The 129942-nt window shown below is 30.1% G+C and overlaps 4 protein-coding genes across 5 annotated transcripts; 3 read left to right on the top strand and 1 right to left on the bottom strand.

The window, feature by feature from the left end:
* Positions 1 to 17081: 17081 nt before the first annotated feature.
* Positions 17082 to 33275, top strand: LOC107457293 (protein toll-like). Its single transcript, XM_087162702.1, has 5 exons — positions 17082 to 17442; positions 19858 to 19999; positions 22403 to 22594; positions 30309 to 30438; positions 32984 to 33275. Exons 1-5 carry the CDS (start codon positions 17218 to 17220, stop codon positions 33273 to 33275), a joined length of 981 nt encoding a protein of 326 aa, XP_087018828.1. The 5' UTR covers positions 17082 to 17217.
* Positions 33276 to 37510: 4235 nt separating this feature from the next.
* Positions 37511 to 53787, top strand: LOC107457297 (uncharacterized). Of its 2 annotated transcripts, XM_043044585.3 has the most exons (8): positions 37511 to 38518; positions 41654 to 42524; positions 44563 to 44819; positions 45938 to 46249; positions 48379 to 48520; positions 49891 to 50082; positions 51550 to 51679; positions 53386 to 53787. In XM_043044585.3, the coding sequence occupies exons 1-8, from the start codon at positions 37820 to 37822 to the stop codon at positions 53684 to 53686; spliced, it is 2904 nt and encodes a 967-aa protein (XP_042900519.2). In that variant the 5' UTR covers positions 37511 to 37819; the 3' UTR covers positions 53687 to 53787. The 2 variants fall into 2 exon arrangements, with proteins under 2 accessions (XP_042900519.2, XP_042900521.2); XM_043044587.3 differs by lacking the exon at positions 45938 to 46249 and having other exon boundaries at positions 37692 to 38518.
* A 2109-nt stretch (positions 53788 to 55896) lies between these two features.
* Positions 55897 to 86870, bottom strand: LOC107457298 (dihydrolipoyl dehydrogenase, mitochondrial). The gene is given in 18 exon segments (XM_043044592.3): positions 55897 to 56153; positions 65580 to 65621; positions 65623 to 65655; positions 65657 to 65671; positions 66362 to 66433; positions 66435 to 66480; positions 66482 to 66498; positions 68248 to 68375; positions 70098 to 70159; positions 73042 to 73178; positions 74129 to 74353; positions 74433 to 74534; positions 76186 to 76329; positions 77481 to 77581; positions 78900 to 79035; positions 80568 to 80647; positions 83041 to 83113; positions 86573 to 86870. Coding segments are annotated over 18 exon segments (1521 nt in total). The 5' UTR covers positions 86615 to 86870; the 3' UTR covers positions 55897 to 56087.
* A 190-nt stretch (positions 86871 to 87060) lies between these two features.
* Positions 87061 to 121087, top strand: Set1 (SET domain containing 1). Its single transcript, XM_071185628.2, has 16 exons — positions 87061 to 87410; positions 87501 to 88459; positions 91505 to 91753; positions 93520 to 93661; positions 93748 to 93852; positions 95410 to 95680; positions 101736 to 103690; positions 103981 to 104154; positions 106461 to 106530; positions 106616 to 106771; positions 108394 to 108637; positions 109890 to 111088; positions 115354 to 115514; positions 115881 to 116009; positions 117435 to 117692; positions 119401 to 121087. The coding sequence occupies exons 4-16, from the start codon at positions 93533 to 93535 to the stop codon at positions 119572 to 119574; spliced, it is 5025 nt and encodes a 1674-aa protein (XP_071041729.2). The 5' UTR covers positions 87061 to 87410; positions 87501 to 88459; positions 91505 to 91753; positions 93520 to 93532; the 3' UTR covers positions 119575 to 121087.
* The last annotated feature ends 8855 nt before the right edge of the window (positions 121088 to 129942 follow it).

The raw sequence follows: 129942 nt of genomic DNA on the forward strand, positions 1-129942 counted from the left end.
TATTATAGGTATCTTTTTTTAAAAAAATTACGTGGTATGCAAAATTCTGTTAATTCCATTTTTTCGAAATATAAATATGATAAGGAAATTTCTTTCTGAAACTACAGAAAATCCGTAGTAGAGAATCTCTACAAGTTAGTTACCATTATAATGATTGTGAGGGATACTGGATGGCCTGGTCCCGCAGTGGACTGATCGTTAAGACACGGTTCGAAGCAGATCACCGAAGTCAAGCATCACTGGCTACGGTCAGTGTGCGGGTGGGTGACCACTTGGATCAGTCTGCGTAGGGACCGAGGGTGTGCGGTATTGGTCCTCGTTAAACTGTGCTACCGTAAAGTGCCCGGCTTCGCGCGCAGGTCGTCGGGCTACCGAAGCGGGGGTGCCATCCCCTCCGCAGAGGATCAAAATTGTGATGGCATGTCTTCGGATCATCCTCTGGGATGTTTCCCAGACCGTCGCCAATAGCCCATTGTGAAGCTCCAGTGCGACGTAAATTAACAACAACAACAACTGGATGGCCTGACAAACAGTTCCATATATATGAGATACAAATATTCCTACGAATGCAAAAATAAATTAAGAAATTGAATAGAATGAAAAAATATTAATATTTTTTGTGCCATCACGTTCCATCACTGGACAAAGCATCTAATACGTTTAATTAATTCTTTAAAAATTCTTCTACTATTAATATTCGTCAGGAATGAAATCGGCCAAGTCAAATCTCAAACAAACCGAATTTAGGAAATATAAGACATTTACAATCTTTTTTATGTTGCAGGAAATAATTGGGCGTGTGATTGCCGCCTCTTGTGGATCAAAGAATGGAGTGAACATGCGACGTTTAAAAATTTGAATAATGAATTCAATTGTTCATCTCCACTCAGTTTCAAATCAAAACTGTTGAATCAATTGACTAAGCAAGATCTCTCTTGGCCAAAAGAAGACTGCCCTACTGGTTGTCAATGTTCATGTGCTCCTTACCAAGAGGATGGATATGCGAATGTAGATTGCTCTTCAAAGAGACTGAGCCGGGTATTTTTTATTATTTTTAAAAAAACTCCGTTTGGTTTAATAACTTTATAAATTTCATAATGTTTAGTAAAATTAAATTGAAACTTTATTATTGCTTTATTAAAATTAGCAGGCTTAGCAGCATTTGCAGCATTTTATCAATTTATAAGCTTTTGTCAAGTAAAAGGCTTATGGTTTAATCAATTTATAAGCCTTTGTCAAGTAAAAAGAGAGATAGAACGATTAAGAGAAGGGCTTCACGAAGAATACATCCAGGGTTACGGCGGGATTCGAACCCGCTACCTCCAGGCTTTGCACAGCGTTTGGTCGGCGATACCACTCTGCCAGGGAGGCCCCATTATTAAAACTTTAAGAATTAAATTCTGAATAGTTAGCTGTCGGAATTATTTTAAATCCTATAACGCAATGTTTTTAATCTGTCACCCTAGTAACTATTTCATCTTGAACAACCCTCTCCCCCCCCCCTCCGAGTAGTGCTTAAACAGGGGTCTAACAAGTAGACCTGAAAATAACAACTCGCCACGTGGCAAGTAAAGAACTAGTCACTTTTTAAAAGACTCTGGGCAAAACAGAATTTTCATGAAAATGGCCGAAGTCTCCATTCAAAATTGTTCAAAATCCATCAATTTTTGGTAGAAAGATTCGCGTAGAAGGAGAATTCTCTAACAATTCACATATTTCAAAGTTTTATTGTATTTTGCTGCCACAAATATTTTTACATGAAGTTCTTAAAAATCAGCATAGTTTAACTGAATTTGGTCACATATTTATACTATTTTTATATTGAATTGGCTTTTTATGGACGTAGATTATTTCAAATAAGAATTTTTCAAAAAATGTAATTTAATCAAAGCAGAAAAAAAGTTTGCCAAAAGTGACAATTAACATGACTTGCACGTCTGGCCTCACACGGTAAATAACTACAAACTAAATTTGCAAATATTAGGCAGATTTTGCTAGTTTTTTAAAAGGGTTTGCAATGCATATCTGAAAAAAGTGGTGAATAATGTAAGCTTAACAATTGTTTAGAAATAGAGATGGATAAAAATCTACAAAATTGAATTTATAAAACCGAAAATCACAATTAATAAACTACCACTTGAAAATAATCATTCGCTGTCCGGTGCAAATTGGCATCTCTGTGTATATAAATAAAACTATTTTTGTGAGTTCCATATTGCATTCACTTCTTTAAACCATTTTAGTAACGATAATAATATTAAAAAATTATCAATTTAAACGAATTATGTGTTTCTAATAATCTTCGCCGGTCACCGGTGAGCGTATTGACAAAACATACCGTAGATTGTAAAAGGGTTGGCGAAAATTTCTATCGGTGTTGAAGGAGCGTCTCGCAAATCGCCAAACAGCTGTGTGCTTATGTTTTTGTTTTGTTTTTGGTATCACGTATCTATCATTCACCAAGTTACATATGGGTGTGAAATTTCAGAGTTTCAAATAAGCTGATCTTAATTAGATTCTTCTGCATTAAATGAAATATAAAGCGTATTTTTTTGTTGTAACTCCGACATAATCGTTTGTATTTGTTAACATAATTGTGTTTATTAACGTTTTTTAGAAGGTCGTAATAAGACTAAGATAAAAAAATTATATATTATTACCACCATAGCCCCTTCTGTATTTTATAACTTTCATTAAATGTATTTCGAGTAGTGAACTTCTTTACCTAGTCATCCACTAATTAATATTAATAATTTCATAATAACCTCTAATCCTTAATAATGAAATGATTATTACAATAAAGTTTGTTTACTTAAAAGATTAAAAAAAATTTATTGATCAGCAGGGACTTTGTTACTAATTCTATATTCATTAATTAAACTTAATGGTTCTGCTCGATAACCATTTACAATTTTTTTTTAAATTTTATTTAATTTTCAGTTATTATGGAATTCCTTAAATATTTTTTCGACGTAGAGATTATTTAGCAATAATGCGAAAAGCTGAAATTTATAAATGTATAATATTTATAAATGTTTAAAAGAATTTTTAGCAGCTATTTTGTACTAATTATTTTAGTTGAAATGTTCATTATACACAGTTTTATAAAAATAATTTTAGAAAAAAAATGCATTTTGCTCCGGAAAAAAAATTACTTGAATTTGTCAATAGAAATTCCCTAATTGTTGCAGCAAGAACTTTTAAATTTCTAATCAAACTTTATTATAATTTTGTGCAAATAATTATTATTAATAATATAAATGACTATTAAAAGGAATTAATTGAAAATGTTCAATTTTAATAAACTAACTGTTTTCGCAATCAGATTAATAACTTTTTTCATAATTTACAAATGGAAAAAAAGTCTTTGACAGTTTAAAAGTGAAAAGAAATATAAAGTTGAGATTAAATTTATAAAGTAAGCATAACTCGAAGGAGGTTGAAGTAAGGACATTGAAATCAAAATTTCAAAAGAAAAAAAAATCACGTTTTAGTGTACAGTGAGCAATAAACGAAAAATCTAAAACTAACTTTTGATCTAATGATCAGATGCTTACGTTCTAGGACTCAAAATTTAGATTTAGAATTTCCTTAATTCCCTACCACCATTGTAGATATTTACTTTTCACCTAACTTGTAAAATTATAAAGTTTAGAATTCCTTACAAAATCACTCAGGCGAAGTGATTGTGTTTTATTTAAATATTATTTAGAAAGAATTTTTCTAAAGTTTCTTCTCTTTTAAAGTTTTCTTTTAAAGTTTTTATCAAACTTTTGCTTTTTATTTATCTATAGTTATTGAAAGTTAAGTTGATGTTTTTTAAGTTGAAATGAATGCCACCCTGCTTTGCATATTTCAAATATTATTTCTAAAGAGATGTATAACTTAACATTAAACATCCAGGACCTTACAATTGTAAATCAAACAATCACTACATTTATTTATTAAAAAACAATCTTATGACCTGATAATAAATTGATCTAAATCTTAAATGTGAGTTTTATAACATATAATTTATTTAAACTCAGCACATACATCTAACCTCTGTTGACGCCAATGTCTCAATTTTAAAATATAGTTTTTCTTTTATAAATTTTCTGATATTTTCATATGAAGGATAGTATTAAGTTCGAGAATTAAAAATTTGTGCCCAAAAAAGTTGTTAAGAACTATAATTATTATTAATATTTGACTACAGAAAGTTTTTAATTGAAGGTTGAAATTTTTTTTAATTATGTTATTTTTTTAATTATGATTTTTTTTAATTATGTTATTTTTTAATGATGTTATTTTTTAATTATGTTATTTTTTAATAATATTTTTAATTACCAAACTCATATAACAGTATTTAGGAATCTATAAAATTATGCTACGTATGATAGTTGCAGAATAACCTGCAAACAATATATGTAAATAAAAATAATTTTAAAATTGTGCATTTTCTATTACATAATTGCATTTATTATTCTTATATTGAAAAGGTATCAAGTTATCTATGACCTCCATAATGAATGAAGTATTTACCGACTTTTATATATACTAAGGAATTGAATCAATTTTTCAAGTTTAAGATCTCATCTCATTGCAAAAAAAAAAGTTATTTAATAAAATTATGCAAAAAAAAAGTAATTTAATATATTTTTTTTTATAAGGAATGCTTCTAGTAATGAAACAAACTCTTTCAAACTTTATTTTAAAAATATTGATTATTTCGTTTACAAAAAACTATTACTTTAAAGCGTGATAACATTTTTGAATACTTAATTTTTTTTCTAGTAAATAATATGTCTTTGTTAATTTCTAAAAAAAGAATCTTTATAAAAAAGCTTACATTATTCTTTTATAGAGAATATTGATTTAATAGAAAATATCACTAAAATAAAACAGGTTATGTTTTCTTACAATAAAAGTTAAATAGAATTAATTCTTCAAAATAGCGTTTCAATAAAACATAGCATTAAAATGTTATGTTATTTTTTGTGATTGGTTCAGTAGTAGTAAATTATTTTTATTTCTTCGCAAACACAATTCTTGTAAAAAAATTGAATCTGTTATATCAAAAAACTAGATCGTTTTATAAAATATAAATTATAGCGTTTAATAAAATATGAATACAGTGTATTTGTAAAGTGATCCTGATAATAAAAAGGTTATTTTCTTTTTTAATTCTCTTTTAAAAAGAATTAATTAGTTATTTTTATTCATTATGGCTAGACGAGGAGGAGAAAAAGAATATCGAATTACACTGTTTAGGTTAATGTAATTTCGTTCTCCCACCACATTTACGCGTAATCCATCGCAATTCCACCTGCAATCGCCGCGTTTACAATCTACGGTATGTTTTGTCAATACGCCACCGGCGACCCCCGTGGCTCTACGATTAAACTCAATGCCGTTCACCGGTGACCCCCATGGTATTCAACGTGTTACATGAAAAGGAGCTATCGATATAGGTCACCGACTCATTAGGTTTGAGGAAAAAGTAGCTACTAAGTTATTAAAAGTCTTCCTCATATGCATAGAAGGATCAATATTGGGGTATCTAGGATTTGGAATATTGGTCCTAAAATGGCTTCAAAATTGGATCAAGATTCATTTGTGTCACGGAGCAGTAACAAAATAATACATCCAATATTGGCCCTAGATTGTAGGCCGAAAAGGGATGTAGATATCCACTAACACTGCTTTACCATTTCTGATGCAATTTCATCTTCTACTTGCTAAGATTTTCTCAACTTTTGTGGCCTTAGTAGCAAATATTCGTAAAGTTTTCTACTTATTTATTTAACTACTTATTTAATTATTTATTCAATTATTTATGTAATTATTTACTAAATTATTTATTTAATTATATATTTAAGAACGTTTCAACGCATTAGAAAAAATATAGTAGAAGTAAAATAAACATAGCGCTGTAGGATCTCGAGTTGTATGTTTGTAATTATAGAAATAATATCTTACGAAACTTATTTAGGTAGAGAAAAATATAAACATAAAAGAAAAATTAATTATAATCAACTAAGAAACTAAACGACAGAAACCAATATTGTCAAGTTTTGTGCAAGAAAATTTTCCAAAAATCACCCGCTAGGGGCCGGTGAAGGTAGCAGGTCTGTAATTTAAGATGCATAATAAGTAGACATTTTTTTTTTACATTTAGCCAACACTCTAAGATCAAGTGTGCCAAATGAAATACGAAATATCTTATTTGAGGTCACCCCTTCGAACCATTAGATTGCGTTCTAGAAAGTAAAGATCCGATTAGATCAAAAGTTTTTCAGGGTGGTCCGTTTTCTACATCCAGCATTGTACAGTCCGCAAAAAAAAAAAAAAACGAATCACCCTGAATAACTTTCGTTCTAATGATCGGATTTTCGCGAACTAAGTGTCAATCTTAATGGTTCCTGGGGGTGACCTCAAATATGCTAATTAATTAGTGCTAACTATTAATTAAGTTACGAAATCAGACACAAAAACGTACTTTCTCTGAATAAACATGCATTTTTTTTTTTACATATTTGGATTTCTTATATTCAAAATTTAGTGGGTAGCCGCAATCTGGGAAATGTGGTCCCCATAGTTTGGTCAGGAGAGCGATTCAAAGTTCGTACCCCTTAATGTTAATTTCGCTTTATGCGTTTTCAGTCATATTTTCAAAACTAATGAAGCAATTCAAAAAAAAATTGCACCCACTCATAAAACTCATTTACCCAAAGATAATTTCATGCAAAAAATAATTTTTAATAATTATTTATTATTTTTTATTATTTAATTAAAGTGAGGATGAAAAAATATTGAATTATAAGGTATGAATTTTTTTATACCATATTAATCTACATATTTATTAGAAGCTGAGAAAAATTAAAATTAATTATTTTTAAAAAAATAATTTGGCGACAATAAAGAAATAACTAATTGGGGCGATTAATATTAAAATGTGATAAACTTGGGAGGAACTTGACTTCGCGCGCGTAGCGTGAAATTTCATTCATATTTTTTTCGCTAATAATCGTTTGCTAATCTTTTTATTTTTATTTCTTTCACACTATAAAATACGATGTTTCTTTTTTAGTCATTTAATAATTTATTTGCAATTTAGTAAAGAATTTTGAATAAAAAACACTTTATTCAACAAATGTCTAGTTTTAAAAAAGCGTGCTTCTGATAGAATACACCAGATTGTGCTTATTTAATGTGATTATTTTTTATTTTTTTTATTTTGTTTTTCAATAACTGGTACAATTTCAATAATATACATACGTATGCATAGATTTGGAATAATATATTTATCAATTTCTTGAATATATATTTTATAAATACTAATAAAAATACGTAGTCAACATTTTTAAACATCTCTCACAACATCGCAAATTTCTCAACATCTTATAGGGTAAACTAAACAATGAAGGAACACTTAAGCTTAGCTTGCCTTTAAAAAAAATTCATAAAAATTTCAAAATTTGTAATTTTAGCTAAATGATGGTGTCGACATATTTGTTATTAAATGCAAATTATGTAAAAAAAGTTAGATAACTTACATAATATTGTTTTATGCTTTTGGTGGTTTAAATAATAAGTAGTAAGATGACCAAGTGAAGGAACAGTTCTTACCAGTGAATAAACACTAACTTTTCCAGAGAATGAACATTTAATTTTGAGAATGTTTGATGCTCGTTAGGAATCCATAGGCCTCACAAATGTCTAAAAACAAGATTTTTCTTGGAATTACGACATATAACCATAGTTAATGTGGAAAAGATTACTTTTTTTCAGTCATGGAATGGAAAGTAAAATATGTTTGAATACATAATTTTAAAAAAAAGTTTTTCATTTTTTTCCTCACAGTTTAACAGTCCGTTCTAAATTATGAATGTTTATCATTGTGTAATCCGATGATGCTTTTATTATTATTATAATTCGATCATTTTTTTGTTTACTCTTTTCCCCATATTTTTTAAGCTTTTTTTTAAATCTTTTTAAGTATTTTTTTTCTCTTCGTCATGAGTAATTTATTTCTTTTTCTTTTGATTTAACCTTCCTCTTTTTTCCAAATTTTTGGCCAATGTAAATGTATCTTCGAAATTTCTTTTGATTTTCCAGTTCCATTTCCAGAATTCCTCACTGGATAATAAATGAGAAAAAGAAGTTTCGAAGTTTGAGTAAAACCCATCTCTCATTGACTTATATCTAGTAGTTACTTATGAAACCAATTGTTTTTGCAACTAACAATGCCTCAAGAGGACTTATCTCAAAATCAGTTTTCAAGATACTTTCATTATTAATGTTAGTTGTCTCAGCTTCAGAGCCAAAATTTGATTATACAATTGTTCTTTTTGAAATAAATTCTTCAATATTGAGAAAAGCACAGGCTATTGGATATTTGGGAGATTAAACTTTTCTGTCAATGTTCCTTTAAAAATTTGCAACATAACTTGTGAGATTTCCTTCTCAAGCTTCTGAAGAAATAGCGCATCGTTACTCTCGAAGCATGTGTTTTGTTGATAAGTTGTCTTGCTTATTAACTCTTGGTGTCTGTTTTGCATGCATTTGTTACAGTCAACGTTTTCTACATCGAATAAAAAATATCGCATATCATAAAAGCATTTTAACTTCATCAGTTGATGCCTCAAATCTTATTTAAAAATGGATGTGAAATTTTCTAGACACATTGTTTTACAATTCTTTTGTTTTCAAGATCTAACGAGATTTCCAAGAATTACGTAGAAAACTAAACCAGAAAATTTGTTTTGAGGAGCAAAACTTACTCTGTTTCAAATTGATATGAGATTTATACCTATCCAGAAGAAGCAAAATATGGAATTTGATTGCATTTTTAATTAGCTATCCGTAGAAACATTTGCAATATATTTGTAAAATGTTGCTGAGGTCATCGTTTCATTTCATGAATAGCTTTTTCCAATGAAATATGCAGCAGGGACTGATTCTGTAATATCTCAACGAATTCTTCTGTAAGGAAAAACTACCAATGGAGGTACTTTTTCTTTCCTAGGTACTTTAGAATATAAATCCTTATAATTTTTAAGGCCGCAGATTTTTCCCGTTTAAGGGCAGTATTCAACTCTTGTTTCATTCGCATTGTAAATACAATCACTTTATAAAAGGATGCCAGGGCTACTTCCCTCCTATAAATTCTTCTGAAGTTCTTAAAACCAGTATTTCGAATATTATTCTCTAAGGGAAGTTTTGCCTTTTGAAATTATCTTCGCATTGCACTGAGTTATCGGTGGATGTCACCTTAAAAAAACTTCACCCATTTTTCACCTAGATAATTGTCTTTAAATGGATTTTTCCTACCAGTTCCCGTTAGGACATTAAAGACGGCAATAAGATAATAATTTAGCTAATTATTGGCACAAAATCCTGCAAAGAAATCTTCCATTCAAGCTTTTATTATTATATTTAGTTGTTATATTTAGTTGTTATATTTAGTTAATTAACATAGTTTATTAAGGAGTCTAAGGTATGATGTAATATCTAATCACTACATTTATAAAGATAAATAATAAATTAATTATTATTATAATTCTTTAAATAAATTTAGCAATTAAATTTGCATATTTAAATGAAATTGTTATAGGAACTATTCATACAACATTTAACTGAATTTTGGGAGACCTCTATGTCGCTGAACTACTAATTATCCATGTAAAATCATATTTCACACATACTATTCATTCACTGGGAAATCTATTCTCAGTGAAGGAACATGCCTGTTCCTTCACTGGTTAGAAGTTGTTGTTTTTTATTTTTAACATAATTTTGATTTATAATATGACAAAAGGTACAAGAAAATTAAAATTTTTCTTTTATTTTCATGAACTTGAAAAAATCCCAGTAAAGGAACACTTGTTTATTCATTGGTTTTTCATCGTTCGGTAATCCAGTTAATAAACACCCCCTAATCTCAGTACTTGCTTACGTTATGATGCTTAAAATAAATAATACGTAACTTCAATGACCATATTTTGAATTCTTTTTTTCACAATGAGAAGAAAAAGCATTATTATATGCAATTAATTGTAGTTTAAACGGATAACAACAAACACTGACCTTATAATTTTGTCAAAGAAACAAGGCGTAGAACAGATACTAACAAATTCAAAACTTTTTCCAGCGAAGATTCAAAGACTAGGTAACTAAATGCATTGTTAGATGACTTCCTATTGTTAGGTAGTAAGCTACTGTTACCAATATGAAATGTTCCTTCATTTGTTGGTTTACCCTATATCATCCTAATCTTAAAAGAAATTTCCGGAAGTGTATCGCAGAACTATTTTACCAACTATTTAATTAAATTTTAACATTTTAAAATTCTTATTCTTTACTATTTTACGTTCATTATTTCTTCATTAATATACTAATAATTTTTTTAGAACTTTTTAGAAAAGATTTTCTTTAATTTAGGTTTCCTTTTCAAATTATAGTCAAGTTTTTTTTAAAGAATTATTGTCTGCTAGCTAAGGATAAAACCTTGCTAAGAAATTAAAAACATTCAGCTGTTTAAAATTTTTTAATGCAAAACTGCTGATTATGTACTTAGCATACTATTTTTTTTGAAAAAATAATATAAATTCTTGATTGTCTTTTTTTTTTTTTTTGTTTCTTGTGACTTCAACTTAGATTATCTAAAATAGTGTTGATGTTTTATAAGTCACTACAAAGAGGATAAAAATACCGAACATAAAAAGCTGTGGAATACGTAGCCAATTTTTTTAGTGTCTTAAAATATCTCAGTATCTTAAATGTCGTCCTACTATCTTAGTTGTGAAATTAAATTTTTAATTATCTGACCACGTGTGATTCACTAATTGTTTCATTATATCTTTTACTCTTTATGATACTAAGTAGATTTTTTTTCTGATAATATGCTAAACTATTTAGTTTAATTTTTTACTTTAGCATGATTTCCAAGATATTATTGTAGTATAATTTGTCATCAGGAAAATGCCTTATTTTGTTAAGCAGGAAATACTAAAAATTTAAATTTGTAAGGATTCCGAAGCTGTGCCAATTTTCGAGTCATCTGATTTTTTAAAAAAATGCTATAAAAAATACACAATTTCCGAACTTATTTTAATAAAAAAAAAATTTTTTAAAAAACGTGGCAAGTAGGCTAACATACTTTTTACAGAAACTGTGAAAACTAATTTTTCCTATATTTCGTCAAAAGAGGATAAGAATGATATTGCTCCAAGGGACATACTCAATAATTTCGCTATTTCCAGAATGAAATCTGTTTGATCGAAACATATTATTCCTTGAAAATTAAAACGAGGGAAAAATTAACTTTTATTATTTATCTAAGCTTATTCCATTTATTTAATGATAGCGGTATTAAGGTTAAGGATAGGACTGGGCTATAAATCGATGTATCGAGACATATCGATTTAACGCATATATCGGCAAGACGATACAGCGACTTTCATTCAAGGCGATGCATCAGAAATCTGATTTAAGCCATCGAGTAAAGACAACGAGCGCAAAACGAAAAAGCGATATAAGACACGCAAGGATATAAGAACGATATAGCGATATAAGACTCTTCTCTTACGTTCCGATGTCGACTCGCGCTGTGGAAGACAATGTTCGTTTCGTTATGTTGAAATGGCCTTGATTGGTGAGCTGTAGAATCAGAATCAGAGTTTTGAGAACATATATCGTAATCTCGCATGTTCGTTTTCGCACCTCTTAGCTTTTTTTTTTTTTTTTTTTGTATCGACTTGATATCGTTTCTTGTAGATTATTTTCAGTGGGCTAATTTCGTGATCGCCGATGTTACCTTGTTCTGAAGGCAATCTATTATTGAAAAGAATATATAAAGAGGAGTTTCTTCTTTATATATTCTTTTCAAATTAGATAATTTTTTTTTTAAAAAAACTTCTTTTTATTTTTAAATGTGAAAATTATCGGCAATCTAATTTAGGCTCCCATAAAGAATTGTATTTGTTAGGTTATTTTTTTTACTTTCTTTTAATTTATTAAAAACTTTTTGGATGAAACTTCTAATAATTTAACGAGTTTTTATTACTGATTTTAAATTTATAAATCTTGGTGTTTTTATTTTTAAAAATAAAGTTAAAACAAAATTTATTTTTGTCATTTGGATTTGGACATAAGACAATTAACTTTGTTTATACAAAAAAATTTGAAAGGTTTGCGTATTTTATTCATTTTTTTTAATCATTTAGCACTTCGTTTTATTAGAGAGTATAATAATTTTTTTAAAAAAATATTCTTTTCATATTATTTGTTAATTAGCTAAATATATTATCGAATATCACAATTTTTTATTTTTAAGAAATTAAATCTTACTTTGTTTTTCGTTCATAATTCGGTCATTATTTAATTTAATTTAATTATTTATCTGAAATGATAAGGTCCCGCAGTGAACTGATCGTTAAGACACGGTTCCCTGCAGATCACCGAAGTCAAGCGTCACTGGCTGCGGTCAGTGTGCGGGTGAGTGACCACTTGGATCAGTCTGCGTAGGCACCGAGGGTGTGCGGTATTGGTCCTCGTTAAACTGTCCTACCGTAAAGTGCTCGACTTCGCGTGCAGGTCGTCGAGCTACCGAAGCGGGGGAGCCATCCCATCTGCAGAGGATCAAAATTGTGATGGAATGTCTTCGGATCATCCTCAGGGATGTTTCCCAGACCGTCGCCAATAGCCCATTGTGCAGCTCTAGTGTGACGTAAATGAACTATAATAGAACTATAATAACTGAAATGATAATAATAAAAAATAGTGTTTTAAAAACGTTTTTTTTTTCTAAAATTTATTTAGCACTTTGTTTTAAACATAGAAATAATTTTTAACGTTTCATTTAGAAATTGAACATTACGATCGAACTTAATAATTATGTAATTATTTATGCATAATAGTACAAGAAAACATTAATTTGTAAAAAACGCTTTAAAAAAAGTTTTTAACATTTTGTTTTACGCGTATTATGAATTTCTAAACAAACATTTCAATAAATATTTTAAGTAAGATTTGTACATTGTAATCAATTTATTTAATATCTTTCTTAATCAAAACATATATATCTTCAAATTTATAAATCGATTTAAATCAATCTGAGTATGAAGTTTTGATAGAAATCTGACTTTCTGTACCTTACAAGTAAATGAAATTCAAAAATACTATATCGCGATACATCGCTATATCGCGATGCAAAACTGACGATGCATCACGATATATAATTTCTAATATCGCCCAGTCCTAGTTAAGGATATGCGTCGGAAGCTCCGTTTATTATTATACTATAAGTGCATTAAATCCTGTAGCTTGAATAATTTATTTTAAGTAAATTATTTAATAACTAGGAGGCTTCGCCCCCTGCTCGCTAACGCTCACCAACCCCCGGAACTGCTTTCGCAGTTCATTTCGGATTGCTTCGCAATCCAATGCTCGCTTTGCTCGCTCATTGGATACGTTCTTAACGTCTAGCTTTTGTATACTTTTTTGAATACTGAAGTTCCGAAAACTTTTCACTGTAGAAAATTCTAAATCTGTACATTTCAATATTAATTTGAAATTGCAAACAGTTCACATATTTTTCTTAATCACACTATTCTAAATTTCAGTTGTTGAGAAAAGTAACTGTTGTAAGTTTTGTTTTGAAGTCTTTCCCACCAGAGGGCTAAAGCCATGTGCTGTAAAACAATATGAAATAGTAGTCTGCCACTGAACGCCGGATGTAAAGCATCGGCTTTGATGAAGATAATTTTGTATTTTTAATTCTCTTAAGGGCGCCACCTTAATAATATGGAATTTGTAAAATAAATGTATATATTTTTGATTGTTGATGAAGCCCATAATTTTGTGCCTTCATCAGCGTTCAGAAGCAGAACAACTATAAGTTTTTTTATTTTATCACAAAATTATAAAATGTATAAAAAACGAAGAAAAGAATAAGAAAATGAGTATAGTCATAGAAAAAGTTAAAATTATAATATAGTATTTGTCAGTTAAAATAAAACTTTTTGTTTAAGTCATTTCTAACAATTCAAATTTCTCCGAGTCAATTCTAAAGTATAAATTGAGGTAGTATTGTTAAGTTGAAGCACAATATTTTTAGTTTTGATGTCAACAATACAATTCAATTTTTCACAAAAACCATTGTTTCCATTGTAAATTCAATGTCAACAATTCAAATTTTTCTGAGGCAAAATCTTAACCTCTAAATATTACTTTTTTATGTACACATTTCTAAATGCCAGTATTCAACCACAAAATAACTTAAAGTTCTCAAATTTAGCATGAAGTTGTAAAATGTAATGAAAGAGGGTCATAGAAATAATGAAAGTAGAAGTAAAGTTAGTACTGTAAAATTAAAACAATATTTTTAATCGATGAACCAAGTTCTTCAAGAATCAGTTGTAGAAGTAGGTTGTTTAGTTAAAATTTTTATAGAATTTCTTTAAAAACACAATTGTTAATTTGGCATTCGGCGATACAACACTTATAGAATTGAAAGATTTGTTACGTCAAGCGCTCAGGTATCATAATTTTGATCTAGTTGCGCTTCATTTTGATTTATGTTGCTAACTTAACTTTCAAAAAATTCTATGGCTGGCAACAGCATTTTTATTTTTTAGAATTCGTTATTTTTTTAGCGAAATGTTTTTTAACCTAACAGAATTCTTTGCCGACTGATATATGAAGAAAAGTAAATATTTAAGTGTTGTGAAAAGAATCTTATTTAGTTGTACAAAGTACTTCAGCCAAAATTTGGGAGCCACGTAAGAGAATTATATATATTAGATCAGAAACACTACATTAGAAACATTAAAATGCAGAATGCTTTGGTGTTTTCAAAATGTAAACAAAACAAAGCAAACGTTGCCACCGGCGGAAAAGAAATACAGCCAAAATTTGGGAGCCACGTAAGAGAATTATATATAATAGATTTTAAGCAAATAAGGGTGTAAAAATAAACTCAATCGAAATACTCCGAAAGTATACCCTGAAATATATATAGAATAAACTTTGGAATCGATAGATAAAAAATACCTTTTCAAACAACTTCGAGTAGAACGGAAACGCTAACTTGTTTAAAAAAGTTGTCCTTGTAACTATTTAATTTCGATTCCTGGTACTAGGGGACATTCCATTTTCACATTCGACTTTTGAAATTTCAATTGTAAACGGAATTTTTTTATGACCTTAAATTAAAATGTTAAGGCTTGCAGCAAAAAAAAATTTTTTTTACTGCATTAATTTTTTTACAAAGTAGTGAATTATTATTTTTTCAATCTAAGAACCTGTGCCTTTAACATATGTAAAACTTATTTTAATATCGAGTGAAATAATTTAATATGTTGTGTAACTAAATGGATAATCCCAAGAAACTGAATCGAAAATATAAAAACTTCATGGATTTAAAAAAATAATAGATGATAATAAAAATAGACATGTTTTGAGCGTCCAATAATAAAAGTCACAAGTTATCCAAGCCTGACAAGTCTTGAGAATGGGCAATTATATTTGAAAACTCGAAACATGTCGACTTTTACCTCCCTCTTCATATGTTTTGAAGTCAGTTGAGTTTTTATCGTCAATTATACTGCTTTACATTTGGGTCTTGATCATTATTTTGATAAGGATTTTACACTCGTTAAAGTAAACATATGCATTTTAATATTTTATCAGGATTCATATGGTCTTTAAAAACGTAAGAACTTCAATATTGAAAAAGTTATATTTAACTTAAAAATTAACATTTTGACACCAGATATTTTGAGTTAATGAATTCAAATATTTTATCTCTTAAGTTTTTTTGCCCCCATTTCAGTATCTTAAGGATCTTACAAGCTCTGTTTAAAAAGAGAGCATCAGATATATATAAGAAAGCAAAAATAACCATAGTAGCAGTATTTGGTGGTAAATGTAGCTTATCGTAATTGAAGAATATGCTGTGCGACATTTTATGGTGAATTTGCGAACGTATAAGTTTCAGAATGTATCGAAACATGAGGATGCTATTTGCTAATCATCTTTATCCAAAGGAAACGATGTAACCTAAATATATAGTAGAATGAAGCGATTGTTTAAACAATGAATCCTACAATATGCAACATATTATTTCAATATCTTATTCTTAAACATAACATATTTCAATCTTTTTAAAATGCCACTAAACATTCAGCAATTCCTTGAGTTATAGAAAAAAGAAATATCGTAAATTATAGAAAACCTTGTGAATGTGCATTAGAATTATTATACAATCTACATTTTATTTTTCAAGCACTTTTTTTTCCTTCAAACTTTCTTGAAACTTCGATTAAAGCTGTAAAAATGATTATCCCTAAAATTTTGTATATAGCTATAATAAGGTATGCTCATTTGATTTTAGAATAAAATCCTCGAATAAATATAGTAAAAACAGTGTAATCTAAATAATATCAGATAAAAAGTTCATGTATTTAAATTCTAAAAACTATCATAAATAATTTATAAATCGATTCAAATTTACTTTTCAAAGGAGATTAAAATAATATTTTTTTTGCTTTTTGGACAGAAATCCCCTAAAAAAATTGTTTATGGCCTGGAAACTTCGAGATATTTTCTATTAACAATAAATTGAACCCCTCCGAGCAATCACTGAACATTATTTCAATTTTTTTACTATCAGAGCTTGGTTGCGTAGCAACCTAGTAAAATTAAGCACTCCTCTTTTGAATTAGTCAATGGGTTATCTTAAAATATTTATTTGCGCATTCGACTTTTTTTGGCGGTTTTCTGGACTATCACCAAATATATAAACCTTTATTGCGGTCCGATTTACCACACAATTTTTTTGAAATTTTGTCTACCCCCCCTAATTCAAGGGTCTAGATTCCAAATATGTAATAAAAATTATATGTTTATTCAGAGAAAGTACGTTTTTGTGTCTGATTTCGTAACTTAATTAATAGTTAGCACTAATTAATTAACATATTTGAGGTCACACCCAGGAACCATTAAGATTGACACTTAGTTCGTGAAAATCCGATCATTAGAACGAAAGTTATTCAGGGTGATTCGTTTTTTTTTTTTTTGCGGACTGTACATGTACATAATTTTAAAGATATTTCTATTTATTAAAATATCTTTACATTTTATTAGATTCCAAGTAGATTTCCAGAACTGACGATTGAACTAAATCTTCGAGAAAACTTGTTGTCGAATCCAATCGAGCTCAACCTTCCTCCAATGTCCAAGCTACTTACCTTGAATCTGGAACGCAACTTTATTTCACGATTGGACTTCAGTCTTCCGAATAACATAGAGACTCTTCGACTGGCAGAAAACAATATTACAAGATTCTTCAATAATCCACCGTCTAACATCAAGACTTTCACCCTATCTCATAATCCATGGCAGTGTGACTGTGATACTCTGCCTTTCAGAAAATGGATAATGGTAGAAAGTTCTAAGGTAAGGTACAACTCTCTGGCCGTAACTTCATCATCTTTCTATTAAATTATCCCTTTGTAAGGCGCCGTAGAAGTATGCCTCACAGAACAAAGAACTAGAATATAGCCCTCAAAACTGCTGCTGCTGCTGCTGCATATACATACATAATATATATATATATCATACCTGCCAACTTTTCCGGATATTCCGGAAGATTTTACTTTCATATTTAAAGTGGTAGTAAATACATGCTATTTTTTCTTTTATAAATTTAATTTTTAAATTATTTTGATCACCACTATTCTTAGAAAAATTAAGCACATATATAAATATGCGGTACTAACATGGTTGCAAACTTAAGTTTTCTCAAATACAACGTATTTGTTTGCTTAAAATTGAAGTTTTAATTCCATTTCACTGGGAAAAATTATAATGGAAAGGATTAAAAGTTGGCAGGTATGATATATATATATACACCGAAGAGCCATTACATTATGACCACCCTGATAATAACATGTAGGACCGCCTTTAGCCCTCAAAACTGCTAGCACCCGTGGTGGCATTGATTCCATAAGGTGCTGATAGGTAGTCTGAGGTATCTGGAACCAAGTGCTCACCAACTGGTCCTGCAATTCCCTCACATTGCGAGGGAGTAGCGTGGCAGCACGAATTTGGTTTTCCAAGTAGGACCACAAATGCTCTATTGGATTAAGGTCACTTGAATTTGGGGGCCAAGACATAACTTGAAAGTCACTGGAATGTTCCTCGTACCAATCCATGACGATTCGACCCTTATGACATGGTGCATTATCCTGTTGGTAAACACCATCCCCAGCAAGAAAAACTGTTGTCATGAATGGGTGAACCTGGTCTGCAACTATGTTCAAGTAGCTTACAGACGTCAGGGATTGCTCTATGAGGATTATGGGTCCTAATGTGCCCCATGAAAACGTTGTTCCTGGGCGAGAAACCATGAAAACCTGGGCAAGCCCATTGTTATAGATGGAGGGTGGTCGTAATGTAATGGCTCTTCGGTATATATATAAAAGTTAAAAAAACAAATTTCATCCGGAAAACAAACAAAAACAGCGAATAAATTATTACAACTATATGTGTTTAAAGTAGTGTCCATCGGATGGATATGGTTATGGAATATTTATGACTTGGATATGGTTATGGAATATTTATGCCATTTTTCTATGTATCATGCCTAAGTGTAACAATCTTACGGCATGATACATAGAAAAATGGGGTTTACTTTAATACAAAAATTATAAAAATAACTAGCATGCGATACAGATTGGAGTTGTAAGGAAGGCTCTGACATTTTTACTCGTTATGCAATCGTTCGAATCAAAAAGAACAATGTACATGAAAAAGACGTTAAAATTTTAAAGAACTCTTGATTAGAAATCAAAAGAAGGTTCGATATTTCTCAGGAAGAATCTTCAAAGCATTGTCTGCGAAAAATCAAATGTTTGCAACCAATCTGAGAACTAAAAGCAAGACAAAGCCGTACTCTTATGAGAAAAAGGATGAATCCAGCATTTTCCTGACTGGCAATGTTTTCAAAACTCCGTCTCAAAGAAAACAATGAGGCTAATGGGGAAAACAGATTGAAGAATAGAGAATTGAAGATTGGATTAGAATATTGGCGAATTGGATAAGAGAAAATTTTTTAAATCCTGAGGCAGTTGGGAAAGAAAATGTTTTTAAGATTTCGTCAAGCAGCATGAGTCACATTCCTAGCCAATATGTATGATTTGTTTCTTCTAAAAATTATAAATTAGAATTTTAAAAACAGGAACTAACAATTGAGCGACTCTCTAACGTAAATATGATTTATAAAAATAATGAATAAATAATAATTATAAATGATTCAATGTGGTAGACTGGAGACAAAACTTTTCAAGATATTGTCAAACAGCATGCACGTTAATGCACATTTTCTCATCTTTTTTATTATTTCTGCTAACAGTTAGCTATTGCAATTTTGAAACAAATATCTAACAATTAAACACGCAAACATGATTTATAAAAATAACCAATGATTAATAGAATATTTATTTGTTTAGATGCATACTTTTACTTATTTGACCCTCTCCCCTCATGAAGGAAATGTTTCCAAAAGTTTACTTTTGAAGCAGTTTGAATACAAAGCATCTCTAACACCCCCATAAAAACAACGTTGCGTAACAAAGTAGTAAGGATACGTTTGCAAAACATATTTTGGAATTTTTACTAAAAGGGAAAGTAATGGAAATGAATTTAAATAATATATATATATCAATTTTACCACCTCTTATTGGTGATTTCAGTTACTCTCTTAATGAAGTACCCGAAACTTTTAATCGAAATTAAAAACTAGTCAAAGTAACCATAATTGACGATAAAACAGCATTTTAGAAAATTTCTTAACATTTAAATTATTTTCAGATTTTAGATGTAAATGATACACGATGCAGCTTTGAAGAAGATAGAGAGAATATGAGAGGGAGAGTAATAATTACTCTGAGTGAAATCGAGCTTTGTCCTAAACTAATACGGAACTATATCTTAATGGGAGTAGGTGGTGCGGGTAAGTATCAATACCAAACATTTCTTTCACATTCGTAACCACAAAAAGTTAGTTATTTGAAAAGATGTTTTTCTTTTATCATCTATGTTGTTCTTTCTAATGCCACTTGACAATATCAGCAAGCCTGTTTGGTGAAATTAAGCGAATTTATAGCGGAGGGTACATTTCTTGTTTATCAGTAGTGCCCTGTATGGCCAAAAATACGACTTTAGCGAAACACTCCTCGCAGCCCGTTTATACGGCAGAGCCATTCATACATCCATTCATTCATCAACCGATCGTAATTTTAACACGTTGAGATCCGCGTCAGCCATCGGTGGCTGACACTGGCCTTTCCATTCAGGCCGCGTCAACCACCGGTGGCTGACACTGAAATTACATTTAGGCTGCGTCTGCCACCGCTTGCTGACACTGACCTCTCACATAGGCCGCGAAAAACAGCAGGCTGACAGCGTATAACATGATATAGAACTATAAAATTTACACTCTTTTATGGAATTGCAGAAAATTTATTCAAAATTTACTTAATTATTTTGATTTTTGGTTTTGTAAATTCAATTTAATAGATTTTTATTCACCACTATTTTATAACAATTCGTAGGCATATATAATTCGCCACTTTTTTTCTGATATGAATTACGAAACCTTTTATTAATGCAAAATCTGTCTATATTTGCAAATTTAGTTTGCAGTTATTTACCGTGTGGCCAGACGAGCAAGCCATGTAAAATTAGCGTGGCATTCAACTTGTTAACCTGAACCTCAAAATGATCAATCTCTAATTCAGTTCCTCCAGAAGTACTATTTGTTATGGGAACATGGAGGACTTTGTAATCCGACAGATTTCACGTTCAATAGTAACCATTTACTACACGGAGAACTTTCAGCTGTCCGAGATCGAACTCAGGACTTCTTAGAAATGGGCCTAAGACCATGCCAACCAAGCTATCCCGGTCCTTCTATCATATATACCAAAGTAAAAATAGTTCAGAAATCCAAAAAAAACGTTCTTAAACCGATTGCAAACTGTTGAGTACTTACATTGTAAATGATCATCCAGATAGTATGCAACACTGCGTTAAACGTTGTATTTTCATTTGGTCGGCATAGAAAGATTGATCAATCAAACTTTTTTTAAACTTGGTAGAAATATTAGTATGCAAAATTTACAAAAATGAGATATTTTCGTCTTTTCTTGTAAACCTTCTTTTTGCCTTTTTCTTCTCTCTAGCTTTGTCCAAGCATTGAAATGCAGAATTATGTTTGTGTTGGGAACTTATGATCAGCGCAAACTGATTTTACTTTTAAAGTTTCAAGGAAAGTGTATAAGACTCTGCGGAAATAAACCTTGTTTAAATGATGGTTATAAATTCCAAAAGAAATCTTGGGAAAGGGGAATTTATCCTCGGTTTGAAAACGCTTTTCTTCTGTTGATTTGCAAAAGGATGATTTATTCGTGATTTTAGAACGCTTTTCTAGTCTTGTTCTGCAAACCCAGCTGCAATCTCGACACCAAAGGGTTGTTTATGCAAAATTAATGCGAGCATTGTTAGCACAGCTAAATTTGACATAATTGCAGGCTTGTGTGGTTTATTTGCCAATCATTTATAACCTTTGTACTGGGTTTTGCTATAATGGTTGTTGCTGACATTGAAATCAACCTTGCGCTGCTACTTGAGATCACTCGACCTCATGTTTTAGGCTTTGGATGGACTGGAAAAATGGGGGGGGGATAATATTACAAATCAACTTTGTTAGAACAATTTGCATTTTAGATCTTTTTTTGTTTTATTAAAACTGATGAATTAAATTGAACCTAACAACAAAGAAGCAAGGAAAATACTACAAGCAAATGGAGTTGACGTTATCCATGGATAATGTATATTTTGATTTTATTATTACTTTGTAAAATTGTAAGCAGAAAACATTACCTTAATACTAGTCCTATGCCTCAATATTGTTCTCAAATGATTCAGGATATTAAAAAATATATCAGGAACAAATTTAGAGAGGTATATTTGTTTCCCCTCCCCCTTATCATTTAAATGTAGAGGTGTGGAGAATAACTTTAAATCAAATTTACAAAATAAAGAATCATACATTATAATATTAACACAGCTACTACTAGAAGAAATTTTTCCAAAAAGCGCAGGAACGTGGCAGAGTCCAGCTCCTTTTCGACCAGATTCGATGAAACTAGACAGTAAGGTTAATGTGGGCAATTTTTTTTTTATTTGCCAGTAAAGATTCCTGATCAATGTTTTGAAAATATTAAAAACAAAAATTTTAGTTTAATTCGAATGATTGTCAAAATTTTGAATGATATACAACCTAATTTTGAGTGTATATATTATTAATAATCTCTTTTCAAAAAAAATTATTATTTTTATCCACACCTTGCAGTGATTTTAATGATGACAGTGGCCTCCATTTTGTTGTATTTCCGATATCGATATCATTTAAAAGTGTGGCTCTATTCGAGAGGATGGAGATGTTTCAAGAAACGAGACAAAAGAGATGATGGAAAACTATTCGATGCTTATATTTCGTTCACTGATGAAGACGCTGATAGTGTCCGGAAGCACTTTCTGCCAGGTAAGTTTAAAAATGCTTAAACATCTCAGCTTCTTAATTTACATTTTCTTAAAACAATTCATAATCATGTGGTAGAATGCCAGATTGAAATTTTTTATTATTTTTAAGTGAGAGAAAAACAGGTCTGCCAACTACTACGCTTTTTTGCAAAATATTTTATAGCGTTGGAGACATTTGAAAACCAAAGCTTTCAGAATTTTTCGCTACATGGCCAACATTGTAAAAGCCTGCCCGCGAAAACCTGTAACACAGTGGCGTCGTTGCATATTAACTTTGAAATCATTTATGTGCAGTGGTGTTTAAAATAAGTTTAAAAGAACTAAAATTAATGCATTTTAACATACACATATTTACCACTAGAATAAACTTTTACAAAAAGTGTTGAAAGTTGGCAGCCCTGCAAAAGGTATTGCAAAGATTGGCAAGTTAAAGTAATGCAAATTAATTAGATGAAGATATTAGAGTAATGAAAATTAGTCAGTGCTTGACAAAATTTAAATTTTTCAAGCGATCTCAGGTTTAGCAGTCTCAAGTAGTCCGGTTAATCCTTGTATTATACGTCACGTTTTCGATACTGAATCATATAATCTTCTATTTGCACCCTACATATTATTATTGTATTTTGATACACCATATGCAATAAAATGCATATAATTTGCCCAAAACAATTTTTAAAAAAATGAGTTTTGCAAAATACTGCCATGTTTTTATTTAAGTCTGATGAAAATTAAAGGAGAATTTGATGGAAATTTAATATTTATGTTTCTAATTTCTTTAAGCACTGTTAGCAATTACCCCACTTTTGGGGGAATGCTTATTTTTTTTATATTTCAAAGGACAACAAAATGTAATCTTTAATAACTCTTCCTTGACTCATTAATTTCGAATTTGAGCACCATTGTATTTAAACAATTGAAGGATACAAATGTTTATCAAAATAATGGATAAACTTCTACACTAACTCTATCCAAGCGTCCTTGCTGACTCGCCAATAGCTCTATAGCTTGGTGGTCGTGGGTTTGAGTAACACCGAAGTTTCTCCTTTTATCTTCGCATGTCTTGCACAACCCTGCATGTGTACCAGTAAAATAATGCTAATACTAGTCTAATAATGTTAGCTGTGGTTTTTCAAGTGCTGATAAAGTATTTACAATATTTTGTTTGCTGTTTTTATTAATGGTTTAAGTCGCACTAAGGCTCCTATATTATCAGAGCTGGCCTATAAAGCAATATTGGAAGCAAACAAGTTCACAAGTTAACTTTATTTTAGCATTCGTTATGCATACCCTCCAACTGCTACGGAATTTCCGTAGTTTCAGAAATCTTCTTTTCTGACGGTAGCAAAATTAATGTCTTAATATTTAAAAAAAATTAATTTTAGCGTAACTTGTCCACTATTACTTATAAAAGTGCAGGCCATATGGCTAGATTCTTAAGTTCTGATAAAAGTTTAATGAGAGATCCATTTGCTTTAAAAATTTCTACTTTGGTTCGCTACCACTAGAAAGAATTATTTTCAAAATCCTCATAAGTTGGAGGGTATGTGTTATTCAGAGGAGCGACCGACCGACCGGGATTCTGACTCAAGTCATTGACGAGTGAGGACGTGTTTCTTTCTAAGCGACTAATGCCGTATCACAGAACAGCTCGCGGCGGAAAGGTGTTCCCTTCCGGCCGCTCACAAAATTCGACTTACGTAGATGAATCTTCCCTAGAGGACCTAATATCGAACTGCGGGATTCCCCCGCATTATTTGCCACCTAAAGACGCTACCAAGCCTGAAATAGAAGACTTCTACTCACAGTTTTCCTTGGAAGATCTGTATAAAGTGGATGATTACTTTAATACTTTCCTCAAAAGACTGGATTACACCGGGCCCTACTGGAGATACTTCTGTTCAAGATCTGAAATTGCCCACAACCACATGTTCAATCTCCGCAGAAAGAAACAGAAGGAGGAGGAATTAAAGATAAGTGAAGCTACGGCTCCCACTCCCGAACCCTCAACTCAAACTACAGATGTACTGGAAACAACCACAGTCACAGAACCAGACCTGAACTCTGAACCCTGTAAGGAGGCCTCGGCCTCTGATACAGAGCCTCAGATTCAAAGCACCAACGAACCACCTGCTAAGAAGAGAAAAAAGAAGAAGAAGAAACAAGTGAATGATGAGAATAAAGAAAAGACTGATAGCTGCCCTTCTACTTCTGAATCTCTACCTCAACCAGATACCCCCACCTCAACCCCCATGGATGCTACGGAGGAGAACCCCACTAAAGAGACGGAGCCCACTAATACTGATGTGAAAGAACAATCCAAGTATCTCAAAGTTCTCATACGTGGCCTTCCAAAGGACTTTAACCCAGCAGAAATTTCCCTTGAATTAGGAAAATTGAATTTGGAAATTTACAAGATAGTACAGTTCCAGAAGAGGGTGGGCGGGGCCTATAGGCCCCTCCCACTATTTCTAGTTATCCTGCCTAAGCTAGCCAATCACGAGAAGGTTTACTACACGGAGAAAATCAAGCAGTTCCCGGTTAGCGTAGAACTTTTCCACGGTGGCCGGCGGCCACAACAGTGCTTCCGATGCCAAGGATTCGGTCACTCTCAGCGTACGTGCACAGAAAAACCACGTTGTATGAAATGTGCTGAAGGGCATTTTTCGTATCAGTGTACTAAAAGCAGAGACACACCAGCTACTTGCTGCAATTGCAGAAAGGATCACACTTCAAACTTCTCTGGGTGCGAGGCCCGCCCCAGTAGAAAGAAAACCCACACCAAAGCTCACACTCCTGCAACATCAGCACATCGCCTTGTTTCACTCATGAAAGAATTACAAGAGCTCATGAAAGACCAAGAGGTGCTTAGCCTACTACAAACTCTACTAAAGGGGTTTTCCCCTTCTCAGTGATGTTCCTGATATTCCAACCAAGACTCACTTCTATAAGGACTAGATTCTCTAAACATACTACAACTTTGAACTATTTTCGACATTCCACATTACGACTAATACAGTTTCGATGAATCGGTAAGTGGCGCTTCGCGCCAAAGGCCGAGATTAAACCCATTTCCAGCGTTATTACAGAGATGCCAACTGCTGCGGACACGCCAAAATAATTTAAAAAACGGTAAATAATTACAAGTAAATTTTGCAAATAGTTGATAATATTTGCTTGCTATTAAAATGTTAAGCATATAACAAGTACTATAAAGTGGTGAATTATATAAGCCTACGCATTGTTTAGAAAAAGTGGTGGATTAAAATCTACTAAATCGAACTTATGAAACCAAGAATTACAATTAATAAACTACCGCTTGAAAATATTTATTCGCTGTGCTTATGTTAGCTCTTTGCTCCAACAATAAATGATAAGTCGGCCTGTCTAATTCAGGGGCTCTAAGTCGCACTAAAGCTGCACGATGGTGACGGTCTGGGAAACATTCCTGAGGATTATCTAAAGAGATGCCTTCCGAATTTTAATCTTCTCCAGAGGGGTGACCCCCTGCTTCGGTAACAAGACGACCGGCTCAAACTCGAGATTTTCACGGTAGAACAGTTTAACGTGAACCAATACTACACACCCTAGGTCCCTTTGCAAGCTGATCAAAGTGGTCACCCACTCGTACACAGACAATACCTCCTAGATGGGAAGAAAGCCGAAGGACGCAAAACGATGACTCATACAGTTAGGCCCAGATTTGCTGATCACTTCTGACGATGACTGGGTTTTTTTTTCCTTCTGTTTCTCAACACTTTTTCGTTACTCTTCTACTAATTTTTAACTTTCTACAAATTATTATTATTTTTTTTTGTCTAGATTAAATGTTCTTAAATTGTGTAAAAATGCTTAATATATTTACTTGTTTTCAGAAATGATTAACAATAAATCAATTCTAACAAAAATAACTGCTGTGTGAATGAAAAAAAAATTTTTTAAGCATTAAATACCAGTTTTATTTGATAAATTGGAAAATTTTATCTAACTTTTTGTTATAAAATGTATGGATTAAAAACAAGGAATATATTTTTAAAGGGATTATTTTTAAAGGGAATATATTTTTAAAGGGAAGAAACAATATATTTTTAAAGGGATTTTACACATTTATTATTATTATAGTTTTGACATAAAACTATGAAAGGGGTCTAATTTTTATAATATGATACTTACATTTTTAGTAGATGATTATTTTGGATTTTAATTATTATGTTTTGCATGTTATTAGAACTAGAGCATACGAAATAAAATAGAAATTGTTTATAAACAATGACATAAAATGAGCTTAGAAAAATTTAGAAAATCAAATGCAGTCTTCAAACAAGGTTTAGATAGAAAAAAAAACATATCAAAAGCATGATTATAATTTGTATTTTTTTCCTGTGGAAGTGTGATTGTTAGAAGTGATAAACTAAAATTAAAGTAAGCAACCTTAGATAACAAATATTTTATTAAATAGCAAAAATTCAAAAAAATGATAAATAAAATGTAAACACAAATTTTACTGAAACTTTCAGTAACATTTAAAAAAGTATAATTTTTACCCATCACACTGATAAACTAAAATAAAGTAAGCAACCTTAGATAACAAATATTTTATTAAATAGCAAAAATTCAAAAAATGATAAATAAAATGTAAACACAAATTTTACTGAAACTTTCAGTAACATTTAAAAAAGTATAATTTTTACCCATCACACTGATAAACTAAAATAAAGTAAGCAACCTTAGATAACAAATATTTTATTAAGTAGCAAATTCAAAAAATGATAAATAAAATGTATTTACTGAAATATGTTAAACTTTCAGTAACATTTAAAAAAGTATAATTTTTACCCGTCACACTGATAAACTAAAATAAAGTAAGCAACCTTAGATAACAAATATTTTATTAAGTAGCAAATTCAAAAAATGATAAATAAAATGTATTTACTGAAATATGTTAAACTTTCAGTAACATTTAAAAAAGTATAGTTTTTACCCGTCACACTGATAAACTAAAATAAAGTAAGCAACCTTAGATAACAAATATTTTATTAAGTAACAAATTCAAAAAATTATAAATAAAATGTAAACACAAATTTTACTGAAATATGTTAAACATTCAGTAACATTTAAAAAAGTATAATTTTGACCCATCACACTGATAAACTAAAATAAAGTAAGCAACCTTAGATAACAAATATTTTATTAAGTAGCAAATTCAAAAAATGATAAATAAAATGTATTTACTGAAATGTGGAAAACTTTCAGTAACATTTAAAAAAGTATAATTTTTACCCGTCACACTGATAAACTAAAATAAAGTAAGCAACCTTAGATAACAAATATTTTATTAAGTAGCAAATTCAAAAAATGATAAATAAAATGTATTTACTGAAATATGTTAAACTTTCAGTAACATTTAAAAAAGTATAATTTTTACCCGTCACACTGATAAACTAAAATAAAGTAAGTAACCTTAGATAACAAATATTTTATTAAGTAACAAATTCAAAAAATTATAAATAAAATGTAAACACAAATTTTATTGAAATATGTTAAACATTCAGTAACATTTAAAAAAGTATAATTTTGACCCATCACACTGATAAACTAAAATAAAGTAAGCAACCTTAGATAACAGATATTTTATTAAATAGCAAATTCAAAAAATTATAAATAAAATATAAACATAAATTTTACTGAAATATGTTTAACTTTCAGTAACATTTAAAAATAATTCTAATGTCATTTAACATCTCTTTTCTAATGTCATTTTCCTTGAAATGCATCTCACATACCTATAACTGAATACAATATTTATATGTGCATTTAAAATAAATAGTATATACTGTATTCATGTATGAAAAATTAATAGATTTTTGTAGAAAAATTAATAGATTTAAATTTCATAATCAAATAAAAAAAAAATTTGCTTTAAGCAGTTACAATATATTATGGTCAAACAAAAATGTTTAAAGTTTGAGCAAAATTTTAATAAAATACTAAAATTATTAATATTTTTATAAAATAAAACTCTATAAAAATAACTATATATATAAAAATAGCTATATAGTTATTTTATCATTATACACAAAATTTATTACAATAGTTTGCGATATGATTGATAAGAACAACTTAATTATTATAAATAATTTATCCACAATTTAAAATAATTTACTCTTAGTAAAAATATAATAAAGAATCATAATTAAATTTTTAAAAATAAAAACAAATATTACTCACTTTAGAATTCTTTGCAACTTCAAAATCTCTTGGCATGGCGGCAAGCCATTTCTTACGTATTGGGAAATCCAAAATCTCATACTTTTGTACCATCAACTTTGTAATTTCCTCTGCAGTTTGGTACACAGCACTCATATGCAATTATTCATAACACTAAGAATTAAATTAATTCTGACATTTATAACATTTGTAGAATAAATATAAATTTTACGAAGAACGTTGACATCAGAACACCGACGGTTGTTTACAAATTCAAATCAAAAATATTCGCCAATTGGCTGAATGCCGACACAGGTTATACTTATAATACTTCAGAATATCGCCAATGGCTCGTTTGATCAGATTCGGAGTTTTTCGTAAAAATAGCTACCTTGACTGATTTTCCTCTGGGCCTAACTCTACTACGTCATCATCGCCTATAGTAACCCGTTGTGGGGCTTGATTCCTCTCTAGGAGGTATTGACACAGACCACAACCAGTGATGCTTGACTTCGTTGTGCAATTGGAAAGTGTCTTAACGATCAGGCCACTGAGGAACTGTTTGCAATTACAAATGTCATTTTGCAGAGTTTTATGAATTTTTTGTAAAATTATATTCTTGAACTTACGGTGGTAGCAATAATTATGCTTTTTATGACAAAAATTAATATTTTTATAGCATTTTACTTAGCAACATAAATTTAATTTAAAATGTAATGGCGGTTTTCGCCATTACATATAAATAAATTAAACATTCGTGTACACATATGATAATTAGATGACGGTGAGTTTTATATCCCGTGAAATCAAAAAAAGATCTATAATTGTAATTCAGTTGTCATTTCACGAATATTTAGGGAATATAATTGATAATCTGGAGAAAATTTTCTATGTCGGGTGATTTTAATTGCAATTTTTGTGTTACTACCATTAGTAAAGACATTTCTTATTTAGTGTAAAGTTCGGCAGATATGTACTATTGTTTCATACATTTAGGGAAATGTTCCAGTTTTAACCCTAAACAGGCAGACGGAATTTGATAATAATATGGGATTTCATAACTTCCATTCAAAAGAAAATTAAATACGACTTCACCATGAAATCAATATACCGCTGTTTCTTGATTAGATCAGCAGTTAATTATGTTTTCTTTTTTATTCTCTACTTTATCCTCTACTTCCATATTTTCTACTTCTTTTTATTCTTCCTCTTCATATTCTTCTACTTCTACTCATTCTCTTCTTCCACTACTACTACTGATTCTCTTTTTAATTCTACTTCAATTCATTTTATTTTCCTACTTCTACTCATTGTCTTCTACTTATTCTCTCTCTGTTTTCTTCTCTTTTTCGCTCTTGCCTTCTTCTACTTTTTCTTCTACATCATTATCTTCTTCTTCTCCTACATCTTCTTATTCTTATTCATATTCCAAATGCACGAAAAATATTTTTTTAGCTGGAAGGAGGTAATAAACTGCATTTTTTACCATTGTTTATTTTGCATTTCTTTAGAGCTGGAAGAGAAACATCCATTTTATAAATTATTTGTCCCCCAGAGAGACATCAAAGAAGACAATTTCGAAATAAACTATCTAATGGAACGAGTGGTGGATAGCAAGCGAATCATCATTTTGCTCACTAAGTAAGTGTCATTCTCTAAACTATTTTCAGCCTAAATTTAATCGATATAATAGCAGTTTAACACAGTGAGATCAGCTTTGGATGTGGTTGCTGGATAAGCAGTTCGAGCACTTTACTGGAGTAAATAAGAATAATTGGAAATAATAAGAAGCAGCTTGCTCAAAAACTTTAGTTTGCTGGCTGTAGATGAGGATGAGGTTCACGCAGTTGGCTGCAGGATATAATGTAGGAAAAGCCATGGCACACTTAGCTTAAAGTCTTTTATTACCATTTTTTCTCATTTAGGGATTGGTTATTTCAAATCCAATTTCATTCAATACCGACTATAAGAGGAGGGTATAATATTTTTAATGCCAAACGAACATTTGGCATAAAAAAAAGGGAATGTCGCCCATATTTGGCATAGGTAGAAAAAGATGTACGTAACACATTGATTTTGAGTAATGCTGCTTTTAAGTATAATATTGCGTAAACCAGTGTTTCTCAAAGTGTGGTACGCGTAACCCCAGGGGTACGGGAACAGTTTAGTGGAGTACGCCATCACCTCCTACATCAAAAAGCCTCCACACGGTGTTTTATAAGTAGTCCGCGCAGACTATTTAAAAAGTGAACCAGTTGTGCTCATGAACCCAAAACCTTTTATGAAAGTAATTGAGAGAAATTTATCATATATATTTGAGAATTGAATCTGTAGTGGTTGACATGTGAATAAGGCAAACCAATAATATTCATAAATAAAACAAATTTCTAGTCATATATTTGCTACCACTTTCTTATTTTAACTAGATTTTGTACTAAATGAGTCATTCGTAAAGTGGATATCCATCACAGTGGTCTGATCTGACTATCTATAAAAAACCGTGTGGAGGCTTTCTTATGCAAAAAACCTTGCAATAAAAGAAAATTTCAAAACATTTTATTTAAAAACAAAGCTAGCCATGAAAATTTACGATTACGTATTTTTCTATTGACTATTTTTTGCAGAGTTAACAGTTAATAATGAGTGGTGTTAGCAGCCAGTTGTGATTTTTAAATTGTGTGCTTTACTTATAATAAAAAATACATTCATTTTCTTATTAGTGGTACACAGCGTTACGAAAAATTTAGAAAGGGTACACAAAAGTTATAAGTTTAGGAAACACTGACGTAAACAACAATTTTGTGCAGCAAAAGTGACGCCAAATTTAAAAATAAATAAAAAGTGGTAGCAAGATATTTTTGAAGTTAGTCATAGCATAAAACTATCGGAAAGCGCTCTGAAGTAAATTAGATCCCAGAATAATAATATAATTAAAAAGTGGTAGCAAGATTTCTTTCCTCAGAGAAAAGCTAGATAAAAAAAGCACATCACTCCTTTTTTTCTCGACTCTCAGTATTCAATAAGAGCGGAGCAATTTCGTCTTTACAATTAACATAACATTCTATTTCCAAAATAATTCTTTGTTTTTACATTCATTTAAATCGTACGAATTAAAAAAAGACTTGAGGTTAACAATTTTTTTTCTTGAGAGTAATATGCCTTTAAAGACCAAAATTAAACTTATCACAGTTGCTCTTGCGTTCGACGAACTACTAAAAACGATTCAAACTGGTAGTATAATTATTTCATTGCAGCTTTTAATAGCCCAAATTAGGTAAGTTATACATTAGGTGGTCATGGTGATAGATAATTAATAAAAAGCACTAGAAGCGGATCACTAATTATGTGTTTATTAATGTTTAAGTATTAAGTTGTAATATGGAAAAAAAAAGATTCACTTAATAAATTCATTATATACTATCGTTCCTCTCATATATTACTTTTTACATCATCACAATGAAAACAAAAACCCGGAATTGCAACTCCTTTACAAGTAAATAAATACATTTATAATTTCATGCTAATTAGAACCGAAGATGTTTGGATCTTCTCTGTTTATAAAGGGCCATATCATGCTACGTTTATAACCAATGACAATTTTTGAAGTGGTTAGACGAAACTATACTTTTTAGGAAATTAAAATTCTTCGAATCACAAAACCAATAAATATTTTTTTCCTAAATTTGCGGAGAATACGGAAGAATACCTGTAGCGTATCTACCACTACAATTATTTAATTCCAATTCACCTTGTCGGTAGCCAAGCCCTACATTGATAGATGAAACACAGAGAACAGTTGATTTGCCATTTATGAATTCGACGTAGTCCTCACGCTGTTGCTACTCAGTCTTAATCACACGAAATGGGGGCCTGTACGCACTCGACTGAAAATCAAAAAATAGAAGAGATCATGTAGACAACCGTCAGCTTAACACGGCCCTCACCACCAGCGCTCAAAGTCCAGTGATCTTAGCGCAGCTCTCCCCGAGTCTTACAAAACAGCAATGAATCAATGTCCATTCATCGAGTTCTATCCTAGATAAAATTCAGGTGGGGGAGTATTGCAGTGTAACTACCTCTACATTTGAGGAATTCTATTCACTTCTATGTAACAGATGTTGACTCGAATTCATAAATTTCGAACTGTTCTGCATTAAATCTAATGTCTGATTCTATTCTCGGATAGGCACTATCTGTTAAACGAGTTCTGCATGGAGATGTTAAGAATGGCATTTGCGAATTCACTGGAGGAGAAATTGCATCAGGTCATCCTTGTGAAAATTGGACCCCTTCCTCCCATCAAAGAGATGGATCAGAGTTTGAAGATAGTAATGGAATCCTCAAGGTGTCTCAAGTTCGGAACGAGGTTATTCTGGGAAATGTTGCGATACGAAATGCCTGAAAAAAGTCCGAATATTGATGATTATGAGCTGCTAGATGACCAACCTGATGATGTGCCTTTGATACAAGAACTCTAGATATGTCGTGAAATTTTAGTTTTATAAATTTAACCTTTGATGGATCTATATTTTTATTTTATAACTAAAATAAGTAGGTTGCAGTTAAAATAAATAGTTTGCAGTAAATTGCTGTTTGTAAGAAACGTAATGTTCAGTCGGAAAAAATTCCAAAACTATGAAATACGTTTCAAATTTTTTCAAGTTTTGATTATAACTCGGGAAGCTCTCGTGAAGTACATGCTATTTAATTCATAGTAGTTAAAGACTCAATCATGTTAACTATTCAGAATGTTTAAGGTTATTTTTCCCGTTATGCAGATTATGATCACTCAAAATAACGTATCTATGAGTCAACATTTCTCACGTGCAAAACAAAAATAACAGTTTTGTCACTGCTATGCAAGAAAACATTGTAAAATACGATCAGAAAAAAAATTAACAACACAAAATACGCTAAAATGTTTTTTTTCTCCTTCAGTTTTGATTGTAAATCGAAAAACTCTCATGAGATACATGCCATTTCATTCATGGTAGTTAAAGACGCAATCATATTAACTATTTAGAATGTTTAAGTCTAATTTTTCCGCTTTTCAGAAAATGATCATTCAAAATAACGTATCTATGAGTCAACATTTCTCATGCGTAACAAAAATAACAGTTTTGTTACTATTATACAAGAAAACATTGTAACATATGGTCAGAAATTTGATTGCAACTCGAGGAAAGTTATGAGGTTTGTACATACAATTTTAAAAAAATAATAATCCGTAAAAAAAATTTGTTATACTCCTTGACAGGGGTTTGCAAATTATATCCTGTGTACCAAAACCATAGTAACTGGATTTACATATTAGGCATCTGGTATAATATAATGTATTTTTATTATATTTTAAAATTTAAAGCGTAAGTAAATCTTTCAAAATTAAAAACAGGAAAATCGCAATAATTGGGGATCAGAATGAAATGTACGATTTTAATTGTAATTAATGATATGAAATGTGTCCTAAAATTATTCCCGAAAAACGAAATAACTTTTACTGATTTATTCCTAAATCCAGCTCTATAAACACTGCACTTGTTGGCTAGTTTCAGAAACACATATTATCACGAGCACACGAGCTAGGAAAAGATTAAACGCCTTAGAATACCCATAATGCCTCACAAAAGGAGAGGCTTGAGGATCAAAATTGTTTTGAAATGACTTAAAATCAGGACCGCGGAAACGAAAACGGAAAAAAAAATTTGAAGAAGTTTGGAAAATTTGTTGTTATTGTTGTAGTTTATTTATGTCATTATACAGTAGCACGATGGGCTATTGGCGACGGTCTGAGAAACATCCCTGAGGGTGATACGAACAAATGCCATCACAATTTTGATCCTCTGAAGTGGGGAGGGAGAGCTTCCCCACTTCAGTAGCCCGACAACCTACGCACGAAGTCAAGCACTTAACGGTAGAATAGTTTAGAGAGTATACGAATAACACACCCCCTCGTTCCATGGCAAGCTGATGAAAGTAGTCGACCACCCGCTCACTGACAGCAGACAGTGATGAGGAAAAATTTACTCACCTCTTACTCCGGTTTGTTAAAAGCTAGAGCATGTACAGTGAGCCAAATAAACGGACCAAATTGAATAACTTTTGATCTAATAATAGGATCTTTAAGCTCTGGAACTTTATCTTAATAATTTGAGGGGGTAAGATCAAATATGCTAATTAATTAGTGTAGACGATATTTAAAGTTACGAATTCAGCCACATAAACGTTTTTTCTCTGAATAAACAAACATTTTTATCAACAGATTCGGATTTCTGGCTCCCAAAATTTAGAGCATAGCCGCAATCTGAAAAATTCGTTCCCGCAGACAAAAAAGATAAATTTTAGTAAATATTTATTATTGCTTATTATTTTATTTAATAACAGTTGAAAAAAATTTGAATTAAAAGGTATACATTTTGTTATGTCATTTTAAAGTATGTAATTCTACATCGCAAAATACAAAATTTGAGCGAAATCGGTTGAATAGTACTTGAAAAATCAAGGTTTAACTATAAGACTTTTTTCTAAATGTAAAGATTCGATGATTAGATTAAAAGTTATTCAGGGTGGTCCATTTTTTTCGCACTGTACCGACACCTCCTATAACTGTTGTTGTTGTTGTTCATTTACGTCGCACTGGAGCTGCACAATGGGCTATTGGCGACTGTCTGGGGAACATCCCTGAGGATGATCCGAAGACATGCCATCACAATTTTGATCCTCTGCAGAGGGAATGGCACCCCCGCTGCTATCCCACTCCTATAACTAAGAGCCTCCACACGGTTTTTTGTAAGAAGTCCGATCAGACCACTATGAAGGTAACCAATTAGTGAAAAAACCATTTAATATGAAATCTATTAAAAAATTAGAAAGTGATAGCGACTGTCTGTTGGTAGCGATATGTCTAAAAAAAAATTTCATTCAAGAATATAATTGATTTGTTTTATTTACTTGTCAACCACTATAGATTCAATTCTCAAATATATATAATAAATTTCTCTCAAGTACTTTTAAAATAGAATTTGGGTTTACGCGCACAATTGGTTCGCTTTTTAAATAATCTGCGCAGACTACTTATAAAGAACCGTGTGGAGGCTTTCTAATGTAGGAGGTGATGACTGTACACTGTAAAAAATTTTCGTGACGAACTCCTAACATCAGTGACAACAAGTGATGTTCCATTACACCAAAACCCAGGGAGAATTTCAAATTCTGTGAAACACCTAGAAAGCACTTTTACACAACTTGGTGTAAATTAGCCGTCATCAACCACTATTTTTGTTACTCACTAAAATTTATAATTACTGTAAGATATGATACACATATGAGTCAGTACATTTATTTTTACTGGATAATAAAAAGTAAGAATGTGTAATTTCAGTTGCATGCATAAACTAATTCTAAAAAAAATATGAGTTTGTAAATGAGACAAATCCGTATCAGAGAGAAGATTAAGAATTCGAATTAGGCTTAACAGACTAGGGGTAGATAGAATTATACGTCATAAATTATTTAAAACTGTTTGCAGAGAGCTGAAATTTAAATATAAATATCCATATCCCAGAACTAAAAACATACATACATATCTTTAACGGCAAACTTTAATTTCTACTGATGAAAAGCAACATTTGAGAAGGCGCAAACATTCGCCCCAACTCATTATAGTGAGAATTGGATACGTGCACTTTAAGAAAAAAAAGCTCAGTAATACCCACATATGTGACCAATGACGTCAGGGCCAAGTGTTCGCTTATAAGCAAAACGGCGCGTTAAAGTTTAACTCTGTTTCTTCACAAAAGTTAGAATGTTAATTGACTTGATGTTAATTAAATACAGTGCCGTATCACACATCGTTTTTGTTGAACTACAATTTTTCCTCGTCTACGTCTTTTACTTTACTTAGATTTATTATTTGTGTTGTTATGGGTTTACAACTACTAATGTTCAACTACGTAACCATGTAATTTTGAACCCAATCCAGAGGACAAGGGAACTCCTGGATCAAGTATTGGTAGAAATTTGCATTCGTGGATGATTTTTTGATTGAACTAATCGCATTTGCGTTAACTGGAGAGGAAGACCACGAGACCCTCCCACGGTTAGCCTAACTCAGGGGAACTCTAACCCGTGATCCTTCTACCACTGAGGATATTTCACGTCAGCGCTGTGGTCGGTGCAAGCCGGATGCAGATTCGTATCTGCCAGATATCGCTGGGATTCGAGCCCGGCTCACCTCATAGGAAGACGAACGCTTTATCCCCTGAGCCATTGCGGTTCAATAGAATATTTTGTAACCAGTCATATTCTAATACCAAAAAAAAATACTCTCTCTGTATCAAGCTATTCTTAACTATTTAGTTTTTGCTCTTAACTTGTATAATTAGTTTTGCTGGTCGGTTTTCGAAATCATTGATTCAAATTTTTTATGCACATTTTTAGTTTATAAATATTTTATACACATATACACATTCCCTTAAAACATATGTATAAAATATTTTTTATCCCTCACGGTTTTTAATGTGCATTATTTTATTTGTTTTGGGATTTGATTTCTTTAAAAGCACAAATCTAAAATATTAAAGAAAAATGACAGAATTTTTTTTTTTAATTTGTTGATTATCTTACAGCAAATACGTTCAAATCTTATTTAAACCTCACAACTGTTCTATGTATACTGATAATTTGCTTTATTTCTATTAATCTGGAGAAAAGAATTGGACAGTTAATCTCTAACTGACATTCTCAATACCTATCATGATCACTTTAAGAACTTTCTTCTAACAGAAAGTTTATCCGTTAAATATTATCTCCCTTTTTGATATACTTTATCAGGAATAAAAAAAATCTAAATAATTTTACATACGTTACTTATAAGTTCAGTTTATCAAAATTATGGTGTTATTATTTCGGATTGATCTGCAGTTAAATGGTTATTCTTTTGTATCGAAATTTATAATTCGACATAACTTATGGTGGAGTGATTTTTAAATGTGTGAATAGTATTGCGCATATCTTTTCATTTACCATGTTTAAAATGAAAATAGTTTTAGTGATTTTAACAGCACTGCTTAATATTTCTATGGCAGTTAAAACAAATCATAATTTGTGTCCATTCCAGTTATTGTGTTCATGTATTAATGTTAATGGAACAAAAACAGTAACAGTTACTTGCCAAGGTATGCGAAATTTAATGAGTGTTAAAAATGTGGTGAAACATTTAAAATCAAAACCGATTAAACTATTGAAAGTGAAACAATGTGCAGAAAAAAATTTAGCTTTTCCAGTATTTAATGATCTTACGATATTTGAAATCAAAATAAACTGCCCACTTCGAACAATAGCGGACAAGGCTTTCGTGGAAACTCATTCTTTAACGAGGTTGAAGATTTCTTCAAGTTTACTCCAGAAAATTCCTGCCGCCATTAATCAAGTCAAGGCTTTGAAAACTCTTGCTATTGTGGGCGGCCCATTAACAAGAATCGGAGGCCGACTACAGAACATGACTGAACTTGAAAAACTCTCTTTGAAACATAACAGGATAAAGGAAATAACTGCCCATACCTTTTCGGGTGATAAAAAGCTACAATCAATAATACTAGCAAGAAATAAGTTGAGAAGTATAGCACCTGGAACATTTGATTCTTGCCCGAATTTAAATCTGGTTGATTTGGAAGATAACTACCTTCAAACTGTTGATGGCTTATTTAATAATCCAAACTTGAAGGTAAATTTTGCCAAATTTATTTCGATTTCTAAGTTTTTTCTCTCTTTATAAATATTTACTTTTAAAACAATAAATGAGAAATGGGCTGTAAAAAAATGAGAAATATCAGAAATATGTCACAAACGTTAATAAGTCTCGTGCTATTTTGTTTTGTTTTATTAGTTTAATTTACATGCATGCAGCTTATTACATCATGCATTACTTTTGGTATATATTGTTAGAATCCTTGTCAAAAGGAAAACTTGCCAAATGAAATACTATGGTTTTTATCAAATTAAATGCTGATTAGAGATCGCTAAGTGATATTTATAAACGAAAAAAAATATACAAAAACGCTTCCCGAATATGACTAATTACTATTGAGGGAGGTCGGGGTACAAAATATCTGTTTGCCTGTTGAGATAATTCTAATAATTCTTTTTAATTACTTCCTGTTTCAAACGTTAATCAAACAGTTGTTGTTGTTGTTATTTTTAACCCTTTCGAGCCGACTGTCACAAATACGTTCCAGCAGAAAACCGTATCAATCAGGGTAAAAAGATAAAACTGGTAATGAAAGTATTTCTTTAGCAGTTTATTTCTGGGTGGGGTTATAATTGTTTGATTTATTTAATTCACCATTACTTTTTTCAAAATAAAACTATTTTGTTATACTTTGAATTAACTTTGATTACATATATGAATAAACTAACAGTAATTAAAGTAAAAGCAAAGTAAGTCTGTCAAATTAGCAACGACTACATTTAAGTTACCGTTTTTTATTTAATTACATCCTGATTCTGATTTTGTACGAATGCTTTTTTGAATCACCCGTCCCCAAGGGGATAATCTTTTCTATACTTCGCTTGCCTTGAAAAGAATTTGTCAGAGCTTGGTACCATTCCTGTTTTTTCTTGACTTAAATATTATTTTGAGTGACATTTTCAGAGGTATTTATTAATCAGGAAAAATCCCAAACTGCCAACTACTGCGCTTTTTACAAAGTATTTTAAAAAATGCTAAAACAGCGGATCCCAAAAGGTGTTCCGCGGAACCATAAGATTCCAAGGAAAAATGACAGAAGTTCCGAGAGTTTGAATATTTTTAACCTTATTTAGATATTTTTAATATTTATGTCCAATCAATTATTTAATATATATATTAATAACAATATATTGCATAAGTTATGAAAAGATTAGGCATTTGTAAGAAATTTCTGAAATATTTCTCATCGCGTTTTTCAATTCAAAATAAAATGACTAAATTCAAGAATAAAAAATTTTATTTTTCTGAAAACTACTCTCTTAGTTTATAACAGCAATTTTTTAAAAACCATAATTCGGCTTATATTATTCATTTTCAGCATAGGCATGCACCAAGAAAAAATTCATAATATTAAGCATTTCCTTGTACACCTCAAGTAGTTTCAAAATAATTAAATCTTTTTATTTCTTTTTTTGGGGGGGACCACAAAATTAAAACAATCATTTACTACGAATGTAGACTATCTCTTTTAAAGCTTTGGCATATAATTCAAGATGCTTTCCTCTACGTAAAACTGCAGCTTTGTGAGCAGAAAAATGTGGTAGATTATAGATTTTGATAAATTTAGAGACAAAAAAATGTAGCTTATTTTTATTATTATTATTAATAATAATAATATTTGAAATATATATATATAAGTGAACTTGATTATTTAACTTCTTTTAACTAAATTTTATAGTTAAAATAAATATAATTTATAATTTTAAAATGGTGAAAATATATTTAGTTTCATATGGAATTAGTACAACAAGGCAACCATAATGTTAAACAAAAAACTAATAATATATTATTTTTTTAATGAATCAACCAATTGTTGTAATATTGCACAATTCATTTTATTTTATTTTATTTTATAACCGTCGTTGAACAGCCGACCCAATTTCATGGGTTTACGACTACTAACGTTCAACTCCGTAGCCTTGTAATTTTGAACCAATCCAGAACTCCTGGATCAGTACCCCCAGAGGTATTGATTTGTTATGGGAACATGGAGGACTTTGAGACTCGACAGATTTAACGTGCATCAGTCACCATTTACTACACGGGGAGTCTTCGGCCGGTGAGGATCGAACCCACGACCTCTTGGATATGGGCCCAGCGCCCTACCGACCAGGCTATCCCGGCCCTCTGCACAATTCATTTCTAAATTTCATTAATACATTCTTCAAATTCGCATTGCATGTCCATGTTTTTAGTTCGAAGGTATACTTTACACGTTGAGCGCCACGCTAATTTTACATGACTTGCCAATCTGGCCACGGTAAATAACTACAAACTAAATTTGCAAATATTTGACTGATTTTGCTATTTTTTAGAAGGTTTATCATGACTAACCTGACAAAAATTGTGAATTATATAAGTCTACGAATTACGTAGAAATAGTGGTGGATAAAAATCTATTAAATTGAATTTATTAAACCAAGAATCACAATAATTAAGTAAATTTTGAAGTTCTATATCATGTTATACGCTGTCCGTCAGCTGTTTTTCGCGGGCTATGTGAGAGGTCAGTGTCAGCAAGCTGTGGCAGACGCAGCCTAAATGTAATTTCAGTGTCAGCCACCGGTGGTTGACGCGGCCTAAATGTAATTTCAGTGTCAGCCACCGGTGGTTGACGCGGCCTAAATGTAATTTCAGTGTCAGCCACCGGTGGTTGACGCGGCCTAAATGCAGTTTCAGTGTTAGCCACAGGTGGTTGACGCGGCCTAAATGTAATTTCAGTGTCAGCCACCGGTGGTTGACGCGGCCTAAATGCAATTTCAGTGTTAGCCACCGGTGGTTGACGCGGTCTAAATGTAAGTACAGTGTCAGCCACGGCCTAAATTGAAAGTCCAGTGTCAGCCACCAATGGCTGACGCGGCGCTCAACGTGTTAAACAGAAAACAACATTTAACATACATAAACAGTGCGCTTGTAGCTTTATATTTGAAACGAAAATCACGCCAACATAACGTAAATATACGTAGCAACTAAAATAAACGCGAGCATGCGTAGTTGCTTCGATTTTATGTACTGGAGCGTACGAAAGTTAACGTAGAAGTGCAAAATCTCTCTATTGACTAACAAAATTACTGACTTTTTAATGGAGTTATTACATCTTTTTTATTGCAGGTGATCAATCTAAAAAGGAATGATTTAACCTCACTGGAAGACGCATTTAACGATATTATGGATATTGAAGAACTGCACTTGACTGGAAATAAGAATCTAACTTATATCAGTGATAAGGCACTAGGTTTCAACCTTCAAAACTTGCTTAAATTATCTTTAAGAGAATGCGGTCTCGAGAAGGTTTCTAAAACGTTTCTGATTCCATTTTCTCACCTTGAAGAGCTAGACTTGAGCTGCAACTCATTGAGAATCATTCCTGATGGCTTTTTCAACAATTTGGAAAACTTGATTAAAGTTAATCTTCGAACCAATCGACTAAGGAGTGTTAGAAATTGTTTTGGTCAGAACTATCGATTGGAGCATATCGATTTAAGTGATAACTTAATCGAATCTTGTGATAACACTTTTCATTCAATGACCTCACTGAAAAGTATTGATTTAAGTAGAAACAGACTTCGACGGATAAAAAATACGGATTTTTCTACAAGTCCATGGCTTAGAAAGTTGGCACTCAACATAAATAATGTTTCCCAAATTGATTCAGAAGCTTTTTCTCATTTAAAACAGTTACAAATTATTAATCTATCCGAAAATGAGTTGAAGAGTTTAAATGGTTCATTTAGAAACACTCCCTATCTGAGAGAACTTATTCTGCATTCTAATGGTCTAGGAGAACTGAATGAAAATGATTTCTCAGCGGCTGGTCGAGTAACGAGATTGAACTTGGCAAACACCAATTTAAGCCGAGTTCATGGTGCTTTTAAAAATTTATATAATTTAAAATCCTTAACTATTAGAAAGAACAAACTAAGTGTTTTATCCAGAGAATCATTTCCTCGTTTCATAAAGATTCGAGAAATGTTTTCATCAGGTTAGTATAATTTGGACAATTATTTTAAAGCTTTTATTTCCTCCTTTTATCATAAACATACTTCCTCCTTTTATCATAAACACGTTACTCAACCATGGCCAAGCACCTAGCCCCATATTTAGAGCTGTATCTTTTCACGGCCATGGTAAGAATGACTCGTAATTTTAACTCTGGTCAGAAGACGTGTACAGCACCTGAGCTAGTCACCTTCTCTTCAAATTTACACACCACATCCAACAAGAGAACTTTCAGCCCCAATATATTTAACATTCACCATGCCGATTGTTTTAGCTGCTGTCAAGATTTGATTAAAATAATACAATTTTTTTTATTTCATTAGTTACCTATTGTAATTTGATACTTTCACCAAATGCTTTGTCATTTGTAAGACGTGATAGTTATTATCAATGCATTATCTCTTTCTGAAGTAGACTGACAGCAAAATATTTCAACAAGCACTTTTTATTTATTTGAAATAAATCCATAACTACTCTAACTCGACAAATGACCGGATCAGCTTGAAAAGCTTTTGAAAAGATATGATGACAAATGTGACACATTATTTTTTATGATTAAATCATGATACCGTTATAGCGGTTAAAGTATAGAAATCACCTTTTCAAAACTCGATCTCTCTCTCTCATATATTAGAAGTGATAAATCCAAATATAATAGGAAAAAAGCATGTTTCTTGAAAAAAAAGTGCGTTTAAATAAGCGTATCCTGACACTTTATACTTATTTTAGCACATTTTTTTGAGGTATTCCTGTAGCACGATGCAGAAGGAAAATGCGACCAATAGTTCAAAAATGCGTCTTTTATACGCAATTTTTTTTTCCTTATCTCACCAATGAAAATTTAAAATTCATCGATTGGACAATATGCTAGTTACCAGTCTTTGAGATAGTAATAAATTTTATCGGCATAAAATACAATTTATAGAAATTACAGAATACAATTTACAGAAAATACAATCTAATATATATAATTCTCTTACGTGGCTCCCAAATTTTGGCTGTATTTCTTTTCCGCCAGTGGCAACGTTTGTTTGTTTTGTTTACGTTACTATTTCTCTTACACGGCGAATCGACCAATGATTACAGCTAAAAATGTCACATGCCAAATCTAGCTGAGATGGCTCAACATATAGCTCTTTTAAAAACGGAAACGGAAATAACCAGAGAGCATCAGCTTTGGCAATCTCATACTATTAAGCTAGGCAGAATTGAGTAGTCTTTGCCGATAGATCTCTATTTTAGTATTTTGTCGAAAGAGCTTTTTTTTCACAAATTTATAGATTACGAATTTATTTGACGATTTTTGATTTAGATTACGAATTATTCTATAGCATATTTCTAATAGGTTTAACGAATTACATGTCATTTATTTGAATTCAAATTTATTTTAATGTCTTAGTATTTACTAAAAAGATGTAATTTTTTTTTCAAAAAAAAGTTTTTATATGGATTTGAATGATTGTTTTGAATTCTTAGAATTTTGTGCATTTGCAATGTACCTAAGTTAGTAGCGAGCGAAGCGAGCTTGGTTTGCGAAGCAAACCATATAAGATTGCGTAGCAATTTTCGGGGGTTGGCGAGCGCTAGCGAGCAGGGAGTGCAGCCCACTAGTTGAAAGAAATTAGTTATCGCATTGTGTATATTTCTTAAAAACGACTAAATCATAAAGGGTTTTCCCTAAATTACTAATTTTTAAATGCAAATTGAAGAGGAATTAAACTGAAAGATACGAATAACGAATTTAAAGAATTCGTTTAATTCATAATAATTCGTTTATCCAAAAATAATAGCTTTTAGTAAATATTTATCAAAAAAATAGCTTTTAGATAACATTTATCCTTTTTCATTATTTCTTTTTTTAATATTACTCGAAAAAATTTGAAATGTAAGGTATACAGTTTCTTACATCATTTTAAAGAATGCAATTTTAAATGGCTAAGTACAAAATTTGGTAGACGCCTTTTTAATCTTTATTCTGTACTTCTAAAATTAGACGTGTTTACATTCTTTTTATTTTACAGAAAATAAATGGGTATGTGATTGTCGAATTTTATGGATCAAAGATTGGATGCAGAACACAAACTTACGAAACTTAAATCTCGACTTCAACTGTTCTTCACCAATCCATTTCAAATCAAAAAAGTTAAGTCAATTGACAAAAGAAGACTTGGTTTCGTGGCCAAAAGATGATTGTCCATCTCCTTGTGAGTGTTCATGCGTTGCAGACGGCGAAGAGCGTTATGTGAATGTGAATTGCTCATCAAGAGAACTAAGAGAAGTATTTTTTTTTTTTAATTTTAAATAGATAATTTGTTATTGCATGGTTTTTAATAGTACGAAATTAATTTTGAATAGTAGCCTCTATAAATGAAGAGCTGAGTAGATAAAATGAAACTTTTAGAATGACTATAATCAGGGTAATAAGAAAAAAAGAGGAAAACAAATTATTTTATTATAGAATGATTAGCCATCTTTCCAATGTGTACCATCTTTTATTTACCACTACCTTATTTGAAATAATTAACATGCGAGATCTAATGTTCGTTTACAAACTACGTTTTCAATGTTCGTCTTCCAGTGTTCTGTACCTATCCATTTCATGTAAAAAAAAATTTAAGTCAATTGACAACAGATCAGGGGTTAGGGAACTGCCGGTGCATCAGAAAGGTTCTGGGTTCGAATCCCGGGCAAGGCATGGATGTTCTTTCCTTCTCCGTACTATCTGTCCTTACTGTGGGAGCAGCGTTGACCCACCTAATATGGTGCCCCTGAAAGAGTGGTCAACAAATCTGCCCTTCATGTGCCTGCATGACCTTGGTCATTATCCAGGTGGGCATTGGGAAAAAAACAGATAACTTGATTCAGTGACCAAAAAAATTATTGCACCATATTTCAACAAGAACTTATCAACACAACAGCCAAATATAATGCAGCAACTACCTTCTTTCTTTCGGACGCTGTCCTTAGTACAATCTACACGCATTAAAGACATCAGAACGTCACGAACAATTTGCTGTCAACAACCTCTTTCTTCAACAACAAATATTAGATGTGACAATTTTGATATTAATTAAATATCCACCGAAGGATCGATTAGTGCTGCCTTCAGCGATAGTTGCCGAGATCAGGCAATAATTAGAATTAGAAGATTTTAAGTTCTTGCAATATAAAACAACCTTATTTATTATTAACCGGCCACTTTTAATATCATATTAATCTGAACTCCTCGCAACTTTACAATTTAATTGTAAAACAATATTTATAACTGAACTACAATTAAGTATAAAAACTGTTTATAAGAGTTTTCCACTCAAAATAACGATATTTCTGGAAATGATCATGCATCTTATAAACATTTAGATTTATTAGATTAAAAACTTTATTTTCCTTCGTTAGATTCCAACTAAATTTCCAGAATTGATTGGCGAACTGAATCTTCGAGAAAACATGCTGTCAAATCCAATCAAGCTCAACCTTCCTTCAACATCCAAGTTAAAGATCTTGAATCTGGAAAGCAACTTAATTGCTCGAGTGGACTTCAAACTTCCCAATAACATAGAGGTTCTTCTACTGGCAAACAACAATATTACAAGATTCATAGATTATCCACCGTCTAATGTCAAAACATTCACTCTATCTCGAAATCCGTGGTATTGTGATTGCGATACTCTGCCTTTCAGAAAGTGGATGATAGCACACGAATCTAAGGCAATGCATTGGAATAAATCTATCTTTAATTACTTACGATTAATTTAATTCAGTGCTTCCCAAAATGTGGTACGCGTACCCCCAGGGGAACGGGAACAGTTTAGCGGGGATACGCGCTTCTTATGCGAAATGGTCTTGCAACAAATGAAAAGTTCAAAACATTTTATTTAAAAGCAATGCTAGCCATGAAAATTTACGATTACGTATTTTTCTATTGGGTATTTTTTGCAGAGTTAACTGTTAATAACTAAAATATGTTAATAAAAATAAACACATTTTTAAAAAGTACATTCATCTTTTTATTAGTGATACACAGCGTTACGAAAACTTTGGAGAGGGTACACAAAAGCCATAAGATTGGGAAACACTGATTTAATTTAATAAAATTATTCGACATTTTTTTAACACCCATGCCGAGGTCTGTACACTCTTTGGGGGAGGGAAAGACATGGAAGTTGAATCACGCTGCTTTTAACTAACTTTTAAAGGAAAAAAACATATGACCCATTCATTATTACCAACCTTATAATAGAAAATTCCTTTTAACCATTTGTGGTCGTATTAAGTTTATACATGGGTGTCATGCTGGTCGGAATTAATTTACTTAAACACAATTTATAAAATATTATTTCTCATTCTACGTATCTCCGAATCTTGTCGATTTAATGTAATATAAGATCAGTATGGTTCTTTGCTGTGGTTGCTGAGAGCAGACATACGACTGGAACGGTAAAAAAGTGTTGGTGACTGAGAGTAGACGTACGACCGTAAAATGTTAATATAGACTTTAGAACCTACTTATAAGACCCCTTATGCTCTATGCTTTTATCACGACATTGTATATAACTTTATTGAACCACCATATCGATCAGGATGAATGAGTTGAAGAGATGCAAGCGGCCTCTATTACCCAGATATTTTTATTCAGTTCGGTTCTGTTTAATTATATGACCCTTATATTTATGACATTTAATACTAGGTCCTAAGACTCGATGAATCAGTCAATGACGCTTCGAGCTTAATCGCCGAAATTTACTTAATTTCCAACTTTCCAATTTATATGACCTTTAAAAATTGAAACGGTAGGTAGGTAGTTACTTTATTTACGTCGCACTAGAGCTGCACAATGGGCTATTGGCGGTGGTTTAGAAAACATCCCTGAGGATGATCCAAAGGCATGCCATCGCAATTTTGATCCTCTGCAGAGGGGGTGGCAGCCCTGCTTTGCTAACCCAACGAACTGCTCGTGGAGTCGAGCACATTACAGTGGAACAGTTCAACGAGGACCGATACCGCCCTCCCTCGGCCCTTACGCAGGTTGATCTAAGTGGTCACCCACCCACTTACTGACCGCAGCCAGTGATGCTTGACTTCAATGTTCTACTGGGAACCGTATCTTTACGATCAGTTCACTGCGAGACTTAAAAATTGGAACAGTAGCTGATACATACCTGCCAACGCGCTTCTACAAATTGTAGGATACTTTTATAATGTGCACATTGATGTAGGATGCTTTAAAAATGTGTTGTTTTTTTTTTCTTTTTTAATTTTGGTTATGAACCAAAATACACAAGATTATAATAATATTCTATTTATTCTATCTTCTAAGTGCGCTGAAACTATCCAAAAGGTTACTCAAATCTAATTCCTCTTTTTTGTCATAATTTTCCATTGTAATTAAGAACTCCAACAGACAAAAATAATTCTAATTGTATTTTTACATAGAATCGTTCTCATACAAACAAACAAAAAAATACTAAATATTATTTTTCAAGTTATAAAATTCTACCAAATGTTGTCAAACATGTTGGACGCTGATTCTCAGGATAATTATGAATAGAAGGTGAAAAAATGCGGTTAATACAATCGCTTAAAACTAAGAAGTTGTCAGAGGAAGCTAAGTTTTCTCTCGGAAATTGTTTTCAATAATTTAATTATATTTATATGTTAAGAACATTCATTCCTTGAATGTTCTTAACATATAAATATAATTAAATAGGTAGTTACTTTATTTACGTCGGTAGACAAAAAAATACAGACAAAAAAATTAAAATTCTTTCATCCATTCCCGTAGATGCTCTGTTTATTGTATCACATTATTGTATCACGTATCATGTAAATATTTCCAGATTACAGATGCAAATGAGACAGTTTGTAGCTACAGAGACGGCAAAGAAAGCTTGAGAGGGAGATTAATAATGAATCTAAGCGAAATTGAATTTTGCCCTGAATTATTACGGAACTATATCTTAATGGGAGCAGGAAGCTTGAGTAAGTACTATTTATAATTTATCATTGATTTCGCATATATCAAGTATTTTTAAATTGAAAAAACTATAAAAGTAGTTTACTTTGCTGCTTCATTTCTATTATAGCTTTTGAATTTGCTACACTAGTAAAGCGACACACTACGAACTTGAAATTTGCAAAACGGATAAAGCATGTTGTGGTATGCAAATGATTAGCTTATCAGCGCATTCCTGCAAAGCAGGCGGCTGTAGCGACACTTTTAATGTGAGTAAAAGAAGAAATTTGACAGTAAATTTCTCATTCAGAAATTGAATTTGAGCGTTGTTCTTGGGTAAAAAAAGTTTTTGTTATGCCTCGTGTAAGAAGGAGAAATGACTACCAGCACGTGTCTGAGTTTAATCGAGGTCCAATTGCGGCCTACCGGAATTGCGGTTTATCATACCGCTGGTCGCGTTGGTCGAAATCCCATGACTGTTAGCAAAATATGGAATCGATGAACGGTGAGATGGAACGTCGTGCAGAATCTCAGCGGGCCTCCCCATCACTAGCCGAGAGGACAGACATATTATCCACATGGCTTTAAGGGGTCGTACAGCTATGTCACGAACCCTGTGACAACAAATGGGGTCATTTGCAAGACAGCAACTGTCTGCACGAACAGTTCAGCGACGTTTGCAGCAGCATGGACTGTCAGCACGGTGACGATGGCTTTGACTAAACTTGACCCTACATCACAGGCAGAAGCGCCTCCAGTGGAGTGATCAACGACGAACCTGGACGCAGGAATAGCAGGACGTCGTCTTTTCATGCGATTCCAGGTTCTGCATCATGACGGTCGCTTAGTGTTTGGCGACATGGTGGAGAACACCCATTGGCTGCTTGCATTTGACATCGCCATACTGGCCCATCACCTGGAGTAGGTATTTGGTGCCATTGGACACGCGTCTCGATCAACTCTTGTTTGCATTGCCGGAACTTTGAACAGCAGCCGTTACATTTCTGATGTGTTAGGGCCACTGCCATATCTTCGAAGATTACATAACGCTACGTTTCAGCACGGAATGCACGACCGCATGTTGCCCGTACTATCCTGAACTTCCTTGACGCAGAGCATGTTCACCTGTTGCCCTGGTCAGCACGTTCTCCTGATCTCTCACCAATTGAAAACGTCTGGTCAATGGTTGTATATAGATATCATTTATTATTTTGGCTGCATTCAAAAAGTTTGAGATGTCTTAAGGAGCATATTTGTAACTATTATTTCCCTACTTGCAGGAAAAATAAAAGCCTACAACTACTCATATTTATTAAACAATCATTTTTCACCATATGTTATACTAAATATGCTATTTTTTTTTATCTGGAGTCAGTGATTCTTACATTTGTTGCAGTGACACTTATGATGACCGTGACCTCTTTTGTGGTTTATTTCCGATATCGATATCATTTAAGAGTTTGGCTCTACTCAAGAGGTTTCAGATGCCTCAAAAATAGAGACAAGAGAGACACTGGAAAACTATATGATGCATATATTTCGTTCTCTGATGAAGACGCTGAAATGGTCAGACACCATTTTTTGCCAGGTAAGTGGAAAAAATTTGAAAATAATAATTTAAAAATTCAATAAATTTTATTTATTATTATTTTACATTTGGTTTTTATCCTTGATTATTATTCTTCTTCTTCTCATTGGCACGACAGCCCAGGATGGGCCTTGGCCTTCTCAACAAGCCTATGCCAAGACATTCTTCCCCTAGCCAAGGTCCCCCAGTCAATCATCTTTAAAATCCGTAGGTCCCCTCCAAGGCAGTCTAAAAATCCCAGGCCTGGTCGTCCTCCCCCTCTTGTACCGGCTGGCCTGGCACAGAAAACCTTCTTGGTTGTCCTGCCATCCTCCATTCCCACAATGTGGCCCGCCCATCCAATCCCCTGAATTTTGATAAATTTAATGACATCAGGTTCTTTATATGCTTTGTAGAGTTCCGTATTTGATCTTCTAAACCAGGTACCGTTTTTACTTATTCCACCAAAAATGCTTCGCAGAATTTTTCTCTCAAAACTAGCTATCATATTTTCATCTCCACGGGTCATTGTCCAGGTCTCACATGCGTATGTAAGCACTGATCGTATAAGACATTTATAGAGTAACACTTTTGTTTTACTTTTTATTAGGCTTGACTTAAGATATTTTCTTAGGCCATAAAAATACTTATTGGCCATCGTGATTCTCGTGTGTATTTCTTGTGTAGTGTCATTTTTGTTGTTATAGACCCCAAATAGGTGAAGCTATCAACGGCTTCGAATTTGTATGCTCCAATTTCAAACTGTGTTTCTTTATAGCCAGCTTTTGTGCAGGGCATATATTTAGTTTTATTTTCATTGATTCTTAATCCCATCTTAATAGCTTCCTTCTCCAGACATAAAAAGGATTGTGTTAGTGCTGTCTGCGTTCTAGCGATAATATCTAAATCATCAGCAAAAACCAATATTTGAACTGATTTGTTGAAGATATTTCCATCCTTGATTATTAACTCTGGATTTTATGGTAAAACTGATGATGTGGTACATTTTTTGTAATCATTTTAATCTTATTTTATCATAATGAAGCTATTTTTTTATTTACTTATTTATTAATTTATTTATTTGTTAATTGGCATCGTTAACAGCGTGAATGCCCAAAATTCATCCTTTAGGTTAGAAAAAAAAATTGAGATATTTGTAGAAAATGGTAGAAAAAATTTATGTCTTGTCACTTGAAAGAATAATAAATTTACCATAAAAAAATGTACTGAAAATTAAATTTAATCTTAAATGCTGTCAAAGCTTAAAGTTTGGATCAGTGTTATATGCTTCCACTTCTTGAAAACTTCCCATTTAAATTCTGATGTATAATCAATTTTCAATTAAAAAAATAGTTTAGTCTTTCTTACTTCCCTTTGACCTGAAAAAAAACTTGATTGCAAGAAAAATATTTTCTAATCTGGAAAGAAAGATAAACCATCCTATAAAAAAAAAAAAAAAAAAAATTGCTTATTTTTACATTTCTTTAGAGCTGGAGGAGAAACATCCATTTTATAAATTATTTGTACCCCAGAGAGATCTCAAAGCAGGAAATTTTGAAATAAACAATCTGATGGAACAAGTTTTGGATAGCAAACGTGCAATCATCTTGCTTTCTAGGTAAGTGTACGCATCATTTTTTGCCAGTATTTTAACCGTTTATAACCTAAATATTTTATTTTTAATACAACTTTGAATAATTCATCAAAATTATTATAGTAATCTAGTTATTAATTAATAGCATGAACCCAAAATCTTTTATTAAAGTAACTGAGAGAAATTCATCATATGTATTTGCGAATTGAATCTGTAGTGGTTGACAAGTGAATAAGGCAAACCAATAATATTCATAAATAAAACAAAATTTTAGTCGTATATTTGCTACCACTTTCTTATTTTAACTAGATTTTGTATTAAGTGACTCGTTTGGAAAGTGGACATCCTTCACAGTGGTCTGATCGGACTACCTATACAAAACCGTGTGGAGGCTTTCAGTTATGGAAAGCGTTGCAATAGCCCAGGACCCCTACATCAGAAGGGGCTCCCGAATAGAAAGTTTATTTTAAGTTCAAAATATCAGTAAAGTGAAAAATCGTCAATTTTATGTTGGCTTCTTCATTAATCTATTGTATGAACACAATCTATATTTCGTAAATCCATTGCTTTCTAGGGCCGTAATTCAGCTAAATTTTCGAAATTACGGTGGACAAATTTGGTCAATCAAAAGCCTATATTTTTTCATATCGCAAAATGCGATATGTTAAAGAAAATACAGGTTTCTGATTGTCTTCATTGAAACATCGTTGTTGCGAAAACTTAGCTGAATTCCACCCTAATGTCAGCAAGGATATAAATTTTTCGCAGATAGATGACAATGTTAACAATCGGAAAACTGCTTTCGGCATGATGGACATAGAATGGTCAGAAAATCAATAAAATGGACCAAACGATATTTCGTCTGACCATTGGGGGAGGGTGATTATAGCTATTTTAGGTTCTAGTCAATTGTTTTGTTATCTGCAATGAGGTGAAAAATTTAAATACTTCCATAAAGTTCGGTTCTTCATTACTGAAAAAGTGAAGCAGAGGGGGCCCCAATTAGGCTAAGTCGGGCTCTAACTCCAACCAAATATTGATTCCCATATCAACCAAGTGAAGTAGTATTGCACTGGCTATTTGATATCCTATATTTGAGGGAAATACTCTATATTAATGGGCGTTTGGAGTATTTAACGCTTATTAATTTATTTCAATTAAAATAAGAAAGGAGCAAATTACTTCTCCCCCCTCTTGTTTCTAACCCTGCAATATAGCCAATCTGAGAACACTAATTCACTCAATGTTATAAACCACTAAAAATTTAATGAATGTTTAAAAGCTAGCTTTTAAAAGTTTGGCAGCCACTATTCTTTAAATAACTAACTACTGTCTAATGTATTATGGTTTGTTAGGGCAATAGTGTTTACCCTAACAAAAATTTTCAATCGAACTTTATATTCCCGGACAAGGTTAACTCACGAATTTTAAGTTTATCCATACGCAAGCACTACCTGAGAAACGAGTTCTGCATGGAGATATTTAGAGTGGCATTTGCGAATTAAATAGCCACTCTGAGACAACACTATCTCATTCAATGTTAGCAAATGACAAAAAAATCTTAAAGCTTTTAAATGTTTGACAACCACTATTCTTTAAATAACAAACTACAGTCCAATGTATTGTTATGTTTTGTCAAGGTAACAGTGTTTACCCTAACAAAAGTTTTCAATCGAAATTTATTGTATGGAAAGGGTTAACTCAGGAATTTCAAATTTATATTTACGCAGGCACTACCTGAAAAACGAGTTCTGTATGGAGATATTTAGAGTCGCATTTGCGAATTCACTGGAGGAAAAATTGCATCGGGTCATCCTTGTGAAGTTTGGACCCCTTCCACCCATGAACCATGAACCATCCACCCATGAACCTTCCACCATGATGGAATCCTCAAGGAGTCTCAAGTTCGGAACGAGATTATTCTGGGATATGCTGCAGTACGAAATGCCAGAAAAACGTCCCAGATCTACCAATAACTACGAACTGTTAGACGACAAATCTGGTGATGTTCCTTTGATAGAAGAATTCTAAATATATTCGCTAAAGTATTTCTAGGAAAAAGAAAAACTCCTTATTTGTAATTTCATTAACAATATGTTCTTGTTTCCAATAATTAAATCTTTTAAATTAAATTTTTGCTATTTTAATCACAATATTACATGCAGTCACAAAAAAATGAAGTTAAAAGTTTGTATTGTTTCAATTTTATATACCCATCTAAGATGCTCATTGTTTAATTAGTAGATTTTTATCCACCAATTTTTTTCAAACAATTCATAGGAATATATGATTCATCACTTTTTTCAGACATGTCATGTTAAACCTTTTATAAACTTGCCGAATCTGTCTATATATGCAAATTTAGTTTGTAGTTATTTACCGTGTGGCCAGACGAGCAAGCCATGTAAAATTAGCGTGGCATTCAACGTGTTAATTTTGAATCCTCCATTTATTATTATTTCTATTTAATTCCATTAAGATAAATCTTGTGGCTATATTTAGTATGAAGCTCAAAGCAATAGGATAACTCGTTGAATGGAGGCTTATAATTCTAACTGAAAAATTACAAACAAGTTTATGAAAAATTACATTAATTTTCAACACACATCTAAACAAGTTATTTAACATTAATTTTTAACACACATCTAAAAATATGTGTCAAAGAAATATTTATGTTATTAAATATATAATCTTCAAAACAAAAATTCGTCATTTTATGGTCAATTACGAGGACACAAATTACTGAAATTCATCATTTCACATTCAATCACCAGTAGCCAAATGATGGAAATTTAGCATTTTACATTCTAACTCCAGTTACGGACACTGAGAATCAATCTTTCTCCTTATATTTGCAAAGAAAGTAGAGAAAATGTACTGCTCACCCAGACAACATCTTTTTATCTAGACGACACCCCTTAATGCCACCCCTTAAGTTGATATAACATCTTAAATGCTCTCAATGCTTCCCCACTGAAAATTTCTTTGACAGTGTTTAACACAGCTGAGGTGGGGGGGGAAAATGAACAGAAATATAACCTTTGTTCATATAAATAAAACATTTATTCAGACACTTAATAGATGATTAATTGTGAATATAGCGATTCCATAGGTCCTCGTACCTTATAAGGCAAGCATTGATATTTTTGCTTTCTGTGAATCGCAGGTTTACTTTAAAAGAGGTATTAACCTCGTTTCCCATCAAGTGATGGGTAAGTACTTGGGGGTATAAACATAATAATTGATACCGACAGAGGACTAAAGCTAATATTCGGTATCCTATGACTAATTTGAATATCTGTGCTAATAGGAAAATTATATGCATTCATCAGTAGCTACATCTCGAATTATATATTTATATCAAACTTTTCCATATATCCTTTTTGTATAGAAAAAAATACTTTTCAAGTTAAAATAAACATCCTCATTGTTTAAATAAACATTGTAGATTATTTAATTATTTCTATATCATTGAAAATATTCTAAATACAATTTAGAGTTTTAAACTTCGATATAAGGGTACCCTTCCTGTAAGCGGTCAACTTCCATAATCAGACAATTTTTTTCAGTCTCAAGTGTGTTCACTTAACCAAGGTTTCATTGTTTATATGTAAGGGACGCTGGTGTCCTATCTGCATCAAAGAGTTAATATAAGAATTTAAGAGAAAAATATTAATAGTAAGTTCATAAAAGCACAAGAAAACTTCCTTGTTTACAGAAAAAATAAGTTTGCCCATATATTAAAAGACAACGGTTTGTCTCCTGCTCTGAAAAAATCTTCCATTTTACAAACCGTAAAGAAATAAACAAAAAAATAATGATCTAACTTTTTTTTTAAAAATCTAAAAATTAGATTCTATTTTTATAGCTTTTAAACAGAATCTGTAATGGTTGATATCTCTGCCCTGCTGAAATACAACTGCATTATTCCATTGTGTTTATAATACTAATGCAAAGTATTTGTACAATATTATTAATGCAACTTCCAATATGTTTCTAATTCAACTACAAAGCATTTCGAAGTGAATCATGAAAAGCTACTCTGCCAAGGATCCTAATTTAAAATACTTTGAATTATTTTACTAATTACTAATCCTAGTAAAATAAATCAAAGTAATTTATTTACTAATAATAACAAACTGAGATTTAACTGGAATAAATAACTGAAATAACAACCTTCTTACCAAGATAGATGCATCAATAAACAGACAAAACTGTGAGGGAGAATTCAAAAACAAGAAAAATGTAAACACAAATTTTATTTTAACAAAAATGCTCTATAATATTTGTACAAGACTTTTAATATATTCTGAAGAAACATTGGGTGATGAGTTTTTTTGCTCGGAGAGGTAACTGGTCTTCCTCCTATACACCATTCTTTATACACAGAATAACAAGAATGTCTTAGTTCAGATAAAACTCTAATTGCGGCTTAAGAATTTATCGGTTTACCAAAATACGCAGCTAAATTTGCTTCTCTAAATGCTTCAGAGACAGTCTAAAAATAAAAAACGCAAGTAAATAAATGTAGCTAATAAAGAGTTAAAAACATTTAAAAAAAAAAAAATTTATTCAATATTGTGTTAGTGATCCAAACTTTTAAAATAAATTAACATAAGTAGAATCTAAAGAATAAATAAGTGAATTCCGTGACAAGGACTGGGTCTTGCATCAAAAATTATCGATGTTATGCAATCCGATGTTTGGATTGGGAATTTTTCGAAGCAGCGCAAATTGCACGGGCAAGAACTTAATAGATAAATTATTGCAATTTTTTCACATATTTGGCTTAGAATAGGGGTGCACAACCTTTTTCAGTGAAGGGCCACATGCACAGCAGATTGACCAATGAAGGGCCGTATGCCAAAGTGTTTAGACCGACATATTGAAGGCAATTGTTGGTGGTGATTGTTATATAAACATCATTGTTTATATAACACAAAATTATTTTTGTCGGTTAACCTTGTAATCTCTTTGCAGAAAATACAATACTTTAAAGCGTTTAAAATTAGAAAATGCAAAACTGATTACTTAAGAAGGAAAACAGAATTCGAAAATCAGAATCAATTTATCAGAAAAAATTTAGATAAATTGAAATAATTAAAAAACTATGAAAAAATTGAAATTTTTTTTATCACATTACAAAATACAAAAGTCCATTTAAACATGAATTTTAGAGTTAAATTTTTTTTTCATAGAAATAAATTTCAAATAAATAAATATTCTAGTTATTAATATAAATTCAAGTTAAATACTTTGATTTAAAGAAAGTTTATAGGGTTAAAAATGATTAAAACAAAACCCCTTAAGTGGAAAATAAGATTTAGCATTTATTAGGGAATGTACTTTAATTTTCAGATATTTTTATTTTAAATTAATTATAAGAGGCTGAGAGAGGGAAGAAAAAGAAAGAAAGAAAACACATTAAATTTTAAGGAACTATATTCCTTAATAATAAAAAACTATTAAGATAATTGTTTACAACTTTTTATGACGAATATATTTTTAACATGACACTATTTACAGTTAATACACAATCAATAAAATTTACATTACTTTACGAAACTTATCTTGATTAAATTTTTTATACAGTTAAAATTTAATGATATACAAATCATTTCCCAGCATATAATCATAAATGATATAAAATGCTCCAAAAAGGTAGAAAATGGTTTAAAAAATTTCTTAATGGTTATACTGTAATTTGCAAAATTTTTTAATATTGTGATAATTTTATCTACTTGATCATGTGTTATTTTTTGAGCCATTAAATGAAAATGTAATGATTGTATTTAAAGACTACTCTGTAAGTTTGAATAGGCCAAATTCATTCTGGAAAACAGTCTTTCGACAGAAGCTGTTGTTGTGGGTAGTATTAAACTTAGAGCAAATAACATCATCAGTTTTGAAATTTGTCCTAGATGGTGTTCTTCCTTTCTGGGTTTTTAAATCACGGAAATACAAATAGCGATGTGTTATTTCTTAATTGCTTGAATACGAATTGCCATGTGTGATTTTTAAATTGCGTAAACAAAAAACTCGATGCTTGTTTTTCAAATCGCGTGAATATGAATCGTGTGGCTTTTAAATTGCGAAAGGACTACTCACAACACTTGATTTTTAAAATGCATGAATATGAATCGCAATATATAGTTTTCAAAACGCGTGCATATGAATTGGGAGAAAAGTAGCAACGGATGATATTTTAAACGCCAGAACACGAATCGCAATATGTGATTTTAAATCCCGTAAATACGAAACGCGATGGATTATTTTTAAATCTCGTTAATGTTAATACGAAATGCGATGCGCAATTTTCAGATAGCGTAAATACAAATTACGATGTATGACTTTTAAATTAAATGTGACAACAAAAAGAATAGGTTCGATGTGTGTTGTTAAACTTGCACATGTTCATGGGACTAAAGAATTATGACATGTTTTGAATTATTTTTTTTGCAAAACGGACCGCGTTTAATATAAACACATCTCGTTTTTTTTTCCTGGGAAGGTGTTGATTTGGCTAAGATACGTAATTACTTTTTAAGTTACGAAAAAAAATTAAAACTGAATCGAATTTCACGAGTTGTAATATTGTGTGAAAATATCAGGTATATTCTAAATCACAAATAAAAATGCAGCAATAACGGGAAAGAAAAAAAACGTTCGAAAAACCTCTTAAAAAATGCGTGTTAAAATCGATACAACGCAAATGATAAAATCGGCACAAAGAGAGCACGTAAAAAATAATTATTTTAATGCGCGATTCAAAATTCGCTTGCTGTCAAACCATAGTATTAAAAATATCATAATCTCTTTAAATCACGGGGAAAACTTAATAACTACTAAAACAATAACCAAAATACTTTTATATTTCAGATGAAATTGGAGTAAATTAAGTCTATCAAAATTTTATGTAATTTAAATGCGGGATTTGAAGTTAAAATGTCGCAATAGCGTATAAAAAATATCGGTAATTTCTATTGAAAAATAGGGGCCAGCTTACTAAGTATAAGATATTGAAGACATCTATTACTACTCAATAATTCACTTCATGGAAAAGGTACAACTATATTTATTGAATATAAATCTTTAAATATAAAGTAAGAAAAACTACATTCAAATAAACTAAACATAACTCTTTAACATCACATAGCTCTTTCTAAACATAACATAAGAGAAGAAACATCCTCTAACCAAAGCAAAGATATAACTAACTAAAAACAGAAACACCCACTTCCTTCTAGCTGAGATAACAGGAAGTGACCCAACTTCCCACAGGAAGTGACACAGCCAAGAGGAAAATACTGTTTACATTTCTATTTGTTTACATTTTCCCAACATTCGGCCCCCTTTTTCCTTTTGCTGTGCTAAACAGTTAAACACTTATTTGTAACCTTGAATTAAGTCCTTAAATATATTTTATTACAGAAGGATCGCATTCGTTCTTTAACGCAGGCTTTGTTAACAAGTCCGCTGTATTGTTCAAAGTTCTAACATATCTTAATTCAAAGAATTTGTCATTCACATATTGTCTCACAAAATGGTAACGAACATCAATGTGTTTGCTGCGAGAGTTCTCAACCTCAGATTTAGAAAAATCAATAGCAGCCCTGTTATCACAAAACAATTCACAGCTTGGTACGTCCAATTTGAGTTTCTTATCAGTTAGCACATTTTTTAACCACACTAACTCCTTGGCTGACTCCGATAAAGAGATATACTCAGCCTCCATGGTAGAAATTGAAACACTTTTCTGTTTAAAGGTTTTCCACAAGATAGGGATATCACCTACATATACAATAGTTCCTCCTATTGACACTCTGTCATCTCTGTTTGATGCATGGTCGGCATCAGTGTAGCACTTTATTGACAAATCTAAGATTTTCGACAAATCGAGCATATTTTCCTTTGTATATTGCAGATACCCTAATAATTTCAATAGAGCTTGCCAATGTTTGATACCAGGATTTTCTTGATACTGCGATAAAATATTAACAGCATAAGATATTTCAGGTCTTGTCCTACTTGCTATAAAGGACACACATCCAAGAACACTTCGGTATGGATTGTTTTCCATTTCTGCTTTCTCCATTTCTGTTTGTGGGCAATCCTGCATTGACAAATTTAATCCTTTAGCTATTGGCAATGAAACTATGGGTATGTTGTACCACTTGCTAAAATGCTTCACTGTATTCTCTATATATTCTTTCTGGTGGATTACTAAATGACCATTAATTTTCTCAAATTCTATACCTAAAAGTTCAAAATTTTGATTCAACTCTTTTAAAATTAGATCTATGTTCTTATGACTTTTTCCCATTATCACAATATCATCTACATATAACAATAGCAACACATTATCTCCTGTGAATATTCCATTGCACCAATCTAATTTTTCAAGCTTTAATTCATATAACACACTAGTTACTTCAGTGTACCACTCACGTCCTGATTGATGTAATCCATATATTCCTTTTTTTAATCTACACACTTTTGATGGATCCACTACAAAACCTTCAGGTTGTGCCATATAAATTTCTTCTGTTAAGTCTGCATATAAATATGCACTTTTTACATCGACTTGACAGTGAACCCAGTTCATCAAACCTACAAAAATAGCAAAACATAGTCTTATGAGAGAAAAATTAACCACAGGACTATACACTTCATAATAGTCAATACCCTGTTGTTGCTTAAATCCTTGTGCAACAAGTCTGGCTTTATGTCTCACAATTTTATTCGATTCATCGGTTTTTAGGTTGTACACCCATCTACTACCTATAACTTTAGTATCCTTCGGTTTCTCTACCAATTACCACACTTCTCTTTTCTTCATCATTTCAATTTCCTCTTCCATTGCATTCTTCCATTTTTCACAATTTCTTGACTCAACTGCTTCTTTGTAGCTTTTTGAAATATTATACTCAATTAAATTTGCTTCATCTTCTTGTACTATGCTGACTTCATTTCTGGTTACTTTACCAGAATATTCATTCCTACCACTAAAATCAAATATATCTTTTTCAAATTTAATTCTATGACTATCACAATATTTCTCAATGTCATTTGATGACCTAAATCGGTTTTTAGACCCTTCTATGAAATAATAAATATCATTTCTAGATCCATCTGATCGCTTAGTTGCTTTTCTTAACCAGTTTAAATCTGATACCTTCTTGATGCTTTCATGACTACAACTTGAGTCAAATTCTGGCCTATGAATAATATCTTCATCACTTGATTCTTCTTTTTCATTCCATTTTGTTCTTCTTGGTGGTTTTCTACTTGGGTCCAGGATGACTTCCACTGAAAATTCATTTTCATTGAATTTAACATTTTTTGTTTCTATCACTTTACGATCTTCAGGTAAGTAGATACGGTAGCCCTTGGTTGAAAAAGCATAACCAAACATTATACCTTCTTTGGCACACATTTGGAATTTATTTCTCTTTTGTTTAGGTACACCAACATAAGCCTTACATCCAAACACTTTAAAATACATTACTGGTGGTTTCTTTCCATACAACATCTCATACGGTGTTTTCTTTCCTTTTCTTGAAATTCTGTTCCACGTATGAACAAAACATACTGCTTCATCCCACCATTCTTCATTCATGTTACTATCCTTCAACATAGATTTGATGGCATCCAGAGCAGTTCTATTAAATCTTTCACACACACCATTTTCTTCTGGCGTATAGTAATTAGTTCGCTCAGCACAAATTCCATGCTCTTCTAAGTATTGTTCAAATTGGTCATTGCAGAACTCACCGCCATTGTCACTCCTGATACACTTTAATTTTCTTTCAGTCAAGCGTTCCATCTTTGCATGATAATTCTTAAATTTTCTAAATGCTTCACTTTTATTCCTCATAAGGTATAAAACTACTGCACGACTGTAATCATCTATAATTGCCAAAAAATATCTATTTCCTTCTTTTGAAGTTTTCAGCATAGGATCACAGATATCCATATATACTACTTCAAGTGGTTGAGAAGTACGACTTGGAATTGATTTAAATGAGATTCTATTAGACTTGGCAAGGAGGCAAGTGTCACAATTTTCCTCTGGTTTTTCTATATTAGGTAATCCCCTTACACTCTGGTTCTTGCTAGTTTCCTTAAGGTAGTCAAAATTAATATGACAATATCTCCTATGCCACAATGTAGCTATATCTGTTCCTGATTTACAAGTGCCAACATTAAATCCACTATTTTCAGCTTTTGGAGTTCCAGTTTTATATTTGTATGGCTTCAGGTAGTACAATCCGTCTTTTCTAGTGGCATAAAATAACTTCAACCAATCATTTGAATAAATCCATAATTTTCCCTTCGTTCCAACAAAATTAGCTCCTGCAGCTTCTAATCGTGAAATAGATATTAGGTTTCTTCGAATACTTGGGTTGTATAAAACATTTGTTAAAGTTATATTACTCATTTCTCCTCCTACTTTAACTGAAAATTCAACAATTCCTTTTCCTAGTACCTTACTAGAAGTATCCCCCAACAGCCAAAGCCATGCTTACATTATTTGTTTCTTCATAACTTGACATTAACATTTTGTTTTTACAGAAATGTGTAGTTGCAGCGGAATCCAAAACCCATATTTTATCCTCATTTTTAATCATGGTTTCACCAACTTCCACAGAGTGTGTTGAATAAGTCTCAACTAAAGCAGCTGACTGATCATTAAAATTCCTTTTCTGTTTAACCCCCTTTGACTTTACATTTCTGGCATATCTATCTCTACAATTTGCAACTAAATGTCCATACTTGTGGCAGTGATGACATGGACCAATGACTTTTCTATTACTTTCTACAAATTTACTTTGAGATTTTTTTCTGTCTCCATATCTTTCTTCATCTTTACTTATAGAAGAAATGTTAAACGCACTAACCTCTGGACGAATATCAGCTTTCACTTGTGTAAGTCTGCTTTCTTCTCTTATCAGTTCTTCGGCAATTTTATCAATCGTAAAATCTTCATCCTTCCAACAATAAATTAACTGAACTATATCGGAGAACTCAGGTGGTAGATGCCTTATTGCTTGGAAGCCTTGAAACAACTGACTTAATTCATGACCTGCTTCACTAAGCTTTTTCACTGCTGTTTTAAGTCTAGCAATAAAAAGGCCTATACTTTCATTAGCTTGATACTTTATGCTAAAAAACTAATCGAGTATCTGAATGAGTCTAGCTCTTGTTTTTGGCTCAAAATGCAGAACCAATTTCTCCCAAGCCTTTTTACCATCTAAACAATCTTGAATAAGCGGTCTGAATTCTGGCTGAATTGCATAATACAATGTAGAAAATGATCTATCTCTTCTTAATTCAAATTCCTGTTTTTCTCTTCTTGTAGCTGAATCTTCCAACTCTTCTTCTTTTCCATCTATAAATTTCCAACAGCCTTTATCTAATAATAAAATTTTAATGTCTGTTTTCCATCTGTCCCAATTATCATAACTTAATAAGTTAAAGCCTTCTGGTAGCAAAGCCATTCTCTATAAAAGTTCTTCAAAATATATTTCTAAATATCAATACAAATTGTTCACGGCCCCCTTCTAAAATGTCCTGGCCCATAACCAATGTTAAAAAATAGGGGCCAGCTTACTAAGTATAAGATATTGAAGACATCTATTACTACTCAATAATTCACTTCATGAAAAAGGTACAACTATATTTATTGAATATAAATCTTTAAATATAAAGTAAGAAAAACTACATTCAAATAAACTAAACATAACTCTTTAACATCACATAGCTCTTTCTAAACATAACATAAGAGAAGAAACATCCTCTAACCAAAGCAAAGATATAACTAACTAAAAACAGAAACACCCACTTCCTTCTAGCTGAGATAACAGGAAGTGACCCAACTTCCCACAGGAAGTGACACAGCCAAGAGGAAAATACTGTTTACCTTTCTATTTGTTTACATTTTCCCAACAATTTCCAGGGCTCGAAAAACCGCCCGTCCGCCAGTCCTCGGCGGTCAAAAATTCCCCGCGGACAACGAATTTCTCGAATCCGACGTCCGCGCGGACGGTCATTTTCTCGTAATGTTGCAATTATGAACATCTACCTAAATGGAAAACCTCTTTCAGATTTCTGTGCAGAAACTCTGTAAATCATTGGCTTGATTGTGGGAACTGGCAAACGTCATATTCGATTCATTAGAAAAACGCAGTACCTTCGGATAAATTGACATTCCAGATAACTTGACCTTTGTCATTTAAATTATTTCATAAAAGAAATAAATTATTTCATAAAATAATTACTAGGTTTTGCTATTTGTAACCTAGTATTTCTCTTATTACTGTATAATGTAATCCTAGTAACTACTAATTCATTGTGCAATTTATATAAACGTTTGTAATAAATAAGAGAAAATTATATTTTTTATTAATTTAGAAGCGACGGGTTAGTTTCAAAGGAGGACGGGTACAATGATTGACAAGCCGTCCTCGGGGACGGGTAAAAATTTTCTGAGTTTTTTCGAGCCTGGTAATTTCAAAACCTTGTAGAAATGTGTAGCAATAATTTCTAAAATAACGATTGAAAAATAATTTGATTTGAAATAAAATCGTTACAAATAAGCCATGTCAAAAAATGGTTATCTAAATGAGCGATTCTTTACTCACGATTCGTAATAATATCGTGCTAAAATATCGAAGTTTTAAAAACCGGGCGGATATGTGCAGCAATAACTGTTGAAGAAAGGATCTAAAGTCATTTAGATTTTCCATGAAGTTTGCACAAATAAAGCGTTTCATAACTTTCAGGAATCGCTATTTCAGAAACTACTTGAAAATGGGTAGCGATAAACTACCGAAAAGTCATTGGAATCGGCACATACGAAAAGCGTCAAAAGTGGTAATTAAAATTCGTAAATCGTAATAATCATGTATTAAAAAATATTGGAATTTTTAAAACTGTGCTGAAATCCGCAGCGTTAACCATCGAAAAACTACATTGATTGAGATTGGGTGCGTCAAAAACTTAAAAGTGTAAATTTAAATTACCGAATTTTTTTTATTATTTTTCAAAACAAATATTATTTTTTTTCATTTCGTTTCAGATTGCGGCCGCGGGCCGCACATCGAGGATTGGCGGGCCGCAGGTTGAGCACCCCTAGCTTAGAAAACATATTTTAAGATTAACTTCACCCAGACACTTTCACTTAAAATTTTACATCATTGGAAAATTACACATTCAGTTAAATTTTTACTTTTAGATTTGAGGAAAATATTTTAATACAGTAGAGTCCGATTATCCGATCACGATTAACTTGGATAACCGAAAAAACTCAGTTAAATCGAAAGAATATAAAAAAGGAAAAAGTAGGTATAAATGTAATATATTTAACAAATACAAATTTTATAAGAGTACACGACATACAATTCATATTATAATTAAAAAGTTTACTTAAAAAAGCATACTTCACAAGAATTAAAGAGTTTTTACTTAAAAAAGTCCTTTATCTTATTTTGGATTACATTATTTTGGGCTTTTCTGCAACAATGTTTCGCCATCTTTTTTTAGGGATAAGAGGAAGGCTGGTGTTGCCATTTCTTCTTGTTCTATATATTCAATAAGGCTTTCAATAGTTTTTTATATGTTGATTTCATCATCACTGCCTTCATCTTTCGCTAAATGAATTTTCATTTTGACGATATTAACGATCAGTTTATTAGATCAAGTTATCCGATTTTATTTTCCTGAGTGTTTGGAAGATAAAATTCAGATTTTTTTCCGGCAGTAGCTTTTTAAAAATAAGCTAGAACAAAAAAAAATTCCTTGAATAATTGATAGCTCGGTTAAAGCCAACAAATCGGATAATTGGGGCTCGGATAAATCGGGGGACTCTACTGAATTTATTTCTGATGCCAATATGAATAATTTTAAACATTTAGATACTCACAGGATGAGCATGGCAGACTCTTGCAATGTCCTCAGAGGAAGCCACCGTATTCCATAGCCAAAACTGCTTCATTGATTAATTTCACCAGCTCCCTGATAAATTCATTTGTAGCAAATATAAGATTATGCATTTAAAAACTATAAAGAGTAATTTATAGAATAACCATACGATCAAATAATAACAATTATTTTTTAAAGGCAATTATCATGGACTTGAGTATTAATTAATGCAGCCCCACTTACGACTTTCACTCAAAAGTATAATAAAACAAGAAATTTTAGAAATTTATTAATAATCGTAAAACAGAAATATCGAAACAAAAATAAACAAAACAGATTTAAATTTATGACATATTTCATTTAAAATTGATGAAAAAATTAAAATTGAAATTATAATATATGAAATTACAATATATCAAATTACATTAAAATTTTTTCTTAATAATCCATATTAAAAAAAAATTTTTTTAAATACTATTTAGAGTTACAGAGAAAACAGTCATTTCATGCAAAACTGCGAAACAACTTTTTATTTCTCAAAAGATTGATGAAATTAAAAATTAATGAATAAATTTATTTTTTAAAAAATGCAACAATAATTATTCTAAAATAAATAATTCCAAAATTTTATAAAATTTCATGAGCAATAAAAGAGCAGAAACTGCTTTTCAAATAATGGAGTTTTTTATGACCTAGTTAATAAAAATTTCAATAGTAAAGTTAAAATAAAATGACATTTTGCACTGCATGCTTAAATTTAAAAAAGAAAATTATAGCAATTACCCAACAAATTAAATGAGCTCCTAAAACCCTATCTGTTTCTTTATCAGATAAAACTTTAATAAAACCATCAGTTTTCAGCATTTGTTTTGGCTCGGCTATTTGCTGTCATTGCAAACTTTCAACTTATATTGAACACCCTAAAAAAAAAAATTCTTAATTATATTACAGTAGACTTCACTACATAATTGGATCATTTCTTAAAGCAAATTTATATTAATTCATTTCAGCTTTATTTTTTTTTTCTTCTCTAGACAGCAGCATAACAATGAATACATCATCTTTAGCGCAACAGCCCAGGGTAAACCCCTGCCTTCTTTAAAGATTCTTTTCCATCCAAACTGCTCTCAACAACAGTTCTCTGGTTTTTTACTGTTCCGTACCAGTAAGTCTTCATCTACAGAATCAGACCATCCGAGTTTGAGTCATCCCCTGGATAAGACCTTCTCTAAGATTCTCTCTTCCATCCTGACCTATTCTCAGCTACAGTTCTCTAGTATTTACTGTTTCCGTTCCAGTAAATCCTCATCTACAGAATCAGATCATTTGAGTATGGGTCATCCCCAGGATAAGATCTTCTCCAAGATTCTCTTCCATCCTGACCTATTCTCAGCAACAGTTCTCTGGTTTTTTACTGTTCCGTACCAGTAAGTTCTTCATCTACAGAAATCAGACCATCCGAGTTTGAGTCATCCCCTGGATAAGGACCTTCTCTAAGATTCTCTTCCATCCTGACCTATTCTTCAGCTACAGTTCTCTAGTATTTACTGTTCCGTTCCAGTAAATCCTCATCTACAGAATCAGATCATTTGAGTATGGGTCATCCCCAGGATTAAGATCTTCTCCAAGATTCTCTTCCATCCTGACCTATTCTCAGCAACAGTTCTCTAGTATTTACTGTTCCATTCCAGTAAATCCTCATCTACAGAATCAGATCATTTGAGTATGGGTCATCCCTAGGATAAGATCTTCTCTAAGATTCTCTTCCATCCTGAACCTATTCTCAGCAACAGTTCTCTAGTATTTTACTGTTCCATTCCAGTAAATCCTCATCTACAGAATCAGATCATTTGAGTATGGGTCATCCCCAGGATAAGAATCTTCTCTAAGATTCTCTTCCATCCTGACCTATTCTCAGCAACAGTTCTCTAGTATTTACTGTTCCGTACCAGTAAGTCCTCATCTACAGAATCAGATCATCTGAGTTTGGGTCATCCCTTGGAACGATTCCCAGATGACCTAGCCATAAAAATTCCTCTAGATGTCTAATCATCCCATGACCGTGTTAGATGGCCAGCCCATTTCAATCTTTGAATTTTGATATATTTGGTAATGCTATGTTCTTTATGTCAGCGATAAAGTTCATGGTTGAATCTGGTCAACACCGAAAGTACTTATGGATTTTTCTTCTGGATCTGATAAGCATTTTCTTAAGGATCTGATAAGCACTTTATATAGTAGTGTCTTGGTACTAAATCTAAGGCCACTAGACCTCAATCTATGCAGCCCAAAAACAAAACAGCAGTTGACTGCAATAATTCTTATTTAGACCTATCTCATTTTAAGTGTTAACCTCTCTACCCAGGTATATGTAACTGCCAACTTTATTAAATTCATACCATCCAGTTTCTAGGGAGAGAAATGTAAAACCTCTCAGTACATAACATAAGTTTAGTTTTCTTTTGAATAATTATAAAGTTTGCTCTCGTCGCCTCTATCTAAGTTTAAAAAGGTATATCAAAGCATTCTAAAAATGATATCGAAGTCATCTGCAAAAGCGAGAATTTGAGTAGTAACAAAGAATATATCTAGATCTATAATGATGTAAGGTAAAGCAGGTTAGATAAAAATAAATACACATTTACAAACAAAATGCAGAAAAAAATTACTTCTTTTTTAAGTTCCTCTTCATTTTTACCGACCCAAGAAACTTCAGGATGAGTGTAGATGACACTTGGAACACAATTATAGTCAATATGTACAGCACCACCAGCAATTCCTTCAACACACACAATTCCTACAGGATACACGAGAAATAAATAAGTTCATTTAATAATTATTTTGTATACATGGTTTTAAAAAAGTTACAAAATTAATCTGCTAAATGAGTAAATCATAAATAATAATAATAACACATTTCAACACATTAACATTATTTTTTTTTTCCCATAATACAAATACAGGTTGAAGTCACTAAGAAATCTCTCCATAAAGAACAGTGTCTTGGAAGCTCTCTTTGAAATTTCGTTTGAAAATGCAAAAATACAGATAAAAGTTATAGCTACATATCCACATATTTTGTAATTAGTGTATCAACCATAAAATAATAATGAATTTAAAATTCTCTTAAAACAAAGAGATCAAAATTTGAAAACAAAAAATATTTCATTAAAAAGTATAAAGAAAGAGCTACAATATATTTTATGTATATTTTAATAATTTTTATCTAAGCATAAAAAATGAATTAATTTGAGGCATGAAAAAAAATTGCAGAAGGTCAGAACAGTAATAGCTGTTATAATAGCCAAAACAAAACTGGAAAAAAAAACATACGACTACATTAAATAAAATTTAAAAAAAATTTAGCTTTGACATGTCTACAGTATCACCTCTCTAGCCCACCAATATTATTATTAAACAAATGCCAGACATTGACTATTAGGTCATTAAGCTTCTAGCTCTCCAGTACTTCTTAACAATACAATCAAAGTCTTTTAGTGCAGAGCACGTGCCCAAATGAGCAACAGTCATGGCTTGTCCGGAGTTACATAAAAGACAATCTGATGAAGTAGTCAGCTTGAGGCGAAATAGATGAGAACGTAGACAATCATGTCTGGTCAAAAGTCTAAACATGGCTACCGCAGTAGCAGAGGGAGAATCTGGAACAGTGAGTTCCACAGATGCCAAACAATGAAATGACTGTTTGAAGATTCTTTTTATGTCAAGTTTAGCGGAATGGAAGGACAGATCTCTACACGATCTCTGAAGAATGTAAGTTCCTTTTTTGGCCAAAAAGTCGGCCATTTAGTTTCTTCGAAGACCACAACGGAATGGGATTCATTGAAATACAACACTTCCCACAATCCTCTTCAGGAGTTCCCCACAGCTAGCCAACCAATATTGACTGTATAGATTTTTATCCTTCAATGAGGAACATTTAAAAATATATCCCTCTTCCAAGATTTGTTACTCATTTACGATTTCCAAATGGGGAAGTGCAGTTTAGAAAAAGTTTATAATTAAATTAATGTTGAAATGTATTTTAAAATCAGTTTTTCAAAGCATTTTATAAATTTCTTGAATGTATACATTTAATAAATAAATTTAAAAAAATTATCCCGGAGAGCAGCGTAAACTTAAATGTGAGTGTGGGAACATGAGCTTGGTTGTGACATTTGACGGAATGAGAAATGTATATTCAAAATCATGATGTATTTGCTCCAACAAGAAAATCCTGCACAAGGACATACTAAATAGATAGATAGATTAATAGATACTTTCTTTCCTTTCACAAGCGGATACCTACCTAGGTTAGTAAAGCCCTTACCCGTATAATCCACGTCTGGCCACTATTCCAGCCAACCTCAACCCCGGGAACGTGCTTGAGTAGTGGCAATTATTTAAAATTAGATTAATAGATACTAAATAAAATAAGTATTAAAGCTACAAACTCATTTAAAACTGCAGTCCTAGATATTTTTACAGTCAAAAAGCAAAGAATAAGCACATGCCAACTTACCCTCGTCTTCCGCTTTATGAGCAAGCATAGGTCCAGGAATACAATCCCCAATTGCATAGATACTGAATAAAATAATAATTATTAAAGCTAAGAACTTAATTTCGGGAAAAATAATTATTGACATTTCATTATTTTTCAAATTTTAAAAATAATATAATTGTACTTTTTTACTATCTTACAAATCACATTGATCTTAAAACCAAGTTCAATCATACATGCTAAGTCCTTAAGTTTACATAAATTAATCAAAAGAAATAGTATTAGTGTTTATAGCTATAATTTATAGATTCTAATTATTAATCACAAAATTGCTTTGAAAAAAAAAACTTAAATTTTGTTAAAACAAGAGCAACGATTAAACATTAAGTTAATATTAAAACAAGCAACTTTAAATCTCATTTAAACAGTATCTATTTAAAACGATCAAATGTGCACAAATTAAAAATATTTACACAATGAATTATGTTTGCATCAATAATCAGATTTTTATACATTGAGACGTTAATTAAAATAGTGCTAAATAAAGCAGACAATTCAGATATTCATATAGGCCCTAGAGCAGTGATTCTCAACAACTGTGCCGCGGCACTTTTGTGTGCCGCCAAATTCTTAAGATGTGCCGCCAAATATTAGAAATGATACAATAAAAATTATAATGCTTTTTTTTATTACGAGTAAAGTTTAAATTAAAGAAAAGTGTATAGATATATAATATTACATATATATATATATATAAACATACATATATAATATATATATATATATATATATATATATATATATATATAAATATATATATATATATATATATATATATATATATATATATATATATATATATATATATATATATATATACACTTTTTATGATTTTTCCACGCTTTAACAGCGTGATCATCTTTGTCGGCGATTGTCTTGTCTCTGACATTCTTAAAGAAGTTAAAATAAGAAGGAAGTGTTAAAATTGTCTTTGACGCACAATTTTAAAAAATTTTGAAATAAGTAGGAGTAATTTAATGAAATGAGTAATTTAATGACTATTAAAATTATTAATTAACAAAGGAAAGCAAGTTAAATATTAACTATCGAACAGAAATAAAAGCTAATCATTAAAGTAAGCTATGCAATTAATAGTTGAAAAACAAATTAACAAAGGATAACTAACAAAAAAATAAGCTGACAATTAATGATTAACAAAAAAAAACTAGTTAACAAGAAATCACGGAAAAATAACAATGTAAAAGAAACAACAGTTAATAACAATAGAAAACAAGCTAACAATTAAAATCTAGCAAAAAAATAAATAGCTGTTACTAGCTAATAAAAAATTAGTCGGAAGAAATAATTAATCCCTTAATAAACGTGCTTTTGAAGTACATATTATTTTATTTCACATTCAAAATTATTATCACAAACTATTTAACACAGGGTATTATAGTTAAGAAAACAACTTTTAAACTAATTTTTTTCATTGTGTGCCGTCAAATTTCGAAATCGTTAAAAGTGTGCCGCCACAAAAAAAGGTTGAGAATCACTGCCCTAGAGCATATTTTCTCTGAATTGACAATTTTTTTTCTTCCATTAAACATATTTGGATTTTTATTTGCTGGAAAATGGAAGTATCTTACAGCATAAAAAATAATGTCACAATAATTTAGACGCAAGTAGTAAGTCAGGGGTCTGTCTAGGTTTTTCTGAGAGATACCTATTTCGTGAAAATTTAGACATAATTTGTGAAAAATTAAAAATTATATTAAAAAATCAACACAAAAATATGGATTTATCGTTTCTTAAGGGATAAAAAAATAAAATTTTAAGAAAAAGTACTTTATGAAACTATCGTTTTTCCTAAAATTGAATTTGTGAAACTACTGTTTTTCCTAAAGTTGAATTTGTGAAGGTACCGTTAAACGGTAGTAAATTCGGCCTGGACAGACCCCTGTAAGGGAACTTTAATTTCAAAAATGTTTCATCCATTTTGCACCTGTTAATAAAATGCACTTAATTAAAGAATTTATTAGTCTTAAAAAACGTTTTATATATTATTTAATACAATAAAAAAAATCAAATAATTTGGGATCGATACAAAAATAACATCCTCCTAAACTACATTATTTAAACTTGCAAAATTAACACTTCAAAACAATCAGTGGAATAGCAATGATGAAAAGTATTTTTAAAAATAATAATTTTTTAAGTTAATTAACTAATCAGGCATTCGCTTAGCATTCTACCCTTTGCCAAATGCGAAAAAATCTTAAATTTTGTGTATAAAATTGTGCTTTGATAGTATTTGGGAGTGATTTTTCCCAGTGGGAAAAAAAAATATGGATTTAACTCGATTCTTAAAATTATGTCAAAATGAATTTTTTTTAAACAAATCAGTATTTTTTATTTGATTACAGTAATTTTGTGCCGCATAACCAATTAGAATTGGGTCTAAATAATATAAGCCTGAAACAAACTACCGTAAAATACAGATTAAACCAAATTAAATAATTCAATGGGGAAAAAAGTACTTATAAAAAATTTTAAGATTTGCATTTGGCGAAGACTTTCGAAAATTGGCAAATACTTTTGATATTCGGCTAATTTAATTTCTAATAATTTGAAATTCTTAGCGTGAGCCCAGCTAATAATTTAGAAACTACTAATATTAAATGATATTTCAGATTGCAGTAAAACAATATATTATATATCATAATAAATGAGAAACTTAATACATAAAAGATATGATCATGCTTCAATGAAAGAATTGTATAAATTTGTTTCTATTGTATAAATTTGTTTTTTTGTTTAAAAATTTTTCATATAATTTCTTTATTAGTAGTAAGGAAAAGAAACAAGTTTGAAACACATTTAAAAATAATCGAAGTGATAAATCTCTTTAAGTTCAGTATCTTAATTTTTAACAACAAAATAATAGTGATATAAGTAGATTTACTTTGGTACATCTGTTTGGAATCGATTATTAACTTTTATTCTTCCTCGTTCATCTTTCTTCACTCCAACTTCCTCAAGACCCAAATTTTCAGTGTAGGGCCTGCGACCAACGCACACTAAAAGAACATCACATTCCAACTACAAGGGAGCAAAATATTTTTTTTTTTTAAATTTATAACATTTATTGCATTAAATCAGTAGATTTAATTTTTTTTTAAATAAAAATTCTCTCTCTTTCATTTACTTGGGGAAATTGTGAGTCTAACTCAAAATCCTGAATATTTCTTAATTAAAATCATTAAAGACACATTTCAAAAAAGTAATGTCTTTATAAATTTAAATCATTGATATTTTCAAAACATGAAATTCTATATAAATTATACGAAATGTAATTTAAATGAACAATCAAGGGTGATTGTGGGCCCAACTCAAAAATCCTGAAAATTTCTTGAGTTTAAATCATTCAAAAAATTAATATCTTTCTAAATTTAAATCATTGAAATTTTCAAAACATGATATTCTAAATGAATAATATGCAGCATAATTTAGATCAATAATTATGTTTGCTTTTATCTCTAATCACATTTATTATTCTGCCAGAAAAAAATATTTACAAATGAAAGAGATGTGAAAAACAAATTGTAGTTAAAATATTTTTAAATAAAATATACAAGAATTTTTATATCTAAATATGATCGATGATTTCATGAAATTTCTGGACTTCGGATTTTCGGACCGCAGTTAGCGAGAAATCTGTACATCCAGATTTTTTTCAGAGCACAATCACCCCTGAATAATTGAGTTTACTTTTATCTCTGATCACATTTATCATTCAGCCAGAAAAAAATATTCACTAATTAAAATGCCAAGTATAAATTCTAATATTTTTAAATAAAATATACAAGAATTTTTATACATAAATGTGATCGACGATTTCTTGAGACTGAGGCTATATTGTGAAGGATTGGAAACTACAACAGTATCAAATTATGGTTTCAACTACTTTTCTAAAAAATTGTAGCTGCATAAATTAAACAAATTATCCTAATTTAAGAAAATAAAAATTTGTAGAAATTTCTTAGCCTTACCTCTTCTTTTTTGTTAGGATCTTTTGCCGATTCAATAGAAACTGAAATTTTGTCCCCATTCTTCGAAGCACCGGTAACTTTTGTATCCAGTTTAAACTTGAGACCTTGCTTTGTGAGGATTCTTTGAAAGTTTTTAGCTATGTCTAAATCTATACCAATACCTCCAATGTTTGATAAAAATTCTACTGCTATAACTTCAGCACCTAGTCTACTCCAAACTGAGCCCTAAGATAATAGAGAGTAATATTACCAAATAAAACAAAAATAAATTTTATCTTTTTTTATATAAAGGCAGTATCTTTACCAGTTCCAATCCGATGACACCAGCTCCTATCAACACAAGTTTCTCAGGAACTTTTTCAAGAGATAAAGCACCTGTTGATGAGACAATTTGTTTTTCATCTACCTAAAAAAAAATCACAGAAACTACAAACTTTAGAATGTGATGACAATAAAATTTTAGAAGGTCATAAAATTACAAAAATAGGTTAATGAACAGTTGAAGGTAGACAGAAGAGATTAGTTACACTTTCTTAAAAGTGGCATTTTACATCAAACAGTTCATTTGTATTGTTTCCAGATAAGTTCTTTACAGGTTGATGGAATTTCCACAGCACAAAATTGAACACAGAAACATTTTATTGCCTACGTGAAAATCCAGTTTTTCAGTAAAACATTAACTAAAAATATTCTCCCGAAGAATTGGAAAATGTAATTTATCAGTACTGTTCAAAGCTTTACAATTTAAATAAACATATAAAATGCATAACCCGTATAATAACATACGTAAATAAACATATAAAATTTATAATTATTTCACTGCAAAAAGTTCAAAATACATAATAATAATTTATGCATTAATTATCAAATTCTGATGCATCAGGAATTTCATTTGCAGGGATGCAAACTGTTCCGATTTGGACAAAAGATTTTAAATAGAGGTAGAAAATTAGACATTAAATTTTACAGACTTCTAATTAGTTCTGAAAACACTTCAAAGACCTTACCATGACATAAACGAAACTAAATGGTGTTTCATGGATCTCTGTACTAAAGAATATAGAAAAGAGTTCAGCTTTTTGAATACATAACTAACATAGGAACTGCTCGGTACGGTACGCCATACCAAAAATACAACCTACAGGATGAGTAACATGCTCAAATTTAGCAGAGCATATGTACTAAGATCCAGAATATGTGCACAAGTAGTAAAGTGACAGTCGGAGGTACGTCAACTGTGAACCAGTTGTTGGACAACTCAACATGTATGGTTAGGTACGGTGATCCCGTCAACCGCTATTTTATTCTTTCTTTCTTCATTAAAATGTGTTATCAGGTTCAATTAACATGGATGATATAAATGTATTCTCAAAGAAATATCTTAATAGTACAGTACTGTTTATCAATAGTGTAAAAATACAGAACAGACCAACAATAAGTAAAAAGAGAAAACTTTTCTTCTTCATCCCAACGCTTCCCCAATCCCAGTAGTAGTTAATAGGAGAGAGTGCCAACCAGTTTTAAAAAACTCTGCTGTTGTGCTCCTAAATATAGTTTTCTCCTTCATACACTGCGACTGCAGCACATAACCTTGAAGGATTGGTTTACATTATGTCAATGGAAGCTAGACTTCTTCCCCTATGTATATTCTTTGTCCGTACTATATGATTCTAAAGATATATCACAAACTGGAATGGTTGAAAAAACAGAGAAGCAAACATCATAAATTGAATGCTAAAATCACAAATGTTGCAATTAGTTGGAAAAAATATGTTACATCTCAATTTCAATAAATCTAAAAGAAGTTACAATAAAGGTAAAAACAAAAAAACAATGACCAAGGAAGAAAATATATGACCATCACAAGATTCAAATAAAATAAATTTTTGTTGAATTTTAACTAAGGCATTCATTAAAAAAATATTTTTTAAACTAAATGAAGGTTGATAAACCAGGACCACATTGATGATACAGTGAACAAGCAAGCAAGTTTAAAAATAATAATAAGTGAGAAATTTAACAACACTCAAGAAAACTGAAAAATCAGTATTTCTTACTTCAAGTCCAGGAAATGGGGTAACTTCTGAACCTGTCGCAATCAAAATATTCTTACATTTAATTACATCAGTGGATCCATCATCTTTAATAGCAGTGACTTCATTTTTACCAGTAATTTTACCATGGCCATTATAATGAGTAATCTAAACATACAAAAAAGAGAAAATATATAAATAATCACTGGATAGATAATCAGCAAAATCACTTACAAATAATCAGCAAAAATGAAAATTTTGTTTAACTAAAAGCTGCAGAACACTACAGAAGAAAGATTTTATTAAAAATGTTTAATTTTTATAGAGCTCTATATTGATTCATTCCACAGCGATAAGTTTGGTAAAAAACCAAAAAACTTGGAGATAGAAATCAAAAAATTTTATACGCAAAAACACTCTTTAAATATTTAAAAATATACCTGAAATTTGAGCAAGAAAAAGTATTGTTGTTGTTGTTAATTTACGTAGCACTAGAGCTGCACAATGGGCTATTGGCGACGGTCTGGGAAACATCCCGGAGGATGATCCGAAGACATGCCATCACAATTTTGATCCTCTGCGGAGGGGATGGCACCCCCGCTTCGGTAGCCCCGACGACCTACGCGCGAAGTCGAGCACTTTACGGTAGCACAGTTTAACGAGGACCAATACCAAGAAAAAGTATATAGGAAGCCTTTTTCCACAGAATGATGTTGCCAACGTTAATAAAACGTTGATGTTAATAAAAATATCCATGCAAGATTTTATTTGTTTAACTTATGTGCAGATGAATCTCAATACGTAATTTTTAAATCACCTGAATACAAATTTAAATAATCGTGTGAATATGAATCTCGTTTTGTTTTTAAATTAAATTAATATGGATTTCGATGTCTGAATCGAAATCCACAATCGTGTTTGAATTGGTAGTAAAAAGCTTAAAAATATTTTTAAAAATTTTGTGCATTGGGAAAAAAACTCTTTTTAAATAGGCAGGTTTTTTAGCAATAGTAAAAAATTTTCCACGGTGGTGGCAAATTTTCAGAGAATGACGTCTGCATGTAAATGTATATCATACAGGTCTGCATATCCATTAACAAAAGCTACTCAAAGTAAGACATTTTTCATACGAAACCATCACAGGAATATATATAAGTATTTCAAAATGTCACCACAACCTTATAGAATGAATAAACATCATGGAAAACTTTGACAGTTAAAAATTTTTAATGTACATAATTTATTCAAAAAGAAAATGTGAATTACTTGCCAATAAATACAGATAAAATACCTGCATGACATAATAAACAATGAATTACTTTATTCTGCTTAAAGAGATGAGCTATTCCTCCAGTCAACTGTTTAACAGCAGTACTTTTTTGTTCCATCATTTTACTTAGATTCAAGGAAACACCCTCACCTATAATTAAAATAAACCAAACATATAACAGATAGTCTTGCGATATTTTTTTTAAACATAAATTCAATTTTTTATCAAAGTAATTGATAATATTGAATTTATTTACATTGTTGTGTAATGAATTCTCAATAACATAAATAAGTTTTCACAGATTTTATGATTAAGTAATTTAATGAATGAAATTTCAAAAAGAAAACGTTAAGAGATAAAAAGATGAAAAATATTTATGGAAGTTTGAAAAATACAAATAAACAGTGTTTAAAAGTTTAAAGTTAAATTAAATATATAATTATTAAATTTCAATTTCTGAAAAAATTCCTGAATATTATATGGGGAACTTAAAAGTTCTAATACCAGCCTCTATTGATAAGACAGGTATCATGACAGAATACAGTCTTTGAAACTATCACATATAAATCTCTATTTCACAGCAAAAATTTCTTCTGCATTTTCAATAGCTTAAAAATCAATAGCTTTTAAGAATTTCCCAAAGAATTTTTTTTTAGGTGATTGTGAGCCCAAGTCAAAATTCCCAGAAATTTCTTGAGTTAAAAAACAGTTTAAATTGAAAAATTAGAAAAAAAATTTAAGCAAGTTTTTTTTCTCCTTTTTCTCAATATTTCTTGGTTTACTTAATATATATTTAAAATTCCACACATGCCTATACCATTTACATATACCTATGATGACCTGGAGAAGTAATTAAAATTTACAAATATGTCCTTTCTCGAGTTTATAATAACTATTTACTGATAAAAAATGAATATTAATCATGAATATAAGCTTATAAAGTATCTGTCTCTCTCTTACAAACAAATAAACTGTGCTTTTAAGTTCCACCTTGAATGAATATTAATCATGAATATAAGCTTATAAAGTATCTGGCTCTCTCTTACAAACAAATAAACTGTGCTTTTAAGTTCCACCTTTGAAAATTTGATTTTCGGAAACTTCTGCAATCAATGATTTTTTTAAACGTCTGGACCTTCGATCTCCGGAAACTTCCGGATCACTGCTAGAGAAAAATCCGGATTTTTTCCGGAGCACAATCGGCCCTGATTTATAAAACTATCACCTTCTATAATGTTTTAGAAAATAAACTTTCAATTTCCACTTCTCAAACGCACAAAAATAAAGTACAAGAAAAATTAACAAGCGAAATAGTTTTCTGCAAAAACTTTAAAGTTTTCTTAATTTTGATCTTTGCTTATTCTATATGACAACAACTATAAAAAATTAAATACTTTAACGTTAAATTTATTGTGTAACATGAAAGTTTATTTTTTGCGATTTCACAAAAACAAATAGATTTTCTTACAATCAATGCCTCTATTTTTGAAGTCATGAAGTGCTGCATGGTACAAATGTGAATTGTGAAGTAAAGCTTTTGATGGAATACAGCCTACATTCAAACAAGTTCCTCCTAGAGTAGCATTTTTTTCAACACATGCTGTCTGAAAATTTTAAAATAATGTTTTTAGCTCGAGAATAAAATAGAAATATATGCTATTTTATAATGTAAACAACCTAAACTAAATGCTGTTGTAATAAAACTAACTATTATTTATTGAAAACAATATGCTTATGCTAAATTTGAGAAAAAAAGAAATAAAAAGCCTTTTTTGATAACATGCGTTTCACAATGAGCAAAATAAATTTTTGTGAATAATTTGAAAAAAATACTTAAATAACTTTAATGAAAAATTTTTGTAAATAATTTGAAAATGAATATTTGTATCTTTAAAAATATATTCTATAAGAAAAATTGTAAAATGGCCAAAATTTTACAAAATGTAAATTATGTAAATGTTATTGGTTTAATTAGAATAAAAACTAGAATTATCTACATTATGCAAAACTTAAAACAAAATATTGAGTTAAACGCATATTAGTTACTATCCATTACCAATACAAATAACAAATCCTGCTCTAAAGCTGTTCAAATGGTTAAAATAAGTCAGACAAAAAGTGAAAAAAGGACATTATGATCTTAAGATATCTATCTACGAAAAGAAAACAAACCTCTTAACAATATCATTGTAATATGAAATCAAACTTTTCGCAAAAGTGAATACAATATAAATATATATAGTAACGAAACTAAGAGCATTAGCTTTTCAGAACAGAGCAGTGAACACTGTTCATCAAAAAATTTCTCAAGCTATAATTCAAGATTCTCCTCAAGCAAGAATGTTAAAGATTTTTTTCCCTCATCTTTAGAAAAGAAAAAAAAAAAAAGAATAGTTAGTTTTTAGTTGAGAATTTAGATTTTCTTATTAAAGGAGTTATTAACTAAGTTTTGAAATAAAATTATTTAAGAACTAGTGCCATATTTCTATAATTAAGGACACTACAATATACAAAACATTATAATGAATATAAAAGAATATTTAGATACTAGATATTTTAAACACAAAAATACAGTCAATTCAATAGCATATACACATTGCCTTCCATGATTTAAGAAAATACAAAAAAAAGAGAAAATTGAGCCTAAAGTTCATTAAATGTAATAAATTAGAAGAATATAAAATCTCTACTAAAAATATAGTACATTGCAAACACCCACAAAAATATTGCAAGTAAATGCTTAATATAGTGAAAATGATTCTTTTATTTATAATTAGACCTTTTTAATAGCATTAATATAAGACAGAATCTTACCCAAATCATGGCATAAATTCCAATACAAAAAAAAAAAAAGCTAAAATCTCAAAAAGAAAAAGCATAGCTAGATAGAATTTCAAGCTGATTTTGTCAGGAGATATAATCTGTTATGAGCAAAATATAAGTAATATATTTTAAACCAACATTAATCTTAACATTTTATAGATAGTATCAAATGCTAAACTACAGATAAAGCAGATTATACGCTCCTAGAATATTGGAAATTTAATCTACCCACACAAATATAATAGAATAAACAATTCGTTATTAAACATAAACTAGTATTCGTTACCAGAAAATTATTTAATATTTAACAAACCTTCAGGCCTAGCTGAGAAGCTTTAATTGCAGCTACATAACCACCAGGGCCAGAACCAATTACAACTAAATCAAATTCACCTTATGAGAAAGGAGAAACATTATTATACAAACAATCACAAAGAAAAACATAATAAATTCTGATAGAAGATAGTATCAAGTAGGGATGTAACGAATATTCGGCCACTATTCGGTATTCGGCCTTTTTGTCGAATATTCGGCCGAATAATGAAGTTATTCGGCTGAATATGAATATTATTAGATATTTGGCTGAATAAATTCATAATAATAAAGAAAGATATTTTTTTAAATGTGCTTTTAAATATATTTAATCATGAATATTGCAGAATTACATTTCACTGCATTAATTATTAGAAAATCTAACATTTACTCAATTTAAGTTGTATAATACATAAGTGTATTTAATAATGTTACATAAATAAAAACGTTTTCTTGTTGCAAAGTTATCATCATATATATTTAAACAAGCATTGGAATCTTTCACATTAAAATACAAAAACATATAGTTTGTTAAATAGAAGTGTGAATACTATCTGAAATATAGAAAGTTTAAAAAAGCAAATTTGTTAATATTTATTTCATTTTTAATTTAAAATTTGAAAATTACTTAAATTACAATCAAGAGAGAAATATTTAAAAAGTAAGTATTCGGCCTAAAATTTGGCCGAATATTCGGTATTCGGCCCCATCACTATTCGTTGCATCACTAGCATCTTTTAAACAAACAGTTGCATCTTTTAAACAACAAAAATATTGACATTTTTTATAGGGAAATAGAATATTCACACACAAACATTATTAAGTGTAATAATATAACTTAGCAACAAATTACAGAAGATTTCTTTCATTAAATTTCATTACTAACAGTAGTAACAATAGTTAATATGCCTATAGATATACAATTAAATATTTGGACAAAACATAATGAAGTGCTTGAAAAATTTTATACCAGTAAATTAACTATTTAGGAATAGCTAAAACTTTTGAGAAAACACAGAGTAAAATGTGCCTTTTGGGACCATCAGTCTTTCGGGCATTAAAAATAGAAGAAGCAAAATAAACAAACTTTTTCCAGTTATTGTACATTAAAAAAAATAGTTACAGGTAAGATTCTTCAATATTTCCTCATGGGCTAAAAGATCCAAATACTTTTTAATGAAATGTAAAACTTAATTTTCAAAAAATTACATCATTTACAGTTAAAAAAATCACTTAACAAAGGTTACCATAATAAAATGAAATTTTAAATTTTTATACAGTTAAATCAATAAAATTAAGCCTTATATATGTAAAGCATTACAAGTAACAAAACATTCAAAACCAAATATTGTTAAACAATGGTTTTTAAATTAATCAACTAGTCTAGCTAGCACTTACTAGTTTGTTTGCAAGCTAAAAAAAGGACTTTAAAAAAATCAGCGTCAGCAGCATGACAAATTAGGAGATATATAAGAATTAAAAACTAAAACTAATAATGTTAAATAATTTAAAAATAAAGTTGGTGTTGAAAAATTTAATTGATGTTGGTGGCTAAGCATAAAAGACATTTTTGAAATGATTAGGTATGCATTGTGTTTTAATTATTTGAAATTTCTATGAAAATATTTTGATCATTAACGCTAAAAATTTCAAACAGAAATTTTTTTTATTAATGTCCTATTATACGCAGGGAAGGAGGCTTCAAAAATTTAAAATGGTTTATTTAGATAATTTTTTCCCTGAAAGATATTTCAAAAATCTGAAATCTACATTACCCTTGAGTGCTAGTTAACACATTTTAAAAAATTTAATATCATATTTGTAGGTACAATACAAGGTTCGTGATTCTCTTTATTTTTCAACTAAAAAAAAAAGTAGATTATCTTATTTTTTAAAACGTTCTTTAAGAATATTTACATAGAATTAATTACATTTCGCAACAGCCAGTTGTAGACCAGAAGATCATGAAGATAAGGGCTCTGCAAATTTGTGATCAAAGTTATGTTTGAGGCAATAGGATCTGAATTACCTGAAATCCTTATTCCAGACCAGCTAGTACCCATTGATCTGAAGCTGGTGGGGAAGTGAGCCACAACTAAGTATCGTACCCTAGATCTTCAGAATGACAGTTCAGTACTTGAACAACTGAGCCATATTGAAAAATCTAAACATCCCAATGTTTACCCAACATTATTAGTCTATTAAGGACCTACATAGAAAATGATATTGGCCCATTACTGAAAGTCATTCTAGAACGAATATTGAAAAATCTAGACATCCGAATGTTTACCTAATATTATATATCTATAAAGGACCTACATAGAAAATGATATTGGCCCATTACTGAAAGTCATTCTAGGACGAATATTGAAAAATCTTGACATCCCAATGTTTACCCAACATTATAAGTCTCGAGACTTATATGTAACAGATATCTGTTACAATCCAATTAAATACTAAAAAGGAAGCAATACCTGCATCACTAGAAAAACATCTTCTTTGTAATTCTTTTAGAAGAGTTAGTCTGTAATATGAAACACTAGCATTCTAAAAAGAAAAAAATTAATAATTAAGAAACATCATTTGAGTGTTCCAGGAATAAGTGAATGTTTTACTAAAACGTTAATTTACATGCTACATACTGGAATTGCTTTACATAAAAATTTTGCTTAAAAACAAATCTTTCACTTTTTAAGGTCCTCAGCAAGCTTTAATTTACATATTGCAGTCTACTTAGCTTATTAATAAATCTGATTCATTAAAATAATGAAGACAAAGGTCTTCCTTAAAAAATTTTAATAATCATAAAAAATAGTTCTCATTACAACTTAAAATAGCATACATTTAAGAAAAGAATATATATTCAATATGGATGTTCCCTGAAATCGGGAAGTCAGATCTGCTGACTCTGGTTTTCAGAGAACAGCCTATAAAACATTTAATGCATGTTTAATTTTGATCATTGAATTTCTGCAATGGGTATTCATAAAAAATATTTAAGATAGCTCTGACCAATGTACACTAAAATATTAAAACTTGTTACAGCTCAAAAAAAAATTTAACTGGTCGTAAGAATAAGCTGCACTCAAAAACTTTAAAGATTTTGAGCACACAGCACCTTTTTTTTAACCAAAAAAAATATATATATATATTCTTTACTATTTTCATCATGCAAGAACGTCATAGTTTAGTTTTCTATGGACTACAGAAATGGTCATCCATGCTTTATAGAATTGGAGACTGTTCATAAATGATTTAATGAAGTAAGGAGGGTGGGGGTTCTTGGAATTATGAGGGGATAGGAAAAGAACAGAGATGCCAACTTGCTCCGGACAACAAATAAATACTTTGAAGTGGTAGTTTATCAATTGTGATTCTTGGTTTAATAAATTCAATTTAGTAGAGTTTTTTCCACCACTATTTCTAAATAATTCATAGTCTTATATAATTCACCACTTTAAAGCAGTTATGTCATGTTATACCTTTTAAAAAGCAAGCAAAAATAGGAAAATATTTGCAAAATTAAGTTTGCAGTTATTTACCGTTTTTTTTTAATTATTTTGGCGTGTCCGGAGCAGATGGTATCCCTGAAAGATTTCCATATCTTGATCTGAAGCAGAATAATAGTCAGGTCTTGCCGAATTCTGGGCAGAAGTCAGGGAGAAAAATAAAAAAAATATCACAAAAAGGAACCCAACTTGAAAGGTGTTTACTTGCAACCACCCTCACGCAAACTTCTACTTTAAAAAAAAAGATTTGGAAGTTTAAAATATATTTGAATTTGACTATTTGGTAACTATAGTTGGCATACAGAAATTACCCGGAAGGAATAACAGAGGTGTGTAACACTTTGATTAAAATAAAAATATTTAATATCAGCAGATTAAACAGTTTTAAATTGTTTCATATTTTTTACAGAAAGAAGTTCACATCTAATATTATTAAGCCCACAAATGTCATTAAAGAATGTAATTAGAAGTTAAAAATATAATTTCATATATGAACTATTGCATGCCTTTTGTTTCTGAAACGCTAACATATTTTTCTATAATATCATCTTAACTGTGACATTTTTGGATACTAAAATATATCTTTGCATGTTTATAAATAAAGAGAGATATTAAAGAAAAACATCAATAAACATCCATTTAATTTAGAGGATCCCACCAGTCTATATCAAAAAGTGCACATCCAGAGTTAAATGGAAATATTTTTGCAAATATGGCTTAAGTTACCTTAAATCCTCAATGAAATGTCTAACAATATATCACATAACAGAATTTTTTACCTCTGGAATTGTTAACAAATTGCATGCTTTCTTACTTTCAGTGGATAGTAAAGGAAGTATTAGTATTTTGTCTGAGACAACACAGAAAATTTCCTAACAGCTATATATGATGAGCTACTGTGGCTCAGAAAATAAAGTGGTCATCACCCAATGAGGCGACTGAAGTTCAAATCTCAACCATGGCTTGTCAATATGAATTCTGTCCTACTAAATACAATGTTGACATACAATATACTCAGTGGTAGACAGATTATGGATCAAAAACCCCTAGCCATCTGATTAACAGTGTGTAGTCTTCTCCATGTAATGCAAATGCAAGTTATTTTCATTAAGAAGTCCAAAAAAGCTAGTTTATCCCATTGCTTTATTCAGGACTTCCCTAATACTTCAGGTTTGGTTAAAAACTACAAGATTATGGAGAACATAGATAGCCATAAACTTAAAATTAGGTCTGCTGTTCAACGCTGTTAATAATAAAAATAATTTCAAAGATAAAATTTAATAAATGATAAACTTTTAGAAGATTTCCGTATTATGATCTGGAGACAGGATAATCGCCAAGTGTTGGCTACTTCTGTGCTGCGGTTCGTAAGAACTAAATTGAAAAAAAACACAGATGGGAGGCTCAACTCAAAGGGTATAACTTGTAGCCACCTCCAAGCAAACATCTTCATAAATTAAAAAAAAATAGAAATTTAAAACCTATTTGACTTCTCGACAATTTTAGTGGGGAGCATGAGCTGCCATTATTCTGCCATGATCTATGGCAGAATTATGCCTAGTCTTGGCAACTTCCGGACAGCGGCCCATAAAAATTTTTTTAAAAAAACATCACAGAAACGGACCAACTCGTACCCAACACTGGGTAAACCTCTACATGTTTCTTTCATTTTTCCCTTTAAAATCAATTTGGGACCTAGGCAATTGCAGTTCGCCTGATAGATGATACAGAAAGATCCCCCATTATAGTTTGCAGAGTACGGAAACATTCCCAATTTAAATACTGTCTAGCAAACAAGAGATTAAACCCGACCTAACTTAAAGCAATCTCACTGAGAGTTCATTGCTAGAGAATTTTCATTAAGTTAGAGCAAAATGTCACAAATCTCAAACAGCACAGTCTTTTTTAGGTAGTGTAGCTTCTAATTCTCTTCAGATAACGTTTTTTTTTTTTTTTTACAGGATTTTATAAAATTTGAAACAAGAAGTTCATATTTTTATTTTAAAACATAATAGTTAAAAAAAATAAACACGTAAAGAAAGTAAACGTTAAGAGAATTATGAACATGAAAACTAGCTTTTCCCAAAATATCTTTGGTTATATTCTTGGCATTAGCAGTGAAGAATAAAACAGTCACTAAGCTAATAAAATTCATTTAAAAAGTTCGAGAACGAACCAATTCCGAAGGTTAGATAGCTGCTAATTAAAATTGAGTTTGTTCAAAAGTACACATTCTAGACTGCACAAGAAAACATTCAGAATAAAGGTACAAGAAACCGTTCAGAATAAAGACACAAAAATGTAAAGGCACGATTAAGTGAATAATTGATAGATACTTCAATTCCGGAATTCTCACAGAAGAGAAATCAAGGATTAAGTAGCAGAGAAAAAGAAACTGAGAAAACCAGCAAATATCGTAAGGAACTCAAGCATTTCTACAAAAACTTCAAACATAGAAATTTAAAAAGTAATTATTTCATGAAATAATAAGACTAACCCTGTAAATTGGAACAAATTTTGTACACAGGCCGGCCTGCATTTTACAAGTAGTTTAACAAACCAATTTACAGTAAAAAATAAGCAGACAAACGTGAAGGACGAGTTGATCCGATATGTTGCCAAATTGAGAAGTTTTTATAAAATAAGACAAATAATCGAGTTTGTAGCAAATAAAAAGTTAAGTGATACAGCATCGAAACTTTTCAACTTTTCAGTTGTTAACGTCTGCTAAGGAAAGTTTAATTTTTAAGCATATTACGAACGAACTTTTTGAAGCAGCTTCATTAGGAAAATTTTAGTAAACACTCAATATTTGTTGTTTTATAACATCATATATGTTATTTGACTTTTCATTAATAAACAGTTTGCTCATTTTGATTATTTTGAAGTTGATTGGCCGAATATATGAAACTATAAGAAAATTTAAAAGGAATTTAAATAAACTGTACCCGAAGGTAATGATACGTATTATTAGTAAACAACTAAGCTCTACTCGATCGTTTCAAGCCAGGGAATTATGGGAAACGCCACTGAACCTTACCTATGTTGTAATACAAACAGAACTTTTTAAATTTATTTTGGACAATTTCCTTTCTCTTTTTAATTAAACTTTATGAAAACTAAGCAGTATATCCATAAATATGTGATCTGTCCCGAGCTATTATATCGAGTTTTTAGAAAGATAAATAGTTACTCAGCAGATACTTATACTTTTTATTCCTTTGAAATAGGATTTGGACTTAATCTAAAAATTAAATTTGCATATTACCTGATATAACTATTTAGCTTAACATTATACTTCACTCAAAGATCTTTAAGCAATTCTATAATCTATGGTAGGTTTGAAGATTAGTTCATTATGACTATTATTTACATTGTTGATTCTTGGCGGCATATTTTACTATTAACTTTTTCATTTATTTCAGGTTCTGTCTCTCCATAGTCATCCTTAAGGTAAGTAATGATGTAAGAAGAATATAAAACTGAAATTAATATCATCTTATCTAGGCCTAATCGATGCCTGAATCAGTCTGGTTTTGATCAAATACATTAGTGATATCATTCACTCAGTCCCGTACTTTGACAGCTTTAGTCTTTGTCAAATATTCAGCTTATTATTACATTACATGACACTGAATTAACTTCACCTCTAAACTTAACTTTCAATGGTCTACTTGCGCATAATTAGCTTTTAGTAAAAACATTAATCAGAAATCTAAATTAAGAATGAAATACCTATTTAATGAGGAAATGAACTAAGCTACCATATTCTATGAATGTTTGAATACATATTTCATTCCTTCTCTCAATCAAGTTTACTGTTGTATTGAACTTATTTTATTATGATAACTGAACTTTAGTCTGGTTGATGATATTGAAGTATCATCTTCCGTCATCCTTTCTGGGAGCTATGAAAATCTGAATTGTTGAAAGAGAAAATAAACCTATACTATACTGGTGGACATTTGAATTACTATTTCACTTGATTAACTCTACTATCGTATCAAGTGTATTAGATAGTAAAACTTATCATATTAGTTCCAGCTGAGCATCTATCTGGCTTATGGGGCTTCTATCATGTTATCCCAAGTTTTTTGTTTTTTTCACTGCCTCTGATTTGTGTATATGATTGTCAGCCCCTACATGTGTCAGCAGTTTCTTCTATATGTAGTTTTTAAATATTCAGACATGCATAATGAGAACTTAGATGCGATGAATTTGATCCCTGTGTTGGGGTGATTAATTAGAATGCTCTAAATCTGCAGTTTGGTATACTCATGTTCATTAGTTCTCATGGGGATTCAGCCTCTGTATCTGGCAACTCGAGTGGCACATAGTTTTTGCAACAAATAACCCGGTAGGCAGCCTTGTTTCGAAATAATCGGTGAGTAATTTGTAGTTTGTTCTGATTACACAAATAATTGTAACTTCCTGGCAAAAAAAAATAAGATTTTAACTTAAAGGTGAGTTTTGTAACACAGCGAATGGAATATACTCAAAATCATCGAAACCCTTGTTTTCCTGGATAAGATATTTCCTCTTTTTTTGTAGATAAATAATTGATTTAATGATTAAAAAAATAAATATTTTTCGGTTAGCAAAGCACAGGGAAATTCAACTATTTTTTAAAATTTTATTTAATTTGTATGTGTTTCATAAAAAAACGTTGGCGGAAGTCTAAATTTTTTTGGCGACTTTTTTTTGCCCTCGACTAGTAATTCTTTTTTATTGTGATTTGCTGGCAAAAAATAAGATTTTAATTGAAAGAAATTCCTCTATTTTATTAAAATATATAAATGATTGATTTAGTGTTTCAAAACATGCTTTTGGGTCAGCCGGGATACTTTTTTTAAAAAATTGGCGGAAATCTTCATTTTTTGGCGACTTTTCACCTGCGCTCGGCAACCACAGAAAAACTTCAATGTAGCAAAAGTGTTCCAGGTACCAAAAAATTTCAGTAACATACTTATTTATACAATTTCAATTTCTTTTTTATCTTTGTTCAAGCTATATTTTTTATTGCAACTTTTTTCGTACAAACGAAACTTCATGCAATTGAAATAGATTTGAATTGATATTACATCATCACATGTAAACAATGGTCAAGTTTCCTGAGACATAAATGAGTGCTCCTCAATTAGTTTAAACTGTTACAACAGATTTTATAAGTTAAGTCTATTTAAAAAATGTGAAGACATTTTTCTATAAACTTTTCTTTCTCCCTTTTCTATAAACAAATGAATGATTTTGTGTTTAAATGTTGTATTAACAAAAAATTTTAATTAAATTACTAAATATTTGATTAATTGCTTTTTCAATAAATTCTTTTATCTTAACTTTTTTATCAAAACTGAAAAACTACTTTAAATTTGCTCTTGGGTATAGAGAATCTAATCAATGCAATTTAAGACAGTATGGTTAAAGCAGATCCAGTTAGAATGTTCCTTAAGTTTCATAAAACTTAATTAAAATCGTGTTAAATGAATCATTAATTGAATATTTGATATTGTTTGAGGATTTAATCTTTTTTGCTATAACTTATCTGACAGAAATGTTTAAAATATTTTTAAAAGAATTATGGCATCATGTTAAAACTATAAGCAGGATTGTTATAAAAATTGACAGTCACTCCAAATATTTATTAGTTATTATAAGTCTGTATTGTGTTGTGATCATTCAAAGATCTGGTTCAGGATTATTGTGATGGTCAAAATTGAAAACATTATAAAAAAATATAAAAGTATTTTTTTAAAAAAAAGATTTAAATCCATTGAAGATATCAGATCAAATGAGTACTGTAACCCGAAGACTAAAGAACACACTCCTCAGTGCTAATACAGTTGTTGCACTTAAAGATGATAAAAATTCAATCTTTTTAAGAATTGGAAAACAGCAATAGCTCTTTTCTGTTTCTTCTATTTACACTGAACTAAATCATAGCTGGATTTCGACATGTACCAACAGTTACAGTTAAATTTGCTTATATGTAAATAAAATTTTAAAAAATGGATGAAATATTTTAAATTGGAAAGCTTTGTAATGAATAGCAAGTACTTTTCTGGTAGACAAGTAAACTTAACTATTTGTTTGAAAGGGTTTTTGTGTTTTGTATTGAAAAATTGTTGAAATTTCATGCACATGACAAATGGAAAAGTACCAAAAAAAATTTATAAAAAATTAGCTTATTGAATTCTTGAATACCTTTTAAATTAAAATGAAAACTTAATTGATATAAGCATTGAGATATTAAGAAACTAATTTGAACAAATTAGTCAAACTAGCTGCAGTCAGAATAAAACCGAATTTCGATGAATGATTATTTGAATTTATTATTTTTCAAATTTTTAGTCTTTACTGTTATAGTTTTTTTTCTTATTAAATTATTTTAAATACTTAAAAAAAGAATCGTGATTTAGTTTGAAAACTAGATTTTTATTTATGGGCTATTGAGGGCTGCTATATCGAGTTGTCGCCAACACAAACGTGTAGATCTGTATGCAAATTTATCACAAAGATATTTACAATGGAATTATTCATGCCTTTGTGTAGTTTTTTACTAGAAAGGGCAATGTTTATATTTTAAGTGACAGAATGAAAAATTTAATGTTTTCTGGTTAATTTACTTATCCTAGATTTGGGATGTCCAGGAAAAAAATTGTATGTCTGCAACTCTATTGCTCTAATAGGAATACAGCTTTAGCTCTACCTAGCACAGAGTGCAATAAGCTTTTTAAAGGTGGTTTTGTTCATCCAGCATGATCTGACACAATGTAAAAATTCCCCCTCTTATAAACATCTTATCCAACTTGACAGCTTATGTATACATTGAACAAATAAATTATGTGTTTTATTTATCAGTTCATAGCACCTTCTGCATATCATTCTAGTGATGGATTTAACATTAAATCTAATCAATTTTTCAGTCAATTTATAAGATTTTGTAGTAAGCACAATAAAGTAACCTATTCCTAATTTATGAGTTTAATTTTGTTTTGGCACAAAAAAGAAAGGAAAGATACAATGCTTATCATTTTCTTGTGTGTGAAGTAAAAATATTTATTATTATTGTTTTAATAATATAAATTTAAATTGGTACTTATCGCTTCGTCGGACGCAAGTAAAAGTTATCAAATAATTTAGACTTCAGTTGATTAAAAATTTTTAAAAAGAAATTCAACGGCTATCAATTTTTTATGCATATATTGTTTTGTATATTGATGAAAATTTTCGGTTTTGTTTTGGCTATTTATGAAAGTAATCCTAAGACATTGTAAGAAGGGGGGGGGGATTGGCGAGCTTGCATCCAGCTAATCGAGGAGTACCTTTGCATTTTTTTACTGCCTATGCAAATCTTTATGTGATGTCTCTTAAACACACTCATAAATATTTCGTTATTTTAGAAATATACATATATTTATATATTTTTCAGGTAAACAAAGGAAATGCAAGCAATCTTTTTCTTGATATGATTATCGTTTCTAATGTGAAAGTTCTGAAATCTAATCTGTTTTGCATTGTATATTCGACATGGTCAAAACTTTGTGGGAAAGAAAATTTCATATGAACTTAGCACAGCATTTTTCTCCTCTTAATCATGAATAGAATAAATCAATGCTGTAAAATTGATCATAGCATTCAAGAATTTCTAATTGCTTGGTGTAAATTGAAAGAAACTAACGTAAGTTTTTTTTACTTAATTTTTTATTATTTTTTTATTTTATGTGTTTGATATTTTTGTATACATTTGATTAATGAAAATATCTATAGTTGTTTTCGAACATGACTTGATTATTTGGATGTTCCAGTACTTTTAAATTATAATTTTTTGTGATATCTAACTCTTAGATATTTATATTTTTTCACTATCCTTTAATCTGAATCCTTATCGGTGTTATTCTTTTTTATCAACACTAAATATTTTGTCCCTCATCATCTACAAAGACTTATCATTTATATCTTGATACCTAAGATTGTGAAAAACGTAATTGGTACTACCACTATTTAAATTTTTATTATAAAGGTGATTTCACACTATTTGTAGCCTGGCATGCTTAAAAAATTTTTTCAATTAATTTAATAAACCACACATCAAATTAAAGGTCATTAAATATATTTTATGAATATATAATTATTTTTTTTTTTAAAAAAAATTATGCACTTTCTTTGCATAAAATTTGAAAAATTGAGTTTAAAAGGTGCAGACATGACAAAGAGAGAAAAAAATTTTCGAATTGCTGCATTTAATATTTGTAATTAAACATGATATCTTTTGTATTTACATAATTAATTACTGAAAAAACGTCATTTTTACGTTTAGTATTTAAATATGAGGTACTTATAAGAGAACATGTTTACTTTTTAATAATTATTTTTCAAGTTTTATTAAACAAAGCAGTTAAAAGATCTATTTTCTTGAAAATTGGATTTCTTAGTTATGCAAAAAATAAAAATTAATTAAAATTCATTTCTCTTAGAAAATATAAAATGTTATTGAGATAATTTTTTTTATGCAAAATGTGAACTTATTTTTTTGTGATGGAATAGAATAGAGATTAATTTATAATTTTAATATTGATTAATAGAATGTAGATTGAATATAATTAAATTAAAAATTCTAATTTTATGAAGTTGTTTTTTTTATCAGATTTATTGTAAGTAAAATTTTTTTGTTTTTAAACAAGAAGGAATAAGTCTACTTAGTCTTCTTTATCTTACAGCATAATTTTTTTTGACTCTCTGTAAAAAATGAATTTAATTTCTTTATAAATTGAAACAACTGTAATTGGAGTATTGCAGTGGTCGGAAGAACTACATTATTTTTGCAGTTTACTCCAACTACTTTGTTACAAATGTAGTTAACTACAACTATTATTTTAAATGTAGTGATTAAAACTACTTTCAACATGTAGTGACTGCAAACTATTTTAAAGAACTGAATTTTGCTAAAGAAATTAATTTACACCTGTATAATTTACACTGGAGACATTAATTTACACATTATGATTAAAATGGTTTTGAATAAAATAAAAAATTGGCTTATATTAAATATGAAGAATTTAGACATTTTTATTCATGTTTACATGAGCCAGTTAGTTATTCTAAAACATTTTGAATTTGTTCATTTAATCTTCAACTTTTTATGCCCTTCTTGACAGCAAATATTTGATTTAAGAAATTATATGAAATTATCAAATACTTGCTGTTCCGTTAAGTGTTTAGTGCTCTTTTATAACCATAAGCACAATGCTTTGAATTCACATAAGTTTGTAGAATTTGTCTTGATAAAAGACACTAAAAATTATGTTTCAGCATATCTCTACTTTGTATGTAAATGATGTAAAAAATAAAAATAAAATTGCTTTACTTCAATTTTACAAAATTAATGCATATTACAAAGATAAAATTATGAATATTCTCTAATATTAATGTATTGTCTATATTTAGTTAAACTGCAGAAATGAATGGAATGATGCCTATTCAAAGTGAACATTCTGAGAAAAAGAAAAGAAACTACAAGCTTATTATAGATCCTGCCTTAAAAAAGGGTCCTGAAAAAGTTTATAGATATGATGGAGTTGTTCCTGGTGTATGTATTTATGTAAAAAAATGTTTTAATTAAATATTACCATTGTCCTTGTAATTTCTTAATTATTATTTTTTTATGTTTCATAGTTGGAAAAATATTATCCCACTGTGCACGTTAGAGATCCTCGTTCCAGACTTTCGACTATTTGGGCTAGAAATGAGCCTGCAGATCTCATCCTACCAAGATTTAAGGTACATTTTTATTGGAAATGTATAATCTTTGATTATTCCTTTAAATTTTAAATTCTTTGTATTTTGCCTTTATATTTATGTAAATATTTGAATATCTGAATGATCTTATCTTATTTACAATAATGTAACATTTTCATGCAGCAATTTAATTTAGCTAAATGCTGCATTGAAAATCATTTATTTAATGTATGTATTTAAGTAAGCTTTTTTGAATGACATTTACTGTGCTTTTTGTGAGATGTTCTTCATTTACAAAGCTAAGTGTCTTTTTATTTTATCATTTCAAATGTTTGTAATTTTAAATTATAACTATTGCTGTCAGCATTCATTCAGATTATGACATTCATACTTTAACTCAATCGTTGTTGGATTTAATGTCCTTTAAGGAGGCAAAAAAATCTGGTTATAAATGTAAAAGTTTTCTTTTTAATATTAATAAAATCAAGCATTTCTATATAATAAATACAGCATCTAATATAACTGTACCCTGTATGTAAATTGTAAGTGCAGTACAGAACCATTTATCAGGTATCCAGAAAACCGAGAAAAATTTTGCTCGGTTTTCCTGCCATTTTGAACGAATACGATTGAGGGAAAAGGTGGAAATTCAACTCTTCTTTGAAGTTGAATAGAGGAGAATTTAGGGGGGTGTATTTTTCTCCCCCTTTCTCGAGAGAAAATTTCAATATCTGTGACCTTGAAGATCTTTAGATTGAGAGGGGGCGGCAGGAAAGGGAGAGATCTTTTATTTTCTCCTCTGTGTCCGAAAAGATAAGATCAGATTTTTCTAATAAGCTGCTGTCAATTAAACATAAAGGAGTAGCATGCTGATTTTGTTCTCTCTTAGATTTACGAGGAGGTGGGGGAAATGCATGGCACGTGCATATCAATGAACAGAAAAAAGGAAATAACCTGTACTTTGCTCAGAAAAAGTGAAATGGAAATATGTAAAAGATTAAAATACGACTATTTTTTTTATCAATTATAAAATAAGAATTTAGTTGAATTTAATCATTTAAAAAATAATCAGAAGAATTTTTTAAATTATAATTTAGTAAATTATAAACATAATTGACTGTGCTAGTGGGGGGGGGGATATATAATAACCATCAAGCTTTATAATTCATAATTCATCCAAATAAATATGAATAAATTTCTATTATTGGTACAATTAAGTGATTTATGTCATTTTATTCTTACATGTAGTTATAAATTATATTTAATTGGTACAATAAATTGAACTTACTATCTGAGATAAAAATATATGTGATTATGCAGTTTAAATGTGTAATTCTTCCTTGTAAGAAATATTTTATTCTGAATCATAAGATAGTTAAAAATTTATTTTGTCTGTAGGTTCCTGTTTTAAAAAGAATGTAGTGTACTAAAATTATTTTTAAAATAATTACTTTTGTAGGTAAATAGTATTTTTTTTTTTTTTTTTTTTTATGAAATGCTGTTTAATTTCAGTTAAATTAATTTTAAATAATTATACTTAACACTAATTTTAATTTCTTTTTTGCCCACTTTTATGATTAATCTCATTTCTTTTAATAGATTGATGACAACTATATTGGCATTCCTCCACCTTTACAAGTCACGATTAAAAATCTGAATGATAATATTAATAAACAATTCTTGGATGATATGCTAAAAAAGTATGGTGAAGTTGAACAGTCTCAGATATATTATCATCCAGCTACCAGAAAGCATCTCAGACTTGCCCATGTAACATTTACTTCTGTGCATGCTGCCAAACTGTGTGTTGACAAGTTAAATAGAAGCTCTGTAATGGGAGATGTTCTTAGTGTTTATTTGGACCCCTTTGGTAAGATCTTTTATTTCAAAACTTTATAAAAATTATTTTTGCATTAACTCTAGATGACTAAACACAGAAATCTTCCTAAAAATAAGTCCCGCGATGGATTGATCCAGTGTTTTCACTACAGCGCGAGAATCTCTGTTATTTTTTTCTTTTCTCGCATTAAAAAATTATTACCGCGAGAACATCACGCACTCTATTAATCAGTTGCAAAATGCACGAATTTTGGAAAAAAATTCGTCTTCTGCCATTTTGAATAAAATCCGTTTCACTTTTCTTCCTTGATCTTTCATTATTTTCAACTTCGATCCCTGTTATCTAGCTTCCCTATTTACCAGTATTGTTCAGAACCGGTGCGAACAGCAGAACACAATGCCCCCCCCCCCAAATGACTGAACACCTTTCAGAACACATTTCTCTGCAACCTCGTGTTCACCGAAGGTAAGATTTCTTCATGTAAGACGTTTACATTTTTTTCAATGCTACAAATTTACTTAGTGATTCTGATTTCTTCAGCATCTGTTGCAAAGTCACTTAGCACTCAAATCCGAATTAAGACAAAATATCGTATACAAATGACTGATAAACATTTGAGCAACCTAATGAGAAAACCTGATAAAAGAGTAGAAACAACTATAGCGCCACTTAAAACTAACCATAGCGCCACAAGTAGAACCTGAGTGTCACACAAGAGAGCGGTAAGGAGTATACAGCACAGAACCAACTATTGGGACTGACCTAAGCCCAGATAACATAAGAGACTTTGAGCCAAAGGCACTCCTAACATTAAAGAGTCCTTCACACGCTTCTTTGTAAACCGCAAAGCAGGTCAGCGCTGACCTTCGCCCTGTAAAGCTTGAATGTGTTTTTGTTAAAATCTTTTTTGTAATTTTAAATTTTGATATTAAAGTGTTCTGGTTTTGGCAAAAAGGTTTGCATGCCTTCCAGTCAGAGGGCAATGTTAGCAGGGTGGCTGCAACGCTGCTGTCGCCCCACCTGGTCCTGGAGTCTGCAGCTGTCTTTGGCTCTCCACCTCCGGGTTTTGACTGGGCTTTTAGGCCTCCTCTGCTCATTGACGAGATTGTGGTGCATTTCATCGCGTGTGACTCGGGGCTTTCCTCGTGGCCGCCAATTGCTTGGGCTCTCATGCCGGCCGTGGTTGCTTCGCAACTGCGAGATATCAGGCATTTTGGCGTATGGGCAATATTTGCCTGGTTCGCGACAATAATTTCCTTAAGGGTTAAAACATATTGTTTTTATTACGCAATTTGTTTAATGATTTTTGTGTCATTTTTTAATATTTATTTTTTTTTTAATATTTTATTATTTTTTTTAATATTTTATTATTTTTACATACTTTATTATTGAAGCCAACCAGGTTTTAAGCCAGCTATATTCAAAACCTGTATTCAAAAACCTTGCTAATTCAGGTGAAAATAAGCGCATGCCTAGACTGATCTTAAATTCATATTCAACCACTGTGCTAAAGTTGAAAAAGAGCCAATCGTGCTTGGCAACGACGAACACAAAAATCTTGAGCGTGGTCAGAGAAATGACTAATCTCATTAAACATGGTCAGGCTGGATTATTCTCAACTTGAATACATTTTAAGCTTAGAAAACTATTTTTTAGATCAATTTCACTAAAAAAATATCTTTAGACTACAGCTAAGTTTTTAGTTTCAACAAAGTTAAGACTACAAATTCGAGAGAGGAGAGAAGTTATTAGAAACCAACTTGATAAATATGAAGCTTGACTTTATGTTCAAACAAATAGTCCACTTAATAAACTTTCTGTAAATATTTGAATTAATTAATTGGATCAAATATGTGAGAGAAACTAGCAAAATCTTCTGGTGCATAAATGTAAAAAAATATTTAAAGAGAAATATATAAATGTAATTATTTTTCAGCATTCATTTGTCTCTCATAATCATGTTTTTACTGTATTCAAAGTATTATTTAAAGGCTATATAACTTTAAAGAAATATGTTGGTTATTCTCTAAAGTTTTCAGTTGTTTCTTCTTTTTTTTTGTGCTGGTAGTTGTTAACGTTTACTTTATAATCAGGGTTGGCAATGTTTTGGACAGAATGGATTAATCCACGGTTGAAGTCCTGTCCAAAACCTTTTTACTCAAATTATGTCACAATTTTATCTGAACAATATTTAAAAGGTAAAATTAACATAGAACTAATAACATATTGATAATTAAATCGACTAGAGAATATTTGCTTTTAAAAGTATAATGTTTCATAAATAATGTTTGACTCTTCAATTTAAACATTAAACAAAGGAAGATTAATCAGTAATCAAGTTCAATTGGTCCTTTTATCATTTGATAGCACATAATTAATTTAGCTGCTGTATTTACAAAGTTAATCTTAAACAGGTTTATTTATCTATAGTACTATTCAAGAATACTTTTATTTCATTCATGTTCAATTCTTTTAGCATAGTGGTGATACATCACCAGTGTCAGTAACTGAAACTGATATTATGCCCTTCAAAACTGTTAATAAATTTTTCAGTTATTTCGTATTTCCAATTTAAACTAATATATTTATAACAATTTTTTTTTTAAATAGATGTCTTTTTTATCATCATGTGATGCAGAAATTATTAAATTTTTTAAAAAGAAATATTGTGAAAAATAAAAGATTAATTTTTAAACAAATTTTTTTTTTTAAATAATTATTATTATTTTTAATATTGCATTATTTATCCTTATGCAAAAACATAATTTATCAGTATTAACATTTAAAAGCATTATTATATTTAAAGGAAAGGTATTCACTTTTGTTGTTCAATGAATTGTGCAGGGATGTGATTCTTCCGCGATTTAAAAATTCAATACCGCGATTTGTATTTTCGTGCTTTTAAAATCCAATATCGTGATTCTTATTCACGCGATTTTAAAATTCAATATCGTGATTCTTATTCACCCTATTTTAAAATCCAACATCGCGATTCTTATTCACCCTATTTTAAAATCCAACATCGCGATTCTTATTCACCCTATTTTAAAATCGAACATCGCGATTCTTATTCACGCACTCTTAAAATCCAACATCGCGATTTTAAAATCCGATATCGCCTTATTCACGCGATTTTAAAATCCGGCATCGCGATTCTTTTTCACGCGATTTTGAAATCCAACATCGCGATTCTTAATCTAAGGCCTCTAAAAATTGTGTGAGAAATGAACTTTCTTGTCCTATCAACACTGATGATCAAAAGTCTGCAAAACGCAGTCTACAGATCAGTCATGTTAATAAAAGACCATCGAAAAAACAAAGAACTGATGAGAAAGTCCATAAAGGTCCTTCAACCAATAAAGAAATGCTTTTTAAAATGATGTGATACATAAAATCGTGCTTATGCATTTTTACTTAAAGTTATCTAAATTATTTTAAAAAAATTATTTTAATCAAGATTTTATTTAAGAACATAATTACCATTTATTTATATTTATTTGAATAGATAATAATGTAATCATTATCAGATTGGCTATTGAATTCATATCATTTTTTTCTTTTGCACGTTTAATGCTACAGTTATAAACTTCCTCTTTTTTGTGTTTTTGTCAATCACATCCCTGATTGTGGAGCTTCAAAAATTATAAACCTTTTCCTATTATATTATATTGTTTTCCTTTAATAATAAGTTTCCTATTATATTATATTGTTTTCCTTTAATAATAAGTTTAATAATAAATATAAGTAATAATAAGTAAATTGTATAAAAAATATCAAATATTTATTGATATATGTAATTATTATGTGAACAATGGGTACACATATAGAACTTTAACCTTTTACCAAAGTTCAAGGTTTTGGACACTTTAAGACAATTTAGGACAGTTTTCGTCAGTTTAGGACAATTTAAGACAGTAAAACCCATGTGCCCTTTCCAAAACCAGTTTAGGACGTCCAAAACCCCAACCCTATTTAAAATATATCATTTTGATTGTAGTAATGTATAGAGTTGCTGGCCTTCTGGGTAGATATTCTTTTATTCCCACCTTAGAGGTCAGGGGTTCAAATTTTAGCCTAAGTAGTTTTTTCTCTTATAAAAAAATAAGATTTTAAAATTTAGAGTTTATTGCTAGATTTACAATGTTTTAATAATTTTTTTTAATTAATTTATCCAATCTAAAATTCCTCCCTGTTTTTCGTAAATTATATAAGTTATTGTCAGGTCGTAACTAAATCTATTTTCTTTCTAAAGAAAAAAATAATGTTAGGAATATTTAAATTACACTATATCTTTTAATAAAATAATGTTGCGTGCTTCCGTCATAGGCGTTTTAATGTTCCTTCCATCTTAATTGTAGTAAATGTTAAATTTCAAAACTCTTATCATTTCTTTTATTTTTAAGCATTGTATTAGTTCTTATATTTTTTAAGAAAAACCATAACCATTTTATCTAATATTTTTTAAGAAAAACTTTATGTATGAAATGAGTGTGTCACTCGGGACTAAGATTTTCTTTTTTAAAAAAAAAAAGAAATTTATTTCCTCATTGATTTGTAAAGTACTTTTAAAGTGTCCTTAGAATTTAATAATTACAAGATACTGAATTATTATATGAGATGAAACATATAAAAGTATTTGTGAAATAACAAAAAAGAATCATTTCTGTTTTTTTTCTCTTTTAATAAATAAATAAAACAAAAAAAAAATTTTTTAATTATATTTTGTAAATAAGTGTCATAACATGTATCCATTGTTGTAGCATGAAAAAAAGCTTATTTTAACATTTTAAAATTGTTGTCTAATTTTGTGTCAAATTTTTTTTTTTTTTAACTACAAAATGAACAAGATAATTTATGTACTATTTTTTAAGTGGTGGCTAAAAATTATTAGAAATGTTTATTAACTTTGATAAACTATATTTTTTTTTTCAAACGAAAATGAGGTATTTAAAACATTTTTAATTCTGGTTTTTTAAAAAATAATGTACTGTAAAAAAATGATAACTGACTAAAACTGTCCTAAAGTGTCCAAAACCTTGAACATTGGTAAAAGATAAAAATTCTATGTGTGTAACCATTGTACATATAATAATTACATATATTAATAAATATTTGATACTTTTTATACAATTTGCTTTAACTTATTAAAGGAAAATAATATAATTTAAAAAGAAAAGATTTATAATTTTGAAAGCTCCATAATTCATTGAACAACAGAAGTGAATTCCTTATCCCATAAATATGAATAAATATTCTTTTAATACTGATAAATTATGTTTTTGCATAAGGATAGATAATTGCAATATTAAAAATAATAATAAACTTTTTAATGAAACAAAAACTTTTATGTTTCTTGTTCAAAAATTAACCTTTTTTTTCACAATATTTTTTTTAAAATTGTTACATAACTTGAATAAAAGTGTTTTGGGCAGGACAGTTTAAACCGTGGATTAATTCTTTCTGTCCTAAACCTTGCCAACTCTAGTTTTATATTTATTAGTTTGCAAAATAATTTTTAAATAAAAATTTGCAAATGAATTGTCAAGCATTTAGATATTTTTTTTTTCTAGAATTGATTGCTTATAAAGTAGACTTGTACATTTGACTAAATTTCAGTTGAAAAAATAGCTTGCATAATTCCTTGACACAATTCGTTTATCAACTTGTAGTTGAGAGATGTGGTTAATGACTTTCTTTTGTAGTGTTTGCTGAACTGTGAAATCACATCACAGTTTTTACCCCCAACTATTTCTAAACATGCACATGAACTAGATAAATTATTCATTTATTGTTCACTTTCATTTATTTTAGCATAAACTTTTTAGTATACTCTACTCAATTTGTAAAATCAAGAATTCCGGAACTCTAATATGTAGAAAAAAAAACAGAAAATATGGTAACATTCCCCGAATGTAGGAAGTATTTCCTTTATATATTTATTTTTTTAATTACTATACATTAAAGTATGGCATTATGACAAAAATTTGGTTAAATAATAAAATATATTTACTCAAAAGCTGATTAATAAAAATGTAAAAGTTTATAAACATAGTTATAATAACAAATATAATGTATTTATTAATAGGCAAAGATTGCACTAGATGTTATGAAGAGGCTGTTTCTGGTAGAACAAGAACAACTTCCATGGGAGAAGAGCCATTGATGATAAGTGATCCACGTAAAAGATTTCCTTCAATTTCAAGTGAAAATGAATTTAGTACTTTTAATAAATCGAAGAGAGAGCCAGCGCGAGTGTTTAATTCAGACCATACAACTCCTTTGGGATCTGACTTTGGTTATGGCACTGAAAGTCTACATAGTAGTCGAATGTCAGATCACACCTTAAGTGTTCAGTCTGATGTCAGTTATCACTCTTTGCACTCAACTCCCAGTCAAATGTCCTATGACTCTGGATATGCTTATAAATATAATGCCCAAAGCACTCAGTGCAAACCAATTCCACCTCCTCCAAATTCATCAAAAAACAATACATGGGATAATAAACTTCCTACCGTACCTTGGGGTGAAACTTCCTGCTCTTGGGATAATAATTCCCCGGGTTGGGACTCCCTTGCAAAACGGCATGTCACTCCACCTACCACACCAGTGAGTGTGCCAAAACAAAGTCCCATTAGAGAGAGTTTAGATACTAGAATTGAACTTCTTTTAAAACAAACAGAAGGAAAATCTAGCTTTTTAGACCTGGGAGCTGTGTCAGCTCAAATTGGAGAACTTTCCTCAGAGTCTTGCAATGACAAAGGCAAGTCCATGCGACCTCCCCTTCCATCATGGCCTCAGAGCTCTGGTCCTCCATTACCCCCGCCGCCAGACATGTCTCCTCAGCCCCCATTACCTGAATCTGATGAACCCCCTCCACCACCTCCTGAAGAAGATGATTTTGTGCTTGATTCTACGCCGCCATCTCCTTTTCTAAGTTATACTGAATACCATAAATGGGCTGTTGTTACCAATGACCTTGACTCTGGCAAATTAAACTCTCTCTCAGACATAGTTATTCGTGACGATCTACTTCTCAATCATCCAATCCCTCTTAAAGGAGTTAGATTATCAAATATTAATTGGAATGTAAAACTTGAACCAGATGAGAGACCTGATGAATCTCCTTTAATAGATGAAAAGGGAGATTCTACTCCTGTGCGTGATGAATTACCAATTGAGGATGATGATAAAATGTCGTTGTCTTCCCTAAGTGATGGTGAGAACAAATTAGAACTTCATATTCCAACTGTTATTGGGGGAGCAATTCAAGTTCCTCCTAATCAAAAACCACTTAATCATGTGCTTAATTCAGCTGTAGAAACAAATAAGTATGCATCATTATATCCACATCAAAATGGTCCCTCAGTGTATTCAGCATCAGATACGACCTCTACATATCCTTCATATCCTGGTGCGCCATCTTACGTACCTTCAAATGTTTATGGTAATCCTCCAGCACCAGGAACTTCATCATCATCTGCATCTACCATTGTACCTCCTTATCTAAGTGGAAGTTCATCAGCTTCCGTTAGTCATCCAATGTATCCTAGTGAGCAAGTGCAAATGATGGCTCGTATGGGTATTTGGAAGCCAGGAATGGGATCTGGAATTTCAACTCCTGCGTCAAGCTATAACTCTAGTTACAATCATACTCCGTATTCGCTTGAAAATTATTATAACCGTTCACAACCTACAGTTCCACCTACTGCTCCTCCATCTTTCTCTGTTTCATCAGTGCCATTGCCTCCACCTTCCAAAATTGCTGAAATGATAATGAGACCACCTCCTGGATATCCAGTAGGGCCTCCTGGATTTTCTCAGCCTGTTGCTCCGGGTACTATGTCAGTGTTTCCACCATTTAGTCAGCCACCACCCATTGAAGTTAGAGATCCACATACTCCAACCATTAATGGTGTATTGGATGCAGTTGTTAAAGAAATGAAATTAGTTATGAAAAAGGATATAAGCAAACGAATGATAGAAATTACTGCATTTAAAAGATATGAACAATGGTGGGATGAGCAGGTACATAAAGAAAAGGTAAGTGTTTTAGATTTTTTTTAAAGAAAATTATATGTTCTGTTAATTAAATTGCATGCTCATAAATGTGATGAAAACTTAATGTAGTAACTCTTTGCTTTATTGCACATTGGATTGCAATAAACTCTTAATAATATGTGTATATTGACAATTTCTTTTAAACCATGTGCATGTTTGAAAAACTATTAATAAATGTTTTACAAAAGCTTTGTTTAAAAAAATTATTATTTTATCTATCTGTATATCATTAGAACAGTTAAGAATCTAATATAAAATGGAAAATCTTTCAGCTTAAAACTCAAGGTGATGTTCCTATTAAAACACCTGAAAAAGTCCAAGCTCCTGCATTGTCATCAATCGGTGCACTGTTTGATACAAACCGTTCATCATTTGGCTTCAATGCTGATCTTGCAAGTATTGGTCTTGGATTAAGAGCTACTATGCCAAGAATGCCTTCATTTAGGGTAATTTTTTTTTTCTAATTTGAATGTTTGTTTGTTTTTTTCTCATAAACTATACATTAAATCTATCAATGTGTAAGAATGTTTTTAAAAATTTAAATTCTGCTTTGAGTTGTGTTAAGTGTTAAGCAATACCATTTTTTCTTAACAACAACAGTTATCAGTTTTAATTTTCTGTTTTTGTGTTTGATTAAATATAGTTGCTAAACTACCAATTCTTCTGCATTTACATTGCATTTTCTGCACATTTCCTCATATCTACTTCTTTTTGAAAATCTGCATAAAAATTTTGTACGTTTTTAGAACTGTTTATATATTGTTATTTGCATGAGGGCATGTATTCGCATGCTTCGCTCACACTATGACATCTTGAGTTTATGCTGTGCTTCAATCTGATTGATGTTGTAGGTTATTAATTAATTTTAAAATATAATATGATAGTGGAAAAAAGGATATTTTTTACTTCTATTTCATATTTATTTGAGCTGATAGTTTTAAAACATTTCAATACAATAACTGTACTCTTGATTCTTTAAATAGGGAATAAAAATTAAAAGCACTTTTAAGTCTTCTGCATTTTAAGTAATTCCTTCTACACTTTTATAGTAAATCTTCTGCAATTTAAAAAATTGGGGTTGGCAGGTATTTTGCATATATACAAAAAGCAGAAAGCTACGATATTTTTGATTTGATGATTGCATTAAAAAAGCAGAAGAATTGTAGACTGTGTAATCTATTATTTTTAACTATTGTCTTTTAAACAATGGACAACAAATAACATACAATCGACAATAGCCATTATCTTAGTTAATTATCTAAGTAGTTAAAGTTAATAATCATTTGCTTGACTCAATAAGGATTTAATACCATATACAATATAAAAACATCCATTAAGATTTAATTACTTGATTGATTAATTTAATTTCATAAAGTTATCTTCAACTAATCCATTAAATAAAAAAAAATTATAATTGACTCATTAAATGTCACTCCTTAAATCCTTATCAGTGGTAAAATAGTTTTCTTTATTTTCATGCCAAAAAAAATTTCTAGAATTTATGGAGAAACTATGCTTGCTACGAAAACATACAAATTTCACCTAGTGTAATACAACAGTTAAAGTTAAATAATAACTGCCAAATTGATATAAACTTTTTTAAAAATTATGTCATTTAGTACAATCACTTAATCTGTGCTCATGTAGCGTGTAGAAGCTTTTATGGTTCAGAAGTCTATGAGTAAATTGCATGTATTTGTGAGAAAATTTTTGTAAAGTATTATGGATGCTGTGAAAATCAATAGCACGTAGAGACACAGCAATTACATATTGTAGATGCCAGGGGTCTGTCCAGGCCAAATTTACTACCGTTTAGCGGTACCTTCACAAATTCAACTTTAGGGAAAACAGTAGTTTCAAAAAATACTTTTTCTTAAAATTTTAATTTTGTATCCCGTAAGAAACGATAAATCTATATTTTTACCATATTTTTGTGTTGATTTTTTAATATAATTTTTAATTTTCACAAAATAGGTACCTCTCAGAAAAACCTAGACAGACCCCTAGATGCACACTTTTTCAATTTTGAGAATTTTCTTTAGCAACTTAATCCTAACTGTTTGATCCAAGTTTTATTAACCAACATTAAACTTCATGAAAGTTTTTGATCTGAAACAAATGGCCTACTTAAATAACAATGATGACTGTGTATTCAAAACTATTCCCAGGAGTGAGTGATTTATCTATAAAACTTGAGTTTACTGCATTCAAAAAATATGTTAAAGAAAAATCACCATTGTTACATAACAATATCATCAATGTTATTTAATAATGATGACTATGTATTCAAAAATATTCCAGGAGTCTATGAAACTTGATCTATCAATAAATCTTGCTTAACATATTATATGTTAAAGACTGTTTTAACCTTGACTTGTCATATTCTTGAATTTAGTTGTAGTTTCAGAGAAATGTTCACAACGTATAAGAAAAGCAAGGCAAGTACTGCCTAATTCAGTTAAAGTACTGTATTAATTTTTTTACGCCCAAATTTTTATGAAACGAAGGCAAAGTTGAAATAAATGTTCAATTCACTTAAAAAATAATTAAAAAAATCATATAAGATCTAAATATGCATATAAGAGAACTTAATTAAGACATTTACTGAATTAATTGAAAAGTGGCTTTTTATTTGTCTTTTAAATCATCATCTACAAACTGTCCACAAGGTATTTATATAGATTTATAAGCTATTGTATTTATATTTTAATATTTTTTACTGCTTTTTTATATTTTAAATGTACTTTTTCAGAGAAAAATTATCAAACCTCCATCACCTCCTCCTCTGGATGATGAGGACAGCAAAAAAGCTGAAGAATCTGGTATGGTCATGCTTCTGTATAAGCACTTGGTTTTTTTAAAACATATTGAAGATAAAATAGTAATTTTATTACTGTTTTTCAATAGATACTGAAAAGTTAAAATCAGAGTCTGATACTGAGTGCCGAAAATCTGAATCAGATGCAGAAAACTCGATTGCACCTAAAAGAAGAAGAGTTGTGTTTTCTTCAGATGAAGAAGAGCAGAGCTCTCAAGAAAGTGAAAGTGAGAAAGAAGAATCAGGTAGGCATCATATAAATACATTAACCTGAACATTTTATTTTCAGAAGTGCTATTATGTGTGTATGCTTGCAAAAAGCTGTTGGAAATACTGTTGAGTTTTAAGCTTTTCTGGAAGGGTTCTGCACTCAAAATTTTGTTTATTTATATTTAATCAATGGCGATAGAAAGATGTTACCTTATAATCCTTGGTGTCTGTTGTCTCAGCTGTCGTATTTTTAAATTTTCCGAGGGAGAAAGCCATATCACAGCTAAACTTGTGATTGTGTATATTTTCCATGCATTTTATGTATAATGTCATGTGCAGTTGACATTGTTTTATTTTTCTACACCTAATGTAAATGTATGTAAGCAAATTTGTTTGTACTACACTAGCTCTCACTGCTTAGTTGCAAAAACACTTAAGTTTTCTCCATTCGTTTAATTGAACTGAATTTCATTTAATGTCATTTAATTGAACTAAAATAATCTTCTGTCTAGAGAGGAAAAAAAACACATATTAAGAAGAAGAAAAAAATTTTTGAAAGATAAACTATCTAATCATTAAGTTTCTAAGAAAATTAAGGATAATTTCTTGCTCTAACAATTGTATGTCTGTAATGTCATTTGTTTTTTACCTTGGGAGAGTTTTATGGCCACAATGCACTCTTCATATTTATTATTTTTTTCCTGCTATTCTCATTTTTCTCTAGAGCCAGCTTATTCCATTATTGAGATTTTGTATCCATAGGCTCATAATGTTATCCAGTATAACTACTACTATCTCCTAAGCCATTAAATTCTAAATTTAACCCAATATAAATTGTCTGTATAGACATAGTGTTAGATTCTCAGTTCCTTCAAATTTGTTAAACAAAGAGCCAACTGTATTTTATTTGATAAATATTTTGTTAAATGTGCAAGGGAAATTAAATTATAATTTGAACATACATAAAAGATACTTTTTTAAGTTTTAATATTTATGTCATACTTGAAAAACAATGAGGTTAACAAAGGGTTGCCACTCCACAGGGAAAACCTGGAAAATACAGGGAATTTTGTTTCTTATTTTTGTTTTTTTAAAAATGGTGACCACTCAAAACGTAATCTATGAGATGTTTAACCATGATATTTCAGCTATACTAAACTATTTCATTTACTATAGCATTATTTAAGTATGTTCAGATGTTTTTGCTGCAATTAAAACTAATAAATGTAGTTAGCCCAACAATAGCTTACACAAGAGCCCAGTAACTGTTGTTTTCTCTTAATATATTGTGAATAATATGTACAGGGAAAACACAGGGAATTTTTCCTGATTTAAGTGGCAACCCTGTAAATAAAAATATCATAGATATGTGGACAGTTTTGCTACTGTTTTATGAAAATCTTTTCACTTATGTTTTTAAATACAGTGTTTAGTATTTATTGTATGTATATATTATCTTAACCATATAATATATAACATTTTAAGATTAAAAAAATTAAAAACCCACTAAGTACTTTTATTCTGTAACTAATTAATATCGTATATTCATTAAGACCATAATAATAAAAAAAATTATAGTAAACTTTTTTTTTCAATTTGTAGGGTTTTTTTATTTTATTTATTTTTAAGTATACTATTAATGTTCTATTTGTTTTAGATGAAGATTCAAGTTCTGCAGAAGAAAGTTCTGGTAGTGAAAGTGATTCTGAAGAGTCTGACTTTGCATCTGGTGAGAGTGAGGGAGAATCTGCAGATGAAGAGGTTGCTGAGTCTGCAATGAGTGATGAGGATAGTGTGCTGGCACAAAAGCAAGTTACTCCCATCAAAAAAGAAAAAGAGCGTATAGAATTATTGGAGTCACAAGAGGCCAAGATTGATGTTACATCAAATGAAAAACCAGTGTATGTTATACTTATTGCTTTTCTACCACCTATGAAATTGATAGACATTATGAGATAAAGCCAGATTTCTACATAATGTCACCCAAGAGAAGATTGCATAAACCTAAATTGCAAGAAGATTAATAATCTCATTAGAAACTATTAGGAGTTAAGGAACAGGAGTGTGAAATAAATACCTGATTAAACATTCAAAATTGCTTAATATATATAAAATGATGGCATGAAAATTATAAATTCTGACTGAAATCACCTGGATGCCAGTTTGCGATTTAGGTAGCACAAAAAAAATGATTGGAAGAGAAGGAAAAAAAAGGGAAAATTATTTGTAATTTTTATTAGACCTAAATATTATTGAATTTAATTACATAAATAAGAATTTATTAACTGAAATTTGCTTATCCTTTTATTTCCCTAGTCATGCTTTTTATTGAATGAAAACTTTAGCCTAATTCCTGTTCAACATCTATGTTTATAACACTTTTAAAATATGTTTAAAACATCGTATTAACATAACATATTGAAGAGCATGTATTTGCCAATTGTACTTAATAATTCAGTGATATCACTTCTGTTAATGAAGCCTAATACTTCTTTTTTAATATTGCTTAAAATTACTGATTTGTTTTGTTTTTTCAACAGATCATTAATAGGTTTATTCACAGCAATAATAGTGCATTCTTTACAAAAGTAGTACATTAATTATAATTAGTAGATAAAAAATGTATAAAACTACGGAAATTACAGCCTACAAATTTCTTAAGCAAAACCAAAGGAACTAACTTTTCCTACTAATAAAAGCATTTTTTTTTTTTTTTTTTTTTTTTTTTTTTTGAAGGTCTTATGTATAACTGGATTATGACAGCGTATTATTGTATTGAAATTGTGAAAAGAAAAAGCTAAGTGCATCTGCAAAAAAAAAAAAAAAATTAGAATATGTTTAAGCTACACCGAAGTATTTAAATAGTTAAGATTCTAATATGTTTCAAAATAGATAAAATTATCTGCAGTTAAATTATGTCTACCACAAAAAAGAAAAAACTAACATGGTGGGGAAGCAAGAAATTTTTTTAATTTTAAAAATTTTGTGGTTTCTATTCAGTTTTATTTTCATTACATTGACTATTGTTTGCTAATGCCTTTTAAATGTTGTAATTAAATTTTTAATTTCATTATGTTTTGTATTTATAGTTTATGTAATAATATAATAAGGATATAACCATCCTTTCATTTGGAATTATCATTTATTTTTCAGAAAAACCTCCTTTGAAGGTGTTCTGGATAATTCTAAAAAGAAACCCAGAGATAGTCTCACTAGTTGTGATGAGGAATCATCTATTGCTGAAACTCCAGTTGTTACTGCTGAAGAAGAAACTGAGCAAGAAAAGATGGATATTAGTGATGATCTTGATGATATTTCTGAAGGTGAAATAGCTCCAAGTGATAAAGAAATTGAAGAAGATAAGGAAAAAGAGCAGACAGATACCATATCAAAACAAGCTGAAAAGAGTACTGAACCCAAAACTCTTAAAGAAACTGTGTGCGACAGTGACACTGACTCCACAGCGAGTGACACTAAAGGAAAGGAAGAAAAAATAAAAACTACTAAGGAAAAACCTATGGAGGTTGAAACTCTTGAAACAGAAGCACCTAATGATATAGTACAAGAAGCTAGTCATGAATTTAGCCACTTAGAAGCATCGGAAGCTTTAATGGAATTGGCATCGTTCTATTCGGCGTTTGATCGTCAGGACATTGCCAAAACTGCTAAAGAAGCAGAAACCATCAGCAAGTCTGATGCTAAAAAAATTGATGAACAAGCTAATGACTTAACTAACGGTGAGCTAGATTTTGATTCTGAAGCAACTTTGTCTGCTGATGAATCTAAGATGTATGAAAACATGAACAGTGAGGAAGAATACATTTGTAGCTTAGAAGAGTATGATGGCAATCATGTTACGCAAATGATTCACGAACATAGTTATTGTGTTCCTAAGTTTATAAGGACGCCTAAGCTTCCTCCTCCTCCGCAGCAGTCTATTCTTAAACCGGTGCAAAAAACTAGTGATAAAACTAGTAAAAAAACAGTTACTCTCCAAGGTGGGGATCATGAATATACTAGAGCACGAGTTGTAACTCCTCCATTTGTGAGACCTGAATCTCCTGTGAAAGTTGTACCAAAGAGAAAAACAAAAGTTAAGAGAAAGCGACGATCTAGCAGAACTAGTTATAAAGAGAATTATGAGGAAATTAGACAGACTCCCGAACCCCCTTCGACTTACACGGGCTTCACGAAACGAAGTGTCATTGAGGAGATGTGTGTTCTTTATGAATTTTTGAAAAACGGTCTTGACCAGGAAGATACCATGTACCTGCAAAGAAGTTACGAAGCTTTATTGCAGGATGATACCCAAGGATTCTGGTTAAACGATACCCATTGGGTGGATTGTCCAAATATCCTTTCGATTTCATCATTCTATTTATATTTATTTATTTATTGTTTTCTTGTCTGTCTCTTAATTTTTTGTCATGTTTTTGTGAACATTCGTGACTGGTTACTAACCATTGATTGCTTGATAAATCATAAAGGTATTTTACAAATAATCTGCATTTAAGCCTACTTCTTACCTATATAATAAAATAAGTTGTATATATATTATATTAATATAGAAATGAGTTTATTATTTTTGCTCTTAGTTTCATTTTTTTTTTATTATTATTATTATTTATCTATGTTTGATTATTCAATTTATATTTTAGCATTTCTTTGTAAATTTCCACAAATTTTAAAATAACTAAAATGGATTGTTTTAATAAATAAATTTTCATACAATAAATATTGCATTAAATAAAGTTTGAAAATATTACTATACACCTTCAAATCCCATTAAAGTTGTAAGTTCTTAGACATTTCTTAAGCTGAAAAAATAAGCATGAACTTCATTGATGTTTTAAAAAAGTAAAGAAATTTGTTAAGATCAATGATAGAAATTTATTTTGAAAAATCAAAAGCTTATCATTTTGTTTTTGAAAAAAGTTAGAGGTTACATATGGTATATTAAAAGTGAGAAAAAGTTATCAAATCGAAATTAGATGGAAAATTACTGAGAATACAGGACTCGTAGTTGTTCTGAATTTTCCTGATTAAAACTGTTTCGCTATTATTACTCCTGATTTGTTGCTTTTTGTCCTGATTTTTTTTGTGTGCTCAGAACATCCCATTTCTTTTAATTCACTAGTAAGGTTGACTTCTCAATTGTAGGTTTATCTCTTTCGCATGATTTTTAAAATGATTGATTCCAATCAAAATTACAGTAATCGTACCATAGAATTTTTAAGGGTTGAATTGAGGAATCATTCTCTAAAATTACTTTTGAGCAAAAATCTTCAGTGGCATATTCGCTTTGTTTTTATTTCAAGATTATTATAATCCTACTTTAAGATTATTTGATTAAGGACATCTTAACTCAATAGCAAATTTTAGTTATAATTGATATGAGAGAATATTAACTAATGAATACTATTTTTTTTTTTTATTCAATAATCTATGCATTGACTTGAGACTATTAAAAGTTGTTCAGTTTAGGTAAAATTATACTTGAAAAAGATAAAACTTTCAATTCTAAACATTGTAAATCTGATAAAAATAGTATATTTTGTTATTCTTTTGTGTAAAAATTTGCATTTATTACATTTAAGTAGAGCAAATTATGTATATATATTTTTTTATTTGTTGTTTGCCCTTTTTAAAAGTAGTAAAGTATATATACTGCTCCAAAAAAGTGTCCTGATTTTTTTTTTTTTTTCTGAAAAGTTTTATTTTAAATTTTTATTTAAAAGAGACTACCCTTATTTTATCTTAGGCCCACTATGGAGCTTGAGAATGTCATTTTTGGTGTTGTCAAAGGATGCTATTTTGTGGCAGAAGCAGACCAAAATGCCATAACAAAAAACCAACTCAACATCCATCCCATTACATTTAACAACTACAATAATTTCATTTTGGTCCAAATCTGATTTTAGTTTTTCATTATTCCTGTAAGCTCCTATCCTGTTCCAATTATTGAGAAAACCTATTAACGTGCAAGGGTTTGAATTATCTTCTAACTTTGAAAAAAATAAATATTTTTATTTCTTTTCATTATATTAGCTACTACTGTTTCATTTTTAGGCCTTCATCTTTAATCAGGTTTTTTTTTTTTTTTTTTTGCCTTATTTAATCATTGTATTTTCTCTGAACATGCTTAATTCTAATATATATGTAAATAAAGAAATATATATATATGAATGTTAAATTCTTGTGTGTAAGTCTTGTAATCAGTAAATAGGAGGGGCAAAAATGTATTCCTTTGTTTTGAAGTTCTGCGGCATGGATCAATCTTACAAATTGTACTAAATTTGGATTGTGTTCTACACACTGAAAAAAGTGTCTACAGAATTAAGGGGGAAGAAATCCAGGAGAATTGCCAACATGAAAATTTTTGTGCATGCATTGCGTACAATCTGCGATTTTGAAATATCATTTTCGTGTTCAGAAACATGATGTCACTAAGTTGAGGATTAAGGGCAATCCACCAGAAAGTGGAGGCGAAAGGAAGTTGCATCCTGTAAAAAGGAAACCAGTACATTCCTGCCCGTTTCCTTGTGAATTCCCTTTTTTTTATCAGTGTTTTCCCATTTTCATAGGGTTTTTCAGTCTGTTGTGCAGTATTATTATGACCGATATATTTTAAATTTGGCATTCGCGATATGAATTTTCCGCTACTCAATTTCATATAAATCAAATCAATTCTTAAAATTGCTTCACATTTCAACATACTTTTTTAAATGTTGATGTTTACATTACAATATTTTTACAGTGTTTAATATTTTCACAATAGGACAATTAACAAATTTTTTAGAATGTTTTTTTTTTTTTTTTTTCATTTTTTTTTTTCATTTATAATTATTTTTGGATTATATTGTTCCTGCTTAAAAATTGGAATTTTTAATTAAAAACTTATGAGTCTTGAAAAATGAATTTCATGTAATGCTTACTGTTATATGCTTTGCTTTATTTTTTAATCTTTTTCATAATGTGCCCCTTTTAGTTTTCAGCACTCTGAGAATAAACCTAAACATAACTTAGCAGTGTGAATGATTTTATTATTATAAATTAAAATATTTAAATGTTATTCCAGTACAAGTCCTAATTACTTATTGAACTGATTTAAAGTGTTTAGCTAAGATATTTAATTTTTATTACATTAAGATTTAAAGCAATTTTTATGTGTTCTTGTTCTTTTTTAATAGAAGATTTCAAAAAATATATTAGTTCTTTTCATATAAAATAACTAGTTAAAGTGTATTAACAATATATACTATACACTTTCAATGGTTCTAAATGGATGGAAGGCTAAGAAATTAATGTAATTAGTAACAACTATAAATTATGATAATGTTCTAAGCTTAGTGAAATATTTTTCAATTTCTGCAGCCAACCACTTATAAATTAAGAGAAATCCAAAAGTTTAAATAAAGAGAGGTCAGTGCCAAAAAAATGTTTTTAAATTCATTTAGGTACAACATATACACCGAAGAGCCATTACATTATGACCACCCTGCTAATAACATGTAGGACCATCTTTAGCCCTCAAAACTGCTAGCACCCGTCGTGGCATTGATTCCACAAGGTGCTGATAGGTAGTCTGAGGTATCTGGTACTAAGCGCTCACCGACTGGTCCTGCAATTCCCTCTCATTGCGAGGAGGTAGCGTTGCAGCACGAATTTGGTTTTCCAAGTAGGACCACAAATGCTCTATTGGATTAAGGTCAGGTGAATTTGGGGGCCAAGACATGACTTGAAAGTCACTGGAATGTTCCTCGACGATTCGACCCTTATGACATGGTGCATTATCCTGTTGGTAAACATCATCCCTTGCAGGAAAAACTGTTGCCATGAATGGGTGAACCTGGTCTGCAACTATGTTCAAGTAGCTTACAGACGTCAGGGATTGTTCTATGAGAATTATGGGTACTAATGTGCCCCATGAAAACATTGTTCCTGGGTGAGAAACCATGAAAATCTGGGCGAGCCCATTGATATAGATGGAGGGTGGTCATAATGTAATGGCTCTTCGGTGTAAGTTAAAATCTATTAATCAGAAACTTATGTGAAAGCATGTATTTTTATTTATGAAACTAATTTTTTATTTTAATTTAAGTTCTGCTAAAAGGTTAAGTTAAAAAAATTGGAATGTTTCTCTTCACCTTGTGCCTTATTGTATAAAAAACACTTTTAAAAAAATGTTAAAAAGCTACATTTTGGTAAAATGTTGAAAGCATCTACATGCTAAGTTAGGGTTTAATGAACTTTCTAATAAAATACATTATTTAAGGAAATAAAAAATCAAGAAAAAACTTATAACTTTATTAAGGTTTATTTACATGATATAATAAGAAAATTATTTTTGAGATAAAATAATGCTTAAACTAAACACTTAATATTCATAAAAAGAAATTCTATAATAAAAACTTATGATGAAACTGAATGTGAAGTGATACGATAATGGTGGTAATAATATGAAGAAAAAAATCCATATGTAATATTTTATATTTGTTTATCTCTAAACTTGAAAAAATGTGGGTTATCACATTTTACCCCCTGAGGTCTTCATTAAATCCATAATGTGTATTGTTGTGAATTTCAATGTTTTAGTCCTTTCCTTAATGTTACTTACCTAGCATTCCAACTCCACCTAAGAAAAAGAAAAAAGATGATAGTACAAGAACACATTTGTCTGGCTGTGCTAGGTGTGAAGGTTATTACAAGCTTGATGTCAAAGAGAAAGCATGTGTATATAATAGTGCAATGCCCTCTTTAGAAATGGATGGTGAACAGGTAAAAGAATGAAAAAAAATTGATAATTTTTCAAACTATTTTTATAGTTTACTCTTTTGGTGTTTATACTTTTGTAGTAAAGTATATTTTGTAATTATGTTAATTTGTTCAAAACAAAAAGTTTAAACAAAATTATGTTTTAGTTGTATCATTTTTTTTTTTTTTTAAATCAATGTACTTTCTTTTGTGTTAGAAAATCTCTAATATTGGTGGCATTTGTGAAACCATTAACGTTCAAAACATTTTATTTATGTGTGAATTTGTAACCTTTTGGATAGTGTGTATGCATTAGTGTAAATATGTTAAAGTGATGTATTGTGAATCAACTTTACTGGTGACCCGCTAATAAGTTTCTTATTTTATTAGGACCCTGCTAACAAAGCCAAAACAACTGCACAATCAAACAGGGAAGCAAGATCTAACCAGAGAAGGTTGTTAACCTCATTTGGAGAAGCTGATTTTTATAGTGATCTTCTTAAATTTAATCAGCTGAAAGTAATTAAGAATATTTTTCTTTTATGTTTATTTATAAGAGTGCATTAAAAAATATTTTATAATGAAACTATTTCATATTATAATGTCACAGAATTTTTTTCTTTCAGCTTGATTTCAGTTTCTATTTAAGAAAAAGAAAACTCTTGCTTATATATACTTATAGGAAACATGAAAATATGTTTCCAATCTCCTTAAGTGCTTTAAAAGGGATCATTATGACTTTTGATTCATCATTAACTAATCTATGCTTTATAATGAAACTATTAGTTGTCATAATCAGGTTGAACGATTTTTTTTATGCAGCTTAATCCAGATTCTTTATAAGAAAACACATTTATGATACACATGCCTGTTTTTACATTTATATAACAAAAATTTACTTGTCCAACTTACATACATTGGAAATAAGTACAACATTTGTTTACCCTAACCTGGTTACCATAAATTTTGCCCACCTGGAAAGTCATGAATTCCGGTGTTGAACAAAATTTGTCATGAAGTGTCATGATTTTAACTTCTTTTTTTTTTCTTCTTTTTTTTAATTAATTTTTTTTTTTTTTTTAAGAAAGGTCATAGATTTAGGTCGCTGAAAAGTCTAATTTTTAAAATGGAATTTAAAAATACCCCCCCACACACACACACACATTTCATGGTGTTCCAAATATCTGAATTTGTAATAAAATCCCCACTAACAGTCATATTTTAGTAAAATATATAATAGAGTATATCATGCTCTTTAAAAATTATGGTGTTCTTTCAAAAATTGAGAGAAAAGACATAATTTCTAGAGTGAATTGTCTTTTAAACTTCTGTGATTTCAGAATTTTTGTTATTATTTATTTATTTATTTTTATCAATTTAAATGTAACAAGAAAAGTATCTTTAGAATATAATTCTGCCGAAAAAAATTATTTACTTTTGTATTTTTTTCAGCTATTTTATTGCTTCAACTCTCTCTTTACTCTGTTTTTTTTTTAATTTAAAATCTTTAAATATAACAATGCAGAGTATAACAGTTTTGGTTATGCCTATCATTTCAATTTATGTTATTATAATGCTTTTTTTAATTTCTTGTTGTGTATTTGTCGGAGAAAATAGTAACTTCGTTAAGTTATGAAAAATTCTAGGAAGTAGTCATGAATTTGAAAATCTAAAAAGTGGCAGATACCTTTTATATATCACTTACCTTTATTAAGTTTAATGCCTTCAAGTAGTGGCTTTTTCTATTTGCATGGTGAAAGACCTTTATATAAAAAAAACTTTAAGTACATGATTGAGTCAGCAAGTTAGCCAGTCATGAACCTACAAAAATACAAATTTCATTCAATAATAATCTACATTTTTGTATGTTTCTGTGTTTATAGTATTAAATAAATATAGTATTAAATATATATTAAATATATATATATAAAAATATCTTTTTAGTTCCGAAAGAAGCAATTGAAATTCGCCCGAAGTAGAATTCATGACTGGGGTCTGTTTGCTCTCGAGCCTATAGCTGCAGATGAAATGGTGATTGAATATGTTGGACAAATGGTCCGACCGCTTGTTGCTGACATGCGTGAGAAAAACTACACTTTACAAGGTGTTGGAAGCTCATACTTGTTTAAAGTTGATGTTGAGGGCATTATTGATGCTACTAGATGTGGCAATCTAGCGAGGTTTATCAATCATAGCTGCAATGTAAGTTTCAAATCCTTTTATTTATTATTTGTGATTTAATCTGTAAATAGCTTGTCAGAAGTTATAATTTTTATTAAAAGCAATTCTGAACTAATTGTATTTAACTTATTATAGACTGTTTGCATTCAAACAAACTGAATCTAACTAACTAAGAACTATGATTTTTTTTTATCTTCTATTTTGACTGCGTTATGTGGTTTTTCAAACAAATACTTCCCTAGGAAATTTGCTTTCCTATGTATCAAAGAGCAATAGATCTTTGGTAAATGTTCTTAGATAGCATTTGCTATATAGCATAACTTCTATAAGCAATGCAGGTTGTATTAAATCATAGTGGAATCTATTAAGAAAAAATTATTTGTATTGAAATTTATAAAGAAGGAAACTATTTACTACAAAAGAACTGAATCACTTTGTGTGCTTTTGTTAAAAATTTAAGTGTATGCATCTCTTCCAAAATTTTCCATCCATTCTTATTTAAATAAAATGCTTCCATTGATTCTTACTTAAGGAATTTTGTACTCTGCATCAGATTAAAGTCCAATGTAAAAATTTATCTGATTTAGGAAGTTTCACCCCATTTTTGTAAATTATCAAAGTGAAGTTTTTATTTTATAAGTTGAACAGTCAACCTAATTCTGAGTTTACAATTTTTTTAATTACCTTTTTAGTTTCAAATGAAGCAATCAACAATCTAATGACATTGAAAACGGATGAACATTCGAATCCATATTTGAATTTTCAATTTAGATTTTAGCTTCATTGATGTGATTGAAAATTCTTTGAGATGAAAAAAGGAAATAAATGAAAAGAGTAATAAATTATTTTTAAGCTATGGTTAAGGAATTGAACTGGTAATGAACTGTGATTATGGAAACACTCTCTAGAAATTATTTTTTAAATAACAGACAAAACTAATTATTTTTAAAAATTGGAAATTGTCAAAACTTCAAAAACTACTTTTCTACCTCTGATTTACAATCTGCAACGGTTTTTCTCTCAAAGCTAGTTTTTTTTTTCTTTTTAATTACATTTTTAATCTTTTTTTTCCCAACATGTGCAAGTTTAAAACATTATATATAACAGGGGTCGCATAAATTTTGCATCAAACTTCTGAGGGTTTAGGGCATATCATCAGAATTAAAGCTGCTTAGGCCTGGAAATATTGTCATACACGACTAGGGACGCTTCCTAAATTATTAACTGTTCCTTTGTGTGCCGCTGAACTGGCAATAATAAGAAAGCGCCCCTAGCTGCGTACAGAGGCATTTCCAAACATTGGTTCTTATTATGATATGGCCTAACACCCCTGCAAATTTGTCACAAAAGAAATTAGCCTATCTCCTGTTATTTTTTAATGTTTTTAAACTTAATGGAGTAAAAATTAAAATATGGAGTAAAAATGTCATTTAAAGAAGAAGAAAATATCTGTCTTTAGGAACATAACTGATTTTCTATTTCAGTTCACCACAGCCGAATCAGGCAAGATCAAGTATTTGTAAAAATGCAACAAAAAATATGTTTCTCAGTGTAATTTGTACTACATTAAATTTGTTTTGAATTGCAATTCAATTTTTTACCTTAAAACTGCAAAGCTACTGCTCTTAAAGCACTAGCCATTCACATCACTGTAAATGAATTATTTTTACTAAAATAATAGTTTTAGATGTTTGAATATAAATTATTAAATGTTTTTTATATTTTTCAGCCAAATTGTTATGCAAAAATTATTACTGTTGAAGGACTGAAAAAGATTGTAATATATTCAAAACAACCTATCAATGTTAACGAAGAAATCACCTACGATTATAAATTTCCAATTGAAGAAGAAAAGATATCTTGTCTTTGTGGTGCGCCTCAGTGTCGTGGAACTCTAAATTAAAGCTTCGTTTTTTAACTAATGTGAATGAGCAATACAACTTTTATGTGATATTGAGTCCAGAGGTATGAACAATTTAAAAACACTAGTACATTTATAAAATTGCCCCTTGATCAACTGAAATTGTACATAATTAATTCTGCTTTATTCATCTCATCATATTTTTTTGAAATGTACAGAGAAAAGAGTAATTTTTAAATAACTTCCGATAAACTTTCAAGGTATGTTGAAAAGTTTATAACTGTAAAATTGACTAAAGATATTTTTACTATAAATTATATATTTATTCGGCACATGAGTTGTAGTTAAGCTGTAATTTTTAAGAAAATACTCATATTTGTTATATTTTTCATGTTATCTCGTATTATGTAAAGTTGTGTGCAAAATTAAATACATATTTATTTATAAAAAATATTTTGAGTATTAAGACTAATAAATTCTATCTTGATGTTTGTTTGGCATTTTTATATTAAGCACAATGTTTTAAATATTTCATAAATCATCGGCATTCATCACGAAATGACTATTTTCATTTTTTTGTTATATTATTTGATTGTCTTTGTTTTAGGCAAAGTGTTTATTATACTTTTCATGAACCAATACACAATGCATCACTGCTTTTATTATTCGGAACAATGCTTATTAATCTTCTAAAATTAAAATCAAGTTTCAAGTGAAACAAAAATATCAGCTGCTCATGTATCTTTATACAGGAATCTAATGGTGACTGTTACTTGAAATGTAACATAAAGTTACGTATTTATCTGACCAATTAATTTTATCTTTCAAATGGTATTACTTAAATGTAACTTTATTAAATACAGGAGCTATTCTAACACAAAAGGGAGAAAAAAAATTTATTCTATTTCTATCCAATTAAAACATGAAAGTTAATACATATTTTCTTGCCTCTGTGAACAATTTTTGCACCTTTATGTTGAATCCTTTTGGAATAAAAAGTTTTCCCTATGTTCTTTTAAATTAAACTTGGGAATAAACCTGAGAAATACATTGAGACAAATAATATCTTTAATTTTCTAAGTTGCAAATAATTATTTTAAAAGGAAAATTTTTTAGATTATTTCTATTTAAATGTAAAAGATTTTGGTGATCAAATGGTTCTTGATTAACCTATGTGCTGTTTTTTTTAGTGTTGTTTAGTTAAGTGTCTGAAAGCTAGGGACAAACTTCTTTTTTTTTTTTTTTTTTTGTCATTTCTAAATACATTTACAAAAAGTTTGCAAGAATTTACTTATATTGCTTGCTTATTATGCTTCAAAAATTGTCTTGTGTCTTTAAAGAATTATTTAAACTTTATACAGAGTGGGCACAAAAGTTGTAGCTGCAGATATAATGCGTCAAAATACCTGAATTAAATTTTAAGGCACTATTTTTTGTAACAATTTACAATTTTTTTTTCTTTCCCGTATGACTATGTAACAACTTTACAAAAATTGATTAGATGGAGTTCATATTTATAAACTTAGCCTGTTCATTTCTCTATTTTGAGTGCAATGTTATACATGGCTGTGTGTGTTTTTATAACTTAATTAATAAAAACATTCTAAAACACAAATTTAAGCAAATTTTTTTTTGTCTCGCCTCTTCCAACTCAATACTAATATATAATTTTAACTAAAAATGCAAAGGAACTAAAAAAAAAAAATTTTTTTTTTATTTTTTTTTTTTTTTGCAATTTCTTTAAATCTAAAGTTTACATTCTAAGATGTTAAGTCTGCATAAGATATTTTTAGTTTCAAAAATTACTTCGTAATTTTTTTCCTACAAATTTGAACTTCTTTACCTTAATATAAAGTAGCCACAATATGGAAAATATAGAGTTCCAGAGCTAAAAATGTATAAGAAAATTGTTTGTATTCAAGCCATTAAGGATTTCATATTATTACCATTAACACTAAGGGAATATATTATATATGTAATGCAATTTTTGACCAATATATATATTTCTTTAACAATGCCTCTTTTTCTCTATTTGATTTTAAAATATATGTCCTCAAGAACCACCATGTTATCTGCATTACTGAACATAGTGTTTTGATTATAAAATTTAAAAAATTTATAGAATATTAGGGTGAAATATATTTTTTTGTGTGCCTTCTCTGTATTCTTCACTTTACGCCACATGGAGAAAAAATTTATGTTGATTCTGTTTGAATTATATTTTACTTTTTTTCCCTCTTCTGAAATTACTTTTTTCTTAGTGTAGTTATTATATTGGGCTTTGAATCAGATTTTATCTTTCATTTTTTTTCTTACTTCAAATAAAGTGTGAATTAACACTTTATTGAATTTCAAAAAATTAACTTTTAAATTATATAGATATTATACTTCTTTCTACAACCCTTATTATAATTCTTTTTACAACTCCCGTTGTATTTCTTTTTCATGTGAAGACTTTGCAAAACAAAAAATGATTTGTATTTTTAGTACCACCATACATGATCCAATATCTTTATATGTAAATATATATATACACACATTTCTCCAAAATTGCCATAAATGTTTTTATGTGTTAAAATATAGGGAGACTTTACATTGAGTAATTTATGCACAAAGTATTAGATTCAGTCAATAAATAACACAAGTTAAAGGCTATTTCCTCAATTTAGTCAATGAGACTCAAATATGTTGTTCGCTTAGGGACTTGTCACACCATTCTTTACTTTAAAAAATCATTTTTCCCGCCGAGTGCACCCAATTTAGAATTTCCCATTTAAATTTCTGTAAGAATTCCTTATAAAAACAATTGAATTAACTCCTGGTTCCTAGATGTCATTCTAATAGCATTGTTTGCATGACAAATATGGTTACCTAATGAATGACAAGTGTGTAGATCTTTTTTTCATCCAGCAGCAACCACATTTCAAATCCAACTCAATTTTTCTGAGTAACTATTTTTCCTATTTGAGTCCGTCGAATGCTCCCAATTTGGAACTTCCCATTTAAATTTCTGTAAAAATTCCTTATAAAAAAAATTTAATTAACTCATGGTTCCTAGATGTCATTCTAATAGCATTGTTTACATGACAAATACGGTTACCTAATGAATGACAAGTGCATAAATCTTTCATCCCGCAGCTACCATGTTTCAAGTCCAACTCAATTTTTCTGAGTAACATAGTTTTGAAAAGCATCCACCTCTTTTTCTTATTGACTGCACATCACATGTAGAAATAAACTCCCGAACTTTCTCTATTTTTAAACTAAATCTCTCTTGCATTAAAAAATTATTTTTCTTATTTTATTCCGAAAAATTGAAGATTAAAAAATTATTGCTACAAACGGTCGATTAATATATGGATTGATTGCTACAAAAAAATTCATAATTCTTTTGAGGAATTCTTGATTTTATTGGTGAATACTTGATCATCGATACCGAAATACTTTTTGGGTGATCAATTTGGGGCATAGAGCGATGGGTTGCAAAATATAAAAACTCATTTTAACATGTTTATGATCAAAAATATGCATGCAAAGTTTTCCTATATTTTGACTGTAATTAACTGTGTTCATCCACTCGACTCTTCAGTGCAAAATTATTGTTTTCTCAATGCAAAATTATTATTTTCTCAATGCAAAATTATTGTTTTCTCAATGCGAAATTATTGTTTTCTCAATGCAAAATTGTTTTCTCAATGCAAAATTGTTTTCTCAATGCAAAATTATTATTTTCTCAATGCAAAATTATTGTTTTCTCAATGCAAAAATATTATTTTCTCAGAAGTGCCCAGCTATTACAATTTCCTTGTCAAGATTACAGTCTTTTGATTGAGTAATAAAAATTACGGTTTGGGAAAATTTTTGTAATCTGTTAAAGAATTTATTTTTTTTTTTTACCAAGAGCTATGAAATTTTGTTGCGGATATTGAAAAAAAAGGTAACAATTAAGTATTACTTTTTTGTTCAATAATAATTTCGTGCATAATATTGTGTACATACCTATGTAGATTTAAGTAGCAAAAGCACCCTGAAATTGAATTTGAATTTTGTTTATATTATGTGTATTATTGCACTTTTGATTACGGATAGCTAGTTTGGAAAGTTGGTACTTCTACTTTCTAAGTCACTATCAATTGCATGTTGTGGACATCACACAGACTTACAGTATTATGTGTGACTAGGAAATAAAATATTACTGAGTTTTTTTTTTTTTTTATTATTGCTCTGACTAATTTTCCTTTTCTTTTTTTCTTACATGCTTCACTAGGATAAAAACAAAAAGCTTTCATCTGATGTTCATAAAAAATGGTGAAAAAAGTATATTAAGCATAAAAATTAAAGATGCCTTGTTATATTCATTGTACATACTATTCACTAATGCGCATTTGTACATCATAATATGAAAAGAATTAGTTTTGTGAGCACTTTGCTCTATCTTTGTTATGTAACGTGACACTTTCATAACCTGTAAATATGTATGTTTATGCATTAAAATTATGTCTGTTTTCTGAAAAAAAATGCATCACTGTCATTCATTTTTAAGGTTTCTTTCCCATTCAAATATTTTATGAAAGCATAGTATTATAAGACATAGAAAACATATTTATTCATTATTAGTTTACATATTTAATTTCAAAACTGTACTTATACTTATTATAATTGTATTTTATTGGTAAACCAAAGCTTGAAAATTCAAAAAAAAAAGAATTTATCAAAACTGTATATTGTTATCTCTAAATATTATCCAACCCCTTGGAAAATTATTGTAATAAAATCATAAATTTAAGGGGGTTTTAACAAATGTTTTTTGCAAAGGAAAACAACAACAAAAAAACAGTTTAAGTGCCGAAGCAAAGCAGCTATAATTTTAAACAATATTAACTATCTTGCTTTAGAAAGGACAAATAACTTGAATATTTAAGAAAATATTAAAAATAAAAATAACCAATTTGTGCAATATTTTTCCTCATAGATAAAAATGGTTAAAATCAATTAATAGTTCTTCATTCTTTCTTATTTTTATGATCCCTGCCATTGGAATAACTTTAATTGCTTTAAAAATTAGGTCACAGATGCTTTTCATATTCTGTGGATTTTTTCAGATCGATATTATTCGCCATTTTCATAAAATAGCATTAAATGTGCTAGCTGAAGATAGACAAAACTTAACGTGACATTCATGTTAGACTTAAAGGTTAGGCAGCTCGAGGAGCAAGGCACATCGACCAGAGTTGTACCCAAACCCTAGATAATGATTAGCGGAATAGCTTTTTAGCTGAAACAAAGTTCAGAAATATAGTGTAGTTCCCAGGCCTTAACACAAGGTTGTCGCAGATGCTCAAATCTTAGAGCAGAATAGACCTCACAAAAGATATGTTGTGAAGTCTCCTCCTCAATATGACAACCACAACAAAGACGATCGAGTATGAATAACTGTTACAACAATACACAATGCAAATGGGCCTTTCCTGCTTCAGAACCTATTTTTATTTATATTCAGAGAAATGATGAATGTATTCCTGCCTTGACTTTAAGCTTAGTTAACTTGGCCACGTCAGAAAATTAAAATTTGACTAGCTATTCATTAAAAAAAGAGCAGATTGCTCACTACAAAGGGGAATTGGACGACAGAGCCTTCAAAAAATAAAACAGTCTTTAAGCCGATGATAGGGTGTGTAACTAACTGTGCTAATGCTGTGCTGAAATAGAAAAACTTGTTGTGTAAATATTAGAACAGCGAACAACTTCACCTAAATTTTGCATGTCATTGGCTAAACCTTTATAAAAATCACACTTTATGCAATTAATTCACAAGTAATTCTTGCTAAAAATGTATTAATTCATGAATTAAAGCTATATAGACTTACTTTTTAAAAAAATATTGCTCATATTTTTGAAATTTTCCATTTGCCCTCTTTACAGGTTCATTCCATAATAGCATTTTGTTTTAAATGTTTTACCGAAAAATTAAGTAAAAAAAATTACCCAGCTTTATCCACTTGCATTAATTACTTTAATACAAATAGATAATCAAATGCCCTCTGCATCCTAATGTGATTCATGTAAAACAGATGGCTATAAGTAACCGAAAAATTATTCTTAAACTCCACATAATATGTCCAAAATAAAAATTGTAAATTCAACCCATTTTTATTTGGTGTAGGCATCCTTATCAGATGGCTGTAGCAATTAATGTTGATTCATTGCACTATATGCAAAGATGACAATTGCTCCGGATACGACAAAATATTTTAAAAAACAGTAAGGAACTACAAACTAAATTGTTGATTTTCAGTTAATTTTACCAACTTTATAAAAGGCTCAATGCGACTTAACTGTTACAAAATGCAGGGGCCCCCATCAGGGGGGAAGGTGGGCGCACGATGCGCCCACTTAAAGCTTGGGGAGAGGGGGAATTTTTACACTAACTAAAACGAATAGTTTGGCATTGAATTTAGACGAGAGAATTTTTTTTTTAAGTACATAAATAAAAGAAGCAACGTAGCACTATTTCGAACAAGCTAACATGGAAGGGGGACGTTAGCAAAAAAAAAAATTGGGGGGGGGGGATGAATTACAGAAGCCCTTGAAGTGTAATGATGAGTAGAAATCTTATAAATCGAATTTACAAAACAAAGAATCATACATTAATAGACTACCATTCAAAAACATTTATCTGTTGCCCGGATGCGACTTTACACATTGTCGATTCCCGGGCACTTCTTTGGCACCGTATTTTGAAATTCGCCAATCTTACATTCGCCAAGTCGGCTTTCAAGTTTTCTCGCGAATATCTTCGAATATTAATTCGCGCATGTTTCACTTGCGACATACGATTTAAAAAACGCATGAGTGAACATGAGGTGTGAATAAATTTAGCTGCTTTAAAAGTTTTTGTGTATTATCATTCTCTTTTTATTCGGACTTCCTGAAACACATATTTATTTCTTACTTTTTTATTTCCTTTTTAGGATAAAGTTTTGTTGTGGGTGTAGGATATATGAATAGGGTATAGCTTTTTAATTATTTTTATAAATTTATTGCAAATAATTTATGGTGTCTTTGCCAAGTATGTGGACACAATATTCAATAATGCAGCAGGGTTTTGTACCTTATTGTTTAGTTTTTAAGACCTTTAATTTAAGTAACTACACAATTTATGAGTTTTAAGCATTTTCTTTTTATATACGTGTAATGAAGAGGAGATTGTTGCTGTCAGCTTTATGCATGAATTTATTCTTTTTTACTTTTCTGACATTGATATCTATGATTAAATTTGATGTCATGATTCCCATTTGCAGTGCTAATAATATTTGCGTCCAAACAATTGTACTTAGATTTGACACTTTTTTGTAAATGTTATGTCCCAAACGATAAATTCCTTCATACGTATTCCTTCATACGTCCACAGCTTTGGTAGCCAAGATGCTTTGGTAGCCACAGCTTTGTGGCAGTTAAAGTATATTTATGAGGTGAACACAATTTTGATTAAAGAAAACTTTTTATGATTTGTAAAATAAGAATATAATGTAAACAGTAAGCATCAACTTTGACATTCTCATATCATAACTGTATAACAATTTAAGGACAATCTGTTTATTTATTTCTGATTCATTAAAGACAAGATATTGAGTCAAATAAGAGAATCTTAACAATTTTTAAATTTAATAATTTACTTTAAATAAAGAAAGTAGTTTTAAAGCAATTGGGTTGAAAGGCTGAGGACTTACACTTTTCTCCAAAAAAAATTAATCGATGTTATGATAATAAAACAAAACTCTTGCGATCAGTTATCTCAGCAAAAGTAAGATTTTTATTATCAAATAAGAAACAATTATTACCATTCTGCAAGGAACAAATAAAATAAAATAGGTCATACAGTTTTCAGACACACAGACTGCATGACAATCTGAAAATAAATATTTGAACTTTTAAAGCAAATTACATACAATAAAAGCTATTGTGTAAGAAAAGATTAAAAAACAAGTTGTTACAAATGAGACAATTACATGATTCCAGCAACTAAAAAATTCTTTTGGAATTTTAAAGACTAATGAATACTATTAAATAATAACAGAAAAGTTTTCTGTGTCTCTTTTGTCTCATTTCTGAAGCAGAATATAAATTAAAATACACATCTCACTTTTTCTGATCCTGCTTTTCTCTGAATCGTTCTTATTAAAATAGATGAATGGTGTTAAATTACGTTACCTTAAGTTAGTAAATGTGTTTTCGCACTTAGGAGGAAAAAAAGGCCTAATTTTAGATTGACAATAAATGTAATAATTTTAATAGTATTTTTTCCATATCTTATTTAGAAGCCCAAAAATTGAATAAAAAAATTATAAAATATATAGACCAATTGTTGAGTTATAGAATCTAATAAGCTAAAGTTGTTATAAAATTATGAATAAAAAGTTACAAGATGGATAAGTTATGAAATTAATGAAGCATAGAATGAAAGGATAAATATATATAGCAAAATATATGATAAAATTAATTAGGAAACAATTAAAACGAAGGTGAGTAATTTCAGATATATACAAATAATAGTGATAGAAGCAAGAAAAAGGGAAAATATCGGAATTTTCCCTGACAAATTTAAGAAACATTAAAAAAAGTTAAGCAGCCACAACTTTAAGTTTTAATAAATATGATTTGATGTTATATAAAAAAAATTAACTATACGAAAATAGTAGTGAGTATGTCAGAGATTTGTTTCGTTATGTCATTGCTTTACTAAAAATATTTTTTCTCCTTGTTTTCATAATAGCACGCATTTTACAGAAAATATTTGAACAAATTTAATGAAAATATTTTCAAATTTTTTTAAAGACTCTCTTATGAAGGAAATATTGTCAATCAAAAGTTGTTCAGTATGAAATATATGCAATTTTTTTAAGATATTGTAAGCATTTTGAAGAATACATATTTTTTCCAAAATAGAAACAATTGAAAAAACCTGGTAAAAATGAAGGAAATGAAAATAATTATTTTTCAAACTGCGTAAAATTTTTTTCAATAGTTTTATCTTTAAAAATATGTACACTTAATAATGTGATGATTTATATAGGGGATTATTTTTTAAACTTTGTTTATTAATTAAGATATTCAAAAGAAATTGATTATTCTGAAGATATAAATATTTTATTACTCCAGATTTTTATTTAATTTACAAGAATAGTTTCTATTTGAAAAATTTTTTAGCCGAAATATGTATGCAATTAATTGAAATAATTGTGTGTATGTAAATTTTTCTTCCTCTTTCTTTATAGAAGGCCGAAGTATTTAGTTCTCGATATTTGAATTTTTCTAGTCTTAAGCGAGGATAAAATTTTAACTTAATTCAACAAGCAACTTTTAAAAATATCCAGGAGCGCGAAGATTCGTTTATGACTTTTGCGAGTGCTGTATTGAGGCGAGCGTAGGGTTGCCTCTGAGTGAGGGTTACTAGATAAGGCGGTGAAACAGTTGACAAATAAAACCGCGGCGAGTGGAGGTGCCCGGGAGTCGACAATGTGTAAAGTCGCTGCCCGGATCAAGGTGGCATCCCTGTCTACGGCCTTGGAGGTGGGCAAAATTAAGATTTTCCTCATAGTTTCTCATAAAAAAATAATTGCATGAACAACTGATACAAAAATATAGACATTTTACAATTTTTATTAATAGTATTTGCTTAATAAATATTTTTTTTTTATTGAAACTTTTACCTATAACTATAAAGCCGAAATAAACTGCATTAGCTTGCTTTACCCAATTAAGATTTTATTTTATTGCATAATTGATTTTTTTTTTATGAGCTTCCTTAAATATATCGCTCATGGGCTGCAATAGTGGCACAACTCAAAAAACGCGAGTTTTGGACTAAGAACAGGTGTAAATATGAAAATACACATTCTTTTCAGCAGCAATGCTAGCACAACTCATAATTCAACTTGAAGGTAATCTTCGTCTTAGCTAACTAAACATTTCTTATACATTTTCCTTAGCAATGAAAACTTTAAGCCCACTTATTTCAAAACATGATTTTTTGAGTTGTGCCGCTTTTGCAGCCCATGAACGATATAGTTGACCTCACTCTTGCTTGCGTTAGAAGTTACGAATTTGAGTCATTTTCTACTAGAATACAATAAGGGGAATATGGCAAAAAGTTAAGTATTTTTTTTTATTTCAAAGTGGAATTAAAGTATAATTGAAATGAACTTAAAAATCAACTTTTGAGAATTTAAAAAATTAATTCAAACAACTATAATTGTACCCCGTACTATTGTTTTTGAATTTTGCTTATTAGGGTGTCAGATTTTCTATGTCAGCATTTTATTTTATAACCGTCGTTGAACAGCCACCATAATTTTGGGTTTACGAATACTAATGTTAAACTCCGTAGCCTTGTAATTTTGAACCCAATCC

Source organism: Parasteatoda tepidariorum, chromosome 5 (assembly GCF_982258835.1).
Source record: "Parasteatoda tepidariorum strain Cologne lab strain chromosome 5, Ptep-v5.0, whole genome shotgun sequence".
Classification (NCBI taxonomy): Eukaryota; Metazoa; Arthropoda; class Arachnida; order Araneae; family Theridiidae; genus Parasteatoda; species Parasteatoda tepidariorum.

What these genes read in the sequence shown, in the direction of transcription:
- LOC107457293 (XM_087162702.1), top strand. Translation starts at nt 17,218, where the DNA reads ATGTCCAAGCTACTTACCTTGAATCTGGAACGCAACTTTATTTCACGA. An exon ending in TAATGGTAGAAAGTTCTAAG is followed by an intron (nt 17,443 to 19,857) that starts GTAAGGTACAAC and finishes AATTATTTTCAG; the next exon opens with ATTTTAGATGTAAATGATAC. An exon ending in AATGGGAGTAGGTGGTGCGG is followed by an intron (nt 20,000 to 22,402) that starts GTAAGTATCAAT and finishes CACACCTTGCAG; the next exon opens with TGATTTTAATGATGACAGTG.
- LOC107457297 (XM_043044585.3), top strand. Translation starts at nt 37,820, where the DNA reads ATGTTTAAAATGAAAATAGTTTTAGTGATTTTAACAGCACTGCTTAAT. An exon ending in CATCAAGAGAACTAAGAGAA is followed by an intron (nt 44,820 to 45,937) that starts GTATTTTTTTTT and finishes TTCCTTCGTTAG; the next exon opens with ATTCCAACTAAATTTCCAGA. An exon ending in TGATAGCACACGAATCTAAG is followed by an intron (nt 46,250 to 48,378) that starts GCAATGCATTGG and finishes AAATATTTCCAG; the next exon opens with ATTACAGATGCAAATGAGAC.
- Set1 (XM_071185628.2), top strand. Translation starts at nt 93,533, where the DNA reads ATGAATGGAATGATGCCTATTCAAAGTGAACATTCTGAGAAAAAGAAA. An exon ending in CCATTGGGTGGATTGTCCAA is followed by an intron (nt 111,089 to 115,353) that starts ATATCCTTTCGA and finishes AATGTTACTTAC; the next exon opens with CTAGCATTCCAACTCCACCT. An exon ending in TTATCAATCATAGCTGCAAT is followed by an intron (nt 117,693 to 119,400) that starts GTAAGTTTCAAA and finishes TATATTTTTCAG; the next exon opens with CCAAATTGTTATGCAAAAAT.